This window comes from Python bivittatus, unplaced genomic scaffold (assembly GCF_059951505.1).
Source record: "Python bivittatus isolate LINGU-HERP-01145 unplaced genomic scaffold, Pbiv_v1 ctg000220_np1212, whole genome shotgun sequence".
NCBI lineage: Eukaryota > Metazoa > Chordata > Lepidosauria > Squamata > Pythonidae > Python > Python bivittatus.
Window position 1 is genome coordinate 26594031 of NW_028277048.1, and position 144179 is coordinate 26738209.

The window sequence follows — 144179 nt, forward strand, 5'->3', positions numbered from 1 at the left end:
TGAAGGAGGGTTAGTTCCTCATCAAAATAAGAATACCAAATAGCTTAGCAATGTTTGGCATAGTTGAACTGGGACCCAATAAACCCATTTTTGTGACTTGCTTGTGACTGCAAACAAGCTCAAATGTGTCTTTGCGTGTGCAAAGGTCTATGCTGGCATCACATCCATGGCTGCTTGTGTCAACTCAGTCTGGCTTTATAGATCAGACACATTGTGTAGAGATACGTTCTGAGCTTTAGATCCCATGTCTTGACTATTAATAGAAGTTAGGTATGAAACCTTGAGACTGAGCTGCTGCATTGTAATGGATTATTAGTATCAGAACCCTTTTAAAATATACATATGGAATGGGTATGGGAAATCTCTTCTTCCCATGGTAGATACCTGCTGAGATTTAGCAATTTAAAAGTTCCCGAGAAGCGCATTCAGCAAGTCAAATTTAGAAAGATTTATAGCTCTTCTTTCAAACTCTCTCCCCTGCCCCCCCCATCCCTTGCTGTATCTTCTTTATTATTCAATTAAAGAACTTTTATAAAAAGGCATTATGCAGCAAGGGTGGGTGGCTGGAAGAGGAGTATATGATCATACATGATTACCAGCCACCTGATCTACTTATAAATAAAGCATGGTAAACTTTAGTTTACAGGCCTCATTAATTAAAGCATAAGCTAATATTAGTAAGACACAATATTAAAAGAGATAAATACATAAGACACATAAAAATCCTTGTGATTAAAAATGTAATAATGTGAAGACTTTTTTTTTTTAACTTTGAGATGGCAATTTTATGCAAATACTGTGACCAATGCCCGCACTCAAAAATGGTGGCAAGTATAGGTCAGCTTTCTCAGGAAGCAGGAGTTCTCTGTTTTCATCAGCTTGAAATATCTAGTTATTGAACAATAGAGTTAGAGGAACAATTCAGCACCAGTGCACTAGGATATTCAGACCTCTTTAGAACAAATTCCTCAGCACACCTTTTCATCATGGACAGAGTAGAAGGACCAGTAAGAAGGCACCTGTGCACAGGTGAGGGCTCCTATAATTGGGCTGCAAGCATTACGATGACTACTACCTGGCAGCAAGAAGGTACAGAAAAATCTCTTTGGCACCATTGAGTGATCATCTTGGTCATTGCAGGCCAGATATGGGAGCCCTAATCTAGGTGGGGGCACACACATAGCTGGACAAACAGATATTGTGTGATGTCTATTTGGACATCCCACGAAAACCAACCTCAGGCTTAAGTTTCAGGATTTGCAATTTTACAATGGTGTGTATGTGTATGCATCTACATATGTATATGTGTGTGGGTATATATATTATTTATTACTCTATTTTGGAAGTGTTATCCCTGGAGTGCCTGATTATCTATCTATCTATCTATCTATCTATCTATCTATCTATCTATCTATCTATCTATCTATGGAATTTGTCACCCCAATCGATCATGATTCCAGGAGGCTTACAAAATATTACAATTTTTTAAAAATCGCATCACCAAAAAGAAAAAGTCCAGAAAAAAGCCAATAACTATTCAAAGAACTAAAATACCACAGAAGGAGTCCATCACTCACTCTAATCCATGGCCTGGGGGTAGTCCCAGGTTTAAAGGGCTCATTTAAATAGAACCAGGGTGGGAACCCTGCCTTGTCGTGGCGAAGGGGCTTGGGTAACTCAGTGAAGCCATGAGCTATACCGTGCAGGGCCACCCAAGACGGACAGGTCATGACAGAGAGTTCTGACAAAATGTGGTCCACTGGAGAAGGAAATGGCAACCCACTCCAGTATCCTTGCCAAGAAAACCCCATGGACAATGTTAAAAGGCTAAAAGATATGACGCCGGAAGATGAGCCCCTCAGGTCGGAAGGTGTCCAATATGCTACTGGGGAAGAGCGGAGGGCAATTCCAAGTAGCTCCAGAAAGAGTGAAGCGGCTGGGCCAAAGCCGAAAGGACGTTCAGCTGTGGATGTATCTGGAAGCGAAAAGAAGGTCCGATGCTGTAAAGAACAATATTGTATAGGTACCTGGAATATAAGATCTATGAACTAAGGCAAGCTGGATGTGGTCAAACAAGAGATGACAAGATTGAATATCGACATCTTGGGAATCAGCTAACTGAAATGGACTGGAATGGGTGAATTTAATTCGGGTGACCATTATATCTACTACTGTGGGCAAGAAACTCTTAGAAGAAATGGAGTTGCACTCATAGTCAATAAGAGAGTGGGAAAGGCAGTAATGGGGTACAACCTCAAAAATGACAGAATGATCTCAGTGCGTATCCAAAGCAAACCATTCAATATCACAGTCATCCAAGTCTATGCCCCAACCACTGATGCTGAAGAAGCTGAAGTTGACCGCTTCTATGAAGACCTACAACACCTTCTAGAACTAGCACCAAAAAAAGATGTCCTTTTCATCATAGGGGATTGGAATGCTAAAGTAGGAAGTCAAGGAGTAATCGGAATAACAGGCAAGTTTGGCCTTGGAGTACAATATGAAGCAGGGCAAAGGCTAATAGAGTTCTGTCAAGAGAACAAGCTAGTCATAGCAAACACTCTTTTCCAACAACACAAGAGACGACTCTACACATGGACATCACCAGATGGTCAATACCGAAACCAGATTGATTATATACTTTGCAGCCAAAGATGGAGAAGCTCTATACAGACAGCAAAAACAAGACCAGGAGCTGACTGTGGCTCAGATCATGAGCTTCTTACTGCAAAATTTAGGCTTAAATTGAAAAATGTAGGGAAAACCACTAGACCACTCAGGTATGACTTAGATCATATTCCTTGTGAGTACACAGTGAAGGTGATGAATAGATTTAGAGGATTAGATTTGGTAGACAGAGTGCCTGAAGAACTATGGACGGAGGTCCGTAACATTGTTCAGGAGGCAGCAACTAAAACCATCCCAAAGAAAAAGAAATGCAAGAAAGCAAAATGGCTGTCTGATGAGGCTTTACAAATAGCTGTGGAAAGAAGGAATGTGAAAAGCAAGGGTGAAAGGGAAAGATATAAGCAACTGAATGCAGATTTCCAGAGAATAGCAAGGAGAGATAAGAAGGGCTTCTTAAATGCAAAGAAATCGAGGAAAACAATAGAATGGGGAAGACTAAAGATCTCTTCAAGAAAATTGGAGATATGAAAGGAACGTTTAGTGCAAAGATGGGCATGATAAAGGACAAAAAAGGCAGGGACCTAACAGAAGCAGAAGAGATTAAGAAGAGGTGGCAAGAATACACAGAAGAACTATACAAGAAAGATCTTAATGTCCCTGATGTCCACGCTGGTGTGATCACTGACCTTGAGCCAGACATCCTAGAGAGTGAAGTCAAGTGGGCCTTAGGAAGCATTGCTAACAACAAAGCTAGTGGAGATGACAGTATTCCAGCTGAGTTATTTAAAATACTAAAAGATGATGGTGTTAAAGTGCTGCACTCAATATGCCAGCAAGTTTGGAAAACGCAATAGTGGCCACGGGATTGGAAAAGGTCAGTTTATGTTCCAATTCCAAAGAAGGGCAATGCCAAAGAATGCTCAAACTATCGCACAATTGCACTCATTTCACATGCTAGCAAGGTTATGCTCAAAATCCTACAAGCTAGGCTTCAGCAATACGTGAACTGAGAACTACTGGATGTACAAGCTGGGTTTTGAAGAGGCAGAGGAACTAGAGATCAAATCGCCAACATTCGCTGGATCATGGAGAAAGCACAAGAGTTCCAGAAAAATATCTACTTCTGCTTCATTGACTATGCAAAAGCCTTTGATTGTGTGGATCACAACAAACTGTGGCATGTTCTTAAAGAGATGGGAGTACCAGACCACCTTACCTGTCTCCTGAGAAATCTGTATGCAGGCCAAGAAGCAACAGTTAGAACCGGTCACGGAACAACCGATTGGTTCAAAATAGGGAAAGGTGTACGACAAGGCTGTATACTGTCACCCTGCTTATTTAACCTATATGCAGAGTACATCATGAGAAATGCCAGGCTGGAAGAATCACAAGCCGGAATTAAGATTGCAGGGAGAATCATCAACAACCTCAGATATGCGGATGATACCACCCTCATGGCAGAAAGTGAAGAAGAACTAAAGAGCCTCTTGATGAGGGTGAAAGAGGAGAGTGCAAAAGCTGGCTTGAAACTCAACATTAAAAAACTAAGATCATGGCATCTGGACCCATCAATTCCTGGCAAATAGAAGGGGTAGAAATGGAAGCAGTAACAGACTTCATTTATTTGGGCTCCAAGATCACCGCAGACGGAGACTGCAGCCATGAAATTAAAAGACGCTTGCTCCTTGGGAGGAAAGCTATGGCAAGCCTAGATAGCATATTAAAAAGCAGAGTCATCACCTTGCCGACAAAGATCCGCATAGTCAAAGCTATGGTTTTTCCAGTAGTAATGTATGGCTGTGAGAGCTGGACCATAAAGAAGGCTGAGCGCCGAAGAATTGATGCCTTTGAACTGTGGTGCTGGAGAAGACTCTTGAGAGTCCCCTGGACTGCTAGGAGGTCAAACCAATCAATCTTAAAGGAAATCAACCCTGATTGCTCATTGGAAGGATCGATAATGAAGCTCAAGCTCAGATACTTTGGTCACCTAATGCGAAGAGAGATCTCTTTGGAGAAGACCCTGATGCTGGGAAAGATTGAAGGCAAAAGGAGAAGAGGACGGCAGAGGATGAGATGGTTAGATAGCATCACTGAAGCAATGAGCATGAAACTGAGCCAACTCAGGGAGGCAGTGAAGGACAGGAAGGCCTGGTGCAATATGGTTCATGGGGTCACGAAGAGTCGGACACGACTTAACGACTAAACAACAACAACAAGGGTGGTAACCATATGAATCTCAAAGGGAATGGTATTCCAGGGAGCAGGAACCATGACAGAGAAGGCCTAAAGTAAAGATGTCAAATGCCACTGCATTCTGGACCAGCTACAGCTTCAAAATAATATTCAAGGGCAGCCCCAAATGAAGCATATTGCAATTGTCCAAACATGAGGTGACCAAAGCATGAGTGACTATCTTAAGGGCCTCCTAGTCTAGGTATTGACATACCTGGCACATTAGATGAATTTGTGCAAAGGCTGCTCAAGCGGGAACTGTGATTCCAAGAAGATCCCCCAAATTGTGCACCAGTCATGAAGAGAGGAGTGCAATGCATTCAAACCCCAAAGTGGAACCACTCCAGACTTAGGAGGTCCAAACATCTACAGCCACTCAGACTTGTCAGAGGATTGAGCCTACCCCTATTCTTTCCTATCCATACTCATATAGTCTCTAGGCATGGGGACAAGATGTTACTAGTATCACCTGGCCAGCCTAAGGCCAAGATGTAGAACTGGGTTACCCTGAACCAACAGATAATCTCACCAAGCAGCCTCATGTAGATGTTAAACTGGGGTGTCTGGCTCAATCTCTCCCCTATCTCCTGTCAACACCAGCTGAAACCAAATCACAGAGAAAGGAAGAAAACCGCAAGAACACCATGCCCCTCACTTCTCATCCTTGTAGGTGATCCAGAAGGCTACCATGATTCATGGTATCGAAGGCCTCTGAGAGATGAAGTACAACCAGGATTATTGGATTACCTTTGTCCTGGCTCTGCCAAAGATCATAACCAAGCAGCCTTAGTTCAATATTGTATGTTTCAGACTTCCCTAATGATGCATTGGGACCACAACTTCTAGCATCGCCATTGAGTGTGCTTACTGGGTATACTAGAAGGACATTTTAAGTGCTGAAGTCACAACAGATCTAGATAATTATTCCACTGAGGAATGCATTGAGTAATAGTGACAAGAGGGACCTTTGCCAGTCCTAGAGATATTTAGAACTGATTCTGGGTCTTTTGCCTGCAAAGTGTTTCATTTCTTGCACACTCTTGCACACTTTTCTTGTGATCTGCTAAGGTGAAGATGCTTCGTATACCATGTAAATGGGCTTTTTGCCTCCAAAATATATCTTACTTAATTGTGTCTGCTAAGCTGAAGATGCACCATGTACCCTGTAAATCAGTCTCCTAAGGCCCAGTAAGACCTGTTCCTTTTGCTATTACCTTGACAACAGTAGAATAAGGGAGATGGCTGAGTATTCCAACTATGACACAACTCTCATGCTTCCCACATAGTGCAGCTTTAGTTGAAATTGCACTACAGGCAATCCTTGGGTTATGAAGGCAATTGGAACCAGGATTGCCATCGCTAAGTGATGCAGTCATAAAGCGTGACATCACATGACTGCATTGCTTAGCGATGGCAATCCTGACAGTTGTAACTCCAGGGCTGCACATGTCATTAAGCAGAAAGAATTGGGAGTCCCAGGTAAGGAGTGGGTATGTGTGTGTGCATGTGTATCACGTGGGGGGGGGGCGAGGGGGCGGGGGGTTTGCTACAGGCAGGTGCTGGGGAGTGCAGGTGGGCCAGTATGAAAGAGGCTGATGATCAGAAGCTTTCTTCCAAGCCTCCAGCACAAAGACATATTTAGTTCAGTCTGAGAATTTATTCTCTTTCACTGCATGTAATAAAAAGGGAATTGTTTTTACCCCCTCCTGGAAGGGAGGGAAGAAAAGGAAGGATGGTACCTTCCGTCCATTCACATTTCTGCCCTGAGAGTTTCTGAGAGTTCCAACGGTGAAGCATTCCAAACCATTCTTACCATTACTGGGTGGTGACCCAATGTGGTTTGAAGCGAGTCTTTCTCAGGCCAATGCAAACAAAAATTAGCAATGGATGTTTGTAGAACCAACAGAAAAGAACAGATGTGCAAAATTTGTAACAAAATTTATGAAAACAAATGTGAGACAACAGACCTATCATGCACCCTATTAAAAAGAATGCACATGGGATTTAAAGTGATAATAAGAATAATGGAAATCATCTTAGGCTGAAACAATTTAACACCATGGATGGAAAATAAAATGGAAATAAGATACTAGTGAGAAAAAATGTGAAGAAAATTAAACAAACCGGTCAATCATAGCTAATGTTTGCTTACCTACCACAGATGCTAGATGCTATCTACATCTCACCTCTGTAGGATTGTTCTTTCTGTATCCTTCAAGCAATAGCTAGTGTAATGGGACCCAGAAAGGATGATCTGACATAATTCCAGTTTATTTATTTACTGAATTTGTATATTGCCCTTTTTTCCCTCAGTGTCACTCTAGTAAGGCCTTACAGATATGTTGGACTTCAACCTCCATCAGTCATAGCCAGGATAACTACTACCTAAGAATCATGGAAACTATCATCTAAGACATGTATCATATGACTTCTATAAATTATGTGAGGGGAAAAAAAGCAATAAATAAAGTAAATAAATAAAATTACAGAGCAATAAATAAAATTGCTATGTGGACTAAAGTTTTTAGTCATGGACAGGAAGCCGGAAAATAGATGGACAAAGTAAAGTGCTGATAGAAGGAGTGTGGCAGGAGCAATGGAACAGGGAAATGTGGTAAAATTAGCACCAAGGACGTTATGATTCAGTTGCAAATCCTGGGAGTCATGTTTGTGGTTTGCGGTTTTCGAGGATAAAAGGGATTGCAACAAGGGGGTCGGGGCCACTCGGCCAAGCTGTCTTACCTGACTGCTTGCTCCTGCTGGTCCTCATTGCAATGTGAATCTAAGTGAGTACCTTGTATGCTATTGGTTGAATTTTACTTGCTTATTGAACTAACATTTAATAAAGCTTTTAGAACTTGAAATGCCTTAGGTTCTGGTGTGTCTGTCTCCAGTGTTTAATGAGGTTTTCCCCCTGACAATTATTAACAAACTTCCTTGCAATATGTATTCTTATGTAGGAAGATCAGGTCCAGAAAACCCCCAAGGCTTATAAAGTATAGCAAATCTTCAGAAAAAAAATAGTCTTAAATATTTTCTTGGGGGCAGGGGTGGAATCTTGTAGGGAATATTCATTGTTTATCCATTTTTTTCTCAAGGACAATGCAAAAAATTGTTGTTCAGTCGTTAAGTCGTGTCCGACTCTTTGTGACCCCATGAACCATATTGCGCCAGGCCTTCCTGTCCTTCACTGCCTCCCTGAGTTTGCTCAAAAAATGCAAAAAATTATCTAGATTTAAGTTTCTGCATAGGTGGAAACAATAATAATCTAGGATATTATTATTAACTTAACACTAAAAATAATAAGGAAGAAAAAGTATTTAAAAGCCAGATTCCCTTTTCTTTTTTAATGGGATACTGTTATAAATGTAATGAGTCAACTACTATATTCCTGTGATTTATAAGGGAATGCTTCAGAAGTGTGGTTACCCAAAGAAAAAGAAAATTAACCATTCTAACTGGTCGTGAACTCTGTACAACCCTATAATATGTATATCTCTATGTGTGTATATCCACTGCTAAGCCAAATGCCCTTGTAAGTGAAAACTTACATGAACTTGGGGACATCTGGAAGGAGGAGATATTTGTTGAAATTTGCAATCCTTACCTAACCTTGGAAGCAAGCAAGTTTCTGCATTTTCTGTATTGGTGACTTCATTCTACCCATATGTACTTTTCCCATAAAGCAGGGGTTGGCAAGTTTTCTGAGCTCTGGTTCCATTTTGCAATGGTGTCCCCAGAAACGAGAGAAAAATCAACAAAACCTTATGCATTTTGAGAGCAGGTCAGAGTGGCAACAGGCATATGGATAATACATTCAACTTTTAAGACTTATGCCAGGTTATAGGACCCTTTCAAATGTGTGGACTACATCTCCCAGAATTCCTCAGCATTACTATACCTGAAATTCTGGGAATTAAATTTGAGCTACCAGACCCAGCTGCAAAAATCTGAATGACCACTTGATGGCAACAAAGAAATTCAGAACATTCCTTGCTGCTATTTAGTAGTTGGCCAGATTTTTGCAGCCCAGATCTGGTAGCCCTAGTTAAATCCTTATACCCAGAGGGTGTCCATACTGGGGAAACTTCAGCTTTTCTGATAGTAAAAGTAATGTCCATTCAAGTTGAATTTGACTCCTGGTGACTTCACAGACACTTCCATGTAGCTTTCCTGGGAGCAGTATAAATATCACTGTCTTCTTCCAATTTGTTTTAATCTTCTTGGTCCTGGTAGTCTCCCATCCAAGTAACAATGAAACATGGCTCTGCTTAGCTTCTTAGCTAAGCAAATAGCTGCAGGAAATAAATGCAACCACTTGTCAACTTGATTGATTGTTATAACAACTAGGGACCTCTTGGGGGACTGGGGAGATGATCCCCTGAGATCATTGGTGGATCCCACTCATTGGTAAAGTGGGATACCAATACCTCTCCCTGAGGGCCCTAGGACTGGGAGGTAAGGACAGAACCATTTGAGGCCTATTTAGAGCAAACACTCAAAGGCAGGAGCATGGGAAAGGGGATGCGCTGGGGAAGCTTGGCTCAGCCCAAGAACTGCCTTGATACAAGCAGATGCATATGTTAGAATTTGGTACCATGATGGATTCGGTCCTCGTGCACTGGAAAAGAGCAGGTCACATAGTCATCCTTATATTTCAGTTAGTTGGATCCACACCAAATCTTGTGGTGCATTTAATACAAATATTTACCCAAAATCTGTATCTTGCCTGTTTATTCTGCATGGGAATATGAAAGAAGACAGGGCTCCTACACCTTTAATAACATGACCTAAATTTCCTCTTCTATGCCGCTATTAAACATGCAGAAGCCCCACCTTCTTTTACATCAGATTTCCCCAACAGTTAATGAATTGGTAGCTTGCTTACAGTGTTTAGACCCTGGACCAACTCAAGGCCCCAACAGATGAGTTGTTTTGCCCCTGAAGGTTTTTGCTTTTTAATTCACATGATGATGCGAACACTGCTGCTAATACTTCTGGTACTGAGCAATAAATTTGAAATGAAGAAATCATTATTTATTTTTTTCCTGAAATGAGATGAGCTGAAGGTAGCTGAGGATTTCTTGTAGTTGCCTAGCAACTATACTGCCCCCCCCCGCCGCATCATCTGTCAGGACTTAGAGGCAAAGGAATGGAACACTCCTGTCGAGGTTGAGTCAAGTAATGTATCTGGATGGACCAGCTATGGCCATTTGGACGTGTTTCCCTGACCTATTGTAATACAGAGCGTACAAAATCAGATGTATTACAGAGGTGAGCCTACAGTCAACTTTGGAGGTTTCCCAAATAATTTGTTCATGGACAGATCATTTTCACTGGGAAAGGGAACCAGAAAATAGGAGCCATAATGGCCAAGGGACTAGATACCTTCACTGCAGCAAAAATTTAAATAGGAAATGTTGTCCCTATTTTAATATAAGAAATCAAGATCACTGAGAGAAGTGAATTGGGATCACATTCAAGCCAGACTGGAAAAAAAAAGTGTGTGGAAGAGCTTTTTAAATATACAACATATAATTAATCTACAGAACTCATTGCTACAAGAAGTGGTGACAGCTACTGTTATAAATGGCATCAAGGGGGGATTCTGAAGGTGTCCACGTTCATGAACACCATTATACTGTGGGGTGATAAATATTATAATTTAATTATGTGTTGTTCAACAGGCTGCATTTATTTATTTAACATTTGGCTGAAATTATGACTCTCCGCATCTTACAGAATATACAATATAACCACAATTAAATTGCATGCAGGTACAAAGGAGCAAGACATAGATCACATTGCTGCAACCACCCTCTTGTGGACTTGTAATCCCCATGCAAAGATGCTGCTGTCCTGAAGATGGGCAAACAGACACAGTTCTGACCCCCTTTATATAATTTGTTTCTAGCATTTCATAAAACTAGAATAAACAAACAAGCAAATATTTGTATTTAAGTAAGGCCATTCTCTGGGTTACTTTGTGGGAAGGTATGATTTTCTGACAAGTTGGAGATTCAATCACTAAATTCCAGCTTTGCTTTCCACAACAGCTTTGCTCTTGCCGTAGTAACTTACAACAATCTTGTGGTCTCAAAGTGATTTCTTTTATGCATTATTGTACCATGCAAGAATGTGTGTATTCTAAGAATCGGATAATTAAACATGGAGTTGTAGTCCTTTAAAATACAATGACCTCTGAAAAGATTTGCATCTGCATTTTCTTTCCAAGGGTTGAGAAGCAGCAATGGAATGTCTGAAAGACTGAGGTCAGAGAATTGCCAGGGAATTTTGAGAGACACACACAGAAGCTGAAAGCAAAACAGTTCTGTCTTAATGACATGACACAACAGAACATAATATAACATGTAACAACATAACATAGCATCTTAAGTCCAAGAACTCAGTGTACAGGAGTTGAGTTGTGAAAATTTAGCTCTCTTCAGCCAATTCAACATTCTGTTGATCAGGACTCTTACAGTATTTAACCTTTCCGTATTCACTGGAAACTAAATTGCATAGCTTCCTACCTCCTCCACCTAAACAAGGAAACAAAATATGAAGCAGTTACAGGCATTGGAGTCTTCTCACTGTGCCCCATTTAGTGGCTATATAGATTTGTCAAGGCTCAGACCCACATTTAATCTAATTTGTACTTAGTTGCACACATAATTTCCCACCCTAATAAATATCTACATTAACATGATCCTTGGCATTTTATAATTATGCATACCTTTTACAAAGTGCAGTTGAATTAATCAGGACTTCATATTTCTTCTCATTTATGATGCCCTATTTGTCACCTCTTTGTTTAGAGTATAACTGTCACAATTATTTACACCTTTAATTAGCGTTGAGTCATAACCCCATATGGCTTCTCCTTTCTTTACTGGGTGGATTAACTTACTATGCATGGATTTGGTGGAGAATAATAACGGTGATGTACTATATTTCTTCTTGACACTCAGGGCTATTATCACTTGCAACTCTCTCCTTTGCAGCTGATGGCAGGATTGATGAAAGCAGGGAGCTACTAGCTCGCTATCTGATTTGCAAATGTTGGCAAAGAGAGCATGTCATGTCTGGAATTGGCTCTTTTCCATCCTACTTTCTTGAAGAATGCAACCCCAACTGAGGCTACTTGAGTTTCCCTTTTCTTTTAAATCTCTACCCTTCCTTATTTAAAAAGGTGTGGCTGTTAGCAAGGTAGTCAAAGCCAGTGTTTGCAGATCATTGGGTAGGGCTGCATTATCTGAACTAGCTGGCTGACTTCCCCTCCTCTGCAGTCCTGCTGGGTTCCCAGGCTTCCCCAAGCAACTCTCCCAATGAGACTCATCTTTCAGACTTGCCACTGATTCTTCTTTGTTCTTTAGCCCTGGAGAGCTAGAAGCAGCCATAGCAATTTTCGTAATGCTATGGAGCAATATTGTGCTAGGTACATTACAAGGTTCCTAGAAGATTATTTGGAGCCTTTTCAGTCAGAATTCAGGCCCAACCATGGGACAGAAATAGCATTGGTCACTCTGATGGATGTCTTTGATGGGGGAAATGCACCTCTCATTGTCCAATTAGTCCTTTTGGAAGTGTTCAATACTATCAACCACATATCTTTCTGGACCACTTACAAGGATTGGAAGTTGTGGCACCACTTTATGGTAGTTCTACTCCTACTTGAGTGGGCAGTTCCAGTTGATTGTCTTATGGGGGAAGCACTCAGTACCTTGGAGTCTCCAGAGTAAGGTCCTACAAGGTTCAGTGCTCTTCCCTATGTTATTTAACATCTACATTAAACTGTTGGGAAATGTGAACTCTTGATTCAGAATGACCTGTCACCAATATACTGGTGAGTCCCAGGCATATGTTGCCACTCTGGGCCCAGCCAGAGATGCCATAGAAGTCCTAAATTGGTGCCTGGAGACTGTGAGGATTATGGATGGAGTGAAACAAGAACAAATTAAATTCTGCCAAGATGGAGCTGTAGTTCATTAGTAAACATCTGAGTATTTCTATAACATTGCTTCCAGTAGGGACTCTGGATGGGGATGAAGACTCCTTGAAGGAGGTGGTTAATGACTTGTGGGTCTTCCTGGAATCTTGGATTCTGCTCATGTAAGAGATAGAAGCCATTGCTGATGAACCCTGGACTAAGATGCCCTGATGATGGGAACTCATGTCCTAATCACCATTTGGTCAGATTACTGTGACATAGTCTATGTAGGGGTGCCTTTGGAAATGACCTAGAAGTTGTAACTGGTGCAAACTGCAGGAACTAAGTGGGATGGGACAATCCCACCAGTGTAGAAAAATACCTTTATTAAAGATGTTGCACTGGTTTTCAGTAAGTTTTTGGGTCTAGTTTAAAGTTTGGGACATTACCATTAAAGCCTACTGTAGCTATCTAGTATTCTTCCTTTCCAATACTGGAAGCTATTTGGCAGGCTGAAAGTGAGCAGAATTATGCAGTGTATGGTGCACACATTCACACACATGCACGTTTGTGGCTCCTAAATCCACCATCCAGCACCATGTGTAGATGTCCCTTACTATAAGAGGTACAATAGCAGAGTTTAACCGGTCCAGAAATATGAAGAAAATTGATATCCTTATTGCCAAAAACTGATGAGGGGACTGCCAGTGAGAATACTTGACAAAATTGGCTCATTACAATGCTGCACTGCATTTTAGTCTCACATGAATAGAATTTGTGGGGTTGCACTCATGGTGCCAGGTTCACCCAGTGCTCTAAAATGATGTCTTCAACTGGCAATTTCCAGATGTGCTAGGATTGCAGATGTGTTGGAAACTGTGGGTCACTGGGGAAGGCTGCTTGATGATCTTGCTGTACTCTTTGCTATAATCACAAATGTGCCCCAACTTTGAAATTATACACACTTTAATGTTCTTTATATACTTTATATTTCTTTTTTAATGTTTCTAAAAGCTCTAAAGAAAATTAAAAAAAAATAAATTCCCATGTTTCTTCCTTCCAGTTAATTGAAATTGTTGACATCTCCTGAATGACTTTAATCACACAGCGTGTTAATAAATGATGGCAAAACTCTACTTGGGGAAAAGGATTAATAAAGGTGATCTATCTTAAGAGACACGGTAAGGAACAGTTTAAAAGATAAAAGCCTTCCATTAAAGTGTAAGGAAGATGGCACTCAGTAGATATCAGGGCCAGAAGGGCTTGGAGGTGCACTTCTGAGGAAGCCTAATGGTGCTCAGCTGGAAGAGTTTCACGCCACGCCAGTAATTTCTAGTCCAAATTGGTGCTGCAAGAATCAGATGGCTGAAATATGACCTTCTGTAGTCTTTTACCTTTGAGGCAAATGGTCACATCAATCCAGTTTGCTCCCTAGAAGTAGCTCATATCGAGCAAAGTAGTCAAGAGGACGTGCTGGAATACTGGGAAGACTTGGGAAGGGTTGAAAAAAAGGGTGGGGAAAGGAGAGGAGAAAGTTATATAAACTTTCCAATATTTATCATGTTTTTCTACACTGGAACCTCCAGAAGATCATATAAAGAAAGGTCCAAGGCTTTTCAACAACCCACACATCCTGGGGTGTTTTAATGTCTCCAAGCACCAGGATTAGAGACAAATAGATAAATATACATATTGCATATTATACTGTTGTCAAGAGTAGGTAATAGTTTGGTCATTTGGATTTTTAATGAATTTTCTGTTTCTTTCCTGTTAGTCTCACCTATTGCCATTTTGGGAAATTAAAGCTCTGTGACAGGCAAGCAGGCAGGCAATACACGGTCTTCTCCCTGCAATGAATAGCAGAATCAATCAATCCTGATTAATGCAGAGGAATGAGAATGTGTTTCAATTTGTTGTTTTGATCAGCACTTTGTTTTTATTTATTTAAAGAATTTATAAAGCCACCCAATTTATGATCTATGACTCTGGACTGTGTATATCAATAAAAACCAAAAAAAAAAATCAAAGCCTAACAAATATAAAACCAATATAACAGACCACAACAGTACATACATAGTCAAGGCTGGATATAACAAGCACTCCCTCTCCCAATAGAACGGGCTCAGTTACCATCCTGGTTCAATGCATGGGAGATGAGCCTGCACTTTGTGGCTCTGTGAAATGCTAATAGGGTTCAGGCCACTCACACCTGGATGGAGGAGCTCATTCCAAAGGGCAGGGATAGCAACAGAGAAGGCATGTCTTCTAAGTCTCATTAGATGACATTGCCCCAAAGAGGGCTCTTGGAGAATATCTGCCCTGTGCAACTTAGTGGGACAAGCTGAAATAACTGGAGATAGACGGTCTTACAGATAACCTGGCCCTGTGCCTTTATAGGTGATAACCAGCATCTTGAATTGCACCCTGAAGCCTAGGGAAGCCACTGCAGGTCATGGACTAGTCGTGTTAAAAGGATATATTGAGATACACCTATTACTACCCCCCACTGCTGTATTGTGGACCAGTTGAAGCTTTTAGATGGTCTTCAAGGGCAGTCCCATGTACACCATGTTGCAGAAATCCAAATGGGAGGTCACCAAGGTGTGAGTGACCATGAGGAGGACTTCCAAAACCAGAAATGGGTGCAATTGGCATACTAGATGAAATTGTACGAAGGCCCTCCTGGCTATGATTGCCACCTGCTCCTCAAGCAGGAGTTCAGGAGGACCGCCAAATTGCACACAGCTTTTGGATGGGGGAATGCAACCCCACCTTGGACCAAAGGTGGAAAATCTCTCAATCCAGATCCCAGAGGACCCAAAACCCACAGCTACTCAGTCTTGCCTAGGTTAATTTGAAGTCTGTTTATCAAACCGCCCCTTATCTTTAGATATTGGGAAAGCACCAAACAGCATCGGTCAGCTTGGTCAGCCAAGAGCAAAGATGTACAACTGAGAACCATCAACATCCTAATAGTACTGACAGATGATTCTGAGTTTAGAAGACAACAAGAGAAAGTAAGAGAAAGCAAATCTAGCCCTGTAAATATGAATGGAAAGCGCCACAGAGTAAGAATCTTACAGATAAATAGTAAGCTATCTGATTTGTCAATCTGATATGCTATTTTCCACACGTGTCCCACCCTGTTGTTTCCCCTACATGTGACACAGAGACACTTTCTTATAATAAAACTGCATGGTTTGATGTTACAGATATGAAGGCAGCTTACAGTGATATTCAAACCAGGGAGGATAGAACGACTGGTTTATTGCTTTGATAGGTTTCTCACTTTCATCGGCACCATAATATCCCAATAATTAACGCAAGGAAAGTAAACCAAGCCACCTGACAGTAAAAAGTGGGCTACTGCAAAAGTAAAAGAAGAAGACATAGGTACCATGATATTTCACATCCAACCAGAACTACTAGCCCCACTAGCCAAGTAGACTTAAGAACTGCTTTTCTATCCCTTACAGCTGAGATGACATTAGTGGTGATTGTGGCAGAGAAGATGCCATTCCTCCTGGCATTGTGCGACATCTAACAGTGTAGAGGAGGTGGCACATGGTTTTCTACCAGTGAGATCACTGGCTGTCCAGATGATGTCATCGGCCCTGCAGCACAAGCATAGCTCTGCCTTCAGCAGTGAAGGGGAGGGAAAAGGCTGAGAAAGAATAGCTGGGCCGTCCTTCCCTCCAGCATTTATTGCCTCAGGCAGCTCCTTCATTAAGCTCAGGCTTAATGATAGGACCAGTCCTCCAATTCACCTTTGCTGCCCATCTTCTTTTTTCCTCCCCAGCTTATCCTTACTGTCTAATTTTTTATTATTTTTATAATAAAAAGTCATAATAATATTAATAATTAAAACATGTTTTAAAAATATTATTTTTATTTCTTTTCCAATATTCAGTTCTATGATCTTTAGGGATTTTTTCCCCATTGGTCTCCTCTTCTGGGCTCCTCAACTAATGATTTTGCACTGAAAATCTGTGGAGATTTAAAAGCTAGAATGAATGGCAAGATATGTGGCAATGTATGTTTTCTTACTAAAGTAGCATGTACTGCACACATACAAACTTTTTAAACATGTAAACATTCTCCAAAACACTACTCTATCCATTGAAAACAGATCTTCCCAAGCTATTCTAGAAGAGTTGCCACATGTGGTTATTGTGGAATATTTTGGGAGTCTTGTGTGGAAGAAGCGTGCCACAACTACCACAATCCATGTGCATATCGCTGACACATTTCTAACTCACACAGTATCTCCCTGTTTCCCCTGTCTTGCTCAAAATAGCTATGCTTTACCTTGGAAAGTAGCCATTTTGGGGGCCTTTTTTTTGTAACTGGCAGTGAAAATGATCTTACTTCCTTTTTGTGGGTGGAAACAGCAAACCACAAAGCTGCCCATTTTTTCCCAGTGGAGGAACAAAAATGATGATTTTTTTTCACTGTCATAGCGAAGAATTATCCTCTACAACTGCCAAATAGATAATCTGCAAGCTTTCTATAACAACACGAGGGGAACCGGAAGGGTCCATCCCTTAGCTTGATCACCATTTTGGCAATGTATTTGGGTCCTGGTGAAAATCAGTGTCAGGTTTAATGGAACCTGTGAGGATCTCTCTGGTGGGAGGAGCCTTTGGGGAGAAGGCAAATTGTGTCACCCTGATCGAAAAAGATGGAAACTAAGGAACTGTGGAGTCCTTGGTGCTCTCTGAGCTTGGTTGTTGTTTGCAGATGTTTCATTACCCAACTAAGTAACATCATCAGTGTACACAAACAACCAAGCTTGGAGAGCACCAAGGACTCCACAGTTTAGCCCTGAGCTACATATATTCCCTTCTCTTGGAACTGAGGAATTGCATTTGGGGGTGGGGGGATGGCTTTGAAAAGAAAATCTAGATCTGAGATTCAGGAAACAGAAAAGAGATTACGGCTTTACAATACATAAGGGTTTGGCCAGACCACAGCAAATTTCTTCATTCCTTAAGAAGGAAATGTATTTGGTTCTAGAGATTTAAATTCATTCAAAGCTGAATGAATGCTGTGGTCTGGCCAGACCTTTATATATTATCTTTGGGGCTTTTGGTGTTCTTTGAACTCAGTTGTTCCCAGCAGACTTTTGTTACCAAGCAAAGTAATGTCATCAGTGCATGGGAGAATGAATTGTTTATATATCCTGCCATTCTTGATTGGGTGTAGTTTCTTCACTGGTGGTGCCTTGATTGGGGTATTGTTCTTCTTTGTTGATCTGGGGCTGCTTCCTGCTTATTTTGATGTTGGCTGCTGGGGAGAATATGTCTGAGTTGTTTCCTTCCGTGACTTTTCATTATATCCTTTAAATGGTACGTAGATGGAGTTTTTCTCTATGTGTCTGTTCATGGCTGATTCATCAACAGACAGACAAATTCAACTGCAATTTCAACTGGGAAACTGTTGATGCTTTAGATCAAGCCAAATCCGAAAAAGCCAGGACCTTCCTGGAAGCTTGCCATTCTGACAACTCCGCTATTAGTAACTTAGATGAGAAGGAGGTAGAAGGAATACTTATCACATTTTCAGAAGATACAGAATGGGTTAGGATGGCTAAACCCTAGAAAGAAGAAAGAAGATTCAAAATAATGTTGGTAGGTTAGAGAAATGGGCTGAATATTGCAAAATAAAATTTAACAGATAAATGCAAAGTTATGCACATAGGAAACAGAAATTGAATGCAATGGTCCATATTGAACTTGGCAGTTATACATGTGGAGAAGAGCTTGGAATAATAACTGATTACAAAGAGAATATGAGTCAGCAGCATGATGTGGCAGTTGAAAAAGGCAAATGCAATTTTAGGCTATCAACAGCAATATATTCTCAAATCTTTGGAAGTAAGAATTCCACTTTGTATTGCATTGAGCAAACCCCACCTTGAGTCCTGTGACAAGTTCTAGGCACCATGGAAAATGTCAGCGATAAACCAGAACTGTTTTTATTGGGTTTGATGGAGAAAGGACTGGAGAAACAACATGGAACTTTGCTTTTGTATTTGATCACAGCTGCAAGACTGTGATATGAGTAAAAATGGAGGGATCCACAAATACCTACAGTAGAAGAATGGATCATTAAATTAATGGATTTGGCTCAAATGGCGAAGTTTACAGCATTAATAAGAAATAATACTGTTTGTTTCCTTGTGGCAACCCTTTCGTAGATTACATGCTTGTGTGGGAAAAAATAATGCTTTGATTGTGGGTTTTAATGATTAGATGGTTTGTGTTGATAGAAATAATGTGAATTTGGATTAATTAGTGGTAAGAGATTAATTTTCTTTTCATTTGTATCTATATCTGTATTGGAGATAGTCAGAAGTCATTTTCTGTTTCATTTTTCTATCTATTCTCACTATTTTAATTTTTGTCTTTTTTCTTTTAGTTCTATCTTCTTTCTTTGCTGTACTCTCCGTTTTGTATTTTTAATCGTACTTATATAATACAGGTTTTATTTTTTTAAAAAGAAAATGTCAGAGATAAACTTGGCCATATGCAAAGAAGAACAATGAGGATGCTCAGTGGTTTGGAAATCTCCCATGAAGAGAGATGAAAAGATCTGGGAATGTTTAGCCTTGAGAAGAGAAGATCTGAGACAATACAATCTCATTCTTCCAATACCTGAACGGAGGCCACATAAGAAGAAGGTTCTCTATCATCCCAGAGTGCATGATAGTGAACTGAAGTTAAAGGAAAGCAGATTCCTACTGAATTTGCTAGAGAAGGGTTGGGTTCCCCTTCATAGGGCTTGTTCAAGCAGACACAGGACAGCCATCTCCCAGGGATGCGCTGGAGTCCTGAACTGAGGAAGGAGTTATCCTTAAACATCTAAAAGGCCTCTTTTAACCCTTCCATTATATGAATTTGCAAAAATGTTATGTCAGCCGCATCCCTAATTACAAAAGGGTAAATGAAATAAATGGTAGAATTCAATCTCATGATAGCTTTTAAATGCATCAACATAGTATGTGGTGCAAAAAGTTGTCTATGAAGGGATTTCTGACTTAGCATACGCTTAGATCTTGGGTTTTCTTTAAGGCTTTGGGAAAACATTGTGAATTTGCTTGATTATTAATAAAGAATACAAATAGAGTGGAAAATGCCTTAAAGCGCAGCACATCCACCTCCTAATTTTGCTATTAATATTTGATTCATCCATCTCTTTCTCCCTTCCTCTCACCTAGTGTGCATGGGGGGGGGGGGCAAGGGGGGTGGAAGAGAACTGTGCATAGCATTATTAATTCCAGGCTCCCTCACTAGGATGATTTTGGAACATAATTAAGCAAATTCTGCCACCCGCTATCATTGTTAGGTATGTTGCTATTTTTCTCCTCTTTTTCCTCCCCTGCAGCCCTGGGAAAATTCATTGTTCTTTCTTTGGAGGATTAGAGTATGCTCAGCATCTTTAAAGGGTGGCATTTGCTGAATGGAACATAATCATCTGCTTGTCAAACTTCTATGGGGTTTTGAAAAAGGAAAAAAAAAAGACTTATTTTATCTCTGAATCTATATTAGGAGACTCTTATAAGTTGAATTATGATCTTGGGCTTAGATTGTCATTCATGAACTCACTAAGTGGCTTTGAACAAATCAACCTGTTTCTCAATCTCAAGTTTCTATCCCTAAAATGAATGTGTCAGGACCAATTTGTGTTGGTGGGAGGAGGCTGCCATAGCTCGAGACTATAACTCAGCATTTAACTCCCATCTTGGCTTGCATTTATGATGTGGACAGGCAACTTTACGTCGCAGCATGTCCACTGGTGTATTTCATCCTTACTGGAGTCACCTCTGCTAACACAAAAAATACTCACGTGTTTAGAATTGAGCTATGGATTTGGAAAGTGCTAGATCCTAAAGCAAACTTAGCACCTTTCAGAAGTTTGGACTTAAACCCCAGCAACCCTAGGATTATGGGAATTTCAATCAAACCATCTAGAGGGGATCAGGTTTGGTTGTTTTATTTTTTCACAGATAGCATGCTGTCCATCCTTTCAATCTTTAGAGGTCTTGCTCTGGATGTGTGTTGGCTACCCCTCATCCAATGGGCTGGCATCTCACCCACTGATTCCAACAGGGTGGAATTCTCCCTTTCCATCTAATCCTCCACCTATGAAGACAGCCATGCATTGCTCCTCCTGCTTCCTAACTGTTGGGTTTTACACTCCCAAAATGGGAGGGATAAGACTTGTTTCTCCATCACAAGTTTGGACAGAGTTCTAGGTGCAACAAAACACCACTCCTGGACCTTATGGAACATTGTTAATATTTTCTCTCCTCAGTTTGCTCTATTGGACTGTAAATTTTGCAGATTTGGTTTAAAGACCAGCCATATTTTCCTTTGCCCCTGACTTTATACATATTCATCCTGATAAAGAGTTCAGCAAAACTCAAGACTGCACACCACAGTATTTGTAACATTTCAGTTGGCATTAAAAAAATTGCCTTAATTTGATTTTTGGTTATTTAAATATCTTCCTCTTTGCTGTCTTTTGGGCAGACACTGTTATTCCAGCAAGGCTTTGGATTACAATGGTGGTCCAGGTTTGAATTTGCATTTCTTTCTGCTGCTAATGTGCTCCCCTTTATTTCAATGGACTGCTGAAGATTTTTGCTTTTCTGCTTGATTCTGTTCTGCTTTTAATAGCTTGCATTGTGCTTTAATGATTATGAGTCACTGTGCAAATTTCTTTAAAAGGTAGGCCAGAATATAATAGCCAGGATATGTCAAAACTGGCGCTGACCTTTGTCAAGAGTCCATCAGGGTAACGCTACCCTTTTGTTAGTGCTACATTAGATACTCTTGGGGTACTGTATCAAGCTCCCTTTGTCCTACATATTTCATTCCATCCTCATTTAATTTCTAACCTTCTTCATGCTTTTAAAAGTCTCAGGACAGGCAGCAACTATTAAAAACTGCAATAGGGTCTCACTGATACAATAACCTTGCATTGCTACAATAAAATAAGTATAAATAACAAAAGTGTTGAAGTTCTTTCTAAGAAAAAGATAATTAACTTTGGGCTTAAATTCACCTATCCTCAAAAGCTTATTATAATAATTATGATCATATTATGATGTCACAGCATTCTGAAGTTTCTCATCCTTACCAGAATCACCTATTCCATGCAATCAGGATATTAACACACTCCTTCCCTCTATCATAACCTGTGCTATGCTGATGATACTGTCCTGATAGCCAAAAATGTAAAGGATCTGCAAGCCCTAGTAATAAAAGTCAAGGGGCACAATTGAAAAAAATGGGACTAAAATTAAATATAAAGAAGATCAAACTAATGACAACAGGTAGAACTGCCTTAGAATTGACAATCAATATATATTGAAGTGGTGGATAGCTTCTGCCTTTTAGGATCAGCTATCCACAGTAAAGGAACAAGCAGTCAAGCTTGTTGACTAGCACTTGGTAGAGCAGCCATGAAGGCCTTGGAAAAGATATTCAAATGCTATGATGTGTCTATACCTACAGATATCAGAATTGTGCAAGCCATGGCATTCTTTGTGACACTCTGTGGAAGTGAAAGTTGGAGCTTGAAGAAGCAAGATGATGTTTTTGGCGTTGGAGAAGGCTCCTGAGAATACCTTGGACAGCCAAGAAAACAAACCAATGGATCATTGAACAAATCGACCCTGAGTTCTCATTCAAGGCACAAATGACCAGGCTTAAATTATTTTTCTTTGGACACTTTATGTGAAGACCTAGGTGTCTGGAAAAGGCTATAATGCTAGGAAAGGTAGAAGGAAAGAGAGAAGAGAATGACCAGCTGCAAGGTGGCTAGCAATGAGTGCATTGTTGGAAGAGATGAAGAATCAGGTGAAGAACAGATCACCAGGGAGAAAATCTATCGATGTGGTCGCTAAGAGTCAACAACAACTGGATGGCATGTAATCAATACAAAAAATCAGATAGTCAGAGATATGTCAGAGATATGAAGCACCACGCAATGATATCATGGCATGGGCAAAGTCATCTGAGACATTTAATTGAAAGAACAGATGACACACAAACTGCCTTACAACAGGTAGCTCCAAGCTATGATATGGAATCCTGGCTATAAGTTCAGAGCAAAAGATTAATAGGTAAACTTTAGGATGCTGTCTTATATTTTTGATCAAGCTATCTTAAAGGTTGGTAACCTTTTCAGGCCTAAAGTGAAATCATGGAGTCTCACAGAATGGTTGAGGTATTTCCTCCAAATAATCTGAAATGGCTCAAGATGTCAAAATTGCGTGTCACTTCAGTATATAAGTAGATTTATGGGAAAATCTCTAAATGTTAAAGATGTGAATGTAATGTTGAACTTCATACCAAAGCTTTAGAATCTGACTGTTTATCAAGAATTATGATTGTATTAAACGGGGGGGGGGGGTGTCTAAAAGAATCTTATTAAGAAATTAGAAATGTGATATTATTCCAGAAGTTAAGCAATGGTCAGAAATGTGTGACCTATCTGTTTTGAAAAAAGCAGTATTTTATACTAATCGAAGGATGCACCAATATATGTTACCATGGCAGAGATTTTGTGATATTTTATAATGATATTTTCTATTGATTATAATATAGTAGTCTATTTATTAGTAAAGAGCCAGTTTGGTGTAGTGGTTAAAGCACCAGGCTAGAATCTGGGAGATGGTGAGTTCTAGTCCTGTCTTAAGCACAAAGCCAGCTGGGGGACCTTGGGCCAGTTGTTCTTTGTCTGCCCTAGGAAGAAGGCAAGGGCAAGCCACTGCTGAAAAACCTTGCCAAGGAAACTTCAGAGACTTGTCTAGCCAATCACCTTGAGTCAAGATTGACTGGAAGGTGCCAAAAAAAAAAAAAAAAGGTAAACTGGTGACTTTTGATAAATATAATATATAAGGTATTTTTGTTTCCCTTTTTCTTAGTTTGGGGTTGTTTTTTCTAACTTTTTCTTTTGTTCTCTATTGGTTATTTTCTTAAGTTTAAAACTTGTTTTGTTAACAATGTAAAATTAATTAATTAAAAAAATGTTGGTTACTTCAGCAATCTTACCCTTATCATTAGATCTTGTGTAAGGGCACTGAAAAAAGATGATAACCTTTAAACTTTTTTGAGACAAATTGTGGGCACAATTTTTGGGGAGGTGATGGAAGCTTTGGTGCCCGCAGGTTAATAGTGTCTGGAGATTAAACCCAGGATCTTCTGCTGGTGAGAGACTTATATCTGAACTGGAGTCTGGAATCTGTCTCCACAGATTAAATGCAGATGCTCTGCCAGTTACACTAACTAGATGTAATTGTTACATTCACTTGTTAAGTGGTTAGCTATAGATATCCTGTTTTACAGCTGTGACTGCTATAAATCTAAAATAATTGCTGTAGCAGGTTTGATGCAGAGAAAAGGACCAGAGAAGCTAGGTAGAAAATTTGAGATTTGTAGCCTCTTACATATTGTACAGGTCATTGTTTGTAACCAGGTCATGATTCAATCACAGAAGTTTTGTTCAAAGGAAAAGATGAAAAAAAGAGATGAATCATTCCAGGGTTCTGGTACTTGAATCAGTTTTCAAGAGAAAAGTTCACAGGTTGCTTAGGAAAGTTTCTTGGTTGCGAGCAACACCAAAGGAAGTCAGTGAACAGGCATAAATGTGCAAACCAGAGCGTCGCCCCAAGTATTGCCTAATTACTCTGTCAGAGAAGTTCTGATTTTGCCAACTTTTATTTCAGGCATTCACTCTGTCTTTTCTTCCAATAGCCTCAGTTGCCTCCACTGCCTTGAACCTAAAAGAGAAGCAGATCACAGTCAAGCAACTACTCCTTGCTACTCCGTGCCTTCTTTAGGAAAAGTAATTATCTCAAACTCTTCCCCAACAGCTGTCTAGATACTACTATCTTCTGCAAGTCCAGATTCTGAAAACATCTCATACCCATCAGAAGCAAACAAAGCAATAGAGGTGGCTGTGGCTGCACGCCATGCTTTCTTCTACCACTTGTGGGTCAACTCAGGTTTAGAAATGGTTGAGCCATGAGCTTTTTGAGAATGGGTGGAAGGAGTGTGCAGAAACATCTCACTCCCCTGCCCAGTCCAAAATGAAAGGATAATTTTGTGTCCTCCCCATTAAAATGAAAGGGACATGGGGGAACAAAGATCTTGATGTGGAGACATAATATACGTCTAAATCAAAGTCTTCAAGAAGTGAATGTTGTCCCATTTTGCCTCTATCTTCCAACTACAAGAATCATTAGATAACAAGCTGATGTCCAAACGGCATTGGTAGTGGAATTATGAGCTCTGTCCTTGAAGCAAAATGGAAGACAATTGGATTGCTTTTCAGAACCGTACACCTTGTCTGCTGTTTACAAATGTGCTCCACTCCCATTTACCCCGTTACAGAACAGCCATTGATTTTCTCACACACTGCTTTTTTAAAGCATCAACATCCAGTGGATGGTAGATGCAGACAGGGTGCTTGTCTGGTTAGTGCAGAATCTTTCCATCCCATTCTCCTTCAAAAATAAGCCATGGATTGGAGAAGCCTTGTAATAGGTATTGATTTCTGACAATGAACAAGAATCAACCTGGCTGAAGAGATTGCAGAACCGTGATTATGATTCCCTTAATGGAGCTGTATGCTTATATACTGTATATACCCACAAACATATGCACGTGCACAGAACAATCATGCATTTGAGGATTATGACTGCTTTAGAAGGATAAAACCCAGAATTTTGGGACAAGACACCAACAACAACAGCAACAACAAAGTAAGATGAACAGGACTGGTGAAAAAAGATTAATGTAACTCCAGCTGACATACTTATGACGACAGAATGAGGTTATCCATTTGTCAGTTTGCAACCTGAGCACTTATTATGTGTAGGGTGCTACATATGGGGTAACTAAGAAGAATTGCTCCACCAAGTATCCGTCAGGAGCAGCGCATTACCTTGATCTGAGAGGTAGATCGTTAGATCTCCTATTCTAGCTTTCTTCACCCTGATCATAAAAGGAAAGCAACAGGACTAGAGTTTCTCAGGTGGGAACATATCCAAATGCCATTGGTTGGTAGTCAAAATAGAAGCATCAGGACCTTAGATAGCTCCAAACCAGCCATCTGCTTCAATAAAAGTCAGCATGGAGCTTTTTATACAAAGCTTCATCTTCATACAGATGGAGATATTTAAAGGAGATGACCTAACATTTGGCCCTTTATGTTTGTTTGTTTGTTTGTTTACTAAAGCTACCATATTTGGCCTGCAAAAATTCAGATGACCAATACAGGGAAGTAAAACTTTCTTTGTGGCCAGCCAGATTTTTGCAGCCTATACATGGTAGCACTATTCTTTACAACCAACTTTTGATGATTTATATCAAAACTTTTCAAAAATGTATTTTTAAGGTCATTTGAAAAACCAAGAAAGGATGGTCCCTGAGACCTGTTTGCCTTCTGTTGGTTTCCACTGGACTTGCCTGGAGATACTGTCTGGACAAGATGGAAGCAGACATCAGGACTGCCTGGATGATGGTTGCGGGTAGATCTGCATGTTGTACTGAACCACTGTTTGTTTTAATCAATTTTTAAAAATAAGCCAGAATAGCTTGGTTGACACAAAATGCTACACTAGGGGTAGGCAACCCAGGGGTTCCAAGACACATGCATTTTTATTATTTTTATCCATTTAAGCAAAGTATATAGTTGCCCACCTTGCCACAATATTAAAATTCAATAGGACCATAACAAAATTCAGTAACCATAACAAAAAAATGCCAATAACAGCTACCATAAAAAACAGAATATACATAGCATGGCCACTGAGGGCAACAACAAGCACTACAGTAACACCCATCTCATGGACCCCCTTAACCTCCTGACCTCCATGCCTAGGAACACAGCCATGTTTTTAAGGCTTTCCAGAATGCTAGCAGAGTCTGAGTTTTGCAACCCCCAAACCCCCTTCCCACACCATACTACTGAAATTTGGCAGCATAACCACAGATTTGGGGTGGCTCACTTTTTAGCTTTTTCTTTTTTTTTGGAACAATACAACACGTAACAGATTTATTAAGTCTCCTCAAACTTCCCCTGAAACTAACAACCCCCCCCAAAAAAGAATATAGTGTGATCCAAATCACCCACTTGACTGGGTACCAGCCTTGTGGAGTGTCTTTGATCACTAGGTTCATGGTCTTTAGATCTGAGGACTTCATCTCCAATCCTTCTACTAAGCAGTAGGTGGGTAGTATCAGGGTTACCAAGCAGGGGTCCAAAAGCACATTAACTTCTTGATGCTTTTCAGTTATAAGTTTAATGCTATCATCTTTTCATTTTGGATCAAAAACAGGTATTCAAGGGCCCAGGTTGGGGATATTGGTTCCTTTCTTCAAAATCCTATTTCTGATTGCTTTATGATTTGAAAGTGTTGTTTACTGCAAGCAGTACCTTTGTGGCAAACAGCACCTTGGGGGAGCAATTTTTAGTAGGTTACTAGTAGGAGGGCCTATCGGCATGAAGAATGCATCATGCATTAATAAAATGACATATCATTTGGCTCTCAGGCTTCATGGCTAGAGCACAAGAGGCACAGGGTTTTAGAGTTGAAGATTTATCAGCCCAACCTTTTGCTCAGCGCAGAAGTATGCAAATCAGCATCTCTGATGGATGGTTATCCAAACTGTACATAAGTGTCTCCAGCAAAGGAAAGCTGACCCACTCCTAAGGCAGTCTATCCATTGTCAAATATCTCTTTCTGTTAGGCAAGTTTCTTGTAAAGTTCAGCTAAAATCTACTTGCTTATTCTAATCCATCAGTTCTAGTCCTGCCCCTGGAGCAACAGAGAATAGTCAGACTAACTGAAATGCACAACTTTGGTGAGTGGATAGGGAAGGGCAATTGACTATGTTATGCCCTACATAGTGCTGGGCAAAATAAATTCTCCAGGTTTTCTTTTACCTGGTCAGTTTGTATTCAATCTGATGGAAGAAATTTAGTTTTTGCAATTTTTCACAATCCTCATGAATGGAGTAGGAATAGAAACAAAGACTGCTTGGATCCTCATAGTATTTTGCTCCCACCAAAGTCTCAGGCATGACGGAAACTTGCCCAAATGAAATCCAGTTAATGCACATCTTTTCTCCCAAAAAATGCATGAAGTGGCCACTTCCTCTTAGGTCCGATCCAGTTAAATTTATGTCCAAACTTTAATAAACATTCAAGCCACACATTGGCACAATTGGAAATTTGCTCTTAATGACAAAAATGAAAACGGGGTTGGTGGCTTGAGGATGCTCTCTCCATCTTTTAATGTTGTATATGTTTGTAAAAATGTTTATTGTTTTCTACCACTTTTTTACTCGCAAGCCGCCTAGAGTCGCCTATATAGTAAGATGGGTGGCATATAAATTTGATTAATAAAATAAATAAAAATAAAAATGAAATAGCCTTGTTCTGTTCTGATACATATATAATAACGACATTGTTAATGTGTCTGCCTTTCATTATTCTGTCATCTCTCTGGTGTTCTGCACCTTTTCATTACTTTACTACTAAGAGGGAATCCTGCCCTTGATAAATTATTGCACCTAGACAGATCCAGCTAGACACACCAGTCTGGACTCCAACTACTACATTCTCTTCACTCCCTAATTTGATGGAGTGGATGTCTCCCTCTAGGACCACACCAGATGCCCCTAGAAAAACAAATTGTAGGCATGGAAGCACTACTCAACTCCTGAGACCCTGCAGCCTGGAAGAGTAAGACATGCAAAGTATATTTAAAACAAATGTGAGGGGAAGAAAACAATACTTTTTTTTTAAGAAAAAAACCCCTTCATATAGCAAGTGGTGAGTGAATATTTATCTGCTGTTATCAAAGAATAAGAATGCACAAAAACAGCAGTTCATCTGCAGAATTTGGACTGTCTACACGCAATTGTAGGTTATGGCTTTTCAGGTTCTGTTGCTCTTCACAAGAATAATTTATTTCCTTGTCTGTTTAGGAGCATAGTAACCTTCTAGATGTGCCTCAAGAGATCCTTACATTAGCTTCATTTGATGTCTTAAAGAATAAAGAATATTATAGCATTTTCAATTACTTGCCTGAGGCTGGAAGCCAAATTCATTTCTTCACAATAGAGCTACAGAGTGCAGCTGATGAAATAATGCAGAATGAAGACTTAGCGAGTGACAAGTTGTTTTACCAAAAAGGATACAGAATAGCATTGTGTAATTTTAGTTGAAGATTAATTGAATTTTTCCTCAGACAAATAACACTACAGGACTAACTGATTAATCAACTGGAACCTGGGGTAAGGCTCAGCAGACATATTTGGCAAGGTCTGCTTGTAGTGTTGGCAAAGGCCAAATTCCAGGTTATGTGGAAGATCTAGAATCAGATTTCTTGACATTCTGATTTTTCTTTACAAACAAGTGACTGCAGGTGGGGCAGAGAGGGCTAAATTGGGCTAAATTAATGATTCTGTTTGTACCCTCCCCCCCAAAAAAACCTTCCTCTCTGCATCCTTTCCCTATCTTCCTCAGCACCCCTATCTCTATTTTCTATCGCGGGAAAATTAAAATAGAACACATCTCTTCTTCCTTTCTGGTATTTGGTGGCTGGCAGTGATATGACATTTCCCTTCTATCCTGCACTGTGAGCTGGTGAAGTAGGACTTGATAAGAGGGAGTGATTCTGACCCTAACCGATGAACTCTAACTCAGTCATTGTGCTATCCCAATTTACCAAGGAGGCACAGTTACCTGTCCTGCATGTGACAAGGCCACTGTTTTTATTAGAAGTAGAGAAGAAATAGAATTCATGAAATTCCAGATGGGGCTTATTGTGTCTCAAGTGCCTTGTATTATTTTGCAGGTCACTCTGTCCTTTCCATCTGTCCTCCTGTGCCTACCTTCAGCTGCCCTGTTCATGTTAATGGTTGTAACCATTTAGTTCAGAGCCATAATCCTAAAATCCTCTGGTGCTTAGACAGACCTGGGTGCAGCCTGTTCCAGAGAAATTTCAGAGTACCCTACAAGGGCTAATCATCCTAGGGATCCTCAGTTAGGAGATGCAATTTGCCAGTCATCATCAGACTGTTGGAAGAGCTGAAAATCATAGTTATTTGCATTTTATCCTTCTTTACATTCCTTACCATTTCATAAATCCCCATCATTCTCAGCAACCAGCATCTATTGTAGCCCCTGGCAACCGTTAAACTTGTTTATTGGCTATACTTGGCTCTTGTGTTGGCTTCTGCCTAGTGGGTTAGGTGTTATGGAACCCCATTGTAGATACCTTGGCAAGGGTGTTTACTCTGCTTAAAGTCACTGTTGTGCCTTATGTCCAGTGCATTACTTGTGGCCATGAAATTAAAAAGAAAAGCTCAGAACGATGGGCCTACCAATGAGACCAATCAACAATGTTTGATGGAGGTCTCCTGAGCTAGCCCTTGGACTGAATCCAAAATCAATTTTCAATTAGTGGGCAACTGTATTAGCTAGTAAAGCTGTGAAGAAAAGTACAAAAGGAGAAACCCAGAGTTGAATAGCAGGAGAGAACCATGCAAATCACTAATTGCTTTCCCCTCAATCAAATGAACAATAGCAACTGAACAGCACAGGAGTATGCTGAGCTATCCAAAAACAGGCAGACAATGAAGTAGTTTTCAGAATGGATATTAGCAAGGCTGGTGAGGTGAGTAGGCAGATCTGGATTATTTATTTATTTTTGCAAGCAATACCTTTAAGATGATGGTCTAATGGTATGTGAGAAAGACCTTGAGAAACAGGGCAAAGAGATGCTGCCTAGAGAATGGTCAGATAAGACAGGGCTTAGCCCACAGCTGCATAATGGGTAGAGAAAGAGACTCAGAAGGGACCATCTCTAACTTCTCAGGCAGTAAAGGAGATGGCAGGAGATTTGTACTTTCAGACTTGCAAGATTCTGTTAATGTAGTTTTACAATAAAGTAGAATTAGCTCTTCTGGTCATGTTTCCTGTCTGGTCTACCTGGGAAGGCTGACAAATGGACAGTTTCTTCAAGACCAGGGTAAGAGAGCATATAGCTCTCCAGAAGTGGCTGAATTTATGCTCTTATCAGGTCCAGCTACCATAGCCAAAGGTGGACACCCACCATTTCATTTCAACAGGATCTGTATTTGATTTTACTTGGTGCTACTTACAAAACTGTTTGTTTATTCTGTATCTGTCACTTAACAGCATGTTGTGGCTTCTTTTGAGGAGGACTCCTCAGAGGAAGAGGACAAGTCAGTGGATCCTACAGAGATCCTTCCATTGGGCTGGACTTGATCCTTAATAAATAGTAATCTCTGATCTTAGATTCTGATTTAGACTCTTAAGTACAGCCACTAAGCCTGCAACAATAGCAGTGCTGTGCTACCAAGTAGAAAGATGAAAGGCACAGAAGTGTGAAATTACAGAAAAGATCTCCTGGGGAGTAGTGGTATATTGGAAATAGGCAACTTCGTAACCTACAATCTGAACATGTTTGATGACCACCAGCTGATTTAGGATAGGATCTTTAAAAACACCAGTTTTTTAAAAAATTCTTTTAATCTGTCCTTTGAGTTGAGGATTGTGGAGCAAGAAGACAAAACAGAACCCTGGAAGCCAGCCACTACGTAGATAGTGTCACCAAGAAGGGTTTAGATTCCATGACAATGGCCCACATTAAGGCATTAAAATAGAATGAAAGGGAGAAGTGGGAAAAGCCAGGATTGAATGCACAGCCAAGGGCTGGGGTCAAGAAAATGGAACACAAAGGAGAAGCTGGAGGCCAAGATAGGGACTCAGAGTTTTGAATATTCTACAACAGAGACATAAGTGAGTGGTACCCAGAATCTGATATGTTTCTTTACCAATGTACAGACTAAAGAAGCAGAACTAGAAATCCTACCTCAGGAAGACAAGCATGATATCACAGGCATGACTGAAACTTGGTGGGATGATACTCATGATTGGGTCAGCATTGGAAGCTACAATTTAGTCAAAAGGAACAGACCCAAAAGAAAGGGTGGGGATGTTGTATTGTACATGAGGAAAAAATACTCTTGCACAAAAATTCAGGAATCAAATGTGGAAATCCCATTGATAAGTATTTGGTAAGGAGAAAGAAACAAAAATGACACCCTTGTGGGAGTTTATTATAAGCTATCTGTGCAGGCAGAAGATACAGAGAAGGTCTAGTTGTGCATCAGATTACCAATCTTTCAGAAAGGCAAGCTATAGTGATAATGGGGGACTTCACCTGTCCCTGACATCTGCTGGGAATCTGTCAAGAAACAGAGGTCCAACAAATTTTTGTCCTTTTTCACTGACAAATTCATTTGTCAGAAAGTGGAAAAAAACACAAGGGTCTCTGCTATCCTGGTCCTGATCATCACCAACAGGGAAGAATTGGATAAAGAAGTAAAGGTGATTCATACTTTGTGGAAAGTGATTATGTTATCTTTGGACATGTGATATCCAAAGGAGGAGGAACTAAAAAGACTCAGGCCTGCATACTGGACAAGAGTGGATTTTGGCATATTGTGAGAGAAGGTAGGGCAGATCCAAAGGCTTCAAATCCTGATGGAAAAAGTGCCCAGGGAGGATAGGAAATCCTATGAAATGAGATGCTGAAAGTGTAATTGAAAACAATCCTCATCAGAAGGACAAACTGGGAGGAATCTAAAGAGCCTAGCATAGATACATTTTATGGATACATAAAACACTAAAGACAAAAAGGGAGATGTACAGGAAATGGAAGGAGAACATAACCAAAGAAGCTAGTCTCCAGAAACTGTAAGAATTCTGTAGGAAGGGCTAAAGCTCAGAATGAGCTGAGGCTTAAATGAGAGATCAAAATCAGAAGAACAAAATCTTTATTAGAAATAAATGAAAGTCAAAGAAAGTATAGGTCCATGGCAAGGGGCAAGTGCTCAGTTGATAATGTGTGATGGTGAGTAGGCAAAACTTCTTAACTCCTATTTTGCATCTGTCTTCTCTCAAAGGGGAAATGGAGTTCTAGCTGATCATGGCTCTACCACTGGGGAAGGAGCGAACAGCAGGCTAGGATAGACCAGAAAGGGGCCAACTTAGCTAATTTAAATAAATTCAAGTCCCAAATGCCAGATGGATTACATCCCAAGGTACCAAAGGAACTAGCAGAGGTGACTGCAGAAACACCCTCGGTAATTTTTGAGAAGGCCCAGAAGACTATCATCCCTATCTTCAGAAAAGGGAGAGAGGAGGACCCAGGACAGTATATATGTCTATATTGGGCAAGGTCCTCAAATAGATGATCAAGCAGCACATTTGTGAGCCCTTGGATGCATGTCCTACAATTAACAGGAATTTGTCACAAACAAATCTTGACAGACTAAATCTTTTTCTGTGTTAAAGTTATTAGCTTACTGAAACAGGAAATGCCTTAATCGTAGTGCACCTGGACCTTGACAAAGCCTATCAGAGCACCTTATGGAAGTCTTCTCCATAAATTGGTAAAATATGGGCTAAATAATACTACTGTTAGATGGACACCCAGCTGACCAAATGACCACATGCAAAGAGTGCTCATTAATGGCTCCACTTCAGCTTGGAGGGAAGTATCAAATGGAGTGCCACAAGGATATGTCCCACAGCCTATACTCTTCAATATTTTTGTCAGTGACTTGGATGAGGGAGTTGAGGAAACATCTATAAAGTTTGCAGGTGACACAAAGCTGGGAGGGGTGGCTGCTTTAGGTGAAAGAGAGAAAGTTCAAAAAGTTCTAAATGGTCTTGTAAAATCAGCTGAAATGCATAGGATGGGATTTAACAGGGAGAAAACTGGGAGTTCTGCATCTGGGTAGGGAAAGTGTAAGTCATATGTATGGGATACAGAACACCTAGTTTGGCAGTAGTAGATGTGAAAGAGATAGGGTGTCTTTGTCAACCACAAGTTAAATATGAGCCAGTAGTGTGATCATTTTTAGTTGCTAAAAAAGTGAATGCTATCTTGGGGTGTATTAACAAAAGCATAGAGTCCAGGTCATAGGGAGTAATTATTCCACTGTACTCTGCACTGGTCAGACACCATTTAGAGTACTGTATCCTGTTCTGGGTACTTGTTCACAGTTGAAAAAGGACCGTGACAAATTGGAACAAGTTCGGAAGAGGACTACCAAGATGGTGAAAGTCTTTTTATTAAAGTTTACAAATGCAAAGGTAAAAGATTAATATAAACTAAGAAGAGTATAAAAAGTAAAGAAACAAAGTAAAAGGTGCGGAGAAAAAGAAAAAAGAGAATAAGAAAAAAATAAGAAAAAAATAAGAAAAAAAGTCCTCCAGACAAGTATAAACAATTACAGTTACTTAACACCTTCTCTAATATTTCAATTAAAAAAATCTTCCCACGTCTCATCTCTTATCAATAAACAAATTGTAAAAACTCATTATTCAGTCCTAATCAGCAAAAGTCCATTAAGAGCTACCAGAAGTAGTAACATATGTTTTCACCTTAATCAAATAAATCCATCACTTTCTCTGAAAAATAAAGCAAAAGAAATCTATCCCCATATCTTATTGTTGTCTGTAAAACAAGTCTTTAAAGCCTTGTCATTCAGTCCTAGTTAAAAAAAAAAATCCATTAATAGCTACCATGTATATTTTCAGTAAACAAATTGTAAAAACGTGTCATGCAGTCCCAGTCAGCAAAAGCCCATTAAGAGGTACCAGAAATAATAACATATATATTTTAATCTTAATCAGATAAATTCATTTTGTGCTCCAACTTATCACTTTCTCTGAAAAATAAAGCAAAAGAAATCTCTCCCATATTTTATTTGTTGTATGTAAACAAATGTAAGTCCTCATCATTCAGTCCTAGTTAAAAAAAAAATTCCATTAATAGCTACCAGAAATTACAACATATATATACATATACATATACATATACATATACATATACATATACATAATAACCCTAGTCAAATAAATCCACTCTATATTCCTTACATTTACTTTTAAAAAGCTTGATCTTCCATTCTTCAAATAATATCCCACAAGTTGATTTCTTATCATTTTCTGTTTGTCTCCTCTCAGAAACTTCTTCACTAGTTTAACATGTCTCTTTTGTAAATCCAATATAAGAAATCTTTCCAAGTCACTCTTCTGATTTATTATTTATATGTTCCCTTTAATTATTAAGATATCAGCTGGTTTCATTTGTAGTATTTTTTTCCATATCACTCTTGCAGTATGACATTTTTAAATTCATTTTCAGATCCATGTTCAGATGAGCCTCAGTCTCTATTTTGTCCAGTAAAAATCAGTTCCTCTTCTGTAGCCTCTGTTAAATCCATTTTTATAGTGGCAGATAATCTTGAGAGTAATTTCTGGGTACATTTTTCCCAAATATCCTTCATTTCTTCTATAGTCAATTAGTATTGCTCCGTTTTATTATTGGGTCTCTTCTCCTTTAATTGTAATCTTTAGTTCTCTCTGATTCCCTCTAGTCATCCTTCAGAGTCCTTATCATATATTTATTTTCCAATCAACAAAGCTTTCCCATGGGAGGATTTCGTACAGTTAATTTCAAAATCTTCATATATATTTTTATAAAATTTTAAACAACCCACAGGAAATATTTTTTCAAGTCCAGCTGGCTCCTTAACTTTCCAAAATCAACATTCTAGTCCCCCTTTTGCTGTTTTTCAAAAGTATTTTTTTTTCTTTTTGATCCTTAAACTTACACGAAACTTCTTTCATCAAAGATAGAAGGAAACTCTTCCAGTGTAATGAAACTTGCCCTTCTGAAGGTTCCTAACATCCAAAAAATCAATTGCAGGAAATTTCCTAAGGTGATTAAGAGAGGAAGTGGGGAAACCCAGTGTCCTTTTGAAGGTGCCAAATCTCAGCTTAGGCAAGATGATTTTCCCCCAGCTCCCAGAGCTCTAAAACCTGCCAGAGATCACTATTTTATGATCTCTTCATGGGGAGCCTCTGTATAGAGCAAACTTATGGATGATCCTAGTCTTCTCCTTAATCCAGAGAGGAGTTCCAAGGAGCCAATCCATTCACCAGATTCTTTTTCCACTGTGGCCATCAGCTCCACTCTTTGTGAAGCCATCTTCAGTGCACCATTGCTTCCCCGGAAGTTCACAAGATGATGAAAATCTTGAAACCAACACTTCTGAAAAACATTTAAAAGATCTACAGAAAAAAAACCCTGATATGATAGCAGTCTTTAAACATCTGAGGGGTTGTCATATAGAAGGGATGGATTAAACTTAAAAGGACAAAATTTCAGGGTAGACATTGGGGGAAGGTCCTGATAGTCCAAGCTGCCAGCCAGTGGAACCCACACGACTTGGTGAGTTTTCCCTTGTTGGAGATCTTCAAGCAGAGGCTCCGTGGACGTCAGAGATGCTTTAGTGGATTATGTACTGTACCTAGATGGTCCTTAAAGTCCCTTCCAACTTGATGATTTCTTTTTTGGGAACAGAGCACTGCTGGAAACAATGTCTGTCATTCTTAAGCCTGTGCAATCAGTAATACTTTAATGTATTTGTATAGTGTGCTGCTTTTCATACAACTGAATTTCAAAATTGTTTATAATAGATAGTAGCTTTGGAATGAACTACCAGATTCCCTGGCTACCTGGACTCCAACTGTCTCTCACTTTCTCGACTCTTTGGAGTTACAGTTAGGACTCTCCCTTGTTTGGTTTGACTTTGGGACTGGTTTGCTGTTTATCCTGTTACTTCATCTCTCTGGCCATGAACTGATTCATTTGAAAAGTCCCAATAACTCTGCTTATAACTGTACTTCCCCAAGTCTTGTAGCCTAGGATGGATATGGAAATGATAAAGATATGCTATGATAAAAATGTTTCCCTTTTATTCAACACTGCAATTGCAATTCTTGTTCTCATTTGGCTCATAGTGAGTGATAATCCATTCATCAGCCAAGTGCCTTTCTGGGCAGTCAGTCACCAGACATTTACTAATAAAGGAACAAGGCTTTCCTGGAGGAATAGCAGAGACTCTGATTTGGCTGTGGCACCTTTTACTGCTTTCCCTAGCTTTCCTCACAGGCTGCTGCTGGGCATTTGAATATATGTTTTGACTCACAGTAGTACAAGATTATTAACTAACTGCACTGTGCTAGCACTTGGAAAAAGAACAGCTCAAGGTTGGGGACTTTTTCTTTCCTGCTCTTCAGGATAACACTTAATCCTCTTTGTTTCTTCATACACTACTTCTTTTGTTCCAGAGAAATGCTTAGAGCACAAGATTCATGTTATCCTGTAAAGTAGGAGCTCTGTTGAAGAGATGCATCTTTACCTTAAAAGTTTGGAAGCACAGAATGAATGATGTGAAGTTTCTGTCTTCTTCTGAAGCCCAGAGAATGTCCTACCAACTAGTTCTGACAATTTAACATCAGCCAGCACATACGGAAGGGCTCGTACAGTTTGCACTGAGAACTTTGGAGCTGTGCATCCCCATGGAGTGTTCAGAGCTGCCGACCTTTTTGATCTCTTGCTTAACTTGTCTTCATGACTTCGATAGTCCTTTCAGATGGATGGCTACCAAGAAAATACGAATGGTTGATGTTTTCCAAATCCATGCCTTTGTCCTTTTAAATCTGTACATTATTTAAAGAAGGGAAAGTAGAAACTTCGGTCCTCCAGAAAAAGCTATCAAATGTGTGTTGCAGAACTTCAGATGGTCACTAGATGGGAGCAAAGAGGGTTTTTTAAATGTTTTAAAATTTGGTTGTCTGGAGTATCTCAGCCCCGATCTAGTAAGCATTCCACTGCATGTTGCTGAACTAAAACTTCCAGCTTTCTTCAACATTGGCCTTCCTGGGTGACACACCAGGATGTTGAGTTCAAAGGATGATGCAGGAAGCCAATCTTTTATCCAAACAACAAAACAGGCCTCATGAAGCAACTCTCCCTCTTACATACTTGCATGCAGCGCTGTGATGCAAGTACGAAAGCAGTTGGGATGTTGAGACCACATTTCATTATTTGCCTCCCCTTGTCCCACCCCCCTGACTGTGCTGGATCCAAATGTGCTGGATATTTGGAAGATCATGGGTTCCCCAATCCTGGGTTAAAGTTCAAAACTAGATGATCCTCTTTCTATAAAGTAAATTCTTCTATCCTGTACAACAATGAGTGTTAAAGGTATTAGTTAATGTTAGTTAAATAGTAAAGTTAGCTAGATAATGGGAAAATAACAACCATAGGTATGTAGCAGCTCACACTTTATAGCAATGGACTTTATCAGCAAACTCAGTGGTGGTGCATTTCTTTTATTAAAACCAGATGTAGCAAAGAAAGAGAGAATAGCTAAGAAGACATAAGAGAGTAATAAGATAAAGTAGGCCAGTGGTTCCCAATAGGTATTCTGGGGATTATTGCAATCTACGTAGGTAATGCAGATCACTCATAGTATGGGCAAAATAAAAGTAAAATACATTTTTTTCCCAGTGGCTGAAATTTCATGAGATCACCAAAACCACACAATAATTTGGCTGTCTTGCCCCTAATCTCTAAGATTTCTGATGGGAACGTTAAGCTCTCATGAAATTTGATAGTCTCATGAGTTTTCAAACCTTTTTAAAAATAAATAAATAAATAAAATATTACTGTGGGAATCCCACAAACACCACTCAGAAGGATCACATGTGCCAGAATACTCAGAGGGGCATTCGTGCCAATCCTTGGCTTATGTAGTGATCTGAAAACCTCTTAACCATAATTAATTGGTTTCATAAAAGAAGAAATTAGGGACTTCTGCATTAGACCACAGATAGCAAGACGACAATTTATTCCATTACTTCTGAACTCCCTTAAATTGGAGGGCCAACTCTCTCAACACCCCAAAAGCTCTTCCCAAAAACCTGACAGAACCCCCTTCTTTTCTTCTATTGGCTCTCAGGCATCAGGTGACCCCCTCTGGGCACATCAGGCTGCTTCCCAGTACAGACCAGAAGATGGAAGAGTGAAGGAAAGTTCAAAGTTGTGAGCATCTGAAAACTGCTGGAGTGGGGACACTGAACACAATCTTTCCTACAGTAGTGAGATGGACTGCATTTTAATTTAAATGATAGTACATGTTTCTAAATGTGCAATTATATTAATAAGACAACAGAAGTAAATTCTATGCAAATCTGTACCTTCTTTTTCTCCCTTTCTCTTTCTGAGGATATATATTATCTTTTTGGATGATGACCAAGGCCACCTTACTTAGATTCTACCCAAAAGCCCCATCCCTTTTCTGCTCTATTTCCATCCATTTCACCCCTCATGTCATCCTCAAAATTCTACTCATGCCTCTGCCTAATTCTATATGGATATTGTTATGTACAATTCAGTGCAGTTAATTACAAGGGAGGAAATATACTGTATCTGAATCTGTAGGTCTTCTTGGAATTTTCCTTTACTTACATGGAGCACAACTGTGCCAGCAGAGGGTCAGGTCCTGTATTTTCTGCCTGGAAATCCCTAAACTCAGTTTTTGGTTGTTTTTTTTTCAGATGGAGTTGTATCCTTTCCACAGCATAAGCTTTTTTAGCCCACAAAGAAAATCTTGTTTATGCACTGGGCAAGTCTGTAGAAATTAGACCCCCCAAAAGGTGATACAATCTTTGTGTCACTTGCAGCAACTAATGTAGAAACATAGCAATATATCTTTGTATAGTATAGCATTGAGATATAGAAACGCAGTGAAGAAAGTATAGAGACATGGCAATATGCCTTTGAAAACATTTACCGTGAAATATATATCTTGATGGGTACCATATCTGGGCTGCAAAAATCTGATTAGCTACTAGATGCAGTAAAGAGATACAGAAAACATAACTATTTGCTGCCAGCTAGAGGTTGACTGGAGTTTCGCAGCCCAAATATGGTAATCCTAGTTTGTGGAGTCCTTGGGGTTCTCTGAGCTTGGTTGTTTTCTTGCAAACGTTTCATTACCCGGCTAGGTAACATCTACAGTGCTTGAAAGGAGTGTGGTTTGCTCTCTGTTTATATACAGTGGCATGCCGTGCCAGTGTTGGTGGGGGGTGGGCGGGTTTTGTTTTGTTTTATTTTTTCCTCCTCTGGTAGTTCCTTGATTAGGGTATTGTTTACCAGAGGGGGAAAAATAAAACAAAACAAAACAAAACCCCACACCCCCACCAACACTGGCAGGGCAAGCCACTGTATATAAACAGTAAGAGCCAACCCCATTCCATTCTAGCACTGAAGATGTTACCTAGTTGGGTAATGAAACGTTTGCAAGAAAACAACCAAGTTCAGAGAACCCCAAGGACTCCACAGTTCAACTCTGAGCTACACATATTCTCTTCTGTTAATCCTAGTTTATTGTAATCTGTACCAATGTCATCTGGACAGAAAGATTGAATATATGGATGTTTAAAATGATTTATTTACTAACTAATCTATGTGTTGTGGAATAACATGGGAATGAGGCAGAAGAATGGGGAAGTATTAGAATGGAGCATCTAATAATTTACAATGTGGAGGTTCACATTTTTAAACACCCTGCCTTGTAAAAGAAACTCTCTATAAAATCAGTGCTATCAAACTCCAAAGAGACAATCTGGCCTAGCCTTTATAAGCTAGAAGTGTTTTTCAATTATTGGGAATTCTGAATGTAAGGAGCCTTCTAAAATGTGATGTGTGAGCCATCTACTATTTGAAGTGGTACCATCTATCTTACCACCTTCATTGTGTGTAACTTGTGCAGACCCTGCTGAAATTATCCCCTTTTCAGAATGTTAGAGAGACAATCAATTGTTCATTCTTTGATGAAGTCATGTGGATTTCCAATTTTGCTTCAGTCATGGTCTAGACAGATATTGTATTCTCTAGTTATTAAATTAGACAGTAGCTGTGTATTTCTTTCCTAACTTCCTTCATTTCTGAACTGTATGGACAGTGATGCCAGGTGTACAAAGCAGCAGAAGCTGCTCAGAAATTCAGATGAAGGGTCTGAAGCTGCATGCAACAGGTTCTTCCCCCTCTAGTGCATTACATCTAAGCCACTTCTTTGAGGATGTTGAATTTGTTTGTCGTGGATGCTCTAAATCTTCAATAATAGGAAAGAATACTAGTCAATAAAATTCTTAACAGTGTAAATTATGTACACTAAGTAAGTAACAGTTTAGGGGGAAAAGCAGAGACTAATGGGTTTTCAGCAAAGAATACCATAAAGCCCACAAATATTTAGAACCTTTTACAAGTGAAACAACATTAGTAGTGATAAAATAGATGTTTGCAATTGTTCTTACAAATTTCTGGATGTTTATTGAAATGTTAAATAGCCTTATGTGTGCACCGCCACCAGCAAGTGTAATTAAAAATTTCCTAAACATATATAATTTATGGCACACTTATTCTCTTTAATAAGAAAGAATTTAAAGGCTTAAGACGCCTTAGATGAATTGCCCCAAAGCCTTAATGAGGTTTTACATCTTACTCAGTACTTGAACTATCTTTAATGACTTCTTACTGTTGAGATGTCCTTAAAGTTTATTTACCAGCCATTTCATGCCTCACGTAAAGCTCGCACAGCCTGCCCTCTTCTTACCCCATCATCTGCTGGGTTTCACTAGGAGTGGGAGTGGGGGCTGTTGTTGAAAAGCAAAACACACACCTAGTGGTTTCTGCTCTTTTTATTTTTTCCAAAGAAAGATTTCAGTCACTCAATTAGACAGCTAAAGCAGACACAGATATTGAAGTGCCAACTAGTTCTGCATCTGTATTTATTCTCTTCTAGGTTGGGACAGATGCACAAACTTCCAAGTATGTTCCACATAAGAACAACTACTATATCATGGTTCAAGGAGAAGGAAATGATTATGCCAAGTGCCAATTGATTGGCCTTTGTAACTGTCATGTTACAAACTGCCCAATCACCTCTTTTTGTAATTTTACAAAGGACTGATTTGGAGATAATTATGTCAATCATGAAACTACTCCTCTCTCCCCCCAATCTAAAAAACTCAGATACATTAGATGCAAAACCATCAAAATTATTGCTGTGGAAAAAAAAAAAAGTCTCACGCAACAGTCGTATTCGTTTGAAAAATTTCCCAAAGCAGGGTGGCAAAAAAATATGATAAACTTGAAGACAGGTTTATATGTTCACTTTAAAAAAACAATAATAATAAAAAAAGCAAAGTTCTGGGTTGTCCTCAGCTTTGAAAAAACAGACTTGCTGTTAGAAAAAGGTGGTCTCTATAGCAGTCTCTTGAATTTTTGGTATGAATGTTGAGCTTTGTCTACAAAATGGTCACAAAGTAATCATCTGTTGCAGTAGTTTCTATTTTTCATCCAAATGAAGAGACATCCCCTCTGCTCCCCACCCCACCTCCCTTTGCCATCTCAGAATTACTCTCAAGAATTGAGTTATGGCCATAATGTCAGAAATAGTATATTTTCTACATGCTACAAAAGAAATATAGAAGAACATTTGTTTGTTTAGAAATGGTTCATTTTTATTAAGTCCTGGAAGTGACCAATTAGTCGGTGGTGGTGAAATACTATAACAGTTTTATCTATAAGAACCTACGTGCTTTCAAAATGTTCACAGTAAATAACATTAAATATAAAAGTGCAGCAATAAATGCTCATTCTGGATAAGAATTCCTCCACCCCCCTCCCACACATAATTAAGAGAACTCTGATTCTGAAGTACGTATGTGACTTTTGCACAGGGATATTTGTAGAGGGAGTAAAACAAGTCAAGATGGCGGCTATGACTGTGCAAAGCCCCAACCCTTTTTACTCTAACTCAGCTAGCTTCTTAAATTTTGCTTTGTTTTTTAATCTCACCCCACAGCTTGTGCAGGTATGTTCAAATAAGTCCTGTCCAGTTCAAAAGGTATTAACCATCAATGGGCACAACATTTGCAGCTTAACAGATATTGGGGGGGGGGGGGGGGGCTGGCTGGCTGGCTGGTTGATTCATTTATTTATTTTTGCATGTTTTCAATAGAGGATATAGCTCCTTACACCAGAAAGCCATCTACTGTTGTGTGCGGAAGCATAATGGATACTCCGATTAAGTCTGTGTCAGACAGGTCATTGAAAAAAATTGAAATGAAGTCATTGATTATTCATTAGTAATTCAGCCTGTGCAGCTGGGGAGCAGAAAGGCGGTGTTTCACTTCTTTCCATGGAAGGAACAATGGATACTAATGATTCAGCGTTACTTACACACTATTTCATTTCTTGTGTCAAAGGTACTCCCACGACTGCATGAATGGATAATATGGCTCTGTTTGTTTTTGAAATAGATCATTATTTCCTAGTTGTTATTCCAACAGACTGGAATTCTGGAGTCTAACTGCAAGGTTGGGTCACCTTATGTGTCTCTTTCTGGGACATGTTATATGAAAGCAAGAACTAAAGAAGACAACATGGCGGATTCTCTGCTGTTGGTCTTGCAGAATTATTGGATTAATGGCCTAATCACACAGTCGCAAACCCAACTGAGTTAAGTACAGCTTACTTACAGATAAGTAGTACACTCCATGAAAAAGGTAATTGTCTGTAGCAGGGATTATAGACATGGGAGCCTTTTTATTTATTCTGCGAGTTCATCCACATACTATTTTGTGAAAAAAAATGTTTGGGGAGCTACTCAACAGCCTCATTTATAGCCATTTCAGTTTAGTTCAACGTGATTTTTAAACATTAGAATCCAGCATAGAATTATATATACAGTAATCTAATGGGGACGGTTTCTCTTAAATTTGCTTATACTCAAGCACAGCGTTTTCCCAGCCTGATAACCTCAAGACCTACTGAACTTCATCTTCCAGAATCCCTAGCTAGCAGGACTAGTGCCTGGGAAATAATGGAGACCAGAGGTTAGGGAAGTCTGAGCTAACCTATGCCTCTGATGTCTTGGGAATATATAATATCTATAGTGCTAGCCTAGAGAATAATCTTGAATAGCTGTCTGATGAGATTAAAACCAAAAAAAGCAAGATTCTCATAAAGAGGACTTTCTTTCTCCTACCTTGTTATTTTGGGTGGAGGATATAAAATAAATTACTGTAAATGGCAATGTTTGTAACAAGCCTCAATGATGTCAACATATGCACAAACACGTGCACCATGATGTCATCATGCAAATTACACAACTTGTGCCATGATGTTGGATGCATATTCATTATGATATAGGTGTTCTCATTTGGGCCTCCTGCAGATCCCTGTGATCATGAAGTATAGTAGGAGAGAACTGATGTGATCCTTCTCAATAGATTCTTCCATGGGATGGGGGGATGAATGGAGCAATGAAGGTTACTAGCACCTCATTCTCCAGTCAAAAAGACTCACACACACATACATACAAACATATGTTGCAAAGATGCATCCAAAAGAGATAATCTATTTTGGAAATGCCCATATTGAAAAGGAGTTGCTTTTTGTTCCTTAAGGTTCTCAGGTTGCTCCAGTGTTCTCTCTTAAGGGAACAGATCCCTGGCTTGGGAGTTTTCCTGGACTTGTGGCTACAGCTAGATGGGCAAGTGGAGACAGTGGCCAGGAGGGTCTTTGCCCAGTTTCAAATAATCACGAACTATAGCCCTAACTGGAGGTGGGGAGATCTCACACAGTAACTCATGCCCTCATCACTATAGTAGTGTATGCTTCATTGAGCTGCTTTTAAAGACTAGTTAGAAGCTACAATTGGTGTAAAATGCAGAAGCCCATTTAGTATCTGGCACTAGACCCCAGAAGCACATAATACCTGTGCTGCCCATGGTCCCTGTACTGGTTGCCAGTTCAAAGTGCTAGCTTTGACCTGGGGAGACCTATATGGCCTGGTACTAAGGTACTTACAGGCTGTGACTTCTGCAGCTAGAGACAACCCACTTAATATGAACCTCTCAGGAGAAAGTGTTAGTGGTCCCCCACTTTTGCAAAGTAAAGGGGCTCAGTCAGGAGGGAGTGTTTTTGAGTTTTGGACCCCATGCTATGAAACAGCCTTCCCAGAGGGATCAGAATTGCCCCTATAGTGATAGTCTCATGGAATACGGTATAGATGGAGCTCTTGCAGAGGGTTCTGATGATGAATGAGCACTATCTTGGTGATTGTTGGGGTGTGAGTTCCATTATTTTTAAGCTAGTACTCAAACTGAATGTATTATTACTGTAGATGTTTTAATGATTTATACTGTGGATGTTTTAACTATATCGTTCTGCTAAACGGTGTCAAGAGTCTGACATAAATTGCAGCAGGATGGAATTTGCATAAATAAATAAATTAAGTAATACAATAAGTGAAATGGAGTTTTCTTTAAAGTATATGCACTGACTAGCTACATTTTAAAATGAAAAGCTGTATATTCGAAATACACACAAACACGCACGCACACATACAGAACTGTGTATATTGGGGAAAGTTGTGAATGATAGGAAAGGAAGATTTTCCCAGCTTTTTTAATCACAAAAAGTTTCAGGGAATAGACTGATACATAAATATCTGCAATACTGATATATACCCAATTTTCACTGATAACAACCCTAGAATTCATTTGTAGAAAACTGTCGATATGGCTATATATTTAAGGGAAGAGATAAACATAAACATAAACATTTGTAGATGTTTTCTTATTCTTTTTTCCTTGCTCCTTATTTGGAAAATTGTCACTGGTTTTCCTTATTAATTTTAGACAATTAGGTTGGGAGAAGCAGTTCTTTCAACATGAGCTCTCTCATTTGGAAATTTCCTGTATGTATCCTCTGTTACTTATTTTGTGGTGAACACTATTACATGACAACATCTAATAATATTACGATGGGCCATCTTTTGGCATGTTTTAACAAATAAAAAATATGCATGTTTTCTCCCTGAAACCTCTATAGGACCTAGTCTTGGAATAAATTGAAATTGGAATGAAATTATACAAAGGAAAAGGTGGGATCAGGCTCCTTCCCTTACATAGTGCAAACTAGGGCAAAGCTTTCTGAACAATTAACAAAGTATGGCTAGCAAGAAAGCTTTATTATACACCTAAACAGGCCACTACAAACAGATTCCTTTACAGTGGATGTTGCAGTTCCTTTAAATCTCTTAGTTTAATCTAAGTGCCTTTAAACTAAGACACTTTAAATTAAGCATCCTTTTCATCCATAGTTCTCATAATTTAATGGAAGCTTTTCTTTGTACTTCTCACACTGGAAGTCCTGAGACATTTTCAATACTCCTACCTGAGAAGCTCTAGCTCTAGCTCCAATGTATCTTCAATACAATCCTCATCTGTCTATTCCCCCTTCTCTCCCTCTGTGTCTAGAAGAACCAGGGACCACCTCTGCTTCCATCCAGTTCAGAGCTGCAGGAAACAAGGCCTTTCCCCTCCCCTTCCCTTAGACTCCATCAGCTGGAGCTGGTGATGCACCTGAGAACTCAGCCTTCTTCACCCTTTCTTCTACAGATGAGGACTCCTCAGGTCTAGGAGGCTGAAAGGCTATCAGAGAGTCTGTCCTTTCCGTTCTCTTCTCTGTCACCCAATCCCCATTCATCTCCCTCTCCACTCTTCCCTAGAGCCAGAATTGCTTGCAAGGGTGGAGGCTTCTCTGTGGAGCCAGCCAGGCATTTTGGTTTTATGACAATACTGCAAATGGAGGCAGGGCATGTACATATTGGTTAAATCTCCAGTACAGCATTTGATCTCCAGATAGTCCTTCCAATGAATCAAATGCTCAAATTGGCACTCCTTGCACTGAAAATCCAGAACATGCTGCACTTCAAATTCTTCCTCCCCAGCTACTAATGTGGGAAAGGGTGACAAAGCTAAGATGTAAAAGGGGCAAGGAGGATGTTCTCTCACCCTGATGGATAGGAAAACTGGTGTATCTTCAGGGTGGCAGGTAGCTGTAAATAAGAGGTCAGTGTATTGATTTGTGCAAAAATGGGAACGGTCCCATAAACTAGGCATCCAGCCTCTTGGATGGTTGGATAGAGATGTTAGGTAGATTGCCAGATATGATTTCCCACAGCAATGCTGGGGGGGGGGGGACCTTCCTAGCAACGGCCATCAACTGAGTGCCATTTGGAGGGTTTGATATGATCTACATGATGCTGAAGGAAGCACCGAACTACTTGAAGTTTTTGAAGGAATTAGAAGGCTTCTGGAATGATCAAGGACCAAGAAACATTCAAAAGAAAAGCAAGGTTGGTATCCATAGGTGACTTCAAAGAGGAACAGTTGACTCTGCCATGGGTAGAAAATCTGCTCAATTTTCTTGCTGTAGGTAAACATGCTAGTAGTAATGGATTATCAGTAGTAGAAATCAGCCTTCATCCTATACAAAAAACTGAGCAGGTAGTACTGGGATAATGGAAAATAGAGTGAGAAGTGAAGGCTTGTTTCAGCTGATCACACTCTTATTGAGCTTTTAAATCCCACTGAAAGATGTATGTTGGTAAGCTGAGTCAACAGGATGGCAAAAGGAGGAACGTCAAAAGCATGGGGTGGCAAAGTCAGCAAAGTAATTTCTCATCCTTCAGATGAAATGTAATATCTACAATAGTCCATGCAGGCGGATCAAAGGGTTATAATCTAGCCTGATACATTAACTGCAATCAAAGTCATGCTGCAAAACTGCATAGACATGATCACAACAGAGAGCAGAGTCTTGAAACTAAGCAAGCAGGTAGGTCAATTGACCATCAGAAATTTGTCCAGGAAATCATGGGGGTGGGGGGGGGGGAGAGGCGGGGAACCTGATTCATAACTTCAACCATAAAATGGAAGACTAAAGCTGTCCTCCCCACCTCCATCCCCTGCCACTAATCTGAAAGGCATCACTGGGTATTCAAACTTGTCGCAATAGGCAAAAACTGTTAAATAGTTATGCCCTTTCTTCTTATGGGTTAAGCCCCTCCCCCACCAGTTCCAACTTGGTGAAGATGCATGCCTTCTATAGCTGTTCTAAGAGCTCCAAAATCAGAGAAAATTGATTCCTAATTGTTAAGGAATTAAGGAGCTGAAAATAGAGGATTATATGTAAAGAACCATCCTCCTAAAAAAAAGTACTTACACTTGCAGAGAGTAGGAATGATTAATTATTTTAGAAAGGTCAACTCTGCCTCAGACACAAGGTAGGATGCCAAACAAGGGGCGAAGCTCTAGCAATAAAGTTGTATGTGCAATCATTAGACCAATGAGGAGACAAGGTCTTGGTCTCTCCCACACACATCTGCATAGACCAAATATTTGGAGGGCAAACTTGGAAAGGTATGTTGAGGCTCTGAGTCTTGTATCCAGAGGAATTGAAGGGAATGTCATTGTGTGTACTATGAGTTTGAATCCAGTCCATTTCCAGGACTATGGCATTGGAAAATGCTTGGAAAAGATTAAATAGAGTTGGAGAGATTTGTGGTTGTCACCACTGGTGAAGTGCAGTGGTTCTCTGCATTAAGCAATTGGACCAATGGATAGAAACCAGCCAACAGTGGTTTCAACCATAATGAAGTGTGGGCAGGTTGAGTGAATAGAGCATATTTGCATGCAATGAAGGACTCAGTGAAATGGTCAGTTGTGCCAAAGTCTGGTTGTATAAGTTGGATGTCAATGTCAGTTTGAATCTTTAATAGACTAGAATGACTAAACGTTAGTGAGCTGCTCTAGAAGTTTAGACTCCAATTTAATCTGGTTACTCCAGCCTTGGAACCTTTGGTGGCTAGGACTGTGTCATTTCCATGCATAGATCCTGCAAAATCCTACCCTCCCCACAATTTCAGCATTTTACTGATGCTTCAGGGGTTGGCTTAGCAAGTCATTCCCATGCAAAATGGCCAGGCGGTTCACAGTATAAGTTTAGATCCTGGGCGCAATGGCCCCAAGAGGACAGAGTGTGGAATTCTGATGGTTCCCAGCTACATGGGTTTAACCCTAAAAATCTTCAGTGAGGGTGAAAAAGAAGGGCATGAAAGTAGTAGCATCTTTCCATCTGTAGTTACCTGTAATTCCTCAAGATTTCAATAAATGTCCATGCAGACTTGGGTTAATACTGTCATTTTGTCAGAGTACTGTACTGCAGAAGTTCATCTTTAATTGTCAGCAGATAGTCCCTCCTTTAAACTGGCCAGTTAAGCCTCTCTCATTCTAACCCACATCCAGTGCCAGCAGTGAAACACTATAGCTTATTCTCATATTCAGTGCTTACCCTGCTGGAGGCAGCAAATCTCATGGCCAGCTGCCAGTTGCCTGATAGGATCCTCAATATTAGCTCTTGGACATCCCCTGAAGTTATTCAAGTCTGAACTGGACTGGATCAGGCTCCCATTACAGTCGTGAGGCTTATCACAAAGCCTTATGACTGTTGTAAGAGATGGGTGTTTGTCCAAAGAAGTTAAAATAGCTGTGTATTTTATAAAGCTTCTGCCCACTTTGTTAAATAGAAGTGAGGGCTAGGTACGTCAGGAGAAACAGAACAGAAAATTAAATGGGACTGGTTGGCAAATAATGTTAGGGTATGTTCTGCCTCTGACTGCAGCAACTTCTTGTCATCCTTTCCTACAATTTTCTCAGGAAACATCGATCACATTCAATGTTTGAAGCTGTGTATGTCCTTTTTTTTTTTTGGGCCTATTATTAATTCAAGAGTGTTTGGCAAAGAAGTATGATTACCTGGGACAAATGATGACATTGTGTTTGTTCTGTGATTTTGTCTTGATGAGAAGGCCCAAAGTGACAAGGCTCCTTCTCTGGTATCTTCTGCATTCTTCAAGATCAGTAACTATGATTAGGAATAGGTTTCTGCAGCTGTCATTTATTATACTGCAAATATGTGGCTAATAGCCAATCACTACAGGGGAGGCATTCTCATTAACTTCCTTGGAAACATACTTGGTTCATTAAAAGAATATTGCCATGGAATGGATTGATTTGTAGGATTAATTCATTCTGTATTTAAACCTGCCATTCTAAAAGGTAGGGAACTCCTTGGCCATGAATATAAAATTGGAGCAGGGAGGTTGTGGAAGAATTATTTGAATGGGAGAAAATAGACTGATCGTGGTTGTGGCCAAGAGTGGTGGCAGCAGGGGTGGTGGAGCTGGGACCCACAGTGGCAGTGACAGTGGAGCTGGCAGCAGCAGCAGTGGAGCTCCAACCAGTGGGGGGTGGAGGCCACCAAGACCACCAGTGAGACAGCGTGTAATGATATGGACCACACCTAGATTCAGACTGGGACCACACGTTTCATGGAGGCTGGCAGGGATTGTGGTATTTTCATTCATTCATTCATTCATTCATTCATTCATTCATTCATTCATTCAGTCAGTCAGTCAGTCAGTCAGTCAGTCAGTCAGTCAGTCATTCAGTCATTCAGTCATTCAGTCATTCAACTTATATCACTGCCCATCTCACCTAAGTGACTCTGGGCAGCTTACAAAATTAAAATAACAACAATTAGAAATAAAAACAAAATAAAGCCTTTAAAACCAATTAAACAGTTAATTAAGATAATAAAACTAATTTGCAGGAGAGTACAATAAATTACTAACAATGCAGCCAGCCAGAGGTTCCATACCACCACTGGACTCCCAGGCACAATGACAAAACCATGTATTAAGAGTCTTCTAGAAGGCCAGCAGGGTTGGGGCTAATCTAACCTCAGGGGGAATGATGTTCCAAAGGGCAGGTGCCATAGCAGAAAAAAGCTCTCCTCCTTGGTCCTGTCAGATGACATTGCTTAATGGACAGGTCCCCTAACATGCCTTTCCTGCCAGACTTGATGGGTCAGGTAGATATCATTGGGTAGAGGAGGTCCCTCAAATAACCCAGCCTTATGCCATATAGGGTTTTACAGGTCATTACCAGCACCTTGAATTGAACCTGGAAGCAAACTGGCAACCAATGTCGCTTGTGAAGCTGAACATGAGCTGAAAGAGGAGTGCCTATAACTGCCCGTGCTGCTGCATTTTGCACCAGCTATAGCTTCCAGATGCTCTTCAAGAGCAGCTCCATATAGAGCACATTACAGTAACCCATTCAGGAGGCAACCAGGGCATGAGTGACCATGGGTGGGCAGCTGTAAAAGTGACCTGAAGGTGGGGGTGGCTTGGTTTCCCTGCTAGCTGAATGTGAGTGGTCTATGGTTGGGAAGAGTGAGTGAGGTTCACGAGCATCAGTTGGTAAAATGTGACTGGTTGTAGCAGCACTGCCAGCTTTGTGGGGTGCAGCTTCAGCTGAGACCCTGCTGCAAGCCTGGAGGAAACCTTACAACCCCCTTTGTGCCCGGTTTGGACATTTGGCCAGGGTAACTGATTCAATTGCCTGGGGTGCTTTTGCCCGATGGAGGTGACTATGGGTAAGTGTCTTAAATTAGAGCTGGAGACCTAAAGTTGTGGAAACAGTGCCAGATTGAGAAGAGACATCTGTGGACCTGTTTTGTTTTAGGTCCTTGCAGATGCCAGCAAATTGCCCTCTCTGCTGGGGGATGGACACCTATCATTTGCTTTCCCCTCTGGACTCAGGGACTGCAATCTTTGCTATAGAGCAATTTTTTAACCTTTGTTTGACTGTGGAGAAGGAGAGCTGCTTTGGGATCTTGGCCATTCATGAGATGCCAAATGTCTGAAGGCAGGTTCAGCCTAGTGGGCGAGTCTCAGTATTGCTATGGGAGGCTTGGATGTTTGGAGGGGTGTGACTGGACGGGTGAATGTGAAGAGTATGTGTGGGTGTGTTTGTGAGAGTGGTGGATGGATGCCTTAGCCTAATAGGTGGGAACAAGGGGTGGGAGTGGAATGGAGTGGGGTGGCGGAAGGAGGGCAGGCAAGAACATTGAGACCATGATGAGAAGAGGGAGGTATGGTAAGAACCTGAGGCTGGGCTGCACTTGGAGATATCAGGATTGATGTTTCAGAGTGTTCCTGATGTCCAGCCCCTGGGGTTCACCATCAACATTAGGTTACTGGATCCTTGGTTGACCTGGACTCCAGCTGCTGCTTTTAACTGTCAGGTTGGTTGGTAATCTTCCCTCATCCATGACCTGATTGTGAAAGAGGCAGCTGACCTGACGTATTTCTGAGACTTGGGTGGGCCCAGAGGAAGGGGTCTCCCTCTCTGAAATATGCCAATTTGGGTTGCGGGTTTGACACCAGCCAAGATTCAAAGGGAGGTGGATGGCTATTGTCATCCATGAGTCAGTGTAGGCTCTCAGAGGTTCTGCCCCACAGATAACCAGATATGAGAAGTGGGCCTTGGGAACAGTTAGGATTGTCATTGCTACAAGTAGTGGTTTTGCTATTACTCTTGGCAGCATCTGACCATAATTTTCCCTCTTGAAAAACTTAAATGTAGCAACACCTTGGTATAATCTAGGGAAAAGAATGGCAGCTCACAAGGGGGGTCTCCAAGAGCATTACAAAAGGCCTATAGCATCTATGCTAAAAAGAACGTTTAGTGACCTTCACAATCTTGAACACTCGGCCAAATCCAATAGGATGATGTTATTTGTTCCTTTATTAGTTACAAAAATTGTTATGTCACCTGATCTTCCAAGCTTTAGGTAGCTTGTATGATCAGTGATTATAAGTTTCTGATTTTATCCTCTAAAGGGTTAACCAGTCCATTTAGTTTGATGTCACTTGCAAATCTGATAAGTATGTCTTCCATTCCATCCTCTAGGTTGTCTATAAAGATGCTAAATGGTTCTGGGTTGAGACGAGACCCCTCAGAAACTCCTTTGATACTTCCCTCTACGTTAAAACAGAACTATTTACAAGTACCCCTTGGGCATGCTTTTTTGACCATTTGCTAATCCCCTAGACCACAGTACATTCTAGCCCACGTATCCAGCTTGTCCACAAGGACCTCATGAGAAACCTTATCAAACACCAGCTGAAATCAAGGTTACCCTATATCCATAGTATTCCCTTGGCCTACCAAACTAGTTATTCTGTCATAAAAAGAGGTAAGATTAATCTGACTCAACTTGTTCTTGGCAAATTCATGCTGGCTTCTGGTAATGGTAACATTTTTTTCTAAGAGCTTAGAACTCGTGCTATTTAATCAGATCTAGGACTCTGCTCTGCACAGGTCTTAAACTACCTGAACTATAGTTTCCTAGGTCCTCCTTTTTCCTCTTTGTTTGAGTACTGGGACTATGTTGCTCTTCTCTAGTCTTCTGGCACCTTACCTGTTCTTCTGGAGTATTTGAAAGATGACAATCAACAGATTTCTCCTGCCAGTTCCCTCAGTGCCCTGGGTTGCAATTATCTGGCCCTGAGGACTTGAATTCAGTTAAGGTAACAAGGTGGGTTCCCACAATACTGTACCTTTAACAATTTTAGCTGTATTCTCCCGTCATGCTAGGAAAGTCTCTCTCCCTCTCTCCTGAGAGAAGACAGATGCAAAGAAGGTGTTAGGCAATTCTGCCTTCTCCCTGACTCCTGTTATTATTTCCTAATCTTCCCATGCAATAACTGAATGGTTTCCTGGATTCTTCTTTGACTTTGGACATAGCCATCCCCACTTACAAAGTATTTCCCACCAGATTCATTTCTTCTGAGCATAACATTCCTGACTCCATCCCTGCAGGCCTGAGTTGTCAATCTGCTGTCCTTCTGAGTTATTATCCTCTGCTTCCATTACTTCTACATCCCTTTTTTTTTTTGCTTCTAACTTGTCAGTGAGCAACCCACTCACTCATTTAGGTCTCTTAAAGCTTTTCCCATTTTTCCCTTTCATGGAATCAGCTATGCCTGTGCTTTCAGCATTTCTTTTTCCAGATCTCCCATTCCTCTTTGACTTGTTTATCCTTTAGGATTCTGTCAGCCTTACCAGATAGACCAGACAGGAAACAAGACTAGATAAACTAATTCTACTTTATTGTAAAGCTGTATTAACAGAATCTTGCAAGTCTGAAAGTACAATTCTCCCACCATCACCTTTACTGCCTGAGAACTTAGGGAGGGTCCCTTCTGAGCCTCTTGCTCTACCCACTATGCAGCTGCATACTGTCTCTTATCTGACCATTTTCTAGGCAGCATCTCTTCCCTGTCTCTCCCAAGGTCTTTCCCACATATCATTACAGATTCCTAGCCCTTGTATTCTGTCCATCTTTCTAGTGAATTCATTAAAATCTACCTTCCTGGAGCTCATTGGTTCCTCTCATTTTTTCCTCCCCTAGTTATCTTGAACTCCAGCATGGCATGATCATGTTCCTCCAAGTCCTGATATCTGAATGCCCATTAACCAATTTTTCTCTGTTGGTCAGGATTAAGCCTAGGATAGATGACTCCCTCATTTCTTTTACTACTTTCTGAAAAATGAAGTTACAAGCAAGAAAGACTAGAAATCTGTTGGATTTCCCACTTCTGGCTGAGTTAGTTTCCCAACACATATTGGTTTCCTTTGCCATTATAGCCTATCCTCTTGAAAGCACAGTGAGTTGACTTAGAAAAGAATTCATCCACTCTGACTGTATAGATGACTCATAGTAAACTTCCAAAATGGTATCAATTTTTTTATTTTTTTATTTTTTACTCTTTTTTCTCTTATCCAGAAGCTTTCAACAGGATGTCCATATTCAGGTTAGATGGCTTGTTTATGTACAAAGCCATTTGGCCTCCTTTTTGTTGGCTCTGTTTCTTTTGAACTAGAATATCCTTTGAATACTTTGTTCTCCATTATTCCTTCATTCAGTCAAGACCCTAGCAATCAGCAATAGCTTTCTGATTAAAGACAGGGATTAAACTAGTCCTCCATCTTTCATCAAAGTATTTATGTCAAAATCTTATGTTGGTAGTTATCTTCCTGCAATTTCTGTGTATTCCTAGAGTAGTGGGTCTCAATCAATCTCAATCAAGCTCAGATACTTTGGTCACCTAATGCGAAGAGAGGACTCTTTGGAAAAGACCCTGATGCTGGGAAAGATTGAAGGCAAAAGGAGAAGGGGACGGCAGAGGATGAGATGGTTAGATAGCATCACTGAAGCAATGAGCATGAAACTGAGCAAACTCAGGGAGGCAGTGAAGGACAGGAAGGCCTGGCACGATATGGTTCATGGGGTCACGAAGAGTCGGACACGACTTAATGACTGAACAACAACAACAGTGGGTCTCAAACATTTTTTTTTCAGGACCCTTTTACATTGTTAAAAATGACAGGACCACAAACAGCTTTGGTGTATGTGGGTTATATTGATCAATATTTACTGTATTAGAAAACAAAACTGAGAAATTTAAAAATATTAATTTGACTTCATGGACCCCCTGAAAGAGTCTTGGGGGCGCAATCGGCAGGGTAGTTAATCCAACTGAACATGAGACTGGGCATGTACTTTCCTGAGTGGCCTTCACAAGGAACAGCCCATCAGCCTGTCCAGAGCAGAACTGCTGTCAGAAATGCCACCTTAAGAAATGTGAGCCTTCTTGCGGAATTTCAGAGAATGCTAAAATGCATTGTTTCCCACATCTCTGGCATTGGGATATGCTGGCAGGCAACTCCTGGTTCTAGGAATGAAACCTCCAAGTTAATTCTCGATGCCCTGATGTTTCTAAGTAATATTAATAGCCTTGGCAGGACTCTGCTGTGTAGCAGCCCATTCCAGATGGGTAGTTCAAACAACAGCCTTATGGCAACAATTCCAGATCTTGAAGACAGGTAACAAGGCAGCCAAATCAAGAAGACAAAAATGCAGGTTTCCTACAAAGTTTGGCACGTATGGATCACTTGTGGAAGGCTTTATTGGCGCTCCAACTTCTTTTACAAAATGTGGATTTCCTGGAAGGATGGATTTACAGATCCTCCAAAACCTAATCTTTTCTGGTATAGTTTTCTGGTCCTGTCATTATTTCAACAGGATTTCTTTAAATTGTCCAATCAGATGGGTTTTGCACTATTTTTTAAATGCAGTTGGTGGCCAAGGGAGCACTATTAGCTTTTTTTAATTTTTAAAAACCCTATCATACACATCACAAATAAGTAATTTGCAAAGAGTCTTTGGCATTTATTCTGATGCTTCTTGAATTTATTCAGCTATGTTTTAGATTTACATCCCACCTTTCCATCAGAAACTCAAGGTAGCATACATAGCTCTCCTTCCATTTGTTTCTCCACAACCCTGTGATGTAAGTTGAACTGAGTAAGAGAGAGTGAGTGACTGAATAACTGGCCCAAAGTCACTCCATGAGTTTTCATAGCTCCTAGAGGAGCACCGCAACCACTATATTACATTGGCTCTCACGGAATGACCTTGTGACACTAAAACAAGAAGGGCAGGATTTTGCTTCACTGGATCTCCTACAGCTAAGAGAAAAAGAGACATGACAGAGAGGCCTTTGTTCCCTGCAAAAGAAATAGATGGTGCAAACATAGCATAGCATTTCCCACTCTGGGACGTTCACAGGAATAATCTTTCTGATGATGCTACTCTTATTTAAAGATGCAGGTCTGCTGTTCTCTAATTAAACAGCTTTTTCCTCTTCTGTTTCGGATTTCAAACTGCTTCTCTCTTCTCTCTCTGTCTCTCTCATCCTCCCCCTTTGTGCTTGTTTCCTACAAAAGCAAAACTGCTCATGCTCAATCAGGTCCCTCCTAAAATTATTGAATTCTTCTCTTCCTTCCACTCCAAGTTGCCTCTTTCTTTGAAGTAAGCTTTTCTAGAACACCAGGCTTTGCGTCTAAACACAAAGACATGATTGTTCAGTAGAAGCATAGCAGCCTTCTTTTATGAGCTTGGCAATATCTTATCATATTTCAGTTTCATTTTTTTATATAGTAAATCACCAAGACATGTTTAATTTGATTCCCCCCCCTCCCCATTAATCATGGCAAGTAGTTTTTTTAGTACGGGGCAGGGGGAGGGAAGGAGAAGTAATAATCTCCTGAGACTTGTAATAACCAGCTCTAGGCACAGGGATTTTAAGAATTTGGGAGCTCAGGTAAGAGGCAGCTTTTTGGCATTCACATAGACAAAGAAGCACAGACAGAGACAAAATTCTGCCACCTACCCTATATCATTATAATTAGGTGTCATGCAGAACTACTGGAATTTTGTAACTTGATCTTCACACTTTGATTCCAAGGTTATTGCTAATGGGAAATGGGTTCTAAATAAAGCAATATACTTTTCGTTCAGACCAAAGGAATACCAGATCCTTTTTTGGGGGGTGGGGGGAGTAATTTATGATAGGTAGAACATCAGGAGCAAGCTTTTTATATGCACACTTACCAGAGGCTGTTAGCAAGATTTTAACTTCAGCATCCCTGCAGAATTAAATGACCCACTAGATTAGCTGAAGTCACTGAGCACTCTATGCTTCAACTGTACACATTTATATGAACAACCCTTGACAACAAAGGAAAAGCCTGTACACTTTCGGTAATCCAAAGCCTACTGTCCATCTCTGGCCCTACTGTTAGGTAAAGTGAGTCCTCTGCCTTAGGCACCAGATCGTGGGGGTGGGGGAACCAAATGTTAGCGAATGGATCTGTATGGAGACAGTCTGCTCTGCACTCCCTTAGCTGAGGATCCTGTCCTTTCCTTACTTTATATTTTTCTCAGAGGAAATCAAGTTGACTTTCCCCCCCATTTTCATCTTTCTCTGTAGAGCTGCCCTTTGGCCACTTGGGATAATTAAAGGTATTTCTTTAGTTGAAAAGGGGAAGGAAAATAATAGCCCCCTTCACGTAAAGGGCCAGTCATGATTTGTAATAAGCCCTTTAATCTGGGCAGATGATTAATACAACTGTTTTTCAGAAAGACCAGGGCATCTTTGAGTGAAACCAATTATTAATAAACTGCATTTAATCTCTTTTATCTGACCAGACACTGTCATTCCCACGTTAAGGGCTTGTGGAACTGATTTCTCACCTAGTTATTGAGGGTAGCTCACTAAAGCATCTCTGTTTGGGTGCCTCAAATTCTTCCTTCGGTGTATTTCAGTAGGTTGAAAATACTAGAACTCAGGTTATCTTGTAGCTGCTACTCACAAAGTACCTAGTCACACTATGGATTACAAAAGAAAAGTTCCAAATCCAGATTCATGGCTTGGCCAGCACCTTTACTAACTCCTCTTGCTCCTTAAAACTTACTGCATCACTATATGGCCATGGATTTGAGGACTGGTCAGCATGAGCCTTCAGGGGGTCTTCGATTCTGGACCATGACATTTTGGGGAGTAGAGCTCTCAGTGTGAGTGTTCTGATTAATGCCTGTAAAACTCTGAAAAGAGCTGCTAATAACTGGCAGAGAACCAAGTTCAGTGGGAGCTAGGGTGGCCCAAGAAGGTGCTAGTCTAGGTGGAAATGACTTCTCTAGCTTCTCATCACTGGTCAAAGGAAGCTGGCAGGTGAGATCCAGGAGTATAGCAGAAAGTCAGCCTATGCTGGAACTGGGTCTTAAGAGAAGGTCAAAAGCAGTTTTCTCTCTCTGCAGGAAACAGTTGGAACTACAGTTCTCCTAGAAATCTGACATGGAGCAGCAATTTGTTGGAGTTTTAATACTGTGAACCCTTTTCTCACACTCTGCCCTTTATCACCTACAGAGGTCTTCCAGCTGGTAGCTCTGATGGCTCACTAGGCAGGAAATCTGAATGCAGAGCAGTAGACTTCTGCTCCTGGCAAAAATCCCTGGCAGAGAAATAGAATCAGAGATATTAATGTTCCTCATAACATGGACAAAATATCTATGTGTCTGAGCCACAGACATACAAGTGCTCAGTGCTGGGTGGAAGATTTCCAGTGCCCCCCCAATTTCAGAGAGGACACTGGACATGTCAGAAAAGCTGGTGTGCTAAGAGCCTAATAATGCAGAGTCCTGGCTTGAAGGGAAACCAAAAATCATACATATGTACAGTACCTCGAAAAGTTTCACTGCTCAGATGTTCACAATGAAAAAGTGAATATCTACAGAAAAAATATGTTTCTGGAGTGTCAATGGAAGGAGAGTGAAGTCACAATAGCCACAAATCAAGTCTTCCCCATTTGTAATGCCTAAACAGAACTTGTCAGGGCTATTTATGATCACAAGTTGAGTAGTGACTCTTTCTTGCCTCTTAGTGTTGTGTCCTTATAACTCAAATTGCTATTTCCATAGATTTAGGCAATTCCAGTTGTAGAGAATGATATGCAGTTCATGACACACCTGCTGGGTTCTTGATGTTCTCTGAGTTTGGTTATTGTCCTGCAGATGTTTCATTACCAGGCTATATAACATCATCAGTGCATGAGAAAGTGGTGTTTGCTGGTTGCTTATTGCTTGCCCTGCCAGTCTTGGTTTGAATGTGGCTTCTTCCTTGATAGTTTCTTGACTGGGATATTGTTTCTTTCTTGATTTTTTTCAAAAATTTATTAATCATTTTTTTCAAAAGAAGGAAAAAAGACTGAACGAGCAAGCAAAAGGAGAAAAGGAGAAGGGAAGAAATAGTTGATACAGAAATACAATATTAATAAAGGGACAAAGGAATTACCATAATTGTACATTTAGCACTCAGTAAACTGTTGATGAGAAATTAACCATAAAAAACAAAGCACATTACTTTTTTTTAAAAGGATTTGAATCTCTGAGCTGAGTGACAAAATCGCCGTTATTTGTTATGTAAAATGCAAAACAGAAGAAAAATTACTAAAAATATTATAGATAAATATTAGTTTCTAACTTCCCCTTTATTGTACTCCAGCTAATGTTAATAAACATTTCAAAATTTTGTGTATTTCGGATTGCAGTTCTTTAGTCAGTTCTTTTTCCCCTTAAAAACTCTATTCTAAATACTTATATTTGCCTTGCTGTGTCATATACTTCCTTGATTGTTCATCTGGCAGTGTTTCCTGCTTATTTAGGTGTTGGTTGCTAGGGAGCATCTGCTCTCAGCTGTTTGTTTTCTTCCTAACTTTTGGTTGTGTCTTTTAAATGGCATATCGATGGGTCTTGTCTATATGTGGCTGGTGGCTTGATTTGTCAGAATGTCAAGCTTCCAGGAGTTCCCTAGCATATTTGGATTTCGCTTGATCTAAGATGGCAACAGTTACCCAGCGGAAATTGTGTGTGACTTTTTCTATATGCTAAGAGATTAAGAATTTTTCATCATGTCTTCTGATTGTCAGTTGATCTTCAAAGATGCCTTCTGCCAATCTTTTAGCTGTCTGTCCTACATAATGGCTGTTACAGGCTTTACATTATATGAAGTTGATGATTCCTGATTTTTTTCTTCTTCTTTGGTTATTGGGTTTTTGTGTTTGCTTAAGATGTTCTGGAGGGATTTTGTTGGTGTGTGCACTACAGTAAGGCCAAGAAGGTCAGTTGGTTCCCTCTGAGACATTTTTGACGTATGGGAGAGTTATCCTTTTAATAGGTTGTGATGGTTGGGTTGTGATAGGTTGCATAGCTAGGCCTGCTTTAATGAAGTTGTGTGCTATCTACTGTGTTGGAAGATGTTGTACAGGTAGTTTGTTTTCTCATTTTGGAATTGTGGGTTAATGCGGTGTGGTTTTGCTTATCTGTATAATGTTCTTATGCAGCTCCTCTTGTTGGCAGCTGGGTTGTTGCTTTGGTAGTGAAAATTTGGGTTTGTAGTCTGCCATTGTATCCTCAGTTGAGGAAGATATTCAGGAAGGGTGGCTTGTTGTTTTCTTCTTCTCAGTTTTATTCCTTTAAAGATGTTGATTGTCTTGTGTGTCTCTTCTGCTCCTTTTTATTATGACAAAAATATCTATGACATGGATTCATATTTTGGGTTGTATCTTTGGGAGTGTTATTGCTTCTAGGTATTGTATCACAGTCTCAACTATGAATCCTGGGATGGGTGATTCCCATGGGTGTTCCTCTGATTTGTCTATATATTTCTACATGAAACTGGAAGTAAGTGGAGAGGCAACAGTCAGTAAGTTCCATGAGCCTGGGAATTTCAATTTTTGTATCTTCTATTAAGTTTAGTATATTGTGCAGAAATGGATTATTTTAGCGGTTCTGGATGTACGGATGTGAAGAGTACCGTGGCATCAAATGAAACCATAATATCATCTTCTCCAATTGTTAAGTCTTTGATTTTCTGAAGGCACCGTAGCAATGAATTGATATAGTGCTCACTCCAATCAGTAAGGTGTCTAAGTTTTTCGGTGAGTTATCTGGCTAAATTGTATGTTGGATCCATGGTAGTGATACAATTGGATGGAATGGTATGTTGGGTTCTGTATTTCAAGGCATCCATAGAAACATGGGAGAACAGGTCCACAGCTTTTCATCTGCCATTGTTCGTCTTTCATGATTTATCCTATCTTGGCTAGAACACTGAAGGGGTGTGTGTGTGTGTGTGTGTGTGTGTGAAACATCTGCAGGGAAACAAGCTCAGAAAACACCAAGAACCCAGCTTTTAGGCAACTGTCATTTTTTCAATGCTTTAATTATTTCACTGAGATTAAATCTTGTCTTGTTTTGGGTTTCCTCTGTGGTGAGCACCAAAGAAGGTAATCAATGAATAGATGCATGCACAGTAGTTCTTTGAGTCTTCTGGCTGGACACAGCACTGCATTATTCTTTCTTTACAGCTGTGTGAGACAACAACAACAGGATGAGGGTTCTGTGTCCAGCTTGCAAATCAAGAAAGGACAAGTGCTGGGCGAGAGGACTGTTTTATTTTCCTGCTGGTGTGCTATAGTTTATGCACCTGGAATCCAACAATTGTTCTGAAGTAGTCTATTTCCATATAAAGCAAATACTGAACAAGCCACTGAAATATCTTTTTTTGAAAGTAGCATTTAGAAACCAAACTGACAACAGGGGAAGGAGCCAAACATGAACTGCCTGCAGTTGGGAACTCCTGCCAGGAAGAAAACACCTACTCTGGCTTGTAAACAGCGTTACTACTTAAATGGGCTACATTCTTCATGCTGCTTGTCCATTAATTAGGAGGCCTGCATTGTGCTGATGCTTTGAATGGGCAATTGTTCCAGATCAGTGGGGGTAGAATTCACTAAGCTACTCATTAAAGTCTATTCTGCCATGTTTGCAATGGAAGAAGTTTCATGGGGCTGTTTGAGTTGCTTCATGCTTTATTTCTGATGAGAACAAATAAGAAAAGTGGAAACAGAGTGATAAGTGTTGCATACTAGACTGGTGGGGAAAATTTAAGCAAAAAGGGATCCAAGTCAGATCAGACGGTTCAGGCACTTTGGAATCCTTACTGAGAAATTCTGATGACCATTTACAAATCTACAGCGATTTCAAAAAATCTGCTCACAGATGACACCACAAAGCCTTTTCATACAGTTATGTATTGTTTTGTGGCATGCTACCATTATGACATGTCACCTTCATTGTTGTAATGAAACATCTATATTCTTACAGTTTTATCATTACCAGCAAGATCATGGAGGTGAGAAGGAGATTAATTCTGCTGCCACAGAAGTGGCAAATGATGTGAAGACATTGAACACCAGTGGGATTAAGAGTAGTTGATCAAGGAATATGACAACCAGCTGGTGAGTAGACCGGTCCCTTGGAATCTCTCTGGTTAAGCAGAGGATAGGAGATTATCCACATGTGCTATGGACAGCTGCTTCTCATGAGGAAACCACAGGACAATGGTTTTCCACAAGTTTGAGTGCTGGGAGATGACAGGATCAGCCATCATGCTTGCAACCATGGGAGAGACTTTTAAAGGACACTATGTTCACAAACCTCACTTTCTAATTACTTCTGGAAATTGACTATTAACCACCTTAAAGCTATTAAAGACCTTTGGAATGACAAGTTTGAAAAGTTTTCGTCAGGTGAATTTATCTTCAACTCTGAACAAAAGAATAATGAATTATAAGCTTAAGAACTTAAAGAATTTGAAATAAACAGCAAAAAGCTAAATAAGATGTTGATCTAAGAAAGTTATAAACAGATTAAGGATCCAGATAAATTTGGAATATTGATTTTTACCATAACATTTTGGAATTAACTATAACAAATAAATAGCTTCTCATGGGAAACAGACATTTGGGCTATCTTGCAAGTCATGACAAAGATAAGTGATGATTTTAGAAACTGGACACTAGAGGGGACTAAAGATTCTAAACAGAAGGAAGAAAAATACAAGTTGTTCTTGATGTCAGTTAATACTGGGACTTACAAAGTGACACAAAACATTATAACATTGGAAATATTAAAGGAGACCTTTGAAGAATGGAGTCAGAAATTAGTAACTACAATATTAACACTGCCAGTAGTGATTTCTGCTTCTATGGTAAACTATGTCTAAAAGTTGTTAACGATGGGATGACAAATGTGGAACAAATTTTATCTGGCATGATAGAGAAAGTACCGAAAGTGGAACTACAAATGACAGGCCAAGAGAATGATTTGGAAAAGGACACTTTACGGGATGTACAAAAGAAACTGGCTGAAGTTTTAAAAATTAAAGGGGAAATACAAATGATAAATCAAGAAAATGACCTGGAAAATGTTTTCTTATTGGATCTACAAAACAAGCTTGTTAAAGCCTTGAAGAAATTTGTGTGATGGGATAAAGAAGAATTGAAGAGAAATCACATTCTATAACAATATTTGATTGGATTAAAGATTAGACTGTTAGAAATAAAGGAGGGAATATAAAGTTGGTTTATTTGATCACATTACAATAAGACATTTTTGCAAAGTTCTGGCAACCCTTTATGGACTTTTTGCTGACACCAGGATTGAAAAGTTGATTTTTTATGGATTTGCTTATAGATAAAGGATGGGATATGGGACAAGAGATATCTGTAACCTTACAGGGGGTGAAGAGTTATTAGATTTGTTTATACTTGCGATGAAGGTTGGAAGTCACTTCTTTATATATAACTTTTCTTTTTCTTTATTATATTCTTTTTTTCTTTTTCTTTCTTTCTCTTTTTTCTTGCACTTTTTATTCTTTTTTCCAATCTCTTCTCTTTCTCTAAGTTTAGTTTGTGTTAATTTTTCTATTTGAATTAAAATTATTAATAAAAATTATATGGAAGGAAGGAAGGAAGGAAGGAAAGAGAGAGAGAGAGAGAGAGAGAGAGAGAGAGAGATCAAAACACTTGTGTTGTTTCTGTCTCCCAGAAGCTCCTCTGTTCTCAGTGGGCTGCTGTCAAATCAACCTATCAGGAACTGAATGAAAATACACATGATCAAAATAGCAAAAGACACAATATTTTCTTCAAACCATTGAATCAGAAAATAGTCTGTTTTATCTCAGGACAATCTGTACTCTTTTCAGTTTGGGACTCAAATCTAAATTTCAATTTGAAAAGTCAAATCTTTGTGTGATTATAATTGTCATACATTTATACACACACAGTAATGAAGGCTACAACTTTTCCCACTGTTTTTAATTGAACTGAACAAAATTCATAGAGCAACTAGCCCCTTATCAGGGGTTGAAGCCAGATAAATTTCAGAAATATCAGTAAAGGGATTTTTGTGCTAGATGCCTTTGGATTTTTTTCTTTTTCTTTTGGTTAAAGGACCTCCCTCCCTCCCTCCCTTTCTTCCTTCCTTCCTTCCTTCTGAACTACAGAAGATCTATAGGCAGTTATGAAAATGACAGTGTAACATGCCCATAAATTATCAGCTAACATGAAATTATCATATGCCATGTTTTTTGTGGATCAGGAATCTTCACATTTGGGGGAAAGTAAATTCTATCCCTTCCTGTGATTTTTGTTATGTGTAAAAAATGATATAAATCATAAATGTGTCATTAGGAAAGGTAGACTAAGGATAATAATTATTAAATAATATCACTGATGATGTTATCTAGTCAGATTATGAGATGTCTGCAAGCAAACAACCAAGCTCAGAAAGCACCAAGGACTCTACTATTAAATAGTAATAGTAAATTATTAAACAATTATTGTTGAAATATTATTTTTAATATCACTTGATATCTCTACTATATAAAGGTTCAGGTATCCCTTCAAGAGGAAAAAGGCAGCACCCTAGGAAACTTAAAACCTGAAAGGCTTTTTCTTCTCTTTTTTTAAAAAGAAATTCCAGTTCTTCTGTAAGAAAAGGCTTTCTTATCTGGCAAAGGATTGGTCAAATATACATAAGTGGGAATTCAAATTTGCTACAGGTGTGGTAATTTTTGTTAATAAATTCTCAAGATTTGTGGTGGAACAAGACATAAGTGATGCAGAAGGATATATTTTAATATTGGTGACTGCGTTTTAATAATTGTACTGCATGTATCATTATGTTCCTATTAAGGAATTTCCATATAAATTATACAGATGTTTTGAACATCTTTTTACTTTTCCTGGGATCAGATAATTATGGCTGGGGATTTTAATTGTTTTAGATCCTTTATTACCTAACCTAAATCTAATTCTTGCACACTGAAAGTATTGCAAGCTTATTTGCTGGAGTTTAATTTGGTGGATATATTGTGACTTTTAAATCCTTCACAGCAAGAATGCAGGGTTTTGTTTTTGTTTTCAATTCCACATCAGAGATCTTCTTGATTAGATTTTTTTTGGATATCTTGATCTTTAGTTAAATCTATTAATAAATGTAATATTGCCACTATAGCTATGTCAGACTTTGTCACAGTAACATAATCAATTACCACAAGTAATAACCATCCCATTTGTTCTAGATGGGGTGTATGTGTGAATATATATATGAACCATTTTTTATTTAAAAAGATGTAACTTTATTTCCTCTTTCTTTTGTATATTAAAGCAATAAACTTGAAAATAAACTAAAAATAAAGGGGGGGAAATCCTTGGGCCCCCATAAAAGTTTTTTTTTTTTTTAATGATGTTTATTTATTTATTTACAAAATGTATAAATCATTTCAGGACTCTAAATGTCCTCCTCTAAATCTTACAGGACTCTTAGTGGTAAATGAAAGAGCAATAGTGGCATAAGCTAGTGGAAATAATAAGTGCAATAAAACCTAAGACATAACATTATAATACCCATTACATAGCTGCTGCTGGCAACTCTACAGAAATGAAATCCTGCAGACCTTCTAGAACAGCCAAGCTTCCAGGAGGACATGGCAGTTCTTTTCACCTGAACAGCAAGCCATTCCAGAGAAAGGACGGTTCCATAGAGAAGCTCCTTATAACACGCCCCCACCTGTCATACCTCACAATATGTAGGGCCCTTCAGCAGCTATTCACAATTCACTCTGGTTGGCTGGGTAGAATCCATCTGGGATAGACAGTCTCATAGATATCAAGGCTCTGAGTCATAAGATTTGTATATGGGGATGCACCAGTAACTAATACAGGTAGTCCTCACTTACTGATCACTCATTCAGCGACCATTTGAATTTACGACAGCACTGAAAAATGAGACTTACTGGTCCTTGAAGTTGCGACCATTGCAGCATCCCCACAGTCACATGGTTGAGATTCAGGCACTTGGCAACTGGCACACATTTACGACAGTGATAGCACCCTACAGTCACTTGATTTCTATTTGTGACCATCACAGCCTGCTTCCAACAAGCAAAGACAGTGGGGAAGCTGGCAGGAAGTCATAAGTGGCAGTCATATGACATTACCCTTAACAACTGTGGGTGATTCACTTCATGACCAAGGCTGGAACTGATGTCATAAGTCAATGCAGTCACATGTCATCACACTTAACAACTGTGATGCTTATTAATGGAATTGCCAGTCCCAATTGTGGTCAGTAAACAAGGACTACCTGTACAGCTCTTGTAGCAGAAGTGTTACATGGCAATAGTAGAATTGCACAATAAGCATATAGGCCACTGCATTTTGCATCTATTCTGAATGGTCTTCAAGGGCAATTCCATGTAAAGCCAATTGCAGTAATCCATTTGGGAGATGGCAAGTGTATGTGTGAGAGTGCAGATAGGGCTGTAATTGATGCATCAGCTAAAGCTGTGCAAAGACTCTCCTTGCCACAACTGCCACCTGCTTTTCTAGCAGGAGACCTGAATCCAAGAGGACCTCAAGACTGCAAATTTTCTGTCCTTGAGGAAACCACCTTCATTTGTCTAAAGGTGGTACAGTCCCAAAATCAGCAGGCTTCTGCACGAATGGCTGCTCTGTCTTGCTTGGGTTATATCTGAATTTGTTCCTCCCCATCCAGACCTGAATAACCTCCAGATGTATATGTACATCTCATTTAGTGATTGATTTGATTTTGGTGACATCCAACTCAGAGCAACTCTGGATAGCTAACAATATAAACAGAATACAGATACAATGACATAAATAAAAAATAAAATACAATAACACAATGGCAGTCTGAACAACATCAACACACACACACACAAAGTATCAATCATCTCTAACAAGTGAAAAAAAAAAGGCTAGTAGGTTTGCTTTCAGAGAGGCATGCCAGATGGCCTTCAGACATTTTTCATCCATTTGACTCTTTACACATAGAACCAACTTGCCTCTTCATGAAAGAAAACAGGAATAAAACTGTGAGTTAGCTCATTTTTATGTAAGTGTGATACCACGGTGTGAATAGTACAGAATAGGAAGACACAGATGTCCTTCCTATGCTTCTAGGCAAATGACCTGCCTTGTTCAAAATGTATCATATACACTTCACAACCCATTCAAAGACTTGTGGAGGATAAGCCATGGTCATATTCCAACCATTTGCCTTTTAGAAATATTACTGACTTTGGGAGACACCCAAAGGAAAAGATTGAGAAAAGTATTCTTCAAGAGCAACTGTATGATGTATCAGAAATGTAGAAGGCTGCTCCCACCGCCCCAAATTCAATTATATGTACAGACCTCTTTTGCATTGTGAGTTTTTTGGGTGGCTCTTTTATAAACAAAGCTACTGTGAATCTCCTCAATCATTGAGTTAAAGGGATTGCATGGAGGGTAAAGGAGTAATCGGCTATCAGAAAGGTCAGCCCCAATATAAACAGATCCTTGAAGCAGTAGCACCTTTTGTATTAGTATAGACCAAGACTGGTGAAAACAAGATTTGTAGGGGTCAAGAACTCCATTACGAGGAGCATAAAATCCTTCTATTCTCTGATGTTTGCCCAATGAAATATGGAAGGAAACATGAGTTATTGATTAACTGCTTAGAAAAATAGAGACACCTTGGTCTCTGTGCTAACAGGAGGAAGAATTTCATATCAACTTGCATTGGGGCAGGAAGTATTACATTCCCTTAATCCCAACATGAAAGTAATTCAACTTACTCTGACTACTAAAGACAAGCTAGTGGTTATTACAGTGGGGATTGGTGTATTTGTCCCACCCTCAGTTATTTAACTTTATCTCTTCGGGTCCAAGATCTGCAGAAGAGTCAAAGGCTTCTTTCTAAGAAGAGAGCTTTTGTGAAGTAGGAATATAAAATAATTGCATCCCAAATTCTTCTGGGAATGTTCCCCCTTAAAAAAAAAAATCAAATCAGTGTGGTGGCTAGAGGAGTTGCATTTGCTTTTAAAAAATGTATAAAGGAGCAGAAGAATCTCTTCCAGCTTGGTTTAATCTTTACATAGCCTGGAGTGCTTCTAGCAATCCCAAATTCTTTGTAGGAGACCTTTTTATCACATATGTCCTAGAAAGTTCATGTGAACAGTGGTAACCTGAGGATATTCACTAGACAGTTCCCTTTGTTATGTATTTCCAGGGTGGACAATTGTCATTTGTATGACCTATGGCTAATATGAACCTCACCTTGAGCACCTGAGAAGCTGGGCTAAGGACCACACCTGTAAAGAAGGAGAGGCCTCTTTTCCAGGGTTTTCCCTTTTTTCTCTTGAGGACTAGATAAAGATTCACATCCAGCAGTCTGGCATCTGGAGAAGACCATGTCCCAGGCCAAGCCAAAAAGGCTAAATTAACCCCAGTTCCCAAACTGGGACATTTATGAAAGAATCCAGCACTCCTGCCAGCAACGGTCAGCTATCATTTAAAGTGAAACAAGAGGTGGACCTTATTAACAAACATACATTCGGTTTACCTTCTAAAAACTTACCAGGTCCCTTCTGCCACTGTATGTATTTTAGAAAGATACTGTGAGTGCCACAACTGAGTCTGATTACTATTTCTAGAGGAGGAGGAGGAGAATTTTACTTATTCAAAGTGTTGGATCTGAAAACTGCCCTGCTAAAGCAAGAAGTGTTTTTGGGTTTTGTTTTGTTTTGTTTTTTGAGGATCTGCACATCTTGCCTGTGAGGACACTGATCCTCATAGGATCTGGCCTGGAGCTTTTCCTTCTATTTTGGGAAAGGGAAGGGAAGATAGTCATCTGTATCATCTGCTTTGCTGATTATGCATTTCTTCATATCACAGGCCAAAGTGGAAGGCAATGCTGCTAACCCTGGAAACAAGGGAGATTGAAAGGTGTGTGGAGATTTTATGTCATGTTCTATACGACTTTTCCTTAGGGAAATATTTGCACAGCTACAAGAAAAAGGCATTCTGCTGCAACTATTGCCTTAGAACCTGAAAAGTTTGCCCTGAGTCAGTTGCTGAGATACTTTTACAATGCTTTTGGACATTTATTGAACAATTAGATTAGTATTGCATACCGTCCTGTGCATCATAATTTTTCCAGAATATCTGCTCTCTGGGCATTGCACACTCTGTTCTCTTCTGTGCATTTGTTCCCTCCCCATACTGAACGGCTACTCTCTGGATGTGGCACAGCCTGTTCTAGCATATACATGAATCTTGATGTCCCACATTGTAAGAGAAAGCTGGATGAGGGGAGACATAGCCCCTTCTGAGTCAAGAAATACACCCCTGTGTCCTCATGCTTGGGAATAAGCATGGAGGAATGACTGTGAAACAAACATAGAAAAGAAAGCAGCGCTGAAGGAATCTTATTGCCAACAGGAGATTCTGCAGGAATTGCACCTGAAGCAAACACAGAGGTATGGTTTCTGATATTAATTATATTTGGATTTAAGAGGTGCAGTTTGATGCTGTAGGAAGTTGGGGTGGGGTGGAGTAGAAGGATGCAGTGCACAGGCTGACTATTTTTGTGCTTTGGACTGGGACAGTGTAATTAATTTTCTTTCCCAGAAGTTAGCAGACAACTTCCAAATCTGAAATTATTCCACAGCTGCAGAAATGAAAGATGTCAAAAGTTCTACCTCACCACTCTGTTGGGTTGAAGCCCAAGCAGTCTTTTTCATGTTTAGTGGCACATGTTGAAAATCCTTTCTCCAAAGAAAGAACTCCAGAACTAATTTCAGTTTCACCAATCTCTGCTATCACGGTGCAAATGCTTTATATTTTCTTTCTGTTCATTGACTTTGGCCAGGGTTGCTTTCTAATGACCTCCTGATTTAATTCTGCATGATCCAAGAATGTAACCACAGAACATGTCCCAGAACAGGGATATTGATGGGGGGGGGGGATAAAAAAGTCAAGATGGCAGCAGTGACTGGGTGATTGAAGCTCTACCTCCTTTTCACCTGTGTAACATCTTGTCAGCTTTGTGAGGTAGTCCAGACAAGGAGCACAACCAGGAGTACTAGCTCTAACTTTATTGTAACAGAATCTTGCAAGTCTGAAAATACATCTTCCCCCCCTTCACCTTTACAGTCCAAGAAAGTAGAGAGGTCCTTTCTGAGATGTTTGCCATACCCCTATTGCTTCTGTGGGCTCAGCTGCCACTTGTCTGACCATTGTCTGGTCTGCAGCTTTTCCACCTGTCTCCGAAGGTCATTCCTACATACCATTGCACATAAGCAAAGCACATAAAAGAGTTTTGATAGGCAGTTGCAGCCACCATATTGACTTTCTGAAATTCCAATCCCCACAGATGTACCTGCCCCAGAATCCTCAGCAGCTTCTAGAAATTCCATTCAGACATTCAGGGATGAGTAGCAGATAAACAGATGTAGAAAGCATTTTCTTGGGCTGGTAGATAGCTCAGCTAGTCATTTGGAGAACATAGTGACATTCATTTTCGTATCACTGCTGTTTCTGTTTTAATCTGTCTCACAGGAAGGAGGGAGACAGTAGTAAGCTCACAAACTCCCTCTTTTTTCTAATTTAACCTATGTTCCACATTTCTGCACAAACATGATAAATTCAGTTAAAATAAGCTTGTTTTTCCCATTCTTTGATGTAAACCACAGATTCACTCACAGATGCCAGATTCCAAGGTTTAAAACAGAAATGTACAGCAGTGATCCTTGCCACTGAACCCCCTTGTCTTCCTGTTTGTGCTGTTGATTGCAACCTCCTCTTCAGTTTCTTCTTCCTTTTCCTAAAAGGGAACTTGTAGAAATGTACTGTTTTCAAAAGCTCCCTGCTGTTGTTTGAAAGAAAAAAAGCACACAGTCATGGGGAAGCATACATGAGGAAAAATAAAAAATAAAAAAAGATCCTGTTAGGCCACTGCTCTAGTGCGTCAAACAGTGGGAGGTTCTTGCTGGGGAGCACTGGGTGCAAATCTAGGAGACATTTGTTTTCTTTTCAGTGACAGATTTTCCTCAGATATGTTGTTTTTCTCATTGAGCCAAATGCTGCTGCCGTCTGTGGGCTCAACTGTATCCTGATACTGAGATATTATCATACATGTTGGTTAGAAAATGATGCTTGCATCAGATTGGCTTTCTTTGAAACTACAGTCTTAAAACTTATCTGGAGATTACTGAGAAGGGAAATTCATATGACCCATCCAAACCTGGGGGGCGGGGGGAACACTAGAAAGAAGACATTGGCCTATAAATGCTCTCCAGGACCATCTGCTGTTGCTGATCCCTACAAAGAAACATTTCTCTGTCCATCTCTAGATTGATGGCCTTGGAGAGGATTTATGAAGCTCTTGAATGGAGAGCTTTAAGCTTGATATATGAGGGGTTAAGGAATTAAACATCTTTGCAAGGATTCTGGAGGTGACAATTAACGTTGAATAGGTTTCTGCTAGGATCTCTTCTGGATCACGATGCATTCACATGTTTTTAATTGCTTTCTTCATTCTTTGCCCTTTCTGCATTAATTTGAAGCTTTTTAAAGGCATCTATTCAAAATGCATGGTTAAATACATATTTAAATATGTATTTTCTCTTGAGATAACTAAGTGTATTTTGATAAGCTGAAACTACTGGGCTATATCACAATGTTCAGAGAATGTGAAGAAGAGCTAAGCTCTGATGTACAAATTAGTTTGAGAGATACAGATGAGAGCATTCCATACAGGGATTTGAAAAGACAAAATTCCTCAAGCACTGTTTGGTTCCATTAGTAATTTTATTATAGAATGAAATTGTCAGGGGCAGCATCTAGCTTCTATTGATAGAAACATAGGAAGCCATCTAACTCAGCGCTGTTATCTTAGAAAGGTGTTGTATATCAATGTTTTCAAGCAGGACCCTAGACCTTCTATATCTAAACCCTGTCAATCACTGACCTATGGACTTTGCCCCAATATTTATTGATTGATGTCTCAGAGGTGGGCAAAGCTGCTCTAGCCAGCTTTGTTCAAGAGTGATCCAGTCTGAGTCATTTCTGGAGCATGATTTGGAAAAACAGAGGACTACCATCCCATTACCTAGTGTGGCCAAAGCCTAACAGCCTAATGAATTTAGTTGTGCTTTTCAGAATGAGACAGGTTATTTACTTGTTTACTTACTGGGTTTATATGCCTCTCCAGTCCTCACTGAGTCTAAGTGCTGAGTTGCAAAATTGTTGAGGCTATTACAAAGAGAGGTTAAGTGCCAAATTTGATAAAAAGAGTGACAGGGTTTTGAGTTACACTGGATTACAATCTGGTGTTTGTTTCTTTGAACTAATCTGTACCTTATTTTGGTTTTGGTTTTGGGTTTTTTTAGACAAAAAGATGGAATTTGCAGCCAAAACGGCTCTCATGCAGAATATTTATAACAAATTTCAGGAAATAAGTTTGTTTTGTTTTGTTTTGTTTTGCAAGGGGAAAGTTGTGGTAAGGTGCAATCATCCTCTTTTTGACTGCAGTGTTGCTGATTGTCAGGAGTCAAGAGAAATAGAAGAGAAAAAAATGTATTGACCTTTCTCATAAAAAGAAACCATGAATATGCCCGTTAGTCAACTAAGACATTTCGCCAAATGTTTTCACACTGCTGCTAAGGATGAGAGACAGAGAAACACATGTTAAATGAAAAGGTAAAATTAAGTATCCCAAGATTGTTCCACTTATGTCTAATGGTGATCTGGTCTAAGGATCATTCTTAATTCAGCACAAACGGTTGATTCCTGAATCTAATTCTACTCCTTCTTCCTCTCCTTACAATTCTTTTCCCAAGCAGTTCAAGTCTTCTTTCTTGTGCAGCTGATGCATCACTACCATTTGTAGACCCCTGGGACTCTTGATTGACAAATAAGAGCTAGATCTTGATAGAGGATTCTGAACTGAGGTAAAGGAATTTGAGCCATCTCTTCCACCTTACATTGATGACAATCTATCTTAAATATAGTTTGTCATGTTATTGTTTTAGTACTGCCTTTGCTTTTGGTTTGCCCTATGTTTTATAGCAGTGTTCCTCAACCTTGGCAGCTTGAAGATGTGTGGATTTCAACTCCCAGAATTCCCCAGCCAGCCTTGCTGGCTAGGGAATTCTGGGAGTTGAAGTCCACACATCTTCAAGCTGCCAGGGTTGAGGAACACTGTTTTATAGCTTTTAAAAAAAAAAGTAATGAAGTTTTTCTTTCTGACTTTTTAATCTGTCTTTAATTACTCCCATCTGCCAAGAAATTCATGCCTCATTGTGGTCTAGTGCAGTTCCATACTACGTATCAACATACAGGTTCTGATTTTTGTTCACTGCAATATATTTTACAGTGGGTTAGTCACTTTAATTGTCATACTTATAAGTAGTACGTGGCATAGAAAGACAAGCATAACACACAGCTTTAGTGCTACTAAAGGTAAACAATATGTAGTTATGTTGATTTATGCGAGCATTCAACTGCTGGCCCTTAGTCAGGAAAAAGGTACCTGTAGGATTAAAAATTCATTGTCATTTTCCTGGAGCAAATATGTGACAGATCCAAAGATAAACTGAGATGTTTTACATTAAACTTTGGAGTTTGTCAGTAGGAAGAAAATGTTAAGTATCACCATAAGGTAAAAGAAAGTCAATAATATTTTTTTAAAATCTAAGAGAAATTAAAAGGGAATCTATGAATCTTTTCTGTAAGCTGACTGAGGGAACACCTCAGTGCTTGATCAAATATACCCTGAAACTGACCAGCTCTCTTTCCCCAGGCTTAAAAGCATCCTCCTGAACTTTACCACCATTCACTTTGTCTTAACCTTTGTTTTTGAGGATATTAAAGCAAAATCTCTGAGCTGAACTTGAATCCTGGGGACCACAGGGACATGTTCATGTTGTTTTCTGAAGGGCATGACCTTAGCTCTATGAAAGTAATGATTAGCATCCAGAACATAGAAGAGCATATATGAAATGTCAAGGATGGAACCTTTCAGATTCAAAGAACCCAGCAACAGTTGTTTCTTTAGGATTGTTTAATCTCACAATTTTGGATGTGGAACAGCAACAAAATGCCCTTTGCACTGATACTGAACTAGGCTCAATTGAAGTAGATATTAGACAGCCTGAGGAATGGTGGTTAATGTAATATGTAGCTTGGCCCCAAAGACATCAGTGTCCTCTCTCTTAAGAGAGGAGCAGGCAGCCTTTTTGTGGGCATGTTACACATGCTCTACTTTTACTTTTTGGCATCCAAAGGCTGCAGGGGCATAGTGGAATCATAGGGACATCTACAGAAGGGGTGGGACTGACATTATTAGCCTTTTTTGCACTTCGAAAGGCTTAGAGGGTTAAAAGGTAAAATGGATGAGTGAAGTCCACTGGAAGCTTAATACACACAAGTAGCCTTAATGTGTGTATTAATTGAGGGGGCAAAGCACTTGACTAAAACTTGGGGATTTGTTTGTTGGATTTATATCCTGCCTTTCTAACAGCTTAAGATGCTGTTCAGGATGCTCCCTCTTCTATCTTACCTACCACAATAACCCTGTGAAAAAGGTTGTGCAGAAAGGGTGACTGATGCAAAATCAGGCCCAATGTCACTTACTGAGTTTCCATGGTTGAGGCTGTGCTTGTACCTGAGTCTTCCCAATCCTAATTCAATAACACTACTAGAGTGCTATTGATGGTATAATCGTAGAGTGGCTCCAGAAGCTCCAGAAAATTTGGATAGGATGAGGCTGCATCTGGCCCATGGAATAAGAGCTTCTCACCTTTACTCAGAGGGCATGTTAGATGGAAAACATGGGTCAAAAGCAAAACAAACAAGGTATGAGTGGAACATCACCAATAGATCCATATCTTTTTATCAGAAAGCGTGCAATTTAGTTAATTAAAACACTTAGAAGAAACATCTAACCATTTATTGTTTAAAATTAAGAGCTTAAATTAACAGAACACTTGACCAGACTATAAAAACAAAAGCTTCACTTTCGAACTTGGTAAAACTGGAGCATTTATAGAATGTGGTTACCCAATCTTGATTGTAGAATGTGGTTACCCCATTCATTAATAATGAATAGTCTATTAAGCAATTGTAATACATCAGCAACCAATTTAATCAAAATCATTTTATTTGTAAACTGTTCTTTAATTAAAAGAACTTCCTGAACATGCCTAGAAATATACACTGCTTGTCTCTTTACCATTAACAGTTTCTCAAACAATAACAGCGTTAGATTAACAATCACCAGAAAACATTATACATATTTTATGTGGTGTCTATAGTCATCCATTCATAATTTATAATAAGTTACTAAAACATTTATTAAGTATTGATATCTGGCTTTATTCTACTACACAGGTATATTAGAAATAGAATACAATAACTTCCTTCAGATGTATCGCTGCCTCTTGTGAAGACATGCTCAGTGTTAATATATTTCTCCAACAGTTCTGATATAACAATGTCCATCATGTTTTCTCTAAGATTGATGAACGCTGCTCTGTTTACCTTATTCATCATGAATGGCAGGTTTCAGGAAAAATGGCAAAACACTTATCGGAAATGTTTCAGACAGTGTGATGCTCAGTTGCATGTAAGACAAAATTACTGGAATATGGCTGTTTCTAACCCAAGGCTACTCGTTCAAAGGAAAGTCCATTTCAGATATATAGGAAGACTGTACAGCCTCCAGTTGAATATGATATTTCATACCGGTAGAACTACATCATTTGCTCATAAGAAGTCCTTAGCATCCATGCTAGATAAGTGGGAGATCGATCTATCTATCTATCTATCTATCTATCTATCTATCTATCTATCTATCTATCTATCTATCTATCTATCTATCTATCTATCTATCTATCTATCTATCTATCTGCTGTATTTATAAGCCTCTGCCCCACTCCAGTCAGTTAGGACTTTGAGTGGCAAACAACACAACCAGAATACACAGTTAGAACCGTAATATGAAGGTTCTAACAAATTAAAATTAAATATCCAAAAAGGCACCAGGAGCAACTAGGGGCCAAATGTCTGCTAGAATTGCAGTTTTAAGTTGCCCCCTAATTACAAGGATGGAGGGTGCCATCCTTACTTCCAGGGATAAGGTATTCCAAAGATAAGGGCCACCACTGAGAAGGCCTATCTTCTGGATAAACTGACTTGCTTATTAAAAGAAAACTCTAACTATTACCTTAAAGAATGGAAACCATTGATGGACTATTTGCAAAATGCAGGTGGGGTGAAGCTTACATGGGGATTTGAAGATTAGATTATAAATGTGATGGGATATGTTTAGACAAAGAATTACTCCTACTTGATGTATTAAAAACTAGCACTTATGATAGTCTTACTATTCCTAAGACCAGAGATAGATTGGAAGTTATCTATTTTTCATATCTTTTTTCTTTTTCTTTTACTTTATTTCACTTTTTCTTTTCCTTTTCTTTATAATTTGTATTTTCAATTTTCTTTTTCATTTCTAACTTTTAACTTTGTAACTTTAAAATTTCAATAAAATATAAAAAAATGAGAGAGAGAGAGAGAAGGCCTATCTTCTGGCCCGCACTCCAAAGTCCTCATGGGGTCAATAGGTCCTTTCCAGGTATTTGCTCCAGCCAGGCAGATTCTATCTTGGCAAAGCATTGCCTGATGTAACCCACTGCAACACTGTGAAGGGACTTATAACCAGCTCAAGGTTGAATTGAGGCTGGAAGCCAGCTGGGGGCAGGCAATGCAGCAATTTCAGCATAGGTGTCATTCTACTCAGGCAGGGGTGTCTATTAGGAGCCTTGCTGCTGCGTTTGAACCAGCTGTAGTTTCTGAGTCATCTCCAAAGCCAGCCCCACATAGAGAGCATTATAATAGTCCAATTTTGTGGTGATCAGGGCCATCACGTCCATCACCATGGCCAGCCATCTTCATGCTAAGCAAAGGGCCCCCAGTCACAGCTCTTGCCTTATGTTTCAGTGAGAACCATCAGTCCAGAACCTCTAGATCATGCAAGAAGAGGTGTGCTACCCCCCTCAGATTGTTCTATAGCCAGTTGCAAAGGAAACTTTGGAAATGCACTTTGAATACTTGGATTCTATCAGAAATTAGCCCAGAACATTGATGGCAAAATACGTAACTGAAATCTGCACTGGTGAAATGGAGCAATCTGGGATCATTTTTTACTAATTTAAAGTAGGCTGGACATCTCTAATTTAAAATCATCCACAAAATTTCTCCTCCAACAGGCACACTGAGAACACTGTTCTACTGCAAAGAATAGGGAACTGCCATGGGAACTTCATTCCCCCCCCCCCCCGCCATTAAAAAAGAAAAGAAAAAGCCCGACTCTTTTGAGGCTTGCCTGTGTAAAATAACTTAGTGTGGAGAGTATGAATGGGAAGCAATATGAGTCAGAATTACCATTCCAGTCAGACTACTGTCTGTCTCTGTAGTTGCAGCCTTTGGGATGGATGATGAGATCATGGAGGAGATGAGAGAGAGAGATGTAGATTTGCTTTCACTTACAATTTCATCTCTGGTGTCCCCTGGAGATGTGACACTTGAGTGGTGAAAATGTTCTGACTTCTGGATGAATTCCCATAGAATGATCTATTTTCTTCATTATTTTGATTCCCAATCTCATGAAGTCCTTTTTCATCTAATCCTCTTAGCTTGATTACCCAGCCTTCCATATGTCTCCTTTTGTATCCTGCCTCCCACCCTCCCTTTCCCAATATGTATGTTCCAATCATTTTTCAAGTACAGTAGCTTTTGCTACTTAGTAAACTAGACATTAATGACTTTTTTACTGTCCAAAATAATTGCAAATAATATAGATTTGTCTTGGGAGAGGGGTACACACACAGGTGTCTTCTTTATTTTGTCCCTTTAAGTCATGTACCCCAAACTCAATTTTGTTGTGTCCACATGTTTGTGTACATTAGGAGCATCACCAGAGAGCTCAAGGATGAGAAGGATGGGTCTCAGTAAAAGTGCACTCGCAAAGAATTACTGGAAGCTTTGTACATATGTATTATTGAATGTATACCCTACATTCCTGTTCATTCCAACACTAAAGAAGCAACAATAATAAAACAGACTAAAACAAACACTTAAAATTTGTAAAATCTAAATCAAAATTAAAAACATGAAAATAATGAACAGTTGCAAACTTGGCAAAAGATGTGCATTTTGTCATTTTCTTAAATACTGGAAAGAGTGGTTTCTATCCAAAAGAAGTGCATTCTGTAGTGGAGGAGTCACACAGGAGAAGGCCTATTCCCACATATCCAGTAGTTGAGCTTCTGGCAACGGGAGCATCTTCAGAAGAGCCTCTCCAGCTGATCTAAGTAACTGGGCAGGTTCGTGTGAGAGATATAGTTCCATAATTAATCAGCTTTAAGCTGTTTCATGCTTTAAAGGTTAATAGCAGCATGTTAAATTATGCCCAGTACACAACTGGCAATCAGGGCAGATCTTCCAATACAGGCATGTTTCCTGTGCCTTGCACCGGTCAGAAGTCTGGCTGCTGTATTTCACACCAGTTGCAGACCCTATTCAAGACACATAGCGTTAAATTCTGTATCCGATTTGTTTTTTTCAGATATAAAGTTAATTTGTACATTGAGGCATACTCAATAACTTAATTTGCCATTCTCCTATGGAAGAAATTGTTCATAATTTCCAGGGTAAAGCGTAAAGAATTCTTGCATCTGTTACCATGTACAAAACCAATTCAGTATACTTTATGGGAATATAAGGTTTAGTAATATTTAATTTAAAAATAGCAGATTGGAAGGAAAAATCTGCTTTTAAATTTGCTTCATTCCTGTTACAGATATTTTCTGGAATCGCTGGGCTTTACAACATTGCCACCAAATCACAGCCCTTGTCAGCTCATGGCTCAACTAATACAAAGCACTCTATGTGGGGCTGCCCTTGAAAACCACTTGGAAGTTGCAGCTGGTCCAGAATGCACCAGTATGGGCTTCTGCTCTCCATGCTACACTCACTGCCAGTGTGTTTTCGGGTGTGATTCAAGTGTTGGTTATCGCCTATAAAGCCCTACATGGCTTGGGGCCCAGTTATTTGAGGCACTGCCTCTGTCCTATTGCTTCTGCTGGCCAGTTAGGGCTGATATAGTGGGTATGCTCCAAGTTCCCTCGATCAAACACTGTCATATTTCAGGACCCAGTAAGAGCACTTTCTCTGTCATAGCACATGCCCTCTGGAATGAAGTTTCCCCTGAGATCTGGACTGTTCCCACTCTGATGGTGTTCCAGGAGGCCTTAAAGGCCTGGCTATTTTCCCAAGACTTGGGGTAGGGCAGCTGGAACCATCTTTGTGTTTGACATACTGTACATTGTACCTGTTTTGATGGGAGTTGTCCAGACTGCCTTTTTGTTACTTCCTGGTTATTTCCTTTTTGTATTTTTATTATCTTACTGTATTTTGTTTTATATTGTGAGCCATCTAAAGTCGCTTTGGATTTGGGCACCACTGAAATCAAATCAAATCAAATCAAATCAATAAAGTGATCTAAATATTGTGTACTAGTTTTTCAAATTCAGTTTATTTATTTATTTATTTGTTTGTTTATTCAATTTATATAGCTGCCCACCTCACATTCATGACTCTGGGTGGCTTACAAACACAAATACCAAAAACAAAAACAAAACAAAATAACCATATAAACATTAAAAATGTTAAAACAATTTTAAAACCATACAATACAGTCACCAGGACAGCACAGTCAATCCAGAAGCAGTAGAACTATTTTTGGGCTCCACACCATTCTCTGATCCCCAAGCCAGATGGCAAATCCAGGTCTTCAGGCCTTTCCAATAGGCCATCAAGGTCAGGTTCAGCTTGACCTTGGGGGGAATGGGGAATCCCATCTTGTTTTTGCCATTCTTTTGGACTATATTACTTATTTGTAAAAACTGAAAACATAATGAGGTGAGCCTGGCCATTCACAGGAGAGAACAGATTCCCGGGCTTTCTCCCTGCCCACCCACTCGTCTCTACCACCATTTCAAAGCAATAGGGAGCCAAGATCACTGTCAGGAGGATTAAGATTTGGGTTGCCTTGCACTTTTGCCTTTTAATAAGTGGTCTTTGTAAGGCTGTTTTTTTTTTTCACCTATGATCTATGCTGTAAACATGCCTCTGTTGTTTATAAAAAAACTGTTTTATAGCTATTTCAGTATCAAGAATCTCTAAGAGATTGGGTGCCTCCTATTTAATCACATATTTTGACACTCTTGATCAAGAAGACCAGGAAAAGCTTGGGAAATCTACTTTATACTGGCTTTGAGAATGGCTGTTCATTTAGCTTGTTGCTTCCTGAAGGTTTTTATGAAAGGGTGTTCTCCTCCAAAAGAAGAATCAGAGTTCTGTGTAAGCCCTGGAGAAGCACCAATGGCAATCCGTGGAGTCCACATGGAATAAATGATAGCATCACAAGATCAATTGTCATTAACTCTTTAGCTGATAATTTTATGCTGGCATCGTGAAAGGAGCTCCAAAAAAGAAGTTAATTTTTAATGCACTGCTGCTGCAGAGAACTTGATTTTGTTGTATGTATATATACACGTGCATGCTCTGAATTAATATTGCTATCCTAAACAGTGTTAGGAAAACTAGCAGGTCTGAGGCAGTTCTTCAGAAAATTCCTGAGAATGATTACTTTAAAGAATTTCATTTCTTCAGAGACAGAGAATTTTCTCAACTCCTACCAGCCTTACCACATAGATTAATGCAATTGGGATGAAGAGCCTCCCGCCCCATCCTACTCAAACACCATCATCCTACTAATGGGATTCAGAAGCCTAAACAACTTGCTCACAGAGCACATGCAAGATTAACGATGTGTCGTCTTTTTCGTATTGCACCAAATTTCTCTCTCTCTCTCTCCCTCTCTCCTTTTTAGATAGTGCACTCTAGATTGATTTGCGGCCTTTGCCCAATTCCATACATCTTGACTTTGACAACTTTTTTTTTTTTTATGAGCTTGGCTTTTATGAGCCTCTGCAAGTTTAAACTGCACCGCTGTTAACTTTTCCTTTGAAGCCTGTGGGAATAGAAAATGGTTGTAAGGGTTGAGTATAAAATTGGTATGGATTGTGGAATAAAGAGAAGTAAACTATGAGCAGCTTGTTGGAAAACTCCAACAAAAACGAATGAAAGAATCCCTGATACTCAGGCTGTGATGGAGCTTTGCCAGAATTCTCTCTCTCTCTGTGTCATGCCCAGGAGGAGAAAGAGGTAGCACCAGGAACTTCATCTACCTAGAGATGTAAATATGTGGCTGAGACAGGGACATCTTTAGAAAACACAGATCATGCCTCAAATGATCTTAGTAGTATAGTGTAAATCTTCTCATTCCAAATATTTTGGACAATTGCCAGTTTTATTTTGTATCCAATTTTAGAGTTGTGTGGAACCAATTGTTTCTCCTTTTCCAATAGTCACACTATGTCAGGAGACTTACACTTGGATCCCAGGATTTGTTCAGCAAGGGCAATGTAATATACTTCACCACTGAAGGAGGGTAGAGTTGGAGTTCTGGTCAAATGTTTTTCCTAGGGTGGCAACAAACTCTGTGAATGGCTTTATGGGACAGCAGCTAAACAATCTAGGAAATTGTTCAAACACAATTGTTCCTTGGCTGTCCTAGCTGTTGGTTCTTCAGGGGTTTATATTCTACCAATGGAGAACAAGCCCAAATCTGATCAAGCAAAGGACAAGTACTGAATGTAATTACTGGCATCTGATCCAAGGCCATTTTTGTTCTATCCAACACGAGCTGTTTCAGTGATGAGCTTTTTAAGTCTTTCCAGGATTCAGTGATGTGGGATTTCGAAGTGCAGGTATTTCTAATGCAGGATTAGGAATGGTGAGTTTGTGCCATCTCATTAAAAGGATTAAGTAGTGCAGAACTGATATATTATCTATCACTATTTCAATAGCAGCTCCACGCCAACTTGGTTTACATATAAATATTGATATCCATGGCTGACAAAGCATCTCTGGTGGCAATCACAAAAAGGAGCCATAAAAATCTTAATTCGGTACAAATTCCAGAGAACATAAAATCAGAATCACTTTGAAAGACCAAATAATTTATTCAGTACAAGCGTTTTTGTGAGATGGAAGATCAATTCAAAGGAGCCCAGGCTGGCTTTCCTAAGTCAGCAGCTATTCTATCTAACTATAGCCGCAGAGATTTTACCCAGCAGTCTTCCAAATACAATTCAGATTTTATTTTATTTATTTAAAATATGTATATGGCCATCCATTTTAAAATCAAACTCTGGACAACTCCCAACCAAAGGATAAAACAAAACTCACGGTAAAAACAATAAAAACCTGGCAACACAACCAAACTTCCCCAATGCAGCCTATCCCAATGCTTGTGGGAAAAGCCAGCTCTTAAGTGATCTCTGGAAGGTTGAAAGGATAGGGGCCTGCTGGATCTCAAGGGGAAAGGCACTGATGATCAGGAGTATGTCTGCAGTTGGCCTTAATGAGTGTGTAGGTTCATATAAGAGGAAACAATCCTTTGGAATATTTACAGATGGCTCTCTATAAGTATGATGGCCATGATCTTGTGTGAGAGAAGATTGGCTGAGAAAGATTTAAGAAATATGTATATCAGGAGTTCTAATGCTATGAGGACTCTGGTTTTTCTCAGACTTCAAGAATTTGAGTGTCTTCCTCCTGCACATAGGAGTCTATGCACCTTCCCTTCCATAACATTAGCCACCTGTTCCAATGATAGAGTGTGGTAATGCATTTACACAGGTATGAGCATCTTCTGCCTTTGTACGTGAAGATCTGTGGGTTGGGACTTAATTTAAGGAAAGAGTCTCTCGTTAAGAACAAATTAAGTTTTAGATCTCCTTTCTTTTAGCCTGGGATAATGGCATAGCAAGATTATAGCTTCCGCTATTGCTCTCCTACTTGGTTGGAGGGCCATGATTTTTATTCCTGACTTTATGCTGCCCACCAAGGACCACCACAAGCAGAGACATCTGCAGAGATGTCAAAGTCTTGGCAGCTGGAGATTTTTACTGCTTTACACCTCTTCATACAGGAAGATGGCCTAATGAAGCTGTGAATCACAAAAATGAATCTAGGCATGCATATTTTTTATAAAAAATATTGCTAACAATTCAATGCTATGTATGCCTACTCTAAAGTAACTCCCAGTGAGTGCACTAGGACTTACTTCCAGTAAGTATGCATAGGCTTGAAATTCAGGGCAACCTATATCTCACATTAAAGCTGTATGAACTTTGCACAGAAAGCAAAACTAAGCAATGAATCTGATATTTTTCCTCAAGGATTTGCTACAAATCAGTGTATCAAGCATGTGACTTCATTAAGTTCAGGTTCTTGAGCTTCAGCTGAATTAAATTCTACATCACATTTAATAAGCACAAGGTCTAGGGACATTTATATTTCCACTATGAGTATGCTGGGAAATCAAATTAGCTGAATAGTTGAAAATATTTCAAAAATAAGTTTGCATACTATTTTACATTAAGATTTTTTGTTTGTTGTAAATCTTTAAATTTCAATAAAATTTTACTCAGAATGAACTGGGCGGGGGGGAGTGGAAGCCCAAAACCTACCTTAGTCAAGTGTTTCATGAAACATTTCTGCTTTATAAGTTGGAAAACAGAAGCCAAGCCTTAAGCCTAATAAAAGGGAATTCCTAAAATAATTATTTGTAGATACTGTGATATGTGACACACCCTATCTGATCTACTTACTTATCAATGTAGTAGTTAATGCTTAAAAAGATTTTAAGAATTTGCCTTTCACCCTAAGAAAAAGAAGGGGAATTGTTTTTGTAGCCAGGGTCTGTAATGTATGTCAGCATATGTATGTATATCTATGTTTATGGTGACTGAAAGCAACAGGGAACATAGTATTAATGTGATGATATTACTAGAGGGGCAGATTTTCAATTCCCTTTTCACTAATAATCCTAAGAATGTTTATTTAGAAGTGAATTTGTTTAGGGGAACTTTTGTCATGATCAGTTCACAGGAATATGAGCCTAAAATTCTGAATAGTGTATGAAAATACACAAAAATTATTTACCTGCACAGACACACCCACACATTTATCTAGAGGATCAGTTTTGCCCGATTATCCTGTTTATTAAATTTTCTTTAACCATCAATAACCATAGCAGCATTCTTACTGGGAGTCTCTCCTAGCGAGGTACGTGATTACAAAAATAAAATGGCAATCTATTTAGCGTAATCTCTTTTACATTATACTTAATCACTATGGTTTGTGTGCATCAGTGTAAGGAACTCTCTAGGGGAAATGAAAGAAGGGCTGCTTTTTCTCTGACCTTGACAAAGGCTTAAACTGAAGCTTCTGTTTTCAACCCATTTTTTAATGTCTCACTAAGCCCACAGCTCTTCTGGTCTGCAGGCATTTTAAGGCTGTAATCCTACAAATGCTTAATTTGACTCAGTGGAGTTGAGCTCAGGATGGAGAGGGATGAGTTGCTGGTCCAAAACTGAGCAACAAAATGCTTTCCTAGCTTATGGAGAGGAAAATGACACCACCGATATCCCACTGAATCCTGGGGAAGGTCTTCTGTTGATATTAAGATCTAGAACTCTCTCAGAGTCAGCTGCTTCCCAGGAGTCGTGAACACAATGGGAAGCAAGATGAGCAGATGTCTGCTTACGCAACAAATGTTCCCTTTCCTCCTCCCCCCGCAGCTCAGCAGGTTTCCCAAACACCCTGTCAGCAGGGAAGGGGCACTAATTGGCTACAACTTATCATATGTAGAGGAAGAGCACAGAAAAGACAGGCTTACCTATAGTTTCCTGTCTGGAGTAAACCACTAAGCAATGTTGAGCCTGAGAGGATGCATGAGGGGAGACGTGAGAGAGGAAGTTTTGAGACTGGGACACGGTTACATTTTTTTGGCCGGGGGGTGGGGGGGGGGCAGCTTTGAATCAGTGTTGACTCCTGGTGACTGCCTGGATGTGTCCCTGCAGTTTTCTTGGCAATATTTCTGAAGTGGTTTGCCCTTGCCTGCTTCCCCGGGCTGAGAGAGAGGGACTGCCCCAAAGTCACCCTGCTGGTTTCGTGCCTAAGGCTGGATATTTTTCCTTTGTTTAATAAACTACCTCTTGTAAATTCCAAATTATACACTCCTAGTGTTTTAAGCCTGTTATATACAATTTATCTACTTATCTGTGCTTAATGCTGTTAAGTGACAAGTGACAGTGCTATAGCTCTAAGTGACAGGTAACAATACTTAACAAGGTAACAAATGTCCTTTTTACCCTGTGTTCTTAACTATCCACCTTTCTTAGCAATCAAGGCAGTAGTAGCAGGTTTTTTTCTCTACTCTTTTCCTTTAAAGGCAGATAATTCTATTCCTTTTCTCCAGAGCTTAATGTTCCTTTAACCTAGCTCTATATTTTCCTCCACCCTTCAGCCCCCATACTTCAGTAGGTCCTACTGTAGCCTGAAGTAATCTGGTAATTGTTCCCTTTTGCTGAGTTGCTTCTCTGGCTCTCGGTCCTTATCAGTTTGTTGGAGGGAGGGAAAACAATTACAGTGGTACCTCGGGATATGAAGTTAATCCGTTCCGTGACTCTGGGCGTATCCCAAGTTGGTCGTAACCCGACGCAAATTTCCCCATAGGGTTCAATGTAAATCCGGTTAATCCGTTCCGCCCTCTGAATTTGGTCACACCCCGAAGCAAATTTTCCCATAAGGTTCAATGTAATTACCATTAATCCGTTCTGGCGTCCGCCGACCACGCATCAGGGCCGGGAGAATGGCCGGGCGCGGCGCGGCAGGAAAAAGGCCGGGCGCTATGCGGCGCGGTGGGAAAAAGGCTGGGTGCCGCGCGGCGTGGCGGGAAAAAGGCCGGGTGTGGTGTGGCGGGAAAAAGGCTGGGCGCGGCACGGCGGGAGAATGGCCGGGCACGGCAGGGCAGGAGAACGGCCGGGCACCACGCAGCGGGGCAGGAGAACAGCTGGGCGCCGCGCGGCGGGGCGGGAGAATGGCCGGGCGCAGCGCGGTGGGAAAATGGCCGCGGACCACGTGTCAGGGGCGGAGAAATGGCCGTACCCCGAGGCGGAGTTTGCACATCGAGGTAAATTTTTGCGGCCGGAGCTGGTCGTAACCCGAAAAGTTTGTTAGTAGAGGCGTTCGTATCCCGAGGTACCACTGTACTGTTGGCGGGCTCTAGCTGGACTGCATTCTTGGAAGGACTGTGAAGCTGTTAGGTTCTGCTACTCAGCTGTGTTAACTTCAGAGTCTCATTGCTCACTCCACCAAACTGGTGATGTTCAGTTTCACCTCCTCCACACACAACTGGCTTTTCCTTCAGCTCTCCAGCTTCCACCAACCCTGTACCTTCAACATTTCTCTGTAGTACAAGTGTGGTCCTTTACTCTCTTAAAATCCCAGGGGACCCAAAACCATAAGGAAGGAAAACTCACATGAGCAGCCTTGCATCTTTCCTTCCCCAGAGCCAAATGTGAAAGAGCTATTGGCCAACTATGTATCTCAGTAGAACAAAAAGTTCAATATGCTCATTTTATTTATCATATTTATATAGCTGCCCATCCCTCACAAAGTGACTCTCAGTGGCGTACAACAATTAACATAGAATAAATACCTAAAAACAGTTATAAATAAAAAAAACTATAATGATATATTGGCAGATATGTACCGGAGTAATTCACCACTGTCTACTCCCATGCAGTATGAAACGATGCCGTTGTCATTAAAATGATCATCTGGCTTCAGCATCTGCCCATCTCAGTGGTTTTAAAAATAAACGCAGTTGTTTCTGAGTGTAAGGATTTAACTGACCTGCCCGTATCAGTGCTGACCTGCTGACACAGGTGCCTACTTGCTTTAGTTGGGCAGTTGGGATGATCTTCGTGCCTTGAGTGACCCTGTAGGAAGTATATGCGTACTCTTGGCTCATCTCCTGGCATCCTTTGCTCATCCACTCCATCGATTAAACAAGAGTGCACTTTCTCTGTAGCAGCACCTGTCCTTTGGAATGAGGTTCCCCCCCCAAATTCAAACAGCTCCCACCCCATTGGTATTCTAAAGGGCCTTAAAGACCCAGCTCTTCACCCGGGCCTTTGGAGAGGACCACCGATGCCCCTTTCTTCCTTTCTGTTCCCCTCTGGGTTTATTTTCTTTGCTATCATTGTGCTATGTCTTGTGCTGTTTTTGTGTTGTTTCTATTGTTCTTTGCTTTTAAATATTTTAACAGGTGTAAACCACCCAGAGTCACTGGGAGTCAGGTGGCATATAAATTTAATAAATAACTATAACAATAACAATCTCTCCCAGGAACGCCCTCCCTCCTTTGAGGGGGCACAGTAGGACTTTGGGGGGGGGATTAAATATACTGTATATACAAAACTATTAACATAAATTCAAAATTAATAATCATCCTAATAATTAAAGAGAGGGGGGGAGCTGGAAAACAATGTTATAGACAGAACGTTAAAAAATGGCCACATTCTTTAAAAGTCTCCTTCCCTACTTTTTTGTGAAAAAGGTCCCACTGAACTTTGTAGTATCTCAGTAAATAAGAAGTGAATGATTGCAAAATCTTTATCATAATCTGAATCTGAGTCACCTTAAAAGGTAAGTGGAGTTGAAATAGTCATGCTTCCATTTTTTATAAAGCTTCCACATTCCCCTGTATAAAACCTTGGGTGAATTACATGGATTTGGGTATTGCATCTCACTTGCTTTGGCAAGAAAATGGGAGATTAATCTTGCCTCCTATAAACTCCTTGAATTCTTGGGAAGCCGCTATTATCAAGGCTACACACTTTTACAACAACAACAACAAAAGCACAGCTGTCAATTTGCATCTACTATTTTACTAATCAGTACTAATGTTTACTGGTATTCCTATATCATTTTTCTCATAATGCTAATGAATCTGATATCAGAAATCTTTCATACAGATAGACTAATTCTTCCTTTGTTAAAGGAAAATGAGTGTATTCTGCAGGCATCTCCACTGGGGTCAGCGTGGCTGAAATATTGCCATTGTTCCCAAAAGTACAGAGAGTTTATTGGGAAAGTTAACTCTGAACAGAAGTGAAGGGATACACTGTCGGCCCACATCTGTTTCCATGAATTTTGATACTTCACTTTTGTACCTTTGGTCTGTTGCCTCCATGGGTCCCAGGGACATCTCTCCTATATGACTTTTTAGGGCTGACTCTGGCCATATAGCTTGTCCAAACAGTGCTGCTGAATCCACTGAAAGTCATGGGGAATAATTGTATTCAGGGTCCTTAAATAAACGTTAATGAAGTTAACATTCTATGAAGATAAAGATAGATTTGGCCTCACCCAGCTTCTGGAGATTGGCTCCCAGGTATGTCACTGAAAGCCCAAGTACACCAAACAGTTGTACTGAGTTTGAATTAAGAAATAAGTATTTTCATGAAAGAAGGAAAGAGGATGGAAAAAAGGGAGGCTAAGAGAATTTTCACAGCTTTAAATTGAAAAAACCCTCAACTAAAAATCATTATGAAATTTCTCCTTCCTGTCTATAGTACAGTGGTGGAATGACACTTAAAATATGAACATCAAATACTAGAGCTCCCTGAATGCCTAATTAACGTGGCCAAATCCTTTGCTGGTGGGTACCATGTTGGAGAAGACAAATTCACATAGTTCAGGGCAGAGCGGGATTACATATGGGTGAGTCTCCCCTTCTTATTCATATTCACTTTGAAATGAGTTGCATTAAATTCTTAAACTCAAACAACTCAGCTTATTTTCAAAACCAATCTTGTTGCATGATATGAGTAATTCTATGCAGCAAAAGGTGTGGTAAAGAATAGAAAATATTAGTCAGTCTTGTGATTACTACTTTAACTGGTCTCAGCTTTACCTTTTATCTTCATTTCTCTCCTCTTCTTTCTCCCTCCCTTCTTGAGCCACTTTGCCTATTTAAAGAATTATGCCATTTCCATATAAAGAAACATGTACTTTACTTACACATCAGAAAATACCAGTGTTCACAAAGAAACAGGAGAAAAGACATTATTCTGTGTGATCATATCATGAAAGAAAGGAAAGGAACAGTAACAGGGGCAACAGAGTGAGGTTGAAGGAATCTTCCAGAACCTCACAAGCACCAAGGGACCTTCTACTGTATACATATTAACAAGGTACTAGCTGCCACAATTAACCTTTCCCTGCATATATAGGGTTGCTTAGCCCAACACGTCTAGTCTGTGAAAACCTCTCATTGTTCTCCCCACCTTGATTCTCAATCCAACTTCAGCCATGGAAGTAGTTGTGAAAAAAAGTTAGACAGGGAGTGCTACGTACCCTGAGCTGAATGCCTAGAAGTAAGGTGGACATAAACCTAACAACTAAACATATCAAAGATTTCTTGGTAAGACTGCAATTGACTGTTTTTCCCTTCCTATAATCTGGAGTTTCAAATTGCTGGGTGGGGGGGCATTTAGGCCATTCTAGCCCAACTTCCTGCTCCATGCAGCAATCCTCAGAGATGGCTGCCTGTCTGTGCTTGAACGCATCCAAGGGAAAGGGGACCCACCAACTCTTTGAATAACTGGTTCCGCTGGCCTGTTTTTGTTGCTAGGGAGCTCCAGATTCAATTGGAACCTGCTTTCCTGCAACATAATCCATTATTCCATGTTCTAAACTCTATGAATTGCACCTAGGGTGTAGAAGCGGCTTGCTGATAGTCCATAGTTCTATGTATTATCTTTAAGATATCCTGGAGAACAAAGTGTCAGGTGGAGGTCAGACGGCAAAAGTATTCAAAAATGGAGGAAAAGAAGTAGAGAACAAGTCTCAAGCTTCTTCGGTAAATAGAGCCTTTTATGCATGTGAAGAGTCTTCTCTTCCCAAAATTAAAGATGCACTTATCCTTCAATCACTCTTTGTAGGACTTAGTTTTTGGCTTTTAATCATCCTCATTGGCCTTCTCTTAGCCTGTTCCAGTTTCTCTGAATTCTTCTTAATGTGTCGCGTCCAGAACTCAAGACAGGATATAATCAAAGCAGAACATTTTCTTCTCATGATTTGGAAATTATACCTTTGTTGAAGCAGCCTAAAATTGCATTTGCCCTTTAAAAAAAACCCAGTGACATCACTCATACTTTGCAATCAATTACTATTCCTGGATTATTCTTCACAAATTCTACTATTCTCAAAGACCACTACTATTCCATCTAGTGCCTGTGCATTTCATTTTTGTTTTCTAAATCAATATTACATTTGTTGCTATGAAATTTCATTCTGCTGCTTTCAGCCCATTTCTCTAGCTTATCAAGATAGTTCTGAATTTGTTTTGTAGTACTGTAACCACATTTTCAGCCAAGTCATGAATAAGTATGTTGAAGAATACAGTCTCAGAACTAATCTTCTGGCACTATACATGATAGCTGTCTCCAGTATAACAATGAACTGTTTCAATACAATGTCTAAGCCAGCTACATAGCTATTTAATTTATCATTCTAACCAGCCCATATTTACATCAGAATATCATCAGGTACTGTATTAAATGTTTTGTTGAAATCAAGATATATTGTGTCTCAGCATTCCCACATTCTGTTATGGAAGTTATCCTATCAAAAAGTGAGATAAGGTTAATCTGGCAGCATTTATTCTTGACAGATCCATGCTGACTTCTGACTATTACCACAATAAAACCCTTTCAAGGTATTTAGTTGAATCAATCTCTTTATGAACTGCTCTAGAATTTTCTTTGATATTGATGTGAGTCTGATAGATCTGACTCCTTCTCTCCTCTTTTGAAGATGTTTGCTCTCTTCCACCTGGCACTTCCTCTGTTCTCCAGGATTTCTTAAAGATAAGATATAATACATACTGACTATCAGCAAGTCCCTTCTCTAGCCCAGAATGTAATTCATCTTATCCAGAAGATTTAAATGGTTCCAAGTAGTGATATTCCTGACCATGTTTCTATCAATGTCACACTTCAATCCTGATCCTCCATCCAACTGATCACAGGTTACTAGTGGAGTACAGGCTTACTTATTGAAGATGAAGCAAAATAGGAATCAAATAGCTTTGGCTTTTCTTTGCTACCTGTAGCATCTTACAGTGCTCATAAAGCAGCTACTGTACTGATTCTTCTCCTTCTCTCTGTCTTTTCTTGTGAACGTATCTTTAGGAGCCTCTTTTGTTATTCATAGCTTCCTTTGCCAACCTCAGTTCACACTGAACTTTAGAATTCCTGACACCATATTTACTCTTCTAAGCTACTTTTATGTACTCTTCCTTGATTTCCTGGCTCTTTTCCCATCTGTCATGTGTGTCCTTTTTGTTGATTTTTTTTTTTTTTTTTTGTGCAGCCACATTGGTTTCTTCTACTGAACTAAAAACAAATTACTAGAAAAGCAGCACTTATGGGTGCTGGTGTAGCCCTGCACATCTCCTTCTTTGTGAAATCCAACCACTTTATTTTAATCTTCTTTTCTAGCAGCTAGAATAGCTTAGAGCTGAAACGCTAATTTCCAGCTGCTACCATCTTCTTTCAATGGTCCAGAGACACTGTAAAAGGGAAAAATTGGTAGGTGGTTGCAAGGAATAGCTTCATGTATAGTGCAACTAGCCTATAGAGGATGAGGAAAAAGGTCCCTAGCACCTGATGAGCTGGGGAATTCCCAAGATAGGGATGATGCATAATACCAGGATAAGCCAGAAGAAGAATTGAATGGCAGAGGGAGTTGGGAGAGGAAAGAAAAGGCTGGAGAACAAATGCCTAAAATTAAAAAGTAGAATCTTGAACAAAGCCATGAAAATACCTAAAACAGCACATCCACCAGTATAAAGCTCACACATAGAGAGCACCTTTGGGTGCTTTTGATTTTTATAATTAATCAGGGTAATTGCTTCTGGCCCAAGTCTATTTTTTCAAGAAATTAAATGTGCCCATGACCCAAAAAGGTTGCTTGGTTGGAGGTAGAAGATACAAGAGGCAAAGAGCAGAAGACTGAGTAAAAAAGTTCCTTCGACCCTCCTTTTCTCACATTCTTGTATAATGTCTTAGGGTGAAAAATCAGGAGACCCACAAATGAATAATTCTCTTCAAGAATTGTGCTTGTAACATAAAGGAGAACAAAGAAATGGTGTTGAAGAATACTTCCTTTCAGTTTGATAGACCCTAGCAAACTCAATCTTTGTACACACAGACTGCCAGCATGCTGTTCCAATTCCAAGTAATACACTTGGCCTTCCCTTCCTTCTTCTAAATAGATTTATGCAGAATCTTGTTTCTCCCAGATAAACATATCTTCCTGGACAGATGTCCTACAGTTTGGTCAATACTTGACCATATTATTATTGTAGTAAAACATAAGTGAGGAAAAAGGACTCAAGGACTCTTAAATGTGGAAAACCGAGTATATTTTCCCTATTCTGCCTTTACAAATGTTAAATTATAGAGTATAGGTTGTATAACATGTAGCACTTGAATTGATGTTCAACATTCCAAAAGATGTTAGTACAGACTGTGGAGTACTAAATATGTCCTTCAGAATTCTCACTGTTTTCCAATCCTCTCCATAAATCCTGCCATTTGTAAGAACATCAGAAATTAGTGTTAAATTTAATGAAAAAATAGACATTAAAGACCCATAAATCCCTGCAAGGGAAAAAAAAAACAGTCAAACATATCTAGGCACATTGCTTCTTTTAACATTTTCTCATGTAATTTATCCACAAAGCATGTTCAGATGTTTTTGTCAGAATTACAGCCTTTGCATAGTAGAGTGTAATTTTTCTTGGAGGATCAATTGCCTAAGAAACTACCAAAACCTCCTTAGAAGATTCTGGAACTGTTTTGAAGAAACTTCCCAAATGATATAAGTCATGTGTCTTTTAGCTGGTTTCAGCAATAGAGTTTTAGAAGGCCTAACAGCAGACAGTTGTAGAGTGAGACACAATCAGAATGACAGCTTCAGATGTAAGTCTAGTTATCACTGTCTGCCCATCAATATTTGCATCTTATATAGTTAAGAACTGCATCCATATTGAGGTCTATGTGCCTGTCTTATTTTTCCATAGACTTTTCAGAGATTGCAAGATATCTGCTTTCCTGCACACCCCCATCCCCTCAGGCAATATTGGTGATTCTGACTCATCTGAGTTTGCAGGTGAAGGTACATGTGGGTTCAAATAATAATAAAAAAAACCTAACCAAGTCCATTCTCTCTGTCTCTCTAGCTCCACTCAAATGGAAGTTGGCATTTTTCTCTTAGGGAATTTTGCAGTTTTCCAGAGGCAGTGCTAGTTCAAAGTCAGTCTGGTGTAATGTAGTCCTTCTGTTGCTTTTCAAAGTTTTCCCCTAGAGGAAATCCTCTCTCCCTCTCCTCCTTCTCTCTCTAAGTTTTTTGAGCAGCAATAAAATGAAACCTGACAGACTTTCCCACTATAAGACTTACGAGAGTTTTGATGAATGCATCTTTCTCCTCCTAGAGACAAGGGCAGGCTAGATAGAAAAAGATAATAGATCTTTCTATGGGCTTCCCCTTTTCTTTCCCTTATAGCCAGTTTATTCTTTCTCAGATTCTTTATCACACGAATGTGCACAAGATCACTTCTAGCCGTGCAGGTGTTCTACCTGAAGCTCATACTGGAGCACCTATTTTGCATGCCGAAGGCCCCAGGTTCAGTCTCTGGCATCTCCAGGCTAGATTCAGAAAGCTTCTTGCCTTAGTTGCCTGAGGGCATCTCAGTTTGGGAAGGGAGGTGTTAGGAGTGGATTTTGTTTGCTTTTTGTATAGAGGGACATGCCAGTATTTTGTTATAGCAGGACCTACAGTATCTCAGATTCAGACTGAATGTTATTTGCATTCTCTTCCTAACAGCAGGAGGGAGCCCTGGTTGGCCCTAACAATCTGTATATCTTCTCACCTTTTTGAGGTTGGCAGAGATGATGATGGTTGGGAGTCACCTTCAGGCTGCACTGGAAGAATTAGGGAATGAGAACAAAGGGGTATGGAAATGCTCTGAAACTCTGGACAGCCACTTCCAGTCAATGCAAAACAACTCCAGAAGAGGCAATGGAGTGTCTTAATACAAGGCAGCTTGCTATGCATCTCCAACATTTGTCCTACTCTTGGTTGCTTAGCAGCAAGATTTTTCAGAGAGAGGAGAGGATGAATGATGAAGATGTGACTCCCACAGCAGCAATACTTTCTTCTTTAAGCATATTTCAAGTGTGCACTTGGAAGAGGAGAAACCACATTGGCCATATTTTCTTAGCAGGACCTGTCTACAATAAAAAGTGTTATTTCTCCATTTTTATTTACTCTTCGGGCCCAGTAAAAAAAAAGCTTGCTGTCTGATTGCATACATCCTGGAATGCATGTTATTTCTCTAAGTATGACTTCAAATACAGGAAGCCAAGCTGCTGGAGGCAGGCAGTCCATATACCTTTCCCAAGGAGCACCCTGGTTCATGATTTGAAATTCAAATGAAAACAGATGGATCTCATAGCTTTAGGGACTACGTAAAATCAGGCACTGCAGTACTCTCCAGGGTTTTTTCTTTTCTTTTCTCATTTTTCTCCCATTAAGTTCAAAGGCAAATTTCCACTACTGTAAAACTGAAAATGAAATATTTTTGTAACAGTGTGGGGACAAACTGGAGGAAGATATAATCTTTCTTCTTTGTAACTATAGGTCTTCGAATTGGTGAAGGAAGAAACTTCCATATAATTAACCCACAGGACTTGTATCTTCAGGATTGACTTTAACAAGAAGACTGGCAATCATAAATTTGGGCAGTGCTGGGCTTCAGTGACCATGGTCTAGAGGATAGATTTCCTGACATTTCACCAGCAACCATAGCTGGCATCTTCAGAGACAAAATGAACTGCTACACAAACCACAGACAACTGAGCAGGGACTGACTGGGCTCCTGTCTTTATAGCCCGGTGTCTTGTCTTCTGATTGGCCTTTAGCTAAACTGGTTTCCGATTGGTGCAGGTTGGTGAAGGCTGATCTCTGATTGGTTCTTTCTTTGTGCCTGATCCTAATTGGACATTTTGGTGGTGTTAGTTCCTGATTGGTTCTTTGTTCATGCTGACTTCTGTGAAAGCCTACACCAGTAAATTATAAGTTTATTTATGACACTGTCAAGCATTTGGGTTGTCAGGCCCTGGAACTACAAAAACTGGTTATCTGTGTGGTAACAATAGAGCTTATTTTTAAAAATTTCCTGATGGGGAATGCAACTGAGTAGCTTACATCTTAAACAAAGTTCACAGACGCATTGCCTTTCTTTTACAAATAGGGTGATTGCAGCACTACATACTGACAAATGAATCCAATCAACCACTGGATTCCTACTAGAGACCAAACAAAAGACTTGCCTTGAGCAAAAGCATTGTTCTTAAAGTAGGAATAAGTTAGCTTCTTTTCTTAGAACAAGAAACTCTGTGATTCATGGTTTCTAACTCAGCTCTGATTGCCTTTGAGTTCACTTAGTCTCTAAGATTGTGCCTTGGTTCATATGGTGCCCTAAGTTATGTTTTGATTAAGTATAATTACCAAATTAGCCACAAATACTGGATTTAAAAAAATAGACTAAACATAAGCCATGATTTATAACAAATCGTGGTAACAGTGAGGTTAACAGTGAGGTTTATACAACACATCAAGCCAAAATAAGCTAACTACATTATAGCTTAATGTGACATTTGCTACAAACCTTTCTTAGAACTGTCTTTGCTCTAATTAGGGTTTATCTATTCCTTCCAGAATTAGAATGCTCCCCTTTTCTTTTCTAGAATCGACTTGGTGTCTCATTTGCCTTACATATCCAGAAATAAATGTTTACCCTTAAAAAGAGCTTTTTAGTCAGCAATGTGCTGCCATATAAAGTATATCCAAACCTGTGAATGTATTTCTATTTTTGGTGTTTCCAGGCAGCAGCATTTACTGAGGAGTTGCTGGTTTTGAGGTTATAGGTTATACTAATCAAACAAGTGATTTTGAGCATTTGGGAGTTGCTGTCCAAGTTTTGGAGCCACATGTAGCCATTTGCACACTTTTCATGTAATACTGTATGCCTTGGCAAGTAGCAACTCTGGCTGATCTCAGAAGCTAAGCAGGGTAGGTGCCAGTTATTAGTACTTGGATGGGAGACCACCTGGAAATTCCAGGGCTGTTGGTTAGATTGGGAAGTCAGAAAGCATGCCGAAGAAGGTAATGGCACATCATTTCCACATCGTCCCAAGAAAACCATCATCAGGAGTTGCAATCAACTTGAAGGCAATTTTGCCTTGATTGCTCCTTTTTGACTGTGACATGTAAACTGGACAATTGGACATTTCTTTATGACAGTTTGACTCCAGGATCTATAATAATTAGCGAGTTTCCAACTAGTCCCCTTGATTATTACTCTGAGCCAACATTATGCTTGGATGTATCATTGGTTGCCTGTTCTACAGTGTGCCTGAGCAGCTTGAAGCAATTTCCCTGATTTAAAATTCATAATTAAAACCTAGGAGACTTGAGAATTGTCTATTCACAAGGTATCTTTCTAACTATCTGTGATTACTCTGCAAGTATTGTCTATTGTGTTCCCTTATTTTGGAATGAATAATTATAACAGCTTATGCATTATTTCTCCTTTCCCTTTCTAAAGTACAGATGTACAAATCTATCCATTTTGACATTTTCATTTTTCCAGTGTGAAGATTAATTCATCCTATTTTTACATAGGTTAAAATGTTTGCATAGCAATTCATATACTTTCATGGATGTTTCTCCTAATATACACACTTTTAGGATTGCACAAGAACCTTCCTCCCTCACCTTGGAAACTAGCATGATCCACTGGGTTGCTCTGGAAAGTGCTTGTCCAAATTCTGAAGCATATTCAGGAAATCAGCCCTTACCTTTCTATATCCAGCAAGGGGAAAACATAAATTAACAGCTAAAACTCTCTCACTTAGGAGAACAGGAGAGAAGTAAGAAGAGAAAACAGCCACACAATGTCTTAAAATTTCTGTTGATGTGGTATGAGAAGCTGCGAAATGAGCAGATGGTTAAACTCTCTAAAGTTTAATCTACTGTCTACCTTCTAGATTCTGTGATTGGACAGTTGACATTCACATTTGAGGGTAGAGCCGTCAATCACTGAATGTAATATTCCTTTCCCTTCTCCTTCCCTACAAAGCCCCCAAGAGTTGTATTGGTGTGTGCGTGTGTAAGATTTAATTATATGTCACTAGAACTTTGTGGAGCACTCTGAATCAGAAGGCATATTGACAGCACACATTCTACTGTGTAAGTTAAAATTACTTACCAGATTCTGGGTTCAGACCATTTCCCATGTCAGAAGTAGCTGTTGTCCTCTGTATTGACATAATGGGCCTAAATCTCTAGACATGCCAGAACTCTGGAGAAGACAATTTGTTCCTGTATCCATCTGAACACACACAGATTCACTTGTGCATGTCAGCAGAGGGCATGTGATAATCATACACCCAGCAAAACATATGTGGCAATGAAAGCATAACAAAACTCTCATTAGATGTAAAGTTTTGGAACACACCTACAGAGAATGAAACAGCAAGGATTGGATGCTATAGGATCCTGAGGCAGCAGAACTGATCACTTCAGTTTAGTTCCAGCTGCAGGTGGGGTCCATGATAATACCACAACATGTTTAAAAGAATTCAGTGAACTCTGTGGTTGGGCGTGGTGGGGGCCCTTGATCATCAGATATGATCATCACCCTTTCACCTACACCCCACCCATGCACATGCAGAGGCTCAGCTTGCTTGCATCTACCACAAAGGCCACGTAACTTGTTGGCAGAGTGGAAGAGAACTTTTTAATACTAGAATGCCCTCTCCTTAGCTGTAAGTGTTCTTTGTCCTGGGAACTTGGACTGTTTTCCTTCCAGGCTCAGGTTGTCCCAAAATCTTTACTGTAGGAACAAGGATTTGCATCACTTCTAGAAAATTATACTTGAAAAACTTCTGAAAAGTCAGAAGTGCCCAAGCCAGAGAGTTGCCACAGAATCTTAGCCAGTTTTAAAAAGCATCTGAAAATATATCTGTTCACTTTAGCCTTTCTCCCATATCTGTTTTATGAAGTTCGATCTGGCATCCCAGTGTTATACTGTGGCTCATTGGTATGTATGTATGTATGTATTATTTGGTCTTGTAAGTATTTGTTATGTTAATAGTTTTATGAAATTGGTTATTTTTTAATTGAATTTTACTGTTTCTACTGTCGCTTCCGTTAACTACTATGGCCATGCTGGGAGCCAGCAGTATACACATTTGACAAGTCTGTCTATCCATCCATCTCTCTGTATCTTTACCATCTGCATCTGGACACACAGAGAGCCTTGCTCAGATAATTCAACTAGCTTAAATAATGAATGTCATCTGATGGTAGTCCCTAAAGTCCATGGTCAACCACAGGCAAAAAAATTACATTGAGCAAAAATCATAGTTGGACCTGGTTTCCTCCTGGCTTCACAATTTACATTTTCTAAGATGATTTGTAATTCATCTTCCAAAGATCCTTGAAGAATTAGCATTGCCTTGGCAAGGGAATTTATCTACCAGGAGAAGGAGTGAGGCTGCATAGGAACCCAACCAAGCTGTGTATGCTTACCTCTTGTGTGAAGGCAGATAAGCATCCATATGTCCATATATTTGCATACAGCCCTCCTGGGGCATTGTGTCTGGAGCAAACTAGACTTCCCACTTCCCTTGGTGTGTTATAATACGAAAGCAAGAACATGTGGAGGGCTGTATGTTTTACAGAAGAAAGCCCTATAGAGTTAATTCTGAGTCAAAATTAAGGGCACAGAGAAACTGGCGGAAACCCACAGACAGAAATTCTTATGAGGGACCCTGAAGCTTGTGTGATATGCCTGGCCATAGTATCAGTATAGTTGGATATAACTCCTAGAAGGCCCTGGAGCCCTGGGGATCATATTTAACTTAGGGCTACTCATTATATAACCCTGCCTGTCTTTTGTTTATTCATATAATTAGGATGTCGCCCAACACCTAACAACGTTGGGCAGCTTACAATTTAAAAAGTAGGAACAATGCAACCAAAGGAAAAAAAAACAAAAGGAGTAGCCTGAAGACAAACATATCAACAAAAAAACCCTCTAACAGGGGCTCAACTATCACCCTGACCCAAGACCTGGGAGAATAGTCAGGCCTTTACTAGCTTCCTGAACATTATCAGGATGGGAACCTCAGGGAACCTCTGAGGTGATATTATTCCAGAAGGCATGTGCCCTGACAGAGAAGGCACACTTCCTGGGTCCCACTAGATGATCCTGCTTGATCGATGGGACCTGAAGCAAACCCCCTCAGCCTGATCTCATCAGATGGACAGAAACAACCAAAGGTTACATGTGAACTAGGCCAAAAAGTAGTCAAAGGATGTGAATGTGCAAGGGGTGACTTCTTGAAACATCCTTTATTTAAATGCCCACTTCTTCCTACCCACTGATTTTAGTTCTTTCTCAACATACATTACTTGACTAGCTTATTCTCTTGACTAGTAGCACATTTTGCAAGGTTCAGTTAAGCGTATTGTCCATCCTCCCACCTTTAAGTAATAAGAAAAAGCAAACATGAAGTCTATGTGAGGGAGCCATATTTTACCTCATTGATAATAGGGTTGTATGGTACTCATTGTACCATAAAGGCAATGCTACCTACCTTGTTGATGTACCTGATGTAATTTCTGCAGCCTTCTCTGGCCCTTACTTCAGATACTAGAGCTTCAGGGCATGTGCTGTGTGGGCACAGACACCTCTTTTGACTACTGGAAGCATCAGGGGGGTCCAAGAAGGGATACAAGGCAACACTGCAGTTTCACTTTGTTCCTAAGAAGCAGGGGGGGTGGGCTGTCATTTCACGAAGGAGTGCTTTCAGTGAGGCACTCCCTTGAAGTTTAGCCTAGCCCTCCAATAGATATTTCTATTTTGTGAGAGGTTCCTGTTAAATGGTTTTGTGTGTGTGTGTGCATGTGTGTGCTGAACACACATAGCCTATCTGGCTTTTATTTATGAGCTGATTTCTGTTTTGATCAGGAAGATCATATTTTACTTCTTTTAGACTATCTTTCAAAGATATAGGATTGACAAGGCTTGGAGCCGTGTAATTGGGTTCTCATTTGCCTGCAGGAACTCATGAATATTTAGACAGCATAGATGGACTGTCTATGGTGTGAGTAATGTTTACTTAGAAGTAAACCCTATTGAATTTATGGAAACATACTTCCAGATATGTGATTATACTCTTAGTTAAGTGTAGTCTAAATTTTCTTAGGGCTCATCCACATGTCTCTCTAGCTATGGCTTAAAGATGTCTTTCTTAAAGAACATATCTTGATGTCACTGACTTCATTCTAAAAGTCATGTTTTCCCTCTATGATACCTTCAGGGGTTGGGATCTGCCCAGATCCTGGTAGCTATTTTAGTGGCATAGGCGTGTCCCTAGTCACTCAACACTGCCCTCCGTGGCAATTTTGGCTTGGTCTGAGCAGAAGGATAAATCCAGTGTTAGTTCCAAGGTGGATAACACTGGATTCAAAATAAATAAATAGCTGTTCTGCACATCACCTTGGAAACAGACAGTAATCCTTGGTGCTTGGTGGGTTAGAAGGATTTTCTACATCTTTCATTTCAGATGAAAACAAATGAAATTAAAGAACTGGTGAAAAAGAGAGAGAGAGAGAGAGAATGTGTATATGTGTTGGGAGGGGCTGAACTAAAAGTTGGGAAATCCTGAAGGGTATTTCCCTCTCCTTACTGCTTTTCTCCCCATTTTGAAGGCCTTCCCCAATTCAGAATTAGGAAAGGTAGCTGCACTTTCAAACGGATGTGAATTTCACACTTGCCTATTAGCTTGGACTGTGAAGGGAGGAAGGAGAAGAAACACCAGGTTCTTCCAGCTAAGATTTTTGGGATCAGAGTCCTGGTGGGTAAAAGAATCAGCTTTATCCTTTCCCTCAAATTCTCCTGCCATCTTTCAAGCCCCACCAGAAGCTGGGAAAAAGAGGGCAGCCAACTCTTTATTCACCACAAACAGGCTGCAGAAACTAAAAGTCAATGTTAGGGTCAGCATGTTCTGCACAGGAGCCTTCGAAGGGAGCCCAACTATCAGCTGATATCACCTAATAGTTGGGTTACATTTAAATATAATTTCAGCACTTCTGGAATCTTGTTGAACCCACAGACGGAGCCTATCAGCTGAGGGTTGGACTCCCTTTGAACACACCCATGTAAACCTCTTGCACAAAATTAGATCAAGGTTGGACAGATGGCTAACCTACTAGGCTAGCCAATTGTTAAAACTCACCTTCTTTCCAGCTCTGGTCCTGGACCATCTTGATGAAAATGATGTTTTTCCCACCGGCAGATGGCATTTGGTGTGAGGGCAAACAAAGCCAATGGAATCTGCCAATCACTTCTTAACCTGTCACGTCTTAAAATTATATGGACAACACCATTCCCTGCCCTTGTTACTAAGGCAAAAGAAGGTTCAGCATTGAGGGCAGTGCGTACTTTCCTGCCACCTCAAGAGCCAGAGGAAAGCACTTTAACAGGGCCATAAGGACCTTAGATTTACTGTACAGACGTCTTTTTACATCCTGTGTACCAAGTGATGTTTATTTAAACTTAGTAAAGCCTTTGGTGTATCAGTGAAGAGGAGGGAAGGGACAGCCTTAATGCAGCATCTCTCTTTTGCAATACAATATTTTCAGCAGGTAGAATGCAAAAATTAGTCTCATTCCTCAAAAATCCCAGGAAGGGTAATTAATTTTCTGCCTACCCAGTAAGCGATTACAAACTCTTCCACAGTCAGTAATGCCTATGGCCTTGAGCAATTTGCCTGTCCTTGGTGCAAAAGAATATACCTGTGAGTTCCCAGGGGTACAACTGACCAGGAACATTACTCTTTTCCAACCTATCTCACCCTGGGCTGGTGAGAAGGGAAACAATTTAGAAGCCATCCATCAGTGATCTTTGCATTTCTGTTGGTGTCACTTTCATATTTATATACATCTAAAATTACACTGTGACAGAGAGGAGCGGGGGACAAAAACCTTCTCATTTGTTCCAACTGCATTATTCGAAGTCCAGCTTGGTTTTGTTTGGTCTGTTTTTTTGACAGTTTGTATCTTAGCTACCAAAGAGCATTGTTCCAAGTATGAATTCAATATGGACTTTCATGCCCACCACTCAATCAAACAACCCATTGGTTGATTTACAAGAACAGCTAAAGGTCATCACAAAAGATATATAAGAATAATCCATCAAAGGTGAGGCTACCAGTGTGGGCATATTTATTATACCTCACTTGTATCCTATCTATTGTGAACAAACTCTCAGAGGCTTACATGAAATAAAAGAATTAAAACAATGATAAGCATATAAAATGAAGCTGATACAAATAAGTCAAATCCCCTATTTTGATTATTTTCCATATGAATAAATGAAACATACTTTAATGATTGAAAGTTTAGGCTATAGTTACTTTGCATACTGGAAATTAAAGTGTGAGACTAGAGCGGAACAATACAAAATACCTGCTGAATGTATAGGTTGGAGCCAAAACCATTAGATTTTTTGTTTGGTATGTATTGGAAATAAGAGTGCTAAACTGGGGCTAGAGCTCCTGCAAATATCCAGATGACTTTTTCAGGAATCTGAGTCTCAATCTGTAAAGGATTGTAAAAGCCAAATAGGGAAAAACTATCATAGAAGAAGATATTTGGGAACAGGAATGGGAAGCACTGGAACAAAGAACGGCATCGATTGTCATGCTACTTCTGTGCACAGTTCTGTGTTGGTGTTAGCTTTTAAAAGCATTGAATGGCATTGAAGTGGCCTATTTAGAGTATGAGTATATGTGATAAACATAAGGGGAAGCACACTGTGTCCGGACATGGGCTAGAGATTTGTTTGTTCATCAGATTTATGTTCTGCTTTTCTTCCAAATGCCCAAGGCATTTGGAATAGGATTCCCTTCTCCAATTTCCCTTCACAACAACAACCCTGTGGGGTAGATTGCACTGAGAAAGAGTGATTGGCTCAAAGTCATTGAGTGAACTGACACAGCTGTCGGGGGACTTGAACCTGAGTCTCTCTGGTCTGTTCCTAGTTGAATACCTTTACCATTATACCATGATAGCTAAGTTAAGAGGGACTTACTGTGTCTGCCTCCTCTTAGTCATTGTTAACCCTTCCACCATAAGATAGGAAAGGACCAGTTAGGCCACTGAGTTTAATCTCTTGCTCAGTGCTGGAATCCAATTTTTAGTATCAGGGGACTTGAACACCTCCAGCAAAGGGGAGGCCACCTCATTTCCAGGTAATTGGTCAGGTTACAGAACAGGGCTGGTTGTTCATGTATGGACCAAATGGCTTTAAAAAAAGCCTAGTAGTCAGGTTGCCACAGGCTAACTATTCTTTTGTTTGTTTTGTCTGCTTTACAATGTCCATCAGCTGGAAAGTGACACTTACTGCCAAATAAGTATTCAAGACTTTTATGGAAGGCTATGCAGGAAAAGATAGATGTTGGGTAGATGGATGGATGGAGACAGACAGACAGACATGCTGGCCATTCTTAAGGACTTTTGAGACAGCAGGTTATCAGAATGATGGATACAGAATTCCTTTATTCCTTTGGGACCACCTGTCCCATCTATCCAGCCTTACATCATTTGTAAGAAGGACACAATTCAGGAAAAAATCTTTAATGCCAGAAGAGGCATGGCTAACCAGGAAAGGAAAGCAATCATACTATTTTCCACTTTTATAACAAGACAAAGAAAGTCAAGGCACAGTTCCTACAGTTGAAGCAACTCATACTGCCTCATAACTATTGCAGATCATGGCTTAATGACTGCCTCCCTTCTCCCCATGATCCATACCAAAATATCTTTTCACAGCTGCTATTATGTATGATGCACTTGTTTATTGCACTTTTAAGAATCCTGCCTTTGTTCCAGGAGCTGAAATTAGAATATGTAGTATATGTGATAGACTGGGCTGAGAGATACGACTGAGTTTCTATTGATGAGCTGAGAGGGAAGCGGGATTTCTCCATTCTTTGTCTAGCACCCTAAATGCTGTAACAACCTTCTCCAACTTGATGCTATCCTGATATATATTGGCTTTTAACTGGCAGCTGGAATTTTGGGAGGGCCCTCAATTGAGGAAACTGCATTACAGTGTGTTGAGTCTTACCCCATGTTGCTTCCTAGCTTCAGTTGTCCAAGTGGGGAGTGGACATCTCTCTAAGACTCCACAGCACAAATTTGTTATGCATGCTTGAGCAGGAAGGTCTCAGCAGCCTCTTTCTAAGTGGTGTCACAGAGATATGGCTTCTTTCTCTAGAAGTCTACCATGATTGCTATTATAGCAAAAGCTCAGGAGATTCTTCCATCCCACCCTCCAGGATCGGTCATCCATCAGGGCAAACAAAGAAGTTTTTCCACAGCCTGAATGAGGAAATCCCTCTCCTTCAGCTGGCATCAAGAGCCATAAGATTAATGCATAAGAGCAGAGTTCAGAATTGAGGTGTTCAAGAGATGGCCATGATCATCAGTGATGCTCCCCCCCCCCCCATTGGTATTCTCCAGTGTCATCTTCTACTTTACTTCCAAAGGATAATTATTGCAGGTTATTAAATTATTCCTCGATGTCTTTACAGTGCAAGGGACTTGTCTCAAAACTGCTGATTCGCAAACTTGGAAAGTCACAGCTCCAGGAAACCATATTATTATTTTTATAGCCACACTCCCAATTGATACATAATTGCAAAATGGCTGATCACACTATTTAAATAAATAATTGTTAGAATCACAACTCTAGCCAGCTGCCAGGCTGCCTCTGCTTAACACATCCAGGTTAATCTTTCCCATATCAAGCTGCCTCTCTAAACCCCCTGCCCACAGTATAAGCTATGCAAAATATATAATTTGCCTTTTTAAACTTTTTTCAAGATCTATTTTCTAAAGTTTACATATTGCTGTAGAAGATTTCTAATTAAAAACTCAGAAGATCTGTATTCTGTTTTATATGTGTTGTGTGATGTGCAGCCAAACAACTAACAATAGTCTCTTATCAAAGTCTACACAAATCTGTGAAGTCACTTATTCTCATGTTGCTGGCTTCAACTTACTCCGTTGTCAATGGCACCATTTTCATGCCCCAGGCACCCTTCTTACTGCAGTTTTTTTAAAGCTCTGAAAGATTGCCAAAGTTTGTGAAATTTCAGCAATGACACCCTAAGGTCTCACAAATACTTATATTAGAAAGGCAAAATGTTACAGAATTTGGCAATATCTCAAGTATTTGGCCATTTAAAAATATATATATTTAATTTGGGGAACCTGCAACCATCATTTTAGGCTGCAGCAAACCCCTGGAACTCTGTTTCTTGGACACATTGTTTCTGTCACCTTGGTTACAGGACTGCAGTCCAAATATTAAATCAACAATGAATCTTCCTGCATCTCTATTTAGACCAAACATGGACAACCAAAATGCAGTCAGAAATTGATAGTATAAACTGGCAAACTGTATTCTTGGTATTTGGGTTGACTGTGCACTCAGGAAGTTCCAGATTCAGCCACGATGCTCTATTGGCAGTGTTTGGCTTTTTTTTTTTTTTGGTCTTCTAAGGGGCAGGATATATACAACAGATGTCTTTAATAAGAAAAGGTTTGCGACCTGGGACAATAACACTGAAATTTGAAAGCAAGTCATTGATTTCATCAGTTTATTAGCCATACTGGTTAGTACTTGTAGATGATGGGAGATGTAATTTGACAACACCTGGAGGGCCACACATTCTCCATTCTTGATTTACTTAGTGCAGCACATGTTTCAAAATAATGAACAGTGAGGTAGTAGTTCAGATATTGGACTAGGACTGGGGAAAGGCCAACCCCAACTATGGAAACTGTTGGATAATTTTCAGAGACTCTGTCACTCCAAACTACCACTTCCCATGATTGGTCCGGATGACAAAATGGCCACTCTGACATCCTGCAGGGAAGGCAGGATATAGATCTAACAAGCAGTAAGTCAGAAAACAAGCCCTTAGGAGTTATACTAATGAACTCATTAGATGAGATCAACTCATGCATCCAAGACTCAGTTGGGCTGATCTGAAGTGGAGATGGGGGAATCAGAGAGGTTTGAATTGAACTAGGGCATTTTTGAAGCATACAGCTTCAAAACTGAACTCGGTCAAAAAGTTTGCAAGTGATTTGGAGGCATACAGGCACAACAGCACTAGGGATTTCAGCAGCATACAATTCATTATGAAGTATTCTCTTAAAATTATTCTAAAAAGCCAGATTACGACAAAGAAAAAATATATTCACCCGTTTCTGATTAGCCCCATGCAAATTGTTATTGCATCGTAACTGGTTTCCAATAGGTGTCACCCAAGTTCTGTTAAAGTAATCTTTCAACTCCTTGTAAAGCCAGAGGAATTTTATTTTGGTCATGGGCCTTAAATAGACATTTTGAAAGCATGTAGCTATATCTGTGGGACAATCTGAACACCAAATATAAAAAACAGATGTAAGTTGTGCTTGGGGAAAACTTTATGGGTAAGAATTTTGTTTGCTTTGTTTTTCAAGGATGAATTAAACTGGCAAATTTCTTCATAAATAGAACAGAAATAGCTTGAGATTAATACAAATGTGTGAGAAGCAAAACTGTCAGATTTATCTACTCCAAGTTAGGGCTGGGCGGAGAGAATGACAGATATGCTGAAACTGAAATTAGAAGATTGGATGTTCCAAATTATTTTGAATATTCTTCTACATATCTTGACGATATCAGACATCCCAGGTTTTAAAGTAAAGCATTCATCATTAAACTGATAAAATGATCTTATTCAGTAATAATAATTTCAATAACAATAATTCATTAGATGTATAAGCCACCAAATTTACAGACACAAGTTTGTTTTCTGCCTTTTCCCTAAAACCAACTACTACTTTCATAATGTGCTCCAGTGAGGGGAGAGTTGTTATTCCCTGTGCCTTCAAGTCCATATTCTAGTTTAATAAATCTGGAACAATTGGCTATTCTTGCATGATATGTCCAAAAGACATTGCTTTTGTCTCATCTTCAGCCTGCAGCTGAGACAACTTGAAGTCATCTTTAGCTGTTGTAAAGTCATGTAAAGTCAACACAGCATTTGCTTTGGACACAACCCATCAATTTTCATTGATGATTGGTTGATCACACAGTCAGGGTCTGAGAACTGCCCAGCTCCTATTGGCTGCCTGCAGCTGCAGCAGACAGAATCTTCCTCAATGGTCAGTGGGCACTGCCCTCAATGACCAGCTCAGCTTGGACTGCAGGAGAAGCCAGACATGGACTTACATGGGCTCCTTATAAATATAGCTTTAATGTTCTCTTGAAAGAGAGTGTGCTGGTCCTGTGTTGATCAAAGGTCAATTTAAACTATTAAACGAAAGACATCCTAGACCCACCCAGAACCAGTTGCCAATCATATGAAGAAGAGACATGCAAATATCAACAACCCAATTTTTTTCCTTCTCATCTGTAAAGGACTCCAAAATAGAAGCACTGTTTGACCAATGCTATGAAACAAGAAAGGATGAGTCTTCTGAGGAATTGAGAAATTTAAGGCAATGGGGCAAAATGCTGGAGCTGTGTCAGCTTTGTGAGGGACTCCAGACAAGAAGCACACCCAGAAGTACTAGCTCTATCTTTATTGTAAGGCTACATTAACAGCATCTTGCAAGTCTGAAAGTACATCTCTCCCACATTGCCTTTACAGCCCAAGAAACTAGGGAGGGTCCCTTCTGAGATGTTTGCCATGTCTATGTTCCTTCTGTAGGATAAGCTGCCACTTATTTGACTATTGCCCAGGGTGCAGCTCTTCCCCCTGTCTCCCAAGGTCATTCTCACATATCATTACAGGCTGTCAGTAGTAGTGGAGAAGACTAGACTTGAAACCCCTTCCTCAATTCTTCACTTGATAAATGTCAAGAGATTTGGGGAGACTGAGGAAGCTGACTGGTGAATTTTGATGTGGCCATTAGCCACATCACCTGTCTTTGTCTGGGTGTAAGAGAGGGTGGGGTGGGATAGTGGGTTGGTGATAGGCAATGCTATTTCACAGATTTCAACTAGTTTATTCATAGATACATATGTAACAAATTACAATCTTAAATGGCTTGTCCTTTGTTTCTTGAACTGAATACAATACAAATAAGCCTTCCAGAAAGCCTAAAGCTCAGTTGTCCTCAGTATAACATAATTCTTGGGTAAATAAATGCATCACGTCTACTCTATTCTTCTGCACCCTTTGGGGGACAAAGGTACTTTAGGTGAAGGAGACACGCTTGGAAGAAGCAGCTGGAAGGTCACAGGGCAGATGACCATCTAGCTGTAGGTTGTCCTTGAGTGGAGTAAGCCAGTTGCTGATTAATAGCCAGCAAGGCTGTCTTGAGAAGTAGCTTTGCTTCTGTTGACCAGAATGAAAAGGGCTTCCCTAGAACTGGTAGATTAGATTCTCACTATTCCCAAGGAGAAGGGGAAGGGGAAGGGGAAGGGGAAGGGGAAGGGGAAGGGGAAGGGGAAGGGGAAGGGGAAGGGGAAGGGGAAGGGGAAGGGGGAGGAGGAGGAGGAGGAGGAGAAGGAGAAGGAGAAGGAGAAGGAGAAGGAGAAGGAGAAGGAGAAGGAGAAGGAGAAGGAGAAGGAGAAGGAGAAGGAGAAGGAGAAGGAGAAGGAGAAGTTGTTTCCTAGCCTCCCCTTGAAAAGTGTCCTGCCTCAGCATAAGCTGTACAGAAGAAAAAGGTGAATCCCGCAGCCAGCAACACCAAAGGGGAAAATAAGCAAAGACAAACTCATTAGCATCAGGGACTCTCCATCCCTGACCATGCCTCCCAGCAATTTCATCTCCTCTTCCCCAAAGTCTTGCAATTCTCAACCAATAGAGCAGCTATGGGGAGGATCAAAAAAGTCATGATGGCAACTTCTACCATGCAACCAAAGCCCTGCTCCTTTTGTATGTGTGTTGCAGGTAGTGCAACACATATAAAACAGGGGCAGGGCTTTGATTGCAAGGTTATGGCCACTGTCTTGACTTTTTACCTACTCCCTGCAGTGCTCAAATAGATATTGACAGGTGGCTAAAGTAGACATTTGAAGCTGCTGCCTACACTTGCCCAACTCTGCCCAACATACGTTAAGGACCGGGGTTGGTGATTGTTTCATCATTTGCCCTCCCAGCACCCTCTGTAGATGTCTGTGCTTAAGGCAATGACTGGTTTCTCATTCTGGAGTGAAGAGAAAGATCTTGTTGGATACTGTGAGAAACAAGTTCTGGACTAAAACAGACCTTGGCCTTATCCAGCAGAGCTATCCTTATGCTCTTATCTATTAATTTATCCCCTGCCTTCAGATCATGGCACATTCTCATTTGTAGTTTGTTTGTTTGTGTATTTATTTATTTATTTTCTGCTGAAGTGCTTTTGAAGTTTTTATTCTGTGCCCCAGCATTTTTGTGCTGTAGTTTAAAACACTTCTTAAACTTGCATGCTACTCAGAAAGTCCTGAAATTGCAATACTGAAAATAAATTAATTCAATAACGCTTCCAACCTATTGCCACAAAGGAGAAGCTGCATTTTTTCTTCTAAAATCCAGTGACGCTTCCTAGCTGAACTTTCTCCCTGAATTTTACTTGACCTTCATTTTAAAGAAGAGCCAAACCATCTGCATTCAAAGAAACCTTCACATTTTCCATTCTTTTTCTTCTGAATGTTGTATAGAATGTTGCTGACACAATATGCTGGAGCTGTTGGTTCCTTCTATGTGTCCAGATCTGGCAGCCCCCTCTACATCAACCTCTATGTATGCATTAATAGTTTTTAAAAACAACACTAATCTTGCTGGGGCTAGCAGTAGAACCATCCAAATACGGATATGGATATGTAACCATTTCTGCTTAGCCTAACCTCAGTCTGAGGCAGACACAGTCTGTCTCTTCTTATAACTGGGACTCAGACAGAATGAAGCTTTGGAATGGAGAAGGGGATGACCAACTATCCTGATTTGGCCAGAACAGTCATGAATGTTTGTGGGTCATAACATCTTAGGCTGGTGATTTGATCCCAGCTTTCTGCTGTACTAGCCACACTGTTGGTATTTCAACAGCAAGAGGGTGGTGTTTCCCCATGACTATTGCTTTCTTCTGGAAAAATAACAGCAACTTACCATTCTGCCCCTGCCTGTCCAGATGGAAGACATTCCCTCTTACTATATCAGTGAATATCAGAGCATACAAACTAGAGAGAAGGTAGGCATAGCCAGCAAAATACATTATTGAGGTACTGACCATGAGAGCTAGAAGGTGCAATGTGGTCCAGAGTTGTACAGGAATAACATTAAGGGCCTTTCTTTTCAAATACTGCATCAACAGCATCTAGGTAGGTGGGTGGGAATCTGCAAGAAGGCAGATGTGGCCTTGTAGGCCGAATAGAAGAGAATATGGGTAGCTCGGGTTTGAACTGTGGAGTCCTTGGGGTTCTCTGAGCTTGGTTGTTTTCTTGCAAACATTTCATTACCCAGCTAGGTAACATCTTCAGTGCTAGAGTGGGATGAGGCTTGCTCTCTGTTTATATGCAGTGGCATGCCCTGTCAGTATTGGTGGGGGTGGGTTTTTTGTTTTTTTGTTTTGTTTTTATGTAGGCCAAACCCTGCCTTTTTGTATATGCATGTAAGTTGCAAACATATGCAAAAGAGGGAGGTCTCATATCACAATACCGCACCTGGCTTCCTGCAGATTCTGACCCATAGACCCTTGCAGATACTGCTGTACTGATATTATTCTAGGTCGTGGTTCTCTGATACAGAACAGAGTTTTGATTTCCAAAATCTTATTCTTGCACCGTGCCTAACCATAAAGTCATAAAGAGGAGGAAATGTATGAAACACTTTCTATGACTTCTCAATATATCTTGGTGAGATTCACAATATAAAGGGGCATAAAGGTCCTATCAAGCATAGCAGAAGTGGGCAAAATCAAGACCCTGAAATTCTCTCAAGCCTGGTTCACACTACCCCAGGACAAAGCAATGGATGAAGAAGTATTTTTTTCAAAGATTATTTTTAATATGTTGCAGCAGAATTTCCCATTTGTAATGAATAACTGTTTCAGTAAACTGGTAGGCAGTTAAGGCGCTCATTATCTGGATATATTTCTTGGTTTGAATTTATGGCAAGGCTGCACACATTGAGGCACATGCCATATCTATTATTAAGCTATCGGCCGGTTCTGCTGGATTTATCATTTTAGGGTTCTCCCCACAGACTGCAGACTGTGGGGAAAATAGCAAATTAATAACATTTTGGAATATATGAAGCACACCAAGTCATCATAGTTCTGAATGGGATGTATGATTGTGATGGACCCCTAAGAGCTTAGTGGAGGTTGGAAAATGGTGGAGGTTGGAGAACCCTAAAAGAATGTGATGGAAAAATAATAAAATAAAGCTGGACACTCTCCCCCCCTCCCCCTTGCCTCTCCTGCAATCTCTTTTTTCCACTTCCTCCTGCCATTCTTTGCTCATGCAAAACTGGATTAGCTCCAAGCTATTGCATGACGCAAGAGTGACCAGGTTCCTCTGCCAAAAATAGCCCTCTTAACACTATCCTACTGAAACAATGGGAGGCCATGCTTAAGGGTTTGCTGTGGTTCTTAACTCACAATAGAAAAGCCATTTATCCTCCATTTAACACCTATCCAAACCTATCCTCCAATCAGATCCCTCAGATTTCCCACCTCTCAACCTCAAAAGTGTATAAATTCTATGCTTTTCCATTGTTCAGGGTTCCTCTTTCTTGAAAGCAGTCACCCAACGATAATTGCAATAAACACGGTTCTTCTCAGCATTGTACTCCTGTCTTTGGCAAAAATTCCACGACAAGAAAGTGAAATGAAGTTACAGCGACCACTATTTTCCTTTCCCAGTGAGTCTTTGGATACATTGGAGGTGTGATCAGAGGTAATGAAGATGGTGGTTGCTGTAGCTGCTTCACTAGTGCTCTTTTTCACAGCACTCAATCTACAAGGGTTTGTTTTTAAAGGATGCTGGCATAACATATAATGAGCCCATGCAGTTGCATCATTACTCTAGCTTTTGATCCCAGCCTTACCCTCCTTGCTATTCCTGTTCCTTGGGAGTAAAGGTTTACTCAGGTGTTAGACATCTCTTTTAAGGGGACCATTCTCCTTCCAAAGCTAATGAGCATAGCAGAATTTTTTTGCTCTCTCTTCATGAAAGCCTTGGATGGAAGATAGTAATGATGATCATAAGATTTTTTTGTACTTCTCCCCCCAGTTTGCTAAACTGGACTTGTTCCATGCATCTTCCTTTGGATTTACAGTACTTCCAGTATTATTTTGCATCCTGGAGATGCATGGAACAAGTCCAGACTTCAACTATCCTTGCTATTTTTCCTCTGTTGGGAATGGTTCTTACCTTCCTAACTTTGGTCTGATAATTATCCTCCTTGCTAATGTTATGACCAGAAAAGACATATAGGTATCTATCACCTCTGTGATTTTTTCAAAATGTAATGAAGTTAAATGCAAATAGGATGCCAACACATCTCTTTTGCCAGCAATTATGTACTGTGATATGATGGCAGCATAATTTTATTATTGGAAAAATGGGGGCAGAGGAGTAACATGGAAAAAATAAGATGAGAAGTCATTTTCAACAAAGTTTATTTTTGCTTAATTTGAAGACTGATTTGATAAAGAAATTACTCTATTAGAATTAAAAAGTTTGAGCATTTATTTTGTGCAGTTGTAGTAAGGATTAATTTTTTCCAGCAAAGAGTATTACAGAAAAATGTTCTGCAACTGCACGTATGGAAACTTGTTTAAAATTTTGCAATAGTAGCTAGGTTCCATATGTAAGGGAAGAAATCTAATTTTAAAGAAAGACACATTAGCAAACTAAATCCAGCTGTTCTGATGTTCACCAAATGATACAGTAATAATATGTTTTGGTGTTGATTTATAACCTTCTTGAGGTTTTGTCTCCTAAACCTCATCCTGCTTAACATGCATTATTGGTCAATGTTCCAGGGTCAGGTTCTGGATAAACCATAATTTACTGCAGCTTGAGTAATAAAAATGTATCTCAATTGTTGCTTTTTTTTTTTCCCAGATCATACCATAACAACTTCCCTGCTGAAATAATGTTCACATGATGATTGAAGTGGGGGAGAGTCATTCATTTGTCCTTGTTTAAAGAAAAGTTGGCATCACCATTTCTCAAGTGCTATGAGAAGAAGGTTACTAATAATATATAAAATGGAGTATTTCAAATTGTATGGAAACCTATAATGGACTATAGCATATTTGCTTACAAGGACTTTCAGTGTATTTACTCTTGCTGTGGTGAAGTGCATTTCATCCTTTAAATAAATGCATTGTGACATTTACAGGAGTAGCATCATTTGACTCATGCAAATACTTTGTCAACAAGTATTATGTTGCAGGTACTTTTAAACACTGTTGCCATAACATAGGAACTCAAGAATTTTACTAGATCAGACCTAGAATCTGTCTCGGTCCTCTCCCATCATTAACCCCTGTATCTGATGTAGGCTGCCTTTAACAGCCACAGCCTTTAGCTACCTAAATATTTAGCTCTGTTGGCCAATAGCTAGTAACCAGTTAATCATCTATAAATTTGTTCAACACTTAGAGAGTCTCCTATCTCCAGATCTTTGTTCCACTGTAAAGGTGAGGGGTAGCCAAGGTTGATTTCATCCCAAACCAATATTCAATAAGAATCTGCCCTTCTGTAACTTAAATAATTCAATGCCCTAAACTCTGGAAGAAAAAAGAATAAGTCTTGGCTTTCTTGGGTAGGACATCCTTTCCAGAATTTGAAAAGTGCATTCATATATCCACAGTTTTCTCTGCTTGGGCTAATCATTCCAACTACTTTCTGTCTCCTTCACAGAACTTAGTGTCTAGTCCCTGATCATTCACATTGCCCTTCTCTGAATGGGCTTCAGTCATCTGGCACTTCACTTGTTCTTCAAGATTTCTCAAATGCATAATGGTTCAGCCATATCAAATTCCTTCAGCATCCTAGGATGCAAATAATGAGACTTCTGGTATGATGGCTATTTGATAAGACACTGTTTCTTTACCCTCCCCTGTCAGCTGCCAAAAATAGCAATGTTTGTGGAAGTCATTTGAAGAAAGCAGTTAAGCTGAACATTTAATCAAAATTGCTTCTGGTATTTTGGGAAAGTAATAATGCCTCAGAAGCCTCAAAAGTAGTTTCTGCTTCTCCCCCTTCTTCTCCTATGGCACTGATGTCTCTCACATAGAACACCCCAACCCCAACCCTTCCTTCTGGAAAGGCTTTTTCAGAGATATGGAGTTAGGCTTTAAACAAGGTATTATTTACCCTCCTTGCTTGCTGGAGAGAATGCTGGTCAATGCTCCAATTCAGCTGGTATATATGCAGAGAGAATTTTACTCTAGAAATTGTATTTGATGTTATTCCTTGCAAAATATACAACATTAAGAGTCTTGTCCTATTAAATCCATTAAGGTGATGATTCTCAGAATTTGCTAATCGAGCTGATAAGATTGAGAGATGATACAATGAGATGAGGCAGCAAAAGAAGAGGAAATTAATTGCATCCTTAACTGCTTGACATATTACCAGCAATAATTGCATCCTGCACAATCTAGGTTCATGAAAAGCTGTCAAGCTTTAGATTATATACGACTTTGGGTTATTTTGTAGCTTTGTATGCCATAAACATGAATCAGATGTGATAGTTTGTTGGATAGAAAAAAAAAAAAGCTTTTGATAAGGTTCAAATTAATATATACTTTATAAATATAAACTAACTAATAACTAAAGTTTTTAAATAAAGGTTTTATGTTTATAGATATAGATATAGATTCAGATGTGTGTGTGTGTGTATTAAAAGGATGCAATTCATCTGGCCCTGAAGGCTTAGAGCAAATCCTCACAGCCTTCTTGCTCTATGTATAGCCTACTCTTTCCCAAACACATGTCTACATGCCTCCACCTGTATCTCAATGTCTTCCTGTGGCAGAGACAGTCTGAGGATGGTTTCAGGTGCTATGCTCTGGAAATAATGTTTGCCCTAATACCCCACCTCAGGATGTTGTAGGCCAGGAAAGTAGGGTGTGCTGGTGCACATCAAGAAGGCAAGGAGCTAATTTATCAAGTTCTTGTAGTTTTCTAGGGCTAGAACATTTGAAACATTTTGTTCCTGTAGAATATGGGACACTCAAATTGTTTAAAGTTTTCTTTCACTGCATTGTAGCCAACTCAAAACCTTGCAGCAGTGTAATTTAGGTGAGGTTGGTTTGTTCTTATTTTGAAATAATATAGGTGTCTTGTTTCATATACATTCCTGCAAAATAAGTGATACTATTGGACATTTTTCCATTGTTTTGCTTTGGTTAACAAGAAATTGCCTTATCTGAAAAACAAGCAAAACCATGCACATAAATGTTTTTCCCGTTGTTTCCTCATTTTTTTTTTTCATTCAATATCTGTTGGGGGACGGACATATGCAATTTTCTAGGACAAGTCTATAGTCTACACTTATGTTAGACTACAACCTTCCAAGCAATTTGTCTTTGGCTTCATGTTATCCATCATGACATGACAAAATTATGTACACCTCATACCACTCAGTTCAACTCAGTAGTAATCTGTGGCATGCAAATGATGTATTGACTTTATCTAAAAATGTAAAGCAAATTTATCATAGTGAGGTGGGGCGGGGCAGGGGGAGGGAATCAGATTGAATCTTCCTGCAGTGACCACCTAAAAAACACTACTAGATGAACTGAACAAACAATGGGGACAGAGAAATAAGATTACTTGATCACCATCACTGCCAACAAGAAACACAATATTCAGTCTATTCAGCTACTCAACATTGGCAAGAATGAGAAGTAGAGTCACAAGACAGTCAGCAACCCAAAAAAACATCCTTGTGATTTTACCTTCTGAACTGATGTTGAACATATGGAGCTAAGAAATGACTAGCACATCAGTATTTAGAAGACAGGATAGCTCTTGCATTCTCACAGCAACTTCATGCAGCTGGTACATGAAGTCCCTGAAAGCCTGAATAGAATTAATGACATGCTACATCTGGCAACTTAAGTCGAATGCTTTGGGCCACAAAAGTAATTTTAGTTCAGCTTGATTTATAATAATGGCCTATGGCACTGTTCAACCTGAAGGGTTGACTTCAGGTATAGGACCTGGTCTTCAAGTTGATGAATCTGAGTTCTGATGCTTTGAAAAAAAAAAATCCTGTGGTTATTTTTGTATTTACTTTTTCGATCATCAGCATAACCCCCTTGGATTATGTTATATCTCTTATAAATTCTGTAACAGATGCTACTACCAATTCAATGTATAAGGGGTTCCACAGAGCAGTATAAATCTGATAGATATCAGTGCTTTAGCAAATATTTTATTGTATTATCTGGAAACAAAATACCAGATATTTCACTATTCTTGGGGTGTAACTTTCCACATTTTAAATAAATAATATACATTTCCCCCCCAGTAGAGTTGTCCTAGTATGTGATTTATTTAAACAAAGAAACAAACAAAAAGCCCTTGCATACTTTTTGGGACAGAACTTTCTGCTTTGAGTACTTCTTAATTAAAAATATGTTAAAGAAAATTAATGCATTTAAAATAAATATATGGTGATGGCATATGCAGCTTTCCAAAATACACACGGTTGAGAAGAGCTGTGATTCTGTTTTGACAGATGGCAATAGGCTGCATTTAAAAGAAATCCTTTGACGCCTCTGCATGTCAGTGTCCATTAAGCTTAAGGTGGGCTTAATATGGGCTGGATGAAGTTGTCTCTGTCTTGTTCCTGATGTGCTCGTATGTGATGCTGATTGAAGTTCAAGTGAGCAGTATCTACACCTTGAAATACTTTGTAATACATTCTGGGTAAAAAAAATAAAATAAAATAAAAGGATTGTAGCACGTTTCTGTGATTGCTGACAGATCATTGAGGTTCTTTTGATTACTTCCTTCTTGAATATAACCACCTCTCTGGGTTACGTATCTTTTTTAAAGCAAAATATGGTTAGTTTTATTGGCATTTTCATATATTAACCTTTAATGCATTGAGAATGAACAATATATCATCACTTGACCTTTTTCTTTTTGGTACCACTTGTTTGCCATATATTCTGCTGGGACTTCTTCAAATTGCTTTAGCAGATGCCTAAAAGGACACCTACCCCTCTATACCGCCCCCCCCCCGCCCCCCGTGTTTTAGTGCCTCTGGCTGTAACCAACTTGATTTGCTTTTTGTTGTGGATGTTTATTTGTGGTTGTGGTTGTTGTTGTTTGGAAGTATTTTTAGGAACAAAATTCTTTAGAGAACTCACATGATGCTTTTAAAGGTAACTGTGTGATGAATATCTGAAGGATGCTATGGAAGTTCCCCAGAAATTATTTCAATTTGTAACCATAACTTCTGAATTATAGATGCATATGTACTTTTCATAACTCCCTCTGTAGCTTTTAATAGTCTTGCTCATGCACAGTTAATCTGCACATGATGGGGAAAGAGATTACATCTGTGCATTAAGTCTGAAAGCATTTGAAAGGAGCACACTGAGTTCAGATCTGCAAATGGAAGGATTTTGCAACAGTTGAATTTGAACCATGGATGTAGTGGCTTTTGCAAAGGCAATCCTAACCCCTAAAAGACTCCCTCTGCATGCCCAGGATTTCTCATCCAATGATCAAGTGAATGGATGCAGTTCTCAGAAGAACTGGAATTATATTCTACAATGCTTCAACTGAAATCTGAAAGAGATGGGACTTGCACTGGAATAACTTCATTATTACAGCATGTATTTGATAAGCATACTATTTCACCCTTTTATACAGCTGGACAAAAGAGAGGTCAAGAACATCTTTTAGATCGGGGTGGAAACCTGTGGCCTTCCTTATGTTGCTACACATTACAGCAAACCAGGATATTATGGTTTGTTTATTTATTTAAAGAACGTAATCAATAAACCATAGTTTAAAAGGCACAGCTGAGTGCGTCATGTAAATTCAGCCATTAACTCTAGTTTCCATATTATGTTATTATGCAGGGAGAAAGGAGGAACTATGTATGAATCTCAAAAGATCTACAGAGGGACTAATCTATTTCCCTGCCAATTATAGCAATTTTCTACTTCAGCATTCTTGATAATGGCTATCCATCTCCTGCTTAAAAAGCTCTTAAGGACCTGGTATACTTTCAATATCAGATCTCTGCTGGGAGAAAAGAGTCTGAAATGATAGAAAGTTGGAAGTTAAGGAGAAGAGAAGACTTACAGATATACACACATCACATATAATTAAAGACAGCTGAACTATCACCATCGGTTTGGCATCTAACAAACTCTGATAAAATTCACTGTTCTCAACCTTCCCATGCTTTTCCACATGCAAATATACTCCTCATCTGCCATTACAAATGGTGATCATTCATATTGATCTTTAAAACACAGAATGCGATGCTTTGAGTTTCTGCTCCTGAAAACCTCTCTTGGACTTACAGTTCCTGCATGACCAGCCAGTGGAGTCTGTGACCTGGGGATCTTTTGCTGTGTCCAATGTGCTAGCTGCAACATTTTTCTGAGCAGAAAGCCTTGATGACAACAACTCAAATTGCCCCCTCCCCCCCAAAAAAATCCAGACTGGATTACTCTAAAGCACTCTAAGCACTTTACTTGGGAATCTCTTTGAAGGTGATTTGGACATTTCAGTTATATAAAATGATGAAAACCATTACAGCAATATTACGGCAGTATTGTGCATGCTATAATTGCTACTTAAATGTTGGCAAATTCAATTCACAGTGTTGATTTTTAACTACATGGCTTGAGTCCCCAGTACCTCTGGGAGCATTTTCTTCAAGTAGCTTCTGCCTCTCCTGTGTGATCTACCTAGGAAAGAAGATCCCTTCCCTTCTAGGTTTATGAAGATTCTGTCACTCAGGTGGAATTGTCTGGAGGTTGAGTCATGGCAACTGGACTTCTTTTCTTTTTGGTTAGAAGGGTTGGTTCCTTTCTAGGTGTTAGAGGGGTGGAAATCAGGAAGCAGACTTTCTCTTTAGTTGTCCTGGCCTTTTGGAATAACTTGCTCCCCCTCACAATTCTGAATGGTCCCCTCTCTCTTAGTTTTTGGGAAAGTGGCAAAGATGGTGCTCTTTGGTCATGCACTCTTTGGGACTTAATATTACAACTGTGGTTGTTTTTTAGCTTAACTTGAACTATTCTTGTTGTTGATTTTCATTGTTTTATTTAACTTGAGTTTGTGTTTTTATTTGTATGATTTGTCTATTGTTCTGAAATTATGAGAACCACCCAGAGTCTAGTGAATGGAGTGGGGATGAAGTCTTGGAATAAATAAATAAACTGTCATATTTACCATTAAACACTCTGAGATATATTGGCTGCATTTATTCTTTATTTAATCAGCTTTCAGAATGCAGTCCAGCTCCATTAAAATCAATGGCTCCGCCATAGGCTTGAATAAAAGGTGAATTGCACTGAAATCTTTATTTCAGTATATCTATGGGGAGCCAGTATTTGTTCAGTCAGGCACTGATATGCTTCTATTTGATTTGCTTATAGCGGTTCAACTTCATTTAACTTTAAGGTTATGCCACAGATATTGTCTATTTATTTTGTTTTCCTGTTCAGAAAAAAATTTACCCTTTTATTTCCTGTAGCGTTTCAAACACTGCTTCGTATTTTGGCTTCATTTTATGCCTCCCTCCCATTCTCTTCCCACCCATTTTTTTTTTTTTTTGCAAGAACACACTGTCTCTCCTTGACTTCTTTCATTTGATTTCCTTACAAATACTACTTGTTAGGTTGTGCAGTTCCCTCACTCCGTTTGTCAAGTAATTATTTTCACTAGTTTGTCTCTAAGTTTTCTATTAACACGTGAAGGTCCACATGGCCAAATGTCAATTCTAAGGATGCTACAGATCTTCCAAAGGTGCCTTGCTCAGGGCATAACTACATGCTATATGAATAGCAATGATTTACAGCCATGTCATGGTTTTAACTTTTCATCCTTGGTGTGCATGGGAAAGGGGATTTCCTTTAGGACAACAGAATGAAGTGGAGCGCCTATTCACTGGGCATTCATAGCTATCAGAACCTGACAGAAACGATCTTTTAAACTTCTCCACTAAGTATCTGGGCAGAGGAATTAGATGCATAATTTCTCTGAATTTCTTGAGGAGAAGGGAAAATTCTCCAACAATGTCTGAAGAAAAGGATTCCTGTTAGCAGTAACGAGAAAGTGAAGCAGATAAAGTGAAAGAAAAGCATAAGGTGAAGATATGGGACAGCCTGTTGATCGTGCTAAAGTTATTGGCCACCTGGATTTTTGGCTTTGGCAATTTCCTTAGGCTTGAACGTTAAGTTCATTGGTCCTGTTTTAATAAAAGAGATTCATGAGATAATTCCATGCATGGATATCTTTTGTTTTGGTTTGCTTTGGTTTTTTGAGCAAATTGTTTCTTCAATACATATCAGGTTGTGGGGTAAGAAACAGACCGTGAACCTGTAAGTGAGGTGAGAGGAAAATATAGGGCATTTTTCAAAGAGTATCCTAAGGGAATGGGGTTGGGAGGACCCTAATTGCTGAAGCAACTAGTTTATGTAAGCCTGGCAATTCAGCTCTGCAGGTATAACATATTTCAAAAGCGAAGATGCAGGTAAGCCTTAAATTGGTCTCAAGAGACGAATGCATAACGCTGTTATGTCAAACCGAGCTATTCAGATGAAAGTTTCCTGTACTCTGTGTTGTTAAAACAAACAAACAACTGGGCTATGACTAGGAAAGTTGAAGTCCTTGAACAGGAGGAAAAATCCAGGACAAGGAACTTTCCCCTCCAGAAGCAACTGTCCCCCCAGATAACTCTATCGAAGTTGGGCAGCTATAATAAGCCACAGACTTTATCCCTACACTCTGTAACATTGGTCAGATTGGATTATACTCATTGGCTGCAGATTGTCAAATTGGATGTTGCATTATCCAGACCTGTAATCCATGTGAAAGACTACATTATTTCAATATTAAACATGAATAGGCTGAACTTGTGTGCCTGATTATCAGACTTTGTCAAGGAAGGGAGTTTTACAGTTACTGGTCAATGAGCAATGAGTTTTTCAAATATTACAGGCCAACCTAGAAATCAAGGTGTGTTGGAGATAGGCTCATCAAGAAGGCTAAGTGAAGCGGGCAGGGACATCCTTGTGCCACTCCATGTTTATTGGCTGGATTGGGGAGTGGTATGATTGGATACAGCCTAGTGTGCTCTTCTGCTTCGTGTATCACTTTGGATGCTTAGGGCAATGGAAGAACAATTTGTAGTATTCATTACAATTAATGCCATTCCAAAGAAGCACTCAGCTTCAAATAGCACCCCCGATGGTGACTGGAAAGTGGAGTGGTCAGAAAGGAGTGGATTCCAAATTCTGATAGGAAGTTAGGCAATGGGACATCACTTTACTTTCTTCATAGTTGGTGAATCTACGTTCCTTTCTTTGATTTCAGAAAAAAAAGCCCCCATCTGTACTCCCAAAGGCATGAGGGTCATTGTTGCCATCATTATTTGCACAACCTTATTATTCACTAGCCAAGTGTTATGTGGTCAGGTAATCACTGTGAGAGGATGAAGATGATAAGCCCTTACACTCTGTACATGCATGCAGGGACTCTCTTAAGTAAAGAAGAGACATAAACCCACTGGCCATGAACAAGAGGATCTAGCTTTTCCCCAAATTATGAAATTTGTTTATTCTTTGTGAAAGAGGAAAAAAACCCTGCTTCTTTCATATAGAGTAAAATTCCCACTGAGGCCCCAGGTCAGTATTTAAATTCATTGGATCACACTGTTTCTATAACATGAGAGTATTATTTTCTCAAATCCCATTTGAAATGAAATCAGTTTTTCAGTTTTTGGGGGTTTTTTTTGGTAGCTGGGGGCCACACATTTTTTTTTAAATATATTACACATCTAAGTACTCCATGGGATATGGTGATAGGGTGGGTTACTCAAAATGGATAGGTTAAGCCCAGCCACATATTATTTTAGGCCTTCATTTTTATTTTAAAGTAAGTAACCTTGAGCAATAAGAGGAAAGACAGGATATAAGTTGAACAAATAATACATTCTGGAAGTACAGCCATGGGGTGGGGGGGTCGTGGAGAGTAATAAAAACAGGTAGCCTGAGTTGCCTATTTCTGTTTTATATATGAGAGGTGGTTTGGGTGAATCCAGGGATGGAGAAGGGGAAGGGAAAGGGAAAGGGAAAGGGAAAGGGAAAGGGAAAGGGAAAGGGAAAGGGAAAGGGAAAGGGAAGGGGAAGGGAAGGGGAAGGGGAAGGGGAAGGGGAAGGGGAAGGGGAAGGGGAAGGGGAAGGGGAAGGGAAGGGAAGGGAAGGGAAGGGAAGGGAAGGGAAGGGAAGGGAAGGGAAGGGAAGGGAAGGGAAGGGAAGGGAAAAATTCTGAGGAGGCAACCCTGAAGTGTTCAAAGGGGACTAAGATTCCTCACTGGCCATAGAATATTAAAATATACAACGTTTTTGTTCCCATGATGTTTTTATGTTATGTATTATACTGCTAATTGTCTTTTCATGCTTAGATTTTTTTAAAGAGATCTGTATGTTGTATTGTTAACCTTTAAAAAACACACACACACACAGACAGCCTGGTTTATTCTGCCACTGGACCTTCTTCCTCTAGTGTTCTTAGCATTTCCCTGACACACTGAATTAAAGACCATCTCCTTGTTTGACAGCTACTCACTGAGTCACTGCATTCTGGATGAAGAATTTTATGGGGATCTGAAGAGGACATGTGGAACTCGATGGCTTTGATACACCCTGTAAGAAACAGAGACCTTGAAAAAGGAGGAAGAACGCTTTTTCAGACTTTTAAAGGCACCTCTTTGTAAAACAAGAAACTCCACTTTCAGTACTGACACTGTCCATGACTTTGGTGCTGTCTACTCATGGATCTCTGCAGCTGGAAAGGGCAATTTGGAAGAAGAGTAACCCAAACAAACCCTCTGTTTCTTAGTCTGTGCTTTGTTGATAAGGAGTTAGTTTAGTTTCTCATAGAAGATTTAGAACTGGCATAAAGGAAGAGGCCTTAGAAACTCCCAGGATGATATGTCAGGATCACAGAACGTTCTGGGGAGAATACGTTAAGTAATAGAAGAGCTGTCTAGCCACTAAAGATGCCTGCATGGCTGTTGAAAATGCACGTACTGCTGGTTTCTATCCAGAGTGACTGCTGTTCCTTAAAAAATGGACTGAGCAGTTGGTAGTAATTAGGATTTATGGGATGCTGAGTGAAAAGCAGGAGATTCACTGAAGAGAAGAAGGAAGAGAAACAGTGTCATGGGACAAGTGGCCAGATGTCCTTAAGATTCAGTTGGGGTTGAAGACAACAGAAAATAAGAAGCACCAACTAGTCATCTATTATCTCTTCAGATAATGAGAGTGGAAGCTATAATCACATTTAATTACATAAGCCCTTTCCTTAGACCCATAATGGTAAATAGGAGTAGAACTAGGAATTAGGGATGGGGGGGGGGATGGGGGTAGGGGTGGATATATTTTAGGAACACACATATGTTAGCCACACACTATACTGAATTAACATTTGCTTCCTTTGAATGCTTTTGGGAATAAACACAAGGAGAGAGGGAGGGGGGGGAGGGAGAGAGAAATGTGTGATATGCACAAGACTATGCTATTCTATGCTTGCCTAGAGAAGAGGGAGATATTCATTCAAAACAATTAGGCTTGAAGCCTGCAGTATGAAATGTCTGCTGTGATAAGGCTTGGCTTTTGTCCAAACTGCTACTTTCTGTCTTTGCAAACTTGAATAAAGCAGAAAAATCTGGAAAGTATGTGGTCTTGGCCAGTCCACATCAGATCTTGAACCTTTAACTGTGCATCCCTGCTGACACTTTTGTAATTAGTCCTAAATCTACTCTTGGAAGTGCTGTGCTCTTCTCCAGCAACTAGAAGAGTGCGTTCTGACTTGGCATACACATATCAGAATCTATGTCCAAAATCTATGTCCATGCAGATTTATTGGCAACAATATAGAAGTGCCTTGCAATTGCGTTCTTCTAGGTTTGATATTTGAGTTTAGGGTTGACTTCTCTCAGGCCTGAAGAGACTACCTACCATCATCCTTGTTGCAGTTTACTTTTAGCTTCCACCCTTCCATTTTGACCTTATCAGCAAGAATGATCTTTCCAGGAGCTCACGCTCCCACTTGGTGGACGGATGGATTGATAAGATTTATATGGCTGCCCTTCTCACGGCATTGATTCTGGGAGGCGTACGTGGTTAAAAACAACTCAGCAATCCAAACCATAACATCTGAGGTCACAAACAATAATCCCAACTTATAAGAAAAAGCATTAACTAGTAGAACACACTTAACCTCCTGGCCTGAATGCCTGGCAGAACAGTCAGGTTTTTAATGCCTTACAAAAGGCTAACAGGGTTGGATCAACAGGGCAGGTATTGCCACAGAGAAGGCACAAGTCCTGAGTCCAACAAGATGACATTGTTTAATAGAAGGAACCCAGAGCATGCCCTCCCTACTAGATCTGGTGGGGTGAGCAGACAGAATGGGCGACAGGTGGTCCTGCAGATAGCTTGGTCCTATACCATGTATAGCTTTACAGGTGATAATCAGGACCTTTAATTGCAATGGAAGCCACAGTGCAGCTCACAGAGCAGTGGTATTTTATGGGCATAACAAGAGACACCGAAAACTGCCTGTGCTACTGTGTTCTAGACCAGCTACAGATGGTGCCCCATATACTGCACAGCACATTACAGTAATGCAAATGGGAGGTAACTAAGGCATGAGTCACTGTGAACAAGGCCTCCTGGTCCAGGAATAGGCACATTTGATGCACAAGACAATCCTGTACCAAAGTCTTCTTTCTCTAAAAAGGGAAGGTTGGGAATGGGACTAAAATTATTCAGGTCTATTAGATCCACTGATGGCCTATTAAGGAGAGGGTGGACAACCCTCTTTCAAGGTGGGCAGAACCACCCCTTCCTTCAGAGAAGCATTCAGCATTGTATGGACCCAACCACATATCACCTCCTGATCAGGGAGATCAGGAGGGACAGGGATCTAAAACACAAGTGGCCAAACTCACAGCTCCAAGGACCCTGTCCACTTCATCAAAGCCAGCAGATTCAAGCTGTTCCCAGATAACTTGACAAAACCATGCCTCAGGTAACTATACAGGATCTGTTCAGACAGATTCCAACTCCAAGCAAATCCAAGTGACTTTGTCCAACAGATGCTTAGAATACTTCTCACAACAGCCCTGCAAATATTCCCCTGGTCCTCCTTACCCAGGAGGCAATAAGAGTGGAAAAGTAACTATGTTTTGCTGCCCTTATCACCATGAGGTAATTCTTAAGAAAAGCTTTTACTGTATTCAGTCAGGTTCATTCCTCATTTTCCTCCAGTGGCACTCTGGTGTTTCTTATGCTGTTTCATCACCCAGAGCTTCTCAGAAATCAGGGGGCCCACCAGGATCCACATGCATGGAGTCCACATAGACATGATCCAATCCAAGGTCACTGTCACCCTCTCATTTCTAGTGGTGACTAATGCCTTGGTCAACCCTTAGATCACAGATGAATGGGATCAAATAAATTACTGGAATGTGCTTGGGAAATGCAGAGATTATTACTGGAATCAGGTCAGGATGGCAGGTATTTGTTCATTCAGTCAGCAGAAATCAAACATGACTCTATGGCACCTAATTAACTAAAGGCACCTCTATGAGAATCCAGACACTTCTCATGATGGATCTAGTCCTCCTCTTCCCTTGCTAGGTCATTGTTTAAGACAAAGGATGTGAACCAGACACTACCAGACCAAAAGTAATGTGAATGCACGTCAGGCTGATTTCCTCCAAAAGAAACCTTATGTTTATTAGATACTGTAGGAATCATCTCAGAAAATCTAGGTCAGGTCATCATCCAAAAGACAGAGTGACCAGTTTCAATTCTCATTCCCTTTCTTCCTAGTCCCAAAGAAGTTCCTTTGTCTGCTGAAACAATCTCTTCAAGTGACTGGGTGAAAAGTAAAGGCTGGGCTATGCTATATAATTCAAGGGAAATCCCTTGGAAATATCTTGAAGCTTATCTAATAAGCTAAGGTATGGTAACTAAGTCTATGCTTCATTTTACTTTAATAAGCAGTTGATTATTTCTAATTCCTTGCTGCTTGACTTTTTAAAAAAATGTACATTCTGAACTGAAAACTGGAATAGATTTAAGTGTCTTTGAGTGATCTTCCTTATGTAGTAGAGTGGTGGGTGTACATATTTACCTAGTTCTTAAGTAGAACAAAGGAAAGCTCTGAGAGAGAACCTCTATTTCTCTAAAGACAGAACTCTTGATTCTTCATATTTAGCCTGAGGAATATTAATTATTACTAACCATGCAAATGGTGGTAGTATATCTACCTCTGAAACACACAGCAAAGAGTCCAACTTAATAAATATCATAAAGGAGAAGTGTGAGAAATTAAGTTGTGTGGACAAAATTGATTCAACAGGAATAGGATTGCGATGAGGGCTTGGGCTAATAAATTGAGCAATCAAACTTGCTAAGATGAAGGAGAATCTCATCTGCTCCCCACTGGAATTTGAGTCTTATGGCTAAAGCAAGCCTTATAAAATTTAAATGGATAGTTGCGGGAGGGGGATCTGTATACCTACTGAAAGTTTTCACCAAACTAAGCTGCATTTCACAATGTCTCCTAAGAAATGTCTTCTTCAAAGGGTTATTTGCTTCTTCTTCAACAGTAGTCTTTTCCCCAAACTACAGAAAACCCTCTGTGTTGAAATTTGTTGCTTTGGCATTAAATGTTCCAACAAAACTGTTCTTAACCACTGTTAAATATATATCCTGTAAAAAAAATTAATTAAAAATTTAATTAGAGTTGGATGGATGAGAAGTATGTTAGCATTTTGTAAGAACTTAACCAAAATTCACATTTTTAAAAAATTTTTATAACCAGGACAGAAAGAATGTGTGAATTTAAGAAAATAAATATGGTAGAAGGTAAAACTGTAGAAAGGACTTGAGTCATCTCAACAAGTTGAACTCTGTATCTTCAGTCAGGCTTGTGTTACCAGTGGAAAGCTGTCATCTCTCATTTCTGACAGATTCCTCACCTTTAACAGTTTAGGGGCAGTCAGGGGCAGACACTATAATCCTCTTTTCACTGGGAATTAGGGCTATATGAGTCAGGTAAAATCTGATATAAATCATCAACTTGATTTTGATTTCTGCTTCAGTTTGAAGAGTCCAGTTAATTCAACTCTGTTGGATATAAATGTTCATGTACACATGTGCACAAAAGTGTACAGAATCACTAAATCAATTCAAAGCACCTAATACTATTCAAAAGAGTGATTCCATGAAATCACCTTTGAATCAATTCTTTGAATCAAAGCTTTGCACAGTCCCACTGGAAATAGGTGCATCTATTGAATTTAACTGGTAAAGGTGGATGAAAAGACATATTAATTTACTGATTAAAGGTATATTCCATATCTCCTCCAGGAGGATGTGGCTTGCCTGGCACTCCCTCCTCCAATTTTTCTGCACAATAAGGACCTTGTAAGGTATTCTGGTCTGGGTGACAGTGAGTGGCCTCAAGTCACCCAGTAATCTTCCAGTCCTAGTCCAAACCTTAATCACTACACCTTTGTGTGTGTGTGTGTGTGTGTGTGTGTGCGCCTTCAAGTCAATTTTGACTCCTGGAGACTGCCTGACAAGTCTCTGCAGTTTTTGGGGCAATAATTTCAAAAGTGTTTACCTCTTTCCTTCTTCCTAGGGCTGAGAGCAAGTGACTTCCCCAACCAGGAGACTGAATTCTAGTTCCCAAAGTCACCCAGCTGGCTGGGTATCTAAGGCAGGACTGGAATTCAGTCTTCCAGTTGCTAGTTTGGTGCCTTAACCACTACACCAAACTGGCTCTCATCATTATAGTAAAGTGGCCCAAACTTAGGTTGGATTGTTTTTATGAAGATTTCCAATTGTTGCAATGTTTTACATCAGCTGGATGGAAAAGAGAAAAAAATGAATGTGGAGGAATGCAAACCGACAGATTTGTCTATGCAAATATTATTCCTTGGATATTAAGGAATAAGAGCAATCAGCCAGAAGCTAAATCATCCACAGTTCTACTTCTCCTTTTCTGTTATTCCACTCTTATTTTTGGTCCCCATAATTTTCTGTTTATCAATTGAAAAATTAAGTGCTAGACAGTATCACTCCTAAGATAGAAATATTATGGCTTCAGATAGTATTTCTTCCATCCTGCTAGCACTACAACACTACAGAAATTTGACACACACACCGCCAGTTCAACTTTAATTCCCACCATCCCTAGCCAAGAAAGACCATGATGAGCAGTGCTGGGAATCATAGTCTGGTAATATCTGGGAGGGGGCACAGATTGTACATCCTTAACATAAATGATTGACCTCTTTAAAGTAAAGGAGAGGGGCCTGCTATGAAATGCTGCAGTATCTGGAGACTTTCCCATTAAAAACTCTTGAAAGGAGCAGGGTGGCTGCAGCTTTCTTTAATAGCTGAAGTGCCATCAAAAAGAGAAACAAGTTTGGAGGGAAGAAAGGCAAAACTTCTTTCCTCCCTCTGCCAGTTTCTGAAGAAGAATAGTTACCTGGCAACATAAGACAGAAGTACTGTCAGCTGCATTAGCTGGATTTGCATATTGCCCTAAATCATAAACCATGCTTTACAAACTACAGTGACTCAGTTCAGCAAACACATAAAAACAAAACTGAGCAAACTACATTGTTTAATGCGGTGCATTTGCCCAGGCAGTAAGTGAGCTCTTGATGAGAAACAGGGTAAATTTCCCAGAGTATATATTCCTATACCTAAGGATATAAGGGCAGGGAATGACAATTTCAGAGTACTTTGCACTTAAGAAAAACATACACTTAGCCAAATCTAGACATGAAGCACCGACCTCAGATGTTACCAAAAATTTTGCGCCAATGTGCCTGAATTCCAGAAGCCTTCTCCAAAGTGACGATCTTTAAACCAATGTTTCTCAACCTTGCCAACTTTAAGATGTGTGGACTTCAACTCCCAGAATTCCCCTAGGCATGCTGGCTGGGGAATTCTGGGAGTTGAAGTCCACACATCTTAGAGTTGGCGAGGTTGAGAAACACTGCTTTAAACAATATCATATCAGTCACTATGATGCATGAGATTTTGAAGATGGAACACTGCCAGTTACATTTCTAATAATGATATTATTAGCTGTTATGTTGCTAGGTAAGGCCTGTCATCAAAGGCACAGATAAAGATGCTTGGTTCTTAGTATAAATTAGAGCTGGGGGATTAGAATGCCTGGTTCCTAGGTAATTCTTTTTTAACCTTCCCCATTCTTTCCTGATCTAAAAAAGCTGCCTTTTATTATGGGCTTCAGAGGTGAGAGATTATGTTCTTTTGTAAGCGTATTTAAGATTTTCTTTTTTACTATCTTATTATTTAGGAGCGTTTGAGTAAACATTCATGTCAATGTACATTGCTATAGTTTGAAAGGAAAAAATCAAGGGGGAATGTATAGTTTTGCTGGTTGAGCCCTCTCTACTTGTTCCCCAACCCTGGCACGAAGGAAATCAGAAAAGAACCCGCCCTACTTTCCCCATCTTCTGAGAAAAGCTGTTCAACAGTGCTTCAGTTAATTCTATCCCATGGAAGCAGATTCCCAGTCAGAAGTGGGAACCTGTTTTGAAGCAGTTAATTGAAAAGAGTGGCTCTGAAACCCTTTTCCATTTTTCCTGGGGCTGTCATGGAGAAGCCGTGGTATTTCAATTTCCATTCTAAACATGGGGAATGCTAGCAGGGTGTATTTGTGTGAATGATGTGATGGGTTCTCTGACCTTGACATGGATAGCCACTCAATGAGTTTTATGATCACATTAAACTCTCTGCCTATCTGATCTCTTTTGGGGTCACAACACTAACTTTACTTTGGGTTTCATTCATTTTCTCAGCATCTTTAATGTCATTTTCGCATTCGTTTTCTCAGCATCTTTAATGTGACCAGCTGCAAGATTTAACTGCTCTGTCTTGTGTTAATAGAAGGATACACTCAGCTTTTTAACACTCAGCTTTTTAGCACTCTGAATGTGGGCTCAAGGTTGACCAGTCTGGTACCTACTTTGGGATCAAAACCTAAGTTTAAATTATGCATAACTGGACCTGAATGAATTAATAGATACCAGGCTAGCACTATTAGGTATTGTTCTAAACATTAACTGTGACTGAGAAAAAGGGAGTGATAAAGCTCTCTCTGTGGCTGCCTGCTTCTGCAGCATCGTACCTCATTCTTCTAGCCTGCTTCTGCTGCCTTCGCTGACTCACACAGAACATTACCAGCTCCCCCAAATCTCAATACAATGAAGTCTTGCCACTTAAAGAGTCCTTTTCAGGAAGAGCTGAGCTTGTCAGCTAGCTATGCTAATCCCCCTGCCATCCAGTGATAGGAGGCAAAAATATATATTTCATAGGGGTTATCCAAGAAGAGATCAAACTCTGCCAATCTGTCCTTGCCTGATTTGGCTCTTCATCAAAGCTCCTGAGGAAGGGGTCTTTCCCAGAGGGAACATCAACCCTCCTACCATGTCACAAAACCAGAGAGCAAAGTAATTCAGCAACTCAAAGTAACCTACAAGAGTAACTCAGTAATCACAAGGCAAGTGGAATAGAGCATTCTTTTTTAAACCATTTTGATTTTTTTCTCTCTCTTTTTAAACTAAGAATAGGCCACCTTTGATGCTGGTTCAACACAATACTTGCTGAACAATTTGGAGGTTGCTCTGCTGTCCTCTTCCCATTCCTGCTAACATTGCCTTAAAAGAGTACAGGATAATTATTCCAAACATGTATTGTGGTGAAACCTGTGAAGATCCAGCTGAAACTCCACAGGGTTAATATCCTAGAAAGAGTCTAACACTGTGACTATTTTGATCCCATTCTGCCAAAAAATGAAGGCAGTGCAGAAAAGTTGATTGTTCCCAATTATAGCCTAAGCACTTTTTTCCCCTCCAAATTGAATCTTGAAGTTGCTCAGGTCAAATGCATTTGATCTCAAACTGAATTGAATCATGCTCTCTTGGAATCTTGAATCTCTAATTCAAGATTAAAACAGGGCTGTTTATTCAGGCCTAGCTTTGCCCACCTAACTGAAAGGACTGCAAAGGGGTGCACATTTCCACTGAGTTCCATAAGTATATTTGACACATCACAGAACTCTGTCCTCTATGCCAGGGTTCCTCAACCTTGGCGACTTGAAGATGTGTGGACTTCAACTCCCAGAATTCTATCTGGGAATAGAATTAGCTGGCTGGGGAATTCTGGGAGTTGATGTCCACACATCTTCAAGTTGCCAAGGTTGAGGAACCCTGCTCTATGCAGAAATGTCAGACAGTATGCCTGACAAAGTGAGCAATGCTTATCAAAAGCCAGATCCTCTTTTCTGCATACCCATGGAAAATCAATAAAGTGCCCTTTGTTATGGAGCTTCTCATTGCTTAAGGACATTTTACTTAAAATTTACAAGTCTTTTCTTCTTCATTTTTACTATTCTTGTATTCCTCAGGGCTCCAAAGGGTCCTAATTGATGACTAAGCTTCGTCTAAACTAAAAAAACACAGCCAATTTGGAGTGGCTTTCTTTTCTGCACCGAGTGGGCATCTCTTGGGTTTTATGCATTCCTGCCACACATATAAACACACCAATGCCCAGTCTGGTAGCAAGGTTTCAATTCTCAATAATTTTGGATGGAATAATGTGCATTTAGCATGCATAGCCTAAGACCCAGGTTGGGTATAAAATATTTATTCACTCAGCCTAACAATGTCTCACAGTTTAGAGGCACCCAATTGATTTTTCTTTTAATTAGACTACATTTTGGCTCTGCAGAGGGTCATTACATTTGTCAGAAGCAGAAGGGTCCTAGATGGATAGAAAGTATTTGACCAGCCTCGTTTGTCAGCTCAAGGAGAGCAAAGGGGCCAAGTACCAGCTTTAGTTATAACACATTTAGAAACCAAGATCAGCTCTGTTTTCTCCCCAGAAGTGACAGATTCACACAAAAAACCTGTGGCCCTCAGGACAGACAAGTGCCTCCTGCAGTCTGTAACAACAGCCCACTGATGGACATCCTTGGAGTGCGCAGATACATCTCTGACTTATTTTGTTTTGATTAGGACTGTGATGGCAACAGAGAGGAAGGCTGGGCTGTAGGAAGCCCCTCATCCCCTCTCTTTTCCTTTCTCTTGCCTTTGGGAGAAAACAAAGCAGGTTGGAATGAATTCACTTGCCAGTTTTACTTCATCTCATGTTCTGTTTTTTCCTTCACTTAATTACTTATCATTCCATATAGGACAAAACTTGAGAATTTGGGTTTAAAAATATGTACCAAAAGAAATCCTCCCAAAAATACGTATATTGGCCAAATGTCGATAGGTAGGGGTGTTCCCAGTTTGGAGGAAATTATGTTGTGTGTGCTTGCCATAGTATTAAAGAGGAAGAGCCTGTATGGCAGGGAGGGGGGAAGAGGTGGCATCTCTAATTTAGCACCAATTATTGGCTGAATAACCAGGAATTCCATCCAGGCTTTTAAGAAGTGAGCATTCAAACTTCTTCTGTGGATGGATGATTTTATTAGCTTGAACTGAATGAAGTGCTCACACGTGCTAGGAGAAGTGGGGCGGAAAATATTGGGAGTGAGAATATTGCTTGATCCATTTTTTTAAAGTGCACTGGCCTAAATTACCCTTCCTGAACTAATATTTGGATTGGAATATGTATGCTTTGAAGTGTGCACTTCTCCCATTTTTCTGATGCCATTCTCAGTTCAAGAAGGCATGTAGAAATGTCTTCATTAGACAAAATGTATATTGTAGTGTGGGTAATTGTGTACAATTGTTGGATAGAAAACTGAACAATGCAACTTTTTAAGAAGTTCACAGCTGCAGGAATTCCACAGAAACAATATATGTTCTTATGATGTGAATTGGACGCCTAAGGACAGGCTAAGGAACTGTTGTTGTTTTTCTCTCCGCTCCCAAAATATTTTGAAATAAAGGGGCCTAGGTCAGGCTGTCAGTGGCAAGAAGCCTTTCATTCAGTCTATATTGTCGTGCTTGCTGATCTTTTGCATTACAGAGTTTTAAAGTGGTCCTGGAACCACCTTACCTTCCATTAACACAGGGTATTATAGATGCTGTGGTTTTTAAAGGATGAGGTTTCCAGCAGTTTTGTTTTGATTTTTAATGGAAATGAATTGAACTGTGTATTACTTTTAAGTGTAAATCATTTTAATTCATGGTAAATTATTTTTAATGAGTGTTGTCTCGCTTTTGGGACTGGCTGCCGGCTTTATAATTAAATAGGTAAAGACATTTAGATTTTTCAAACAGGAGAAATATATTCCTGAGCTTTGGGCTAGGTCCCATGTATTTCTCCCAATCCCAAAAGTTGAATTTGAACCACAACAATATGAAATAGGTGAGTTGATGGAGGATGACTTTTTCAAAGCCATCAAGGATACTTTATGGTAAAAGCATCACAAGGAATCACTTTTCTAGCTGGCTTTCCTTTACATTCAATTAGAAATTACTAATTTTTCTGTAACTTACCAGCATCTCCCACCATTGCTGCCACCCCCTACTCACTTCCCCCATGTTCTGCTTCTGGCTTTGCAATCCAAAGTGCTAATTGCCAAAAGCAGCGTCTCATACATTTTACATTGGCAGTGATTTGGCAAATCCCACCGGGATGCAAATGTATTCATGAATTCACGCAAGGGCACATACCTGACAGCCAGCGTATGTATTATTTTGAACTATTCAACCAGTTTTTTTTTAAAAAAAACAATGCTGAGTAGCAGGCTTCACGCTAACGTAAAAGTTGAATTAGAAAAGCAAAGTACTGAGATGGCAATAATTTTGGGTGGAAACAAACTTAAAATTAGTGTCAGGATTTATTCATGGTGGATGAGGTTTTTATTTTTTCATCAATCAGAAAAGACTAAACTTGCCAGGAAAATATATATGTATGGATGGATGGATGGATGTATATACACACACATACATACATATATACATATAAAATCCCATGTATTTGAGAATTTGAGTAGCTCTATACACACATATATGTGATGAGGGTATGGCTATTTGTGTGTGTGTGTGTGTGTGCGTTTAAATATACTATGTGCAGGTTTCTTCCCTCCTGCCTTCCCTAATTTCTTTGCTTTTGCTGGAAGTAACAGCAGTAGCAACTAGAGATTTGCAAATCCATTTAAAAAGCTGCTTTGGAATGTATGGGACTATGTATGAAATACCTCTTTTCATATCATTAAAGTTACCATGTCTTTTTCCAGCTCATGCGGCAGCTTTCAAAGCTGCTCCCAGCTGTCTCCATATGCACTCTTCCCAGGGAATGTGGAAATAGGAGTAGCTTCCAAGGAGCCACACACATCTAAGAAAGAAAAAAGAAAGAGACTGCTACTTTCCCAATTCAAAGAGGTGCTTTGTCCCTTCTGAAGCATTTCTTACAAAAAATTTGCCCAGTTCTAGTTCAGCAGAGGAGAGCCAATTTGGTGTAGTGGTTAAGATGCCACTTAACCTTCTCGTGGTGCCAGGAGGCTGTAGGGGCCTGGATGGGGGACAAGAGGCTTCAACAGAACCCTGGTAAGATGGATACCAGGGATAGTACCTGGCTGTGGGTACGGGGAGCCTCAAGATCTAGGAGCTTATCATCCTTGGTTCTTGATGCGGTTACACTACCCCAGACAGACCCAATGCATAATCTGGGGGTCCTCCTAGACACATGACTCCTGTTCGAAGAGCAGGTGGCATTCATGGCTAGGAGGGCCTTTCCACAACTTCAAGTTGTGCATCCATTACTTCTTCCTTCCTGGATCGGGAAGCCCTCCGCATGATCACTCACGCCCTGATCACCTCCCGGTTGGATTACTGCAATGCGCTCTACATGGGGCTACCCTTGAAGAATATCTGGAAGCTACAGCTAGCACAAAATGCAGCAGCACGGACAGTGTTGAATGCCCCCATGGGGGCCCATATAACACGTCTGTTATGTGAGCTGCATTGGTTGCCGGTTTGCTTCCGGGTCCAATTCATGATGTTGGTTATTACCTTTAAAGCCTTTCATGGCACAGGACCAGGTTATCTGAGGAGCCGTCTAGCCCCCGTTATATCAGCCCGCCCCACTTGGTCCGGCAGAAGGGGCATGTTGCGGACCCCAGCAGTCAAGGAATTTCAACTGGCAGGGTCTAGGAAGAGGCCCTTTTCTGCCGTGGCCCCTGCTCTGTGGAACAACCTACCACCTGAGGTGTGGTGTGCCCCACTTTCACAGCCTTCAGGAAGAGTATGAAATCTTGGCTATGCCAGATGGCCTGGGGGCCTGATGCGGGCTCACATTATTGGAATTGGCTCGTGGGGTAATTGATTCTGCCCCCCCCCCGTCATCTTGAATTATCTAGTCTTTTTACGTATATAGTCTTTTTATAGAGTATTATTTTTTAGGTAATTTAATATGGATGTTTATTTTTATTGTTTTTAATGTGTGATTTTAATTGTGAGCCACCCAGAGTCACCCTCTGGGGAAGATGGGTGGCATATAAATTTAATAAATAAATAAAATAAATAAAATAAAATACCAGGCTCGAAACGAAGAGTCCATGAGTCCCACCTTAGACACAAAGCCAGCTGGGTGACTTTGGGCCAGTCACTCTCTCTCAGCCCTAGGAAGGAGGCAACGGAAACCATTTCCCTCGAAGGCACCAGGGGAAAAAAAAGCAACAACAGTTCAGCTTACCAGATCTGGGATGCAGAAATCTGGATGAGCGCTAAACAGCAGCAAAGTGATGCAGGAAACTCTAAAGCACGGCTGCCATCTAGTGGTCATTTGGGCTTTTGCATTCCAATCGGGTAGCCTTGCCTTCATAACTACTATATTTATAGCCTCTAATATTTTGCCATTTTGAGTAATCCACATTCATAAGGAAAAGTGGTAGCTAACATCAACAGAGGAACAAAGATGGAGACAATCTGAAGGCGATTCTGCACAACAGAAAAAGAAGAAAAATAACACAGATTAAGAAACATTTAGCTACCTAAGGGGAACTTTGTGCTGGAACCTAATACAAAAGACAAATGTTCACCTACCTCTTTTTATTAGTTCGCTTCTCCTACCATCAGGCTATCAATTCCTCACAGGTCATGTTCCAGACTACAAATCTGTGCACTGAGTAGAAAACAGGAATTAATTATCATGCAAGACAGACCACATGGTGATCAAAGCCACAGGCTAAAAGTCAATTCTCGGATATGCATGATGTAGTAAAAAACAAAGCCAAACCAAAAGTAACTTTCAGCATGTGGTTATTTTATGGGTTGGGAGATTTTAACAGATCCACATTCTCCTCTTCTCCTGTGAAGGAGCTCTGCTTACCTAAGATGTTACGGGCAGAGGTAGGTTCCCCCTTAAGGGATCAATTTCCATGTGGCCAGCTGATGGATAAAACTCCTGAAAGTGCACAAGGGATGTTCATTAAAGCTTTTTAATGGACAGTGGAGTGGCACTTGCTTTGATGTTAGAGATTTGTTTGATCTGCTGCGCTTCACATATATCTCCTAGTGACCGCATAGATAGATTTTCTCCATGATGATCTGTCCATAACCTGGTCTTTCAAGTCTTCCAACAGTGCACCCATCATCACTGTAACGGAGTCCATCCACCTTGCTGCTGGTCATCTCTTCTTCTTTTTCCTCCCACCTTTCTCAGCATTAGAGCCTTCTCCAGAGAACTAGGTCTTTGCATAACATGTCCAAAATAGGATGATTTGAACCTGGTCATTTGTGCCTCAGGTGAGAACTCCAGGTTGATTTGTTTGATGATCCATTTGTTTGTTTTCTTGGCTATTCATGGTATTCTCATGAATCTTCTCTCTCTCTCTCTCTCTCTCTCTCTCTCTCTCTCTCTCTCTCTCTCTCTCGGCTTTTGTTCTACATTTCCTGGAGTATCACTCAGTTGTCTTACACTGTATACAATCACAGGTGTTATACTTTGTGGACTATGATCTCATTTATTTAGGGACACTGCTGTGTTGCATTCCAGTACAACTGATTCCCAACTCTTTTTCTCTTAGAATATATCCTGCTGCAGTTCTATATTATTACGATATATTCCTGCCCAGAAGCTTTATAGAAGTCTGTTGATTAACCAGGGAACTTACCACTCATGGAGTACAGCCTGAATTTCACAGTCATGGCTAAACAAACAACATAGTACTCATTATTTGCTTTATTTCCATTTTTTAAAATCCAAACACGTTACCGGCAGCCACCAATAAATCCACGTTAAAAAACAAAAAAACAAACCCAAATCAAAACTCAATGTCATTACACATCGATACTATAAAACTCAAGACTTCATGGTAATAAAAATACTTTAATTTTGACTCCAAGGCTTGATTTTGACTAAAAAAAAAAACCCCTATCATGCTATTTAAGCAATTGGATACATAATTAGTGCAATGCAGGGCTTTTCCCTACTGCTGAGATAAAATGCTTTCTACCTAGCTGTGGGTGTGCAGAAAAGTGTACCTGCTTGAAATTTGCCATCCCCATTGTCAGTCCCTATCTTATCTCTCCTAAATCTATTCCAAGTCATATGCTGAACATTTTTCTGTTTATGCATGTGCAGGCAAAGCATTACAGGCAGGCTCCTTCAGGATTGCCATCCTCCCTCTTCTGTACATTATCAACCAGCAGGAAAAGCATTTACTGATCCCAGCACTGCAGCACAAATGAGGTGGCTCGAACTGCAGGACTCTCTTCTTTGTCTCTAGGGTCCTTCCTGTGGCATTCCTTCTATACCCCAGTCTGTCCAAAAGCAGATTAGAATGCAGTATTGAGGAATTCAGGATTTCTCTCCTCTTCCTTTCCTTTTTCAAGATGCAGCATTTCCTTTTTCAGCAAATGCAGAATTTCAAATTCCTCCATGCTCTGTTTGAAAGCTAAAGTCCATTAATTTCATTCTTATGTTGTTTTAGTTATGTGCTAAATTGATAAGGGCCATAGAATTAAAATATTTAAGTCAATGTTTCTCAACCTTGGCAACTTTATGATGTCTGGAGTTCAGCTCCCAGAATTCCCCAGCCAGCCATGCTGGCTGGGGAATTCTGGGAGTTGAAGTCCAGACATCTTAAAGTTGCCAAGGTTGAGAAACACTGATTTAAGTACTACCAGTTTAGCAATCTGGTGCTCTTACACAATTCTGATAGACCACTGGCACAGCACTAAGGTGTCTACCTTTTAGGGACAATGAGGCAGACAAGGCTGACCAGATCGTAGAGGGAGGGGACATGCCATCATCAGCTTGAAACAGCCACTATGCACTGCTCTGATCCCACCCACAATTGATCACCTGATTTTGCCATCATAGGTCATTGGAAGGAGAGCCTCGTCAGAGTAAGCCATTCCTTCTTTTTTTTCTTTTTCTCTGAATTAGCTGGACCATGCCTATACTCCAACTACAAAAGGAGAAACTCACCTAACCCAGATGTGGGTTGGAAGGAGATGTTGCCTTTGTGGGTGAGTTGGAGAGAAGAAGAATAGACAGTGCTGCTGGCAAAATTTCAGGGAAGAGCTGAGTAAAGCAAAAGTCGCCCAGGACAAAGCTGGCCTGGTGAACACATGGGACATTGCAGGCATGTAGTGGGGGACTGGAGACATAGAAAAAGTGGGAACTGCTCTAGAAATGCAAGCAGCCACAAACTGAACAGAGAGGAACAGCCCAACAGCCATGTCACCTTCTACAGCAGCTCGAACAGCCAGCCAGTGCTGGTCACAAAACTTCCTCCTCCCAACCAAATTTGAGAGACACCAAAGTTCTAGCAACAACTCGGGCCAGAGGCAAGGGGCACCTGCCTGAACAACCTAGAAAATGCCAGCCAGTAACCAAGCAAGCCAACCCAGGACTGGCTAAAGAGTCATTGGACCTGAGGATGAAGAGAGCTGGACTGCTGAGAGGACAACTAAGGCCAGGGCTAGCTAAGCCTTGATAATGAGCACAGGGTGGGCACTGCCTGTAAAAGAAAAAGGGGGATAGGAAGAAAATAAGTTTATAGAAACTCATGGAACCCGTGGATACATACATAGTTTAAAAAAAAACATAGAACAAGATACATAGTAAGTAAGATGTAGAAATCGATAAACCCATTGAAGCCTGTAAAAATTAAGTGTGTAATAACCCCATAGAAGTCTATAAGAATGAACCCATTGGAAACCATAGAATAAGATGCACGGTAAGAAAGACTGAGAAATAGATCTACAGGTAGATCAGATGTAGAAAATGAGTGGCCGCCTTCAATTTTGTTTGAAAAGAAAGTGTTATTTTTAAATTTGTATTGTTATGCAATAAATGTTTGCCTGCAAAAAAAGGAGACAAAACTTCACTTCTTTATCTGGCATCTATTCCACTTCCCCAAAGGAACCGATCATGTAGGTGATGAAGCATAACAAATTTTACAGCCCTTGTGGTTGCCATTACATGCTGTCAGCTTAAGAGGGAAACCACAGCTTCAGCTGCGGTACAGTTAAATACAACTTCAGCCTGTTTCCCTCATGGGCTATAGGGATGAGAAGAAAGTGTCAGAATTCAATTTTACTTGCATGCACTGGCCCACAGCCCCTATACAGGAAGCCCCCGGGTTAAGAATACCCAGTTTAAGGATGACCCATAGTTAAGAATAGAGCCTACTGTAGCAAAATTCAAGTTAAATACACAATGATTCAGATTAAATACACAATGGTTTGAGTTAATTACACAATACTACTTATACAATATTATACAATAATACTGTTTTGAGTTACATACAAATTCAACTTAAGGGCAGACCACTGAAAAGCTGCTTTGCATATCTCTATGTAAGATGACTCCTATGGGTTAGACTGGAATTTTCAGGGCTCCATCAAGTCCTGCCACTCAGTTCAGTTCCCTTTTCTCTTCTGATTCTGAGCTGGGAAGTTCAGGTTCTTACCTGATCTCTTTCTTCATAATGGAGGACAGCACATTACTGGCTCTTAAGTGGAGATAGTCTAAAGTAACTCAGACTTTCCTACATTATTTCCTAAATAATGCTTATTTTGAGTTCCTTTTGTGTGAGAAAAGTTATACTTCTTTCCACAGCAGAAGGCAATGTCATGGGAACACAGCAGAATAAAGAGGTTGCCAGGGCATGTTGGTGCCTCAGTTATGTACAAGTGTGACGAGAGTCCTAAAAGTTTGTGGAAGAAGTTTATGTCCCTTGCAAATTTAATTCCTTGGCATTGAAGCAAACCTGCCTTCTGCAATCACTTCTTTTGACACAATAATTTCCTGTAATCTATAAGTCATACTGATGCACCTCCATTATGAAGCCATTGTAAAGAATATTCTTTGTGATAATAAGGAAAAGTTAGTTTCCACAGAATGAACTGACTTGGAGCTAACCTGAGTTAGATTTCATGTGGTCTTTGTACCATATATTCAACAGTTAACACATTGCATGATGGGATGTGAGTGATTGCTGAAGTGTGCAATTCATATCTGCCAGTGTTCATTGCCAATTCCTAAAACACTCTGCCATGACAAAGGTAGCAGCATTGCATGGTTAAAAATTTGCACTTCAAAAATAGTGTGGATACAAAAAACATGTTGAGAAGTCTGTCACTAGGAAATTTAGGGGTGGGGTGACTGAATAACATCAGAGAATTTTTTTTTAAAAGTTTATATTAACTGCTTAGGGGCCCCAAATTGCTGTAGATACATATCAATATGTAAAGTATTATAAAATCAATTACAGATGGTCCTCGTTTAGCAACTGCCTTATTTAGTGACCGTTTGCAGTTATGATGGGTGATGAAAAAGTAACTTTGTGACCAATCCTCACATTTACGACCTTTGCAGGTCTGTAAAGCAAAGGAAAGCTGAAGTAAGATCATAAGCACAGCTGCAGTTTCACTTAGCAACTGCTTTGCTTAACAGCCAAGTTGCTGGTCCCAATTGTGGTCGCTAAACGAGGACTACCTGTATACCTGCAATTAGTCCATCTCTTTGACAGGGAAATCTTTGAAGAAAAACAGATGCAATTGTTTTTAAAACTATTTTAACCATTTTTTTTTTATTATTGTAAAAGTTCTGATGGGCTGGAATGTTGCCCATTAACATGGAAAGTAAAATACAGAATATTTATTCTAATTTGCCAATGCATCTCCTTAAGTCTAGAGCATTTGAAAAGTCCTTGTTAAAGCACTTGATGCCAAACCCTGCTTTTATATCACCTTCTCCCATCCCAGGACTGCCTAAAACAAATTGTTTTGCCCTGGTAAGTGGCTTGTCCTGATCTCATTCTGAGATGCGTGTGGGGCATGGATCTGTTACAGATGCCTAGCTAAGTAAGGCATTCCCCTTCCTGCCAGAGCGGTATTGAGGCAGATGAAATCCTCTGCATTAGCAAACCATTAAAGCTTGGCCTATAATAGAGTACATTTTCTTTGGCAGGAGTAGGCGTTCACCTTATTATTCAATCAAGCTTATTTTTAAACAGAGGGAAACTATTTTGTGAATTGGTATTTGCAGCCTGTTAACATTTGCATGTAATTGACAGGCAAATGTGAGGCTGTCGAAAGCAAAATAATCATTTAGTCAAGCACTATCCTTAAAACGCTTCCCTGCCACTGAGAATTAAAGGCAAGTCTCTGAATATGTTGTCTGACGTGTTCCTTTCAGGGACTTGTTCAGCATCACTGTAGACAAAACACAGCAAAGTTGAAGCACGGTTTTGTTATTTTTTCATCACGGAGGGCACCACTCTACCTTCTTCAAAGTTCTCTTGGTGAATAGAAAAGCTTGATAGAGAAACTGAACCCAGCTAACATGAGAAAAATTGCTTTCTTAGACCTATGGGCTCTCGGCTTAGATAATATCAAATCACCGACCAGGTAAATCCCCTTCATATGCTTTCTGCTGTTCAGTAGCCATGGACGAACATGTGATAGGCCACTTCTGTATTATTGCTCACAAAACTGCCGACATGCTTTCACAAAATCACCAGGAGTTAAGCTCAACTAAAAGATTTTACCTTTTTGAAAGCAGTGTTTATTACTTGCATATCTCTAGAAGCTGTCCCTCTTTATTCAGAATCCATAAGGAAGTTACACAAATCCTGGCAACTGACTTCTTCAGGCCTTGGGTTTGCAAGAATGCGTCCTGTTATTGTCCTGTGGTAGCCTGACCCCTTTATGTCATCCCTGAGTTTATGAGATGCCTATTCATTCTCATTTATAGTAGTGTTTATTAAGCTGTGATTCTTCTAGCTCTGTGCACATTTAACTGACAGTCAGTCTCACAGAATGCAGTGAGACTTCATTTAGAGTAAGCACCTCCAGCACTGCAGATTAAGTTGCAGGCATTTTTGATGCAACCCAGCAAAAGCCATACCTGTTCCATTATTCCTTAGCATAACTTCCTTCTGTGATGCCTTCCCTTATTCTAACAGAATCCTATGAATATCTGAAGGATCCCATGAAGTTAAATACAGAACTGCTACAACAGTGGACATAGATGGCTCCAATCCCTTAACTCTCTAAGGCCTGCCTATGAGAAGTCATTTGAGAGTTCAGATGAATAAAGCCTCTTTCAGTCCAGTCCATTTCCTGAGTTGACGAGTGCCATATTCTGCAGCAAACGTTGTAGGCAACAGATGTAACAGCTGGCAGTCACTTGCTTGACAAGATCTTCAAAGTTAGCTGTTAGGAGTTCCACAAAATTAGCATGCTTTTGTCTAAGACCAAAACGTTCTGAATCAGAAGGACGGCTGCCTACTTTACCCCTCCCTCAGCCATTAGATTGTAGGCAGTCCTTGTTTAGCGGCCACAATAGGGACCTGCAATTCGGTTGTTAAGCAAAGGGGTCACTAAGTGAAACCGCAACTGATCTTTATGATCTTACTTCAGCTTTGCTTTACAGACCTGCAAAGATCATAAATGCGAGGATTGGTTGCAAAGTTACTTCTTCATCATTATCGTAACAGTGAATGGTAGCTAAAAAAGGCATTTGCTAAATGAGGATTACCTGTAATTAGAAATTCTACTTAGGGTCTGCTAGTGGGAAAGTTAGCTGGTCTCTGAGAAATGTGTAGTTCACCTTGAGTGAGAAAGGCAGTATATTTGCTGGAATTGTAATTGTTTTTGTCAGGTAAGGTACTTGGCACTGAAGTGCGACAGCTACTGCAGCAGCTCCAAAAATGGGTGCAAGGTCTCGGGTTGGGATTGGTATGGTGACCATTGTTTGTGACAGAGTCTGTCTTACTTGCTAGGTGTGATGGAAGACATGAGCGGGGAGGATTCTGGAATGGAGCTTCAAGGCTGCCAGGAGGGGGAAGAGAGCTTTCAGGGAAAGCACCTCCTCAGCCCCCAGCCGGAGGGTAGGAAAGTCAAGAGAAGGAGACTGGCTCCTCCCTAAGGGCATCATGGTTATAGTTGCTGTTGTTGGGGATTAGAATTAGTCTGGCGAGATTCTGTCTATTAGGTGAAGGTAATAAAGGAGCTGAACTGATTCTGGACTGTCTCGCTGTTGTTCTTGGGCTGAACCTGACACTAGGCTAACTGAGCCATCTAGAGCAAGACACTGGAGACTTTACAGTGGT